The sequence below is a fragment of the Martes martes genome, assembly GCF_963455335.1.
Source record: "Martes martes genome assembly, chromosome: 10".
Taxonomy (NCBI): Eukaryota; Metazoa; Chordata; class Mammalia; order Carnivora; family Mustelidae; genus Martes; species Martes martes.
The window spans coordinates 99,286,204-99,408,099 of record NC_137898.1 but is presented as its reverse complement, the minus strand read 5'-3'; the positions used below and the strand labels follow the sequence as shown (position 1 = coordinate 99,408,099).

The 121,896-nt window shown below is 44.9% G+C and overlaps 1 protein-coding gene across 2 annotated transcripts; it reads left to right on the top strand.

The window, feature by feature from the left end:
- Positions 1 to 1,502: 1,502 nt before the first annotated feature.
- On the top strand, positions 1,503 to 69,774 carry LOC308350602 (alpha-tectorin; the record flags this gene model as incomplete). 2 transcript variants are annotated; one of them, XM_080816061.1, is made up of 23 exons in its annotated part: positions 1,503 to 1,566; positions 4,844 to 4,977; positions 7,645 to 7,932; positions 11,740 to 11,877; positions 12,222 to 12,387; positions 16,175 to 16,587; positions 22,132 to 22,702; positions 24,686 to 25,278; positions 26,599 to 27,172; positions 32,595 to 33,196; positions 40,694 to 41,255; positions 48,683 to 48,882; positions 52,515 to 52,898; positions 54,793 to 55,079; positions 56,729 to 57,009; positions 59,815 to 59,925; positions 61,292 to 61,494; positions 62,560 to 62,723; positions 63,160 to 63,408; positions 66,663 to 66,825; positions 67,993 to 68,080; positions 68,353 to 68,469; positions 68,967 to 69,774. In XM_080816061.1, the coding sequence occupies 23 exons, from the start codon at positions 1,503 to 1,505 to the stop codon at positions 69,065 to 69,067; spliced, it is 6,453 nt and encodes a 2,150-aa protein (XP_080672187.1). In that variant the 3' UTR covers positions 69,068 to 69,774. The 2 variants fall into 2 exon arrangements, with proteins under 2 accessions (XP_080672187.1, XP_080672188.1); XM_080816062.1 differs by having other exon boundaries at positions 56,714 to 57,009.
- Positions 69,775 to 121,896: the final 52,122 nt, after the last annotated feature.

The window sequence follows — 121,896 nt, the reverse complement described above, 5'->3', positions numbered from 1 at the left end:
CTTTTCCTTAATCAATAGAAAAAAACTTGATTGCAACCCAACACTTATCTGACTCTAGCGCAGGACTAACTGAATTTTTGGTTTTACGAGGAGGGCATTCAGACATCATTTCAGGAATCAGAAATTATTGGCAGCAAGTAGGGGAGAACTGACATGAATTCTTGTTTTACCTAATTTTTGCCTGGTTTACCAAGAGTTGGCTTAATATTTCTGACAGTTCCTCCAGTCTCTGCAGAACAGGTTAGTGACATTTTTTCATAAATACAAATACTTAAATGCATCCTCCTTACTGCTCTCTGAACTGTCTCCCTAAGGGCTCAAGTCTCCACCTTGCACGGCATCTCACTGTGCTACAGCTAACGGGTGGTCTCTACTAGGCTTACTACCATTTTCAGCAAATGGACTAATATTTATTATGTGCTTGAGATCTCAATGGGTCCGCCAGATAGTGAAGATTTACAATAAAACTCTCCCAGGGTAAATCCACTGATTTTCCATGAAAATTTGGCTGAATTGCAATAGCTTCCAATGATACGAGGAGGGTTTTTATTTTTGAGAATTCTGTTGTGAGCAAACTGCATGGTCTCCCCCACCCGTACTTGGTTCTCCCACAGATGTAGGCAGAACTTGGAGCTCGTGTATATCTTTGTATCTCAAACATATACGGAGCGGCACAGACCATCCATGCTCCTGACGGAGGGTAACGCTGCCAGTTCAACTGATCGTAACTAAGATGAAACGTGTTCACTTTTGTGATGTTCCTTCTTTAATTAATTTGCCGGAACTAATTACTCGCTGCGTCCTGGCTTCTGTTTTTATTGTAATTCCAAGGAGCAATCCCCAGCATGGTTCCTTTTTATGACCAATGTGGCTGTCCTTCATTTCACTATGGAAAGTTGGGGGACAGTCTTACATTACCTGTGAATCTGGTCATCCTCCAAAATAATGGATTGTCTCCATCCTATAGAGAAGGCGATGGCAAAACTCTAAATCCTTCTAACTACAGAAACACATTGTGCTGTAACCGACTTTCATTTGATCCTGATTGAAAACTGTTTTGAACATCAGGAGAGCCAGGTCTTAGAGAGGATGCTTGTTTTATTCTAGAGACACAGCACAGGACCTGCATTTTTAGACTCTGGTCCTATTTCTTGCGCTTGATAGCTGCAGGATGGATGGGTCTCCTTTACTCTTGGCCACCCTCATCGATTCCATATAATTTCCTGACAATTTGGATTGTCTGGTTATACTTCCAAACTGGCTTCTCCTGGGGCGGGGGAGGAGGGAGGGAGTTTTAATTTGTTCACGAAGCATTGAACTTGGGAGGATCTGCCGGCATTTGGGGGAATTTCGACCTGACGCAGAACTGTTGATGTTGTTATGTGAATTTATTCTATGATGGTTGTGATGTGTCTTGGGATTTGCCACCAGACACACCTGGTGTTCTATTTACTCTGGCTAGCTGGGGATTTTTTTTTCCTTTTTCTCTTTAAAATTCCAGGATGAATTATTCATCATTACTTAGAATTTGGGTCTCTTTCATCTTCGCACTCGTACGGCACCAAGGTGAGTACTACAGAATTCCATAAATCTCTTGATTAGCATGCTCTTGAATTTATAAAGAGATACTTTTGTTGGAACTGTGATCGTCAGGGCAGGTATACATGTGTCTGCAGATACAACAAGAAAAAGTAAATCAAATTCCGTTGTCAGGGGCAAAATATATTAACTTTGAGTGATGTTCAATTACATTCTTATTTTTTCTTATTTAACTTCAAACGCAATTTATGTATGCATGGTTGCCCCATGTTAATGGACGAGGTCTTTCAAAGTAGTGCAGATAGTTTTCGTTAAAAGTATATGGTGGAGGTAATGTGTGTACCCCATGCCTGATCATTGATTACAATTAGGGCATTTAACTGTGGCACAAGTTTTAAACCGTATTTTAAAAATACATTTGTTTAGCTCAAATCAGGAAGTCCCAATGGCATTTGTGTCTTTAACTTGTGAATCACTGGCCTTCCACAATGGCATAAATCTAAAACTTGAGAAGTGGAACAAGAAGCTTCTCTCCCTCCCTGTGATTCCTTTTCTGTGTGGCATTGCCCCCCGGGTTGGAGGGGAAGCCACAAACATTTCTTTCTACTGTTTTTGTATTTTAGACAGGAAAGATCGGAAGGTCTGTATAGATTTGAAACTTTCATGACTACAACTCCAAGCCACCTTTGCTTGGTTTGTTGAATTCAGTTGCCACATGATTACAAGTCTGAGCGAACAGATCTGTAAGACATGCGTGGCCCTAACATTTTTCTAGAGTTGGATAAACTTAAACAGCGTTAGCACATAAACAGCAGCGTGAAGCCCCACGATAAGGAGAGACCCATGGACCCTAGCTTCCTGTTCCCGCTCTAAAAATATTGTGTTTTATATGGGGGGAAAAAAGTTCTGGGAACATAGTTAATGTTTATTGTGAAATGCTCAGCCTGAAGCCCGTGTGGGTAGGGACAGTCTTTCTTTTATTAGGTCTGATGCTAATGATAGGCCATGCTGTTTACAAGTTCTCTTTTTATAAGAGTAGTGGCTTTGAAGGTGAAAACTACTGTAGTTTCCACCTCCTTCCTAACTAAAGCACCCTTCTCATTCAATAAAGACATTCAGTATTTATTGAATATTTATTGAATAAATATTCAATTGAATAAATATTGAGTAAATATTCAATTGAATAAATATTGAATATTTATTGAATATTTACAGTACTGGGTATCTTTTCTATTTGTGTTCTTCTTAAAGTGGGAAAAATTCGAGCGGTCCATTCATTCCTGTTTAAAATCATGAGCTAGTTAGGATCACTCATGGAGAGAAGAATCTTGCATATTTGCCTTACCTTCAGAGCAGAGAAAGAAGTTAGGGATAACCTCCATCAACCAGACTTTCTTGTCTCCTCCATGAAAGGTATGGATTTTCCCTCTCCTAGGCAAATGGGCCAGCGCTTCCCCAAACATGAATTAATCTTGTCATTAAAACGATTATAATTCAGTGTGAATTCCAGCTCTTATCCACGCTTGGGCATGGCTCCTGAAATGTTCCCCATGAAGGATAAATCCATGACATGATTTGATTTGTTATTATTAATTTGAGAAAGTACATCACCCTTCACATTTAATAAGTGCCTAGGTATAATGCTATGATAGGGATTATAAAGAGATTTTTTTAAAAAACCCTACTTTCTAGGAATTTGGAATTTGTTACTTCTGTGTAAATATGAATTTTAAAGAGCCCTTTTGGCCTACTGATTGTGGCGTTAAATAAAGAACGTTGGCTGAGGGCTCGTCCGATTGCAGTAGCTACAGCACCCCCTTAGGGTTCAAGTTTGGTTGGCTTCCCGGAGACTTCCGGGGCTTGGGGAACAATGCTTACGCACTAATGCCTGGGCTAGTTTCCCCGCTTTCCTCTGATGGTAGCGACTGGAAACAGATTAGCTCTCCGACCAGGCAGATCTCTCTGATTCCCTGCTCTAGAAGGAGAGACGCTGGCCCTTGACCAGGCACTGCTGTCCTGCTTTCTGGCCATTCCGCATTCTCCCTTCCATGAGCTGTTGTATCTTTGCTAAAAACTCCCGAAGGAGCCAGATGGTCCTCGAGGCACATGTTGCCAGCCTCTTAGCTCCATCAGGACCGAGCGGGGACTTTCCCACGGAGAGACACTGACCTGAGAAGGGGCTATTAACATCTGGATTACAGCAAGCAGGTACCTCAAGAAATAGGGCCAGAAGCCCCTAGAGGATTTGCCTCCGTCCCTGAAAACTAACAAACAATTTTTTAAAAAGGAAGAAAAGATGATGTCCTATTCTCTTTTCACTCAAGAGAAGAAAAGACGGCAGCAGAGAAAAGATACACCCCCAATGCAGATTATTTCCTAGATGCCATTGGGCCTGATCCTGAGTAACGTAGACCCTGGGAAAATTGTTGAATTTCTCTCACTGAAACTGGGTCACCTTTGCAAGGCTTGAGACGAGAAACTTCTGAGGAAGAAGCCACATTGCCAGGAAGGGTGGTGGTATGGTTTACCGGAGGGGAGCTGTGTGTGTTTGTGCAAAGACTCTCACCTTTGACCAGGGTGTTGAGTAAGAACCCCATGCATCCTCTCCAAAGCGTTCTCGGGGCCCAGCCTCCCTTGTCCCAGAGGCTCCCATGTCTGTCTGCTGTAAACAGGAGCTGGGCAGAGAGCCCTCTCACAGGGCCAGGCTCAATGGAGGTCATTCACGGGCCAGTTACTACAAACCCTCTCCTCCCACTTCTGTCCTGGTTCCAACTGTTGTTTATTTCCTTCTGGGATCTGGTATCTTCCCCTACTGTGCAGCAGGAGGGAGGGGACTCCTTTCAGGAAAAGACATGATAGTAGAAATCTGGAGCCAGTAGGGCGGTTCATAGGCACAGGGCCACCTTCTCCCAACCCGCCTTGTGATCAGGGATGAAGCTGTCCTACACCATGCCAGACAGAGAGGCCCCTCTCTCAGGGCTCTGAGAGCTCCAGGCTGGGGTGATTTCACAACCTTCCAGCCCCTTTTAACCATTGCTTTCTCCAGAATGCATGGAAGTGTAGCAATGAAGCATGAAGTGATTTCTCCTAAGGAGAAATGGCATCGCTCCCATTCTCCCCTTTTCAGAGGCAGAAGATAATGCATTGTGTACAGCTTAGGTTTAGGATAAATGAAAAGGCCGTCTGGATTGCATTTCGTCTGTAAGACTTACTGAAGGAAGCTGGCTTTAGTGGGTGGGAGGGAAGTGGCTTGCCAAGCAGAAGACAGCTCTGCCATCTATCTAACCCCCGTCTCTCTCGACAGCTCAGCCCAGGGAGCTCATGTATCCATTCTGGCAGAATGACACGAAAACCCCTAAAGTAGACGATGGAAGCTCATCTGAGATTAAGTTGGCCACCCCTATTTTCTTCTTTGGCGTTCCTTACCGCACCGTCTATGTAAGTGGAAAAGGAGCCCGGCTGTTGCTCTGTGGCTCTCCCCTTTGTTTGTCATTAAGGAAAACATTTTAAATACCTTCATCCAGGGCTCTGGGAACGGAAGATTTATTGGCAGCCAGAACGACAAGTTCTGAGATTTCATGAGCTGATAGGTTTTATGATTAAGAAAGTCAAAGGTATATTTAATGGCTAATGTTCATAGTAGAGGAGTATACAGGGCAATAAATTGCTTTTGTGGGTGATTAAACACAGAAGTGAAGCAGAGGCCCCAATGCCACGAACATTATTTCTGCTACTCGACAAGATAAAAAGATACACTGAACCACAATAGGAGCCATATCATTTTTCTTTCCCTTCTGGGGGTGTGAAAAGTTTAGGCGTCTGCTGTTCTTCGGCTTCCTACCAATTTGGAACAGAGCCAGAGCACAGTAGAGGGGTAATCAACTGTTATATCTAAGTTGTTTGCAGAGCGGGCCGTCTTTGTTGGGTCTGAGATATGCCATGGGGTCCCATCATCAAACCTGTATGAAAAAATGGTGCCATTTGCTGTCAGAGCCCTCCTGGGCACCTGTTTTCTCAGGCTTTTTTTTTTTTTTCTTTTTCTTTTTTTTATCTTTGAGTTTGTCACTGTTGAGACTGTTGCATACTGAGAAGGTTCAGAGCGACGGAACCTGTCTTTATCTTGGGCCTCAAAGCCTGGGGTGAGGCCCATGTCAGTTCTATCACATCCTGTTTTATTCTGTGTCTTGCCTCGAAGGAAGAGCTGAAACCCCTACGGGTCTGTCTCTGGCCATCGCTGCATCTGGGACCTCCATAGTCCTCAGACTCGGAGGTAGAACTTGGGGTGGACCCCCATCTGAAAGTCATTCCCTCATCCATTACCCAACCGGTGGTCCCTGAACCACACCGCCTCAGTGCCTGTTAGAAACGCCGCTTCTCGGGGCCTGCCCACAACCAGCTGAATCAGAAACTGGGAAGGGAGCCCAGTCACCTGGGTTTTCATGAGCCCTCCAGGTGACTCTGATGAACACAAAAGTTTGAGAACCCCTGGTCTTAACTACAGAATATAATCAAAATACATCAGAGTCCATACCAACTCCCTGTGCTAGTCTGTGTTTTAGTGACAGCTGTTAACTCCCTAGCAAACACATTGCTCTGGTATCCTGAAATGCTTTTTGGGTTCCACTTACAGCAGAGCCTCTGTAGTCTCTAACAGCTGATTGTGTTGAGCTGATTTGGGGGATGAGGGAGGTGCACAGGACCTCCATTCTGGAAGCCTTAGTCTCCCAGGCCCCTAAAAGATATGTAATTCATTGAGCTCCTCTTCCTCCTCTATTGTACCATGGAGTCTGAACAATTCTTGCCCTTGCGAAAGGAGGGTCCTTAATTTGGAGCAGACTTATTTAAGGGCAAATTGTTCCCTGGGTTTCTAGTTCTTTGAGTAGTGCAATCTCTTTCAAGCCTCTGGGTTGTTCACTATCTCTCGCAGACAGTGGATTCTTAACGTCCTTGTAGCTGAGTCTCCAGCTTCCTTTCCAAACCTCACACCCTTGCTTCCAAAACAGGCTGATGGACCTTTGGCCCGGGTGCTGATAACTTCCCTCTGCGATCAGGGTCACTGTTAATGTCCATTATATTACTGATTAATAGGAACATACCAAGCAATTGAAATGTACAGGAAAGTGATCTCTAGGTTTTCTGTATCCAGGAATTGCAAGAATCCCCATCCCAGACATTTCTGCTGTTGAAACCTATAAACCACTGGGTGAAATCAATCTCATGGGGCTGCAGACACAGGCAGAGGCTGAACTGTGTACAGGTCCTGTGGCCGTGGAGTGTACTTATTGACTGTGATTTGCAATAGGTTTAGTCATTTAATAAGCCTACTAAGTCTTTTGCAAATCATGAAGAAGTCACCGTAGGACAGTCATTTATACATACATTGTAAAGATTTCATGTCTCCATTTTTATGGAGAGATTATACGAAGAAGGCATCACACTGCAAGAACTTTCATGGAACTGGGGATCTGTAGGTTGTAACCTCGTCCTTGTTCTGGGTCTAGGGTGGTTGCGAAGTCAATCAAATCAATAGAAGTCTTTTAACTGCCTCCCTCAGAGTGGGATATGATTGGTCCTGAGGTCTGCGTTCGATAACGGAGTGTTGTGCTCTGCTTTTGTCAAGGTCTAATATACTGCTCAACAATTTTTTAATTTAACTTTTTGCTTCCATGAGTTTTTTTCTGTTTTTCTATCTATTTTGCATCTGTGATGCTGGATCGTTTTTATGGACCACATTACCTCCTGCCTGGCTCAACACACACATACACACGTACAGACACACACACACACATACACACACGCACACACACACACACATGCATTTGGTACGTGTAAATAGAGATAGCATAAAGAACATGAAAATGAGCCTGATTATTAATAAGAAATGAAGCTGACCACAAATTGAAAGTGAAAGAAAACCAATGAGTTTGTCTGGAAGTAAACGAACCTCCTCGTGGAGTGGCGGAAGCTGGTGTTTGGGGGTTCTGATTCAGTAATTTTAAAAGTTGTTTTTCATTCATGTGATTAGGCGAACGTCTGTCTTGGTTCGTGACTCTGAAGTTGTCACACTTTCGGAGGCACTGTGCCGACCTTGTCTTATTTCCGCAGGTGAATAACAACGGAGTAGTTTCCTTCAATGTGTTAGTGAGTCAGTTCACGCCAGAATCCTTCCCCCTGACGGATGGGAGGGCCTTCATTGCTCCCTTTTGGGCCGATGTTCACAATGGAATTCGAGGCGAGATCTATTACAGAGAGACCACGGACCCTGTCATCTTGAAAAGAGCCACCAAGGACATCAGGAAGTACTTCAAAGACATGGCCACCTTCTCTGCCACTTGGGTTTTCATCGTGACATGGGAGGAAGTCACATTTTATGGAGGGAGCAGCACCACACCTGTAATAATTCACATTTTCTGTTTTCTGCTTCATATCCTGACATCTAATTCTTGTCCATCTTCACCACTGTGACGGGGTCTAATTGTTAGAGCTGAGGAATGTCAGTTTCTTGAGTTAAACTAATGAGTAGTCTTGCCACCCACTTTCCAGGAAAAGAGGGAGATATCATACCCAACCAGGCCAGTCAGCTGTGATATCTCCAACATGTCATCCCTATCACTAGTCATTACGAATGTCTACAAAGAGCCCCTCCACCATTTCCTTGCAGGAGGTACTATTCCTATTTTGCAGGAAAGTGATTGAGGCCCTGTGACCTCAGCCAGGCCACATGATCAGGGACCCATCAGGAACCCAAAGATCCTTTTTTCTTGCCAGAGGCACAAATGCTTCTCTCCATCAGCTAATTTCCTTCCCCCTCCCCTGCTTTTTTCTTTTCTTTTCTTTTCTTTTTTTTTTTTTTGGTTTCCTTTTTTCACAAAACCTTGTAGGAAGAGGAAAATAAGGGGCTGGCTTTGGAGATAAATGACCTGGCTCGTTTTATTACATTATGACCTTTTTTTAAAAAATTGTGACCAGGTCTGGAATTATTCATATTTGATGCTAATTGAAGTGGGCAGTTAAAGCGTTTCATGAATAAAGTTTCAACATCTGCTCTGAAATCCCACATGAGCAGTCAAATAAAAGTCAAATAAGAAAGATTATCACTGGCATTATCGTAGAGATAATCAACTTTCTACATAAAGGGACAGAACACAGTTTTTCACGAAAGCCTGCGGCTCATTTGGGTGACTTTGGCAGCGGAGACTTTTGAAGTCGCAGACGCATCTCCAACTGTATAATTTCCAGTAAGCAAAGACACTAAAAAAATCTGCCCTCTGCTTTCTTAGCATGATTTCCAATCCCATCTGTTTCCCAATTTCTTTGGCAAAGAGTCAGTTGTTTAGGGATGGAATAGAAACTACTGAGCTAGAGACAGAGGGGGACAAGCGTGGGGCTGGCCATCCCTGGCTGCCCCTTGGTGAGTACATTGTGCATTATCAACTTCTGACCCGACCATGAAGGTGCACTTTACCACTAAATGGTTCTGGAGAACAGAAAGACACAAGTTTAACCAGTGGATGCGTTGGCTAGAAATAACCTCTCAAGAAGCATACATTTCCCTCTGTCATGTTATGGATTGCTAACGACTCCTCGGGTGATGTTTTATGTCCTTTAAACCTCATACCTTACAGCGTTAAAATGCAGGATGCCAGTGATCGATAAATTTTAGTGTCAGTGGGGGAAAAAAAGAAGGAGAACAAATGCCCATCAAATGCTGACCACCATTTTTTCAAAAAAACTTCCATTGGCCATAAAAATGGCAAGATAATTTAGATACCTTCTGCTTTGTACTTTGGAGTAGGTTTCTGGGCTAGGTAAGAACTCTTTCAATGAGGATGAATGAGGTAGCATCTAAGTGCTTTGGGCTCCTTGGAGGAAAGACAGTACGTGTCCATACATCCCTATTTTTGAAATGGACTCCTCTCCCAGTTCCTGTCACCCCAGGACTCCCCTCCTCTGTAGGAACATACATCATTGGGCCAAATAAGCACTTGGCATGAGAAGTCTCTTAGAGGTGGAGGGTGTCATGGAAGCCCAAGAACAAGACAGAGGGATGGGGACATGTTTACTTTAGGGAAGGAAAACTAGTATTTATTGAGGGCTTACTGGGAGCCCAGCATGGTGATAGGCCATTATGTGTACCATCCCACAAGTTTGTTGTGTAGTAAACGGAACTCTTTCTGCCTGCAAGGTCAGGGAATAGCCCCAAGAAGTTAAGTGACTCGCCCAAGGGGCAAGCAAAGAGATTTGAACTTCACAGGAGGCCAAGCAAGGTTCAAACTCATGTCCTCTAACTCCCAGTTCCTGACCTGGCTCCTCCAGGCATCAACGTAAGTCCTTCAAAGTACAAAGGGGCTTTTCAAGAATTGAAAATGCAGTTTCTTTTTAAAAAGTTAATTAATTTTTTGCTATGTCCAGTGAACCAGCATATAGTACATCACTAGTTTCTGATGGAGTGTCCAACGATTCATTAGTCGCGCATAACACCCAGTGCTCATCACCACACCTGCCCTCCTTAATACCCATCCCCCTACCCTCTCCCTTCTGTCCAAAAATGGATCCGGAGGAGTCTTAGAGCAAATGTTGAAGAGATACGTATGTGTAGGGTGTGTAAGAGCGTTCAGTGAGCCAGCCCTTGTAGTATTCTTAGAGTAGTTGTTTGGTTTTTGAGGTAACTTCCGGGTGGTTCCCAAGAGCCACTTGGGCCAGAGATCTTTCCAACTTTATTTTAGGAGAAGGGATTTACTTCCTGAGGGAAAAATCCTGGTCTGGAGCAGGGTTGTCCTTTAACCTTGTATGACCTTGACTTGATGCCTGATTCCAGAACCTGACCCTGCGGGGATCTTGGAGCCATCTTGGGCTCACTGCTCACACATCTCTGTGCCCCACTTAACTCTTTTGTTGAGCTGGGCCGAAGAATGGAGGCCTATCCCTGCAGGGCTCTATCATAAACACCATCGGCCGTGGCTAGCACAGAGCCCGAGGAGAGAGTTCTCATTTATAAAAAGGGCTTTTCTTTCCTTGATCCTCATCTCCCTCCCCGGGACCGTCTAGGATGGGAGATCTGGGGCTTCCAAGATCCTCTACCCCAGTCTGATTACACAGGATAAGGATTTGGGTCTCCCTCTGTGTCTGATGGGATATTAACCAGGATAGCATCAGGCAGCTGGGAAAAGTGCAAGGCTTCAATGGAAAAGGTCAAAGCAGCCTCTCCTTTAACTCTGCTTTTATTTACACTGCCTGAAAACCAGTGTCAAGGGGTACGGATTAACAAAGGGAAATAGTAAAGGACAGAGTTTGCTACAGCTTGTTTCCAAACACCATGTGCGAAGGTTTTTTAGAGTCATATAACGTCTCTATCCTAAGAAGGTTAAAATGAAGACAGCGCGTAATGACAGCGCACGAAGAGAGAGACTGGGGGCTCCAGCTTGAATCGCATTTTCTGCCGCCAGGTCCTTGTGAAATTTCCAGCCATTCATTTCCCTTAGCCCTTTGTTTCCAAGCTCTCAGGTGGAAAAGGGCCACAAAATTGCCCGCCTTAGCCTTGGGCTGAGGTGCAGATGGGTGCTGAGAATTTTTCTGGTACAAAGTGATGCAGAAGTACTCCATGAGAAGAGCGGTTTCTCCGCCAGGTAGTACTTTTTAAAAATCATTTTCCAACTTTCATTGTAAAAATGGGAGACATCACTCCAGGACTTGTGGTGTCTTCTAGTAAGCAAGGGAACACGGTGCAGACCTTGGCCGTAGTCACAGGGCCGAGCATTTGGTGGCTCTCCTCCCCTGTCTCCCCACGCCCCACACACCCTGCTCTAGGAACAAGTGTCTGCTCAGCCCTTCCCCTGCCTGGACCACCTCCTATAGTTTATTCTCATGCTGCCATCTATAGGTGCTCACGCATTATCACAAGCTGAGGCAGGCCTCTGACTTTCCTGCCGGGTTTGAATCAGAGCTGTTAAGAGGGGCGCTGAGTCAGCCTTTGGGTTCTTCTCCAGCAATTTTTCTTTCAGGTGCTTGCTCCCACATGTCTTGCTTCCCCCCTAGTGGGGGCAAGAACAAATTCAGAGGAGAGGCAGGGCCTGAGGGCTAACACTGGAGCAGCTCTGAGCTGCTTGGGGGTAGGGAGGGTGCAGGGGAGAGGGGGCTGGGGAAAGGAGGAACTCCTAGGGAGGGAAGTCATGAGACCATCCATTTCCATCCATCCCGTAGGTGAACACCTTCCAGGCCGTCCTAGTGTCTGATGGATCCTATACATTCACCCTCTTCAATTACTATGAAATCAACTGGACCACCGGGACGGCGAGCGGCGGCGACCCCCTGACCGGCCTTGGGGGTGTGATGGCACAGGTCGGTGGCTCTCCATTTCATCTCCATCTTGTTTCCAAAGCTCTGCTCTCTGCTTATGCTGCTCAGCCTCCTCGAGGGAATCCGGCCAAGCTCCTCTAGCTTTGAGCTAGAGAAGTGTGTCTGGTTTTGCAGGTGGAGCGAGAGGCTAATCTTGCCCATCTTTGATATCTTCATCGGGGTGTGGCATGAATGAGGCAAGCCTTTCTCACCTGGAATGGTGGCTCCGGGGACTCCGGGAGAAGGGGTCTCCTGATTTCAGGGTGCCGGATGCTGCAAGTGCTGAGGCCACTTGACCAACAAGAGTGCTGTTTGTGTTCAAGTCTCGTCTTCCTTTTGTGCTCTAGGCAGGATTTAATGGTGGAAACCTCACCAATTTCTTCAGCCTCCCGGGGTCAAGAACCCCTGATATTGTGAATATCCAAGAGACCACGAACGTCAACGTTCCAGGCCGCTGGGCATTTAAAGTAGATGGGAAGGAAATTGACCCAGCCAATGGCTGCACCTCCAGAGGTAAAGGCTTTTCCTCTTCTCCATGTAAGAGTGGGGTTTGCTTAGTATAGATTGACAGGCAGCCTTTTAAGCCACGGGGGCGGGCTCATTGCTGATGCCTTCCTCTTTTGACATCTCTCAGCCGGGTAATGGAGATCAAGGTAATTTTAGCATGCACATTCATCACACCAGGAGCTGAAACCTGGCATTTGCTCCATGGCGCTTTCTGTAGTCCTTGCCTGGGGTGCGAACAGAGCTGCTTCTTCAAAACAACTCCAGAGTGGACGTGGCTCTTGAGTGATTGCTCAGCCAGAGGGACAGAAGGGAGCCCTCCTGTTTAACAGTATTTTTGTTGTTGTTGCCATTTCCCCCTGCCCCTTTCCATTTTTCTTCCCCTCTTTACTCCTGCTCTGCCATCTGCACTTTGTAGATCCGCGGGAGTGGGCGAGCTTGGAACACTGCCAAGGCTCCACGAGAGTAAATCAGCACTTCCTAGTATGATTAGAAAACAAGGGAAGAGAGTGTCATCCTCTCTAGGGCGGCTTCTCCTAAACTCTCTCTGCAGCAGCAAAACACGCAGGAATTTGGGGACAATCAAAGCTGGTGTTGGGTTTGTGTGATCAAGCAGTAGTAGAGCCTTCCCAAATTTTCTTTACATTAGCATCCAAAGTTGGGGGCCTTCTCTGAACTAACGAAGCCTCTTTGCGTGCACAAAACAGCCCATGACTCTCCCAAGAATGTCCTGGCTTATAGATTCCTGCTGCTTACATGTCTGAAAGTGCTCAGGAAACCGTGTTTCTGTTGGTATTTCTGCTCCTGGAGTGGAAGCTATGGCAACTAGAAGAACTAGGAAATCCTCCATCTAGCTGTCCATCCATCCACCTAACTGTCTACTCATCTGTCCATTGACCCAGCCAGCCACTGCTTCTTCCCAAAGGACATTTGAAAGCCCCAGTAAGACGCTGGCCACTCCACTAGGTGCTGGAGATGAAGGAGCTCTGGCTCCCGTGGCACGGCTGTGGTGGACAAGACAGCCACAGGAACGATGATGACATAATATAGGACATATTGGGGTGGGTGAGAGGGGAGGGGGCTGCGGAAGCACGGAGGAAGACCCTGGAGACAATGTCTGTAGACGTTTGAGAAAGTTTTGGGTTGGGAGATGCAGATCTTAGCAGATCTCTTGTCCCGTCCAATCAGAAGCATGGTCTGGGGACCCGCATGTCTCAGCAGCTCTGGGAAGCCTCAGTTTTCTCTTTTGACTCAGCTTCAGTCAGTATAATACAGAGGAAACCACGTTCCCCAGGCCTGAAATGCCCACACCCTCGGCCCCATTCCCTGCATTGCAGTCAGGCTTATCAAACCTCTGGATTTCTGCTCTAACGGAAGGTCATCTGTACAGATGGCCCTGCCTGGGCATCCTTGTCTCTGTGGACTCCGTCCAAGTCCTCCAAATTCTGAAGAGCAAATAAGTGTTTTGAACCCAAGCCACTATGAAGCTGGATGGGAAAGATCTTAGCTCTAAAACTCACCCGTCTTTCAGAGATGGTGCCCTCCTCCCTTACAAAAGGTAAAGACGGCTTCCCTTAAGGTCTGCGAGAGATACCAAACTAATTGCCACATTATCTCTCTCCCCTTTATGGCCTGGACTAGGGACCTACCCAGTGCTTCGGCCCCAGGGACCAAGCATCACAGAGCTGACTGGCCGTGGCCATGCAGCCTAAGCGCCCGGTGACAGCCTCTTGCCTGAGTGCTGGGATCATAGAAAACATCAGCTTGTGGAGCTGGAGGGCTGGAGAGCTGGCCAGACTCCAGCCGTGTACGGAGTCTCCACTTTGACTTCATTCTTTCCCCCCTTGAGTTATGGGTTTGGGTTTCACATACAGGACAAATTCAATATCCTTCTGCAGACTGCTGTGCGTTTTTGTGCACCACTGGACATATATCAATCTGATGAGGGTTGGGTTTGGCCTGGGCGATGGCCGGGGAAAATTTGCATCGAGCTGCTTTATTGTATCATCATTTTGCAAACAAAATTATCTCAGAGCGTCTACCTTTTGGTCCGAACCTCCTCTATTCAAAGGCATTTTCCCCTCATTTATTGGAAGCCGGCAAAAGCAGAGACTGGAAATCATACTTAGTGGAGGCTGTTCAAATGTCTGCAGCCTGGACCCGTGCCAAAGAGCACTGAGGTTCGGGGCCTGTCTTCAGGGCTGATGCATATGGCCTCCTGAGAATGTGGAAAGATCTATTATCCCATATTTAGGCTCTATTCTCAACAGGTATGAAACATAATTGCCTGTGGAGCCATCACCGTTGCTGCTGCAGACACAGAACGGCCTGTTCCCGAGGCAGCCAATGCCTTCTGCTTGGCTTAGTCTTGCAGGCCGTGCTTTTCACTAAGTTTTCAGTTTTATAAAAGAACGTGAGACGTCTTCCCAAGCTACAGCTTCAAGCTATGGTGAACTCCCGGCGTGTAATATTATGTACGTTTCTTAACGCTGTGCCTTCGATACGTCCCTTTCCCGGCATCCTCAATTTACCAGTGCTTCTCCCTCTCTCAACATGTGCCGACTTGGGAGAGCCTCGCGGCTCCCCGTGGGACAGGGATGAGAAAATAGCACTGCCCACGTTCTACAGGTTGGAAACCTGAGGCAGATGGAAGCAAGCCAGGAGTCTTGGAAGCTGATTGCAGCGTTATGACCACTTTCCAGGTCTCTTGGCTCTGACATCAAACTAAGGACAAGATTACAAGCCCCAGCCCAGAGACGCTTCTATTTCCGTTGAGGGTTGATATTAACAATAGACAAAGTTTGACGTTTTCGGTGGGGGGAGATCATTTATTTAGAGAAAAGATCTTAAAGACAGATTGTCTATCAAATAAATAGTAGTAAATAATTTTAAATCATGCCTCTAGAATTTTAATAATTTAAATTTAATAATTTAATAATATTAAATAATAATTTAATAATAATAATTTTAAATCATGCCTCTAGAATTTTAATAATTTAAATTTAATAATTTAATAATATTAAATAATAATTTAATAATAATAATTTTAAATCATGCCTCTAGAAACACCCCTCGGCCCTGACTCCATTCTCCTCCTGACCTAGATTCTGTCCAGAAGTTCTACCCCATGGATAAAGATAGAGAAGCACTAGATTTGGACAGGGCCTGGGGTGAGAGAGAAGACAACTGTATAAACAGTGTCTGAAGGATTTACGAGCCCTTGAAGTCAGAGTGCAGCCCTTTCCAGAATCCTCCCAGGGAGGCTGGGATTTAAACTTGCGTGTCGGACTCCTGATTCATGCTTATTGATCTCTTCTGGTACACACAGGGCCCCCAACAAATGTTTGCTGAGCGAATGGGTGAGTGAACGAGTCAACAAATTAGCACATGAAGCAACTGTGTTGCTAAGTTACCCGGGTAAGCTGGGTCTGTTTCTGGAATAGCCTTCCTCACATTCCTGGAGGGAAGGATATGACCTCTGTGGGTCATAGCCTTTGCCATGGATTAAGGCAACGTATCTTTCCTTGAACGAGCGTGTGCTCACCAGCCATGGAGACAATGCTGCCACAAGGTAGACTGGATGCCCACAGCCTTGGCCTGGGACGTGGCTTCTCCCCTGAGCGCCTGAGTGCCCTGAACCTCAGTCCCCTCTTCTGTCAAGCACGGTGGATAACACCTGCCAAATAGGGTTCTTGTGTGGGTTATGTGGTAGAGTGCAGGGAAGGCATTAGCCCCATGCCTGGCACGGAGGGTAAGTGCTCCGTAAAATGTTGGCTCTAATGTCATTCTTCCCCAGGACAGTTCCTTCGGCGAGGGGAGGTGTTTTGGGATGACCTGAACTGTACCATCAAGTGCCGCTGCCTGGATTTCAACAACGAGATCTACTGCCAGGAGGCCTCCTGCAGCCCCTACGAAGTGTGTGAGCCCAAAGGCAAATTCTTCTACTGCAGCCCCGTGGAGACCAGCACGTGCGTGGTGTTCGGCGAGCCACACTACCACACTTTCGATGGCTTCCTCTTCCACTTCCAAGGCTCCTGTGCCTACCTGTTGGCCCGACAGTGTTTGCAGACTTCCAGCCTCCCCTTCTTCAGCGTGGAGGCCAAGAACGAACACCGCGGGGGCTCAGCGGTCTCCTGGGTGAAGGAGCTCTCTGTGGAGGTCAACGGCTACAAGATTCTCATCCCCAAAGGAAGCTATGGAAAAGTCAAGGTGAGACCCTCTCCATCCTTCCTGGGAAGATAGAGAAGCTGGAGATTCTTCAGCCTGGGGAAGACTTTCTCAGATCTGCTGGTTTTGCTGTGTGATGTTTGTTCCAAAGAGATGCACGGCTCTTCTTTCCTTGCAAATATCTTGTAAAACTTTTTTACGAGGCTAAATTTTATTTGTAGAAGAGCCAACTTAAGCTGTCTCCTTGATATGCCTGTCTGCTCTATAACTTAAAGTACATTTGTATTCCTAGTTACCTGATAAACATAGGTGTACACAGACACACACACACTCTCTCTCTCTCTCTCTCTCACACACACACACACACAAATGCACACATGTCCAAGCTTAGAAGTAACTGGGAAGAGAGGTAAGCTCATTTCTCATGGACTTGGCTTGCAATAGTGGTGGCCAGAGAGTCATGCCTAGGAGATGGTAAAAAAAACAGAGAACACATTCATAACTCAGTACATCTGTCGTTAACAGTCCTCACCCAACCCCCATCCTGTTTGCCTAAGAGCTGCTGTTTCCTTGTTAGAGAAATCTCCAAATCAATTGGTGTTTCTAGAGGCATGTGCAGGCACCAGGAGTGGGCTTGGTGAGCTCTTGAGTGAGGCGGAGGCAGGGAATCAGAAAAAGCTTTGTCCAAACACCCTCTCGCAGGATCCCCGCTCCTGCCTGGAATAAGAGTAAAGAAAGTGGGTCTCTGCTGGTCTGTTTAGCAGATGCAAATGATTCCTGTCCCCGTCCACCTGGATTTCAAGCAGGGGCATCCATAAAGGAGGGAAAGCAAAAAGCCACTAGCAATTACTGAATTTGTGGAGGCCCCAATTTTCATAATGTTCACGCCAACCTTGTTGTAACCATGTATTTATTCCAGCGATAATAGCCAAGACCACAAGGGGTTGATGGCTTCACCCCCGTGCCGTCCTTAATCCCCAGGCATGGAGGTCATTACAGAGATTACAAACCGGAATTGAAGCCAATGCAGGGATTTGTTTCTTTTTTTAAAATCTGTGTTATAGTTTTAATTGACACAGCATGCCCAACAAAAGGCAAGACCGAGGACCTAATTCCACTTTTCCTGGCTCTGCCCGTTGTAGATCTGCACCGCTTATCATGGGCATAATTAGAAAAGTGAGCTTTTACTGTGGCTGCAATGCCAATTTGCTTGTTCTTCGGTTAGTGGCTCTAGGGGCAGCTCTGCATATCAAATCAAGGTACGAGTTTGGATATAGAAGTTTGGAGTTTCTCCCTTTTAAATTTCTATCATGCTGTTGAGCTCGATACTTATCCTTGTAGGCAGATGCTACTATTTCAAGCTAGAAAAACGTTCTCCAGCGTTCCCCTGCTTGCCTGAATTCTGGGGATGATGTGTACGATATCTGTAGGTGAGGAAGAAAGCTTTATGCTTTATTTCTATTTTCCATTTTGATTAAAATTCTTTTTCACTCACAGTCAGACTCTTTTTCAGAAGGAAAGGGGCACTGCCATCTCTTTCAGGCTCAGCAGCTCTGCTAATTTTGTGGGGCTCTTTTCCATCGTCCAAGTGTAGGGCATGGATTCCTCAATTTTCTGTAGCGACAGGGAGATGTGGATATGAATGTAAATGTTTCAGAAAGAAAAGGTTATGTGACTCTAACTGCGAGCTAACAATGTCTTCCTTTTCCTTTTGCCGAATGGCTTCCAAGTTTCTCTGGACGCACTTGCTCTGCTGGGAGGGCGGCTCCGTGGCCGGCGGAGCCCCCACCCTGGGTGAAGTAGGGACAAGCATGGAGAGGGATGGGAAGCAAGAAGGAAACATCTGTGAGGCAGCTGACGTCCCCAGACACATGTCCCCAGACACACCAGGCTGGGAATGGCCAGCAAGATCCTTTCTTTCAAAGTACAGAGCACCTTTCTCCTTATGCTGGGGACTGGTTTCTGTATATGAATTTCCCCTCTTTGGATTGTTCTCAAATAACAAAACGAGCAATTTAGGATTCTATATGCTAGTGGGGGCTAAAGACAGCCAGCTTAAATCCATATATAATAAATGTCTCCTTCTGGCTAATGCTTCTCAGTTTTCCTATTTCTCCCCCAAATAAACCCAAGTAGTTTAGGATGCTGTAATGAAAAGACCATCAAGGCTAGATAGCAGGCAGACCCTGGGGTCAGATCTGCTCAGTCCCTGTGCCAACACTGCCAGCTGAGTGTGCTTTGAGTGTCACTTTCTCCATCTGTACAATGGGGTGATAGTGTCTAGGAGGCAGGATCAAGAGCTGTCGTTGGACTTAGCTACCTCTACCCAGCCCTGGGACCGAGCCAGCAGAAAGCAGTCACTTTAGAGCCCAGCTGGTGAGAGTCTGGCCCTGTCACCTACCAGTCTTCAAGCCCTGAACCTCAATTTCCACATTTGCAAAAGGGAAAGAAGCTAAAATCCTTCTAAGTTTGTCATGAGGATGCAAAGGAACAGCCACATGTGGAAGATCTAGTACAAAGCCTGGCACATGGTAGGCACTTTATGCATGGAGGTCCCCACACTGCCATCGCCACCGAAATCCCTTTGAGTTCTAAGACCGTACGCTTCTACGATTCTACTTCTCTTTCCGAACCTTCCCCCCAGCCCACATCCTGTCAAAGAGGAAATGACCTGAATACAGGGAGAAGAAGGGAGGCTAAGAGGTGAGGTTCCTCTCCTGCGGGCTAGTCGAGAGTTGAGAGCTGGGACTGGAGGAATGAAGGAGGAAATCACCCAGGAGCTGCTCCTCTGAGCACTGCGGGGGACAAACAGTGACTCTCTAATCTGTGTTTCATGTAGGAGTGAACGGGAGTGCACCGAACGGTTATGCCGGGAAGGAAGGTATAAACTGTGGTCAGCCTAGGGCTTAAGCCAGTCTAGGAGGGACAAGATCTGATGCAGAGAAACCAGGGGGAGGAGGGGACTATTGCAATATCCAGGGATGGCCCACCCCATGGCTCCTGCTTCAAGCTACAGAAGACTGCCCGGGTGAGCAGGAGCTTGAGTGAGAGTGGAGGAGGGCGCTCGGCAATGGGCACACTTGGGATTTACAATTATACCTGCCTTAGGGAAGATTTCATTTCCATCTCAGCATGGACAGTACACAAAAGTTATCCAGTGCTCTTGCAAGCGGACCTTCCTTACAGTTTGGCTTTTCTCGCACGTGTTGGCTGACCTGCTGCCTGGGGGATAAAGACGGATCAGTCGATTTCTAGGTCTGTCTTTCCACCTGTTGCTCTCTGTAGGGTGGCTTATTTTCCAAGCCTGCTTTTTTGTCCCCTCCGCCATTTAGTCCTAATCATCTCTAGAGACAGGCAATTGCACACGGCCCCCACCATGGTAAATTTAGGAGTGATGCTTGGATAGGCCACTGCTTCACTTCCTAGAAAACTCAGCAAGTAGCACAATGGTGGCTGTGAAGACCCTTGTCCTTCCTGTGTGCCCGAAATCAGTATGGGTCCGGTGCATTGACTATGCACTTACAGGCTGTCCCGCCGAGGACTGGGCTAGGCTAACCGTTCCATCCTGGACACAGATGTGATGTCTACCAGTGCTAGGCCTGGTACGTGTCAAAAAAAAAAGCAGAAAGTGAGCCCTCTCTGTTGGAGGCTTCACACATGTGGGACGTACTCTCGACTCTTCCCTCATTTCTCGCTCCCTGCTGCAAAAACCACCAGGTCCTGCAGAGTGGACTCTCCATGAGCTCGTCCCACCCTCGCATGTCTACACAGAGTTCAGGCCCTCACGCTTCATCCCCCTGGACTTTTGCATCCGTTCCCTGTCTGGTTTCTCTGCTCCTAATCTTGACACGCTGGCCAGAGCAGGCTTTCTGACATGCAAATCTGACTGTGCCATTCCCTTACTTAAAACGTTTCGGGACCTTCTCTGCAGAATAGAAATCCAAGTTGTTTTATTTATTTGTTTTTTATTTTGTGGAGTTTGTTTCGTTTTGAAACATGGCTTGAAGGGCCCTCTAAGGTCGATTCCCAGTGCGAAGGCCGGAGGAATTCTTTTAAAACGGAAGTCAGATCATGTCATTCTTTTGCTCTGGGCAGCCTCTTGGCTCCCCATCTTTGCCCAGCGTCAAGGCCAAAGTCTTTACAATGGCCGACAAAGGTCTCCCTGTTCTGGCTGCACTTATCTCTCTGGTGTCATCCACCACCGCCCTCTCCTTGCTGTCCCTGCCCCAGCCATGCCAGCCCCTTGAGGTCCCGGGAGCACCCAGGCACACGCCACCTTAGGGCTTGGCTCTCACCTCTGTGGGATCCACCCTCACCCCAGAAAACAGTGCGGCTTGCTTCCTCATCTCAAACATCTCCTCCTCTGGCCGTCCTATTTCAAGTCAAAAACCTGCTTTCCTAGCACTTCCCTAGCGTCCACTTATTTATTTTGTTTGTTATTGGTCCCCTCAACTAAAATAGAAGTTCTGTGGGGCAGAGATTTGTGTCCATTTCACTCCTTGCTAATCCCCAACTCTCAGAACGGAGCTCGACACGCAGAAAGGCCTGAATGGCCATCTGTTGAATGAAGGGACCAGGGACCTTGCCCGTGTGTCCAGGCTCATCTCTGGCCACCCCTTCCCCCCCTGCAGTCCAGTAACACCCTCATGAATGCCCCCTCATTCACACAGCTGTTTCTAAACCTCTGTCTTTATGCTCTTGTCCTGGAATTCCCTGCCTCCACCCTGCTTTCGGCCACTTCTGTTCATCTTTAAAGACCCAGGGCAGGCTAAACTGCCTTCAGAAAGTCTTGTGTGATCCCCTGAGGCTGGAACTAGGACTCATTTACTGTTCTCCCTTTGCATGATCCCTGAATGCATATTTAAAATAGGATATTATAAATATCCATTTGTATCTCTCTTCCGCAGTAGACTGAGACCTCCACGAGGGGCAGGGACAATTATTTTCTTTGTTCTTTATTTCTCAGTGCCCCGCATAGTGCTTGGTACCCAGCAGGCGTTTAAATTTGTTGGTTGTTGCTGAATGATTACATGACATAGCGCTGGCATCAGGAGGTAACAGAGTGAAACATTCAGAGAATAACACCAGGGCAGCTTCCAAGCTAAAGTGTGGGGACTGGTTTATGGTCCACACTTCAGCGGGGAGGAGGGGTCAGGCAGTGCTGTGGGCAGTGACACAGTCATGGGAAATATGGGACTTCAGCTGAGACTTCAAGGAATGAATTTAGAGGAAAGGAAAGACAAGCTAACTAGTCTTTCATGAAAAGTTTGGAAGCTAGCCCTAGAGCCAGCCAGGAAGGGTTCACAGCTGCCTGGTCCCCAGAGGAGTCTCGAATGGTGATGGCCACGCATGTCTATCGTGGCTCCAGTGGACTGTGCTCTGCTGGCCCGTGCCACCCTGCCTTTGAGGGCTCCCCCAGGCCTCGGCCTTCATGGAAGGAAGCTTCCTGGAACCACAGGCAGTCTGAGGTGGGGGGGGGGGCTGTCTCTGGAGCACTGAGTTGCTTTGCCTCCCTTTCCCAACCTCAACTGGACCCCTTGCCCTGGCACCTGCTCACCTGCCTTTTACTATTACTGTTGTTGGCAGGTTAATGACCTAGTGACTTCCTTGCCGGTCACCTTAGACTTGGGGGCGGTGAAAGTCTACCAGAGCGGCATGTCTACTGCCGTGGAAACGGATTTTGGGCTCTTAGTGACCTTTGATGGCCAGCACTACGCCTCCATTTCCATCCCAGGCTCCTATATAAACTCCACATGCGGGCTCTGTGGGAACTACAATAAAAACCCGCTAGACGACTTCCTCCGCCCCGACGGCAGGCCAGCCATGTCCGTCCTGGATCTCGGAGAGAGCTGGCGGGTCTACCACGCCGACTGGAAGTGTGACTCGGGCTGCGTGGACAACTGCACCGTGTGTGATGCTGTCACCGAAGCACTCTTCTTTGGCCCCGACTACTGTGGCTTCCTCAACAAGACGGACGGCCCCCTGTGGGAGTGTGGCACCGTCGTGGACCCCACAGCCTTTGTGCACAGCTGCGTGTATGACCTATGCAGCGTGAGGGACAACGGGACGCTCCTCTGTCAGGCCATCCAAGCCTACGCGCTCGTGTGCCAAGCCCTTGGCATTCCGATCGGAGACTGGCGAGTTCAGACGGGGTGTGGTAAGCTGGTGTCCTGTCCAAAAGGAAGGCCATTCTGCTGTAGGGGGCCAGGGAGAGGGTTTCAGGGCTCCATCAAAAATCTCGTTAAGACCAACCGCCCAAGAGTGAGGGGGAGGTGAAAATAACCAGACGTTAGGAAGAATGAATAGTCAAAGGGGTCTTTACTTTCCCCACCCACCCACCCAATACCATAGCTAGGAAACGAGAAGCCAATGATGAGCCTCAGTGGTCCGGGAACACGGATCACATGGCAGGAAATGCATGGGCACAGGAAGTCCCTGTCCCGGGGACGGCTATCCCAGAGTTAGGCAAGATGGTGGGGTTCTCCGAGGTAGAGGCCGTGATCTTTGTGGCCATTGAGTAAACACAGATCCTGCTCTGAGTAATCCAAACCAGCCTTGGGGGAAACAACTCACCTCCCAAACGGAACCAACAGCACTTGTCCTGTGGCTCTTTCTTCTTTACCGTCCATCCCTCTAGGTTCTGTGTCTCTGGCTCCGTAGCTTTCCTCCAACCCCCTGGTGCTGGTGGGCAAAGCGCTGTGGCCAGGGAGCCTAGACCATCAGGAAAGAAAGCCCTTTATCTGAAATGCTGAGTGGTTAGGAAAAGCCCCAACAGTATGGAGAAATTCACTTTCTTTTGAATTACCTTTCACATTAAGCATTTTGTACCATTTAGTTGTTTTGTTTTCTCCTTCTATCCCACTTGAACTCTCTTGCCCTGGTCATATAAATTTTTAAACTAAACAAAGTAACAGTTTCTTGGAATTCTGTTTTTGTATTTTTTGTTTTGTTTTGTTTTGTTTTCCTGGCCCTTGGTTTTCTCCATAGGATTACCCAGACCATTATATCCATGCATTTTAGATTCCCATGCAGGTGAGAAGGTTTCAAAGTTTCTTTCAGTTTCAAGGCTAAAGGGAAATTTTTTTCCTATCAGTGCCGGTTGGATTCACAAAATTGTCATGTATCAGATTCAGTCCTTAGAGAATTGTTCAAACCAGGAAGAGACTGTTTTCTTATTGCTCGTTGCGTGATGCCTGGAACACCCAAATCCCGACTTGAATTGAGATTAAAGATGGCTTTTTCGATATAATCTAAGACCCTTGTATAATCTAAGGGCATCCACATTGCCTAACTAAATCACCTGTAATAGCTATTTTTTTCTCCTGGTGGTACTATTTTCCTATCTTCTACATTCCCCACCCCTCCCCCATGTTAGTGGGATGAACGCTAGTTGATTCAGATGACTAGTGTACCAGTCCCCTGAGCCCCTGACTCTTGGATTCAACCAGACTCAAACATTGTGTAGACTCACATGTTCTTAAAATAAGAACCAGAGGCTTCTGAGGCAAGAAGGGCCTTGAGGAGGCCTCTAGTTCCAACCCAGTCTCCTGGAGGCACAGGCACACACGTTCTTTTCAGATAACCAAGGTTCTGTCTTATTTTGAAGGTCCCAGAGTATTCTTTGGTCACTTAGGTATTTCGAGCGGCTCCCTGTTAGAAATTTCACGTTTTTCTAGTGCCTCCTTCCATGGTTACATGTTTCCTCTGTCCTTCAAGTTAGATTTATTTCCTCCTAAGAATGTGCCGTGCTGTATAAGATCAGATCAACTTACATGCCCATCAGTTGAAGATCTTAAAACATCCTGATGGTTGTAGATCATCTAATAGTAAATCAGTGTTGAACAACGCATCTAGTCTAGTTAGGATAGCAACTTGAAGTTTAATTCAGCCAAGATGATCAAACAAGAGTCAAGTTCACAGTTCAATCACGTTTCCCAGGGGTTATCACAAAGCAGTGGAGCATGTTTCTACAGACACCACCTCAAGTCTCTTCCCTGACAAGTGGCTGCTGGGCCCTCATTCTAGGAGCTAAGTGGTCCAGAAGGAGCGCCCTTCCTGCAGGCCCCGTGGGTGCTGGAGCCCTGTGGTCAGCACCTGGGCACTCACCTGTTGTCGCGCTCTCTCCTCTTCCCCACGTCAGTGTCCACAGTGCAGTGCCCGAGCTTCAGCCACTACTCCGTGTGCACCAGCAGCTGCCCGGACACCTGCGCGGACCTGACGGCCTCTCAGAACTGCGCCACGCCATGCACGGAGGGCTGCGAGTGTAACGAAGGCTTTGTGCTCAGCACCAGCCAGTGCGTCCCACTGCACAAGTGCGGCTGTGACTTTGATGGCCACTACTACACCATGGGGGAGTTCTTCTGGGCCACGGCCAACTGCACGGTGCAGTGCCTGTGCGAGGAGGGCGGGGACGTCTACTGCTTCAACAAGACCTGCCGGGGCGGGGAGGTGTGCGCCGTGGAGGACGGCTACCAGGGCTGCTTCCCCAAGCGCGAGACCGTGTGCCTACTCAGCCAGAACCAGGTGCTGCACACCTTCGATGGTGCCGCCTATGCCTTCCCCACCGAGTTCTCTTATACCCTCCTTAAGACCTGCCCCGAGCGGCCCGAGTATCTAGAAATAGACATCAATAAGAAGAAGCCCGACGCGGGGCCTGCTTGGCTGCGAGGACTTCGTATCCTGGTGGCCGATCAGGAGGTCAAGATAGGAGGAGTCGGGGCTTCAGAAGTCAAGGTAAGACTCCCAGTGCCCTAGTGGCTTTTGTGCTGAGTCTTGCCAAGTGAAGGAGCCACAGTCTTCTGGCGTGCCTTTCTGCCTCTGACCACGAGTGGATTCCAGGAAGGCAATGACTCCGAAGGGGGTATTTCCTAATGTTCAGCACCAAATCAGGGTCTCAGAGGGTGGAACAGAGTGAGGCCGGAATCTGGCAAATTAGGGATAGCTGTAGCAGGACTTGCTTTCTCTGTAAAAGCCGATGTTGGCCAGACGCTTACTATGTGCCAAGCACTATTTTAAGTAGGATCACACTTAGTCCCATGAGGGATATGTGTTCATCCTCATTTACATTTTACCTATGAGACAATTGAGGCACAGAGAGGCCAAGTAACTTCCTCAGGGGCACACAGCCATAAAGTGACAGTTGAGCCCAGGCAGGCTGGCTTTGTAGTCTGTGCTCTTTACCCTGTCCTATACTCACTCGCCTACCTGTAGATGGGAACCCCTGTGGGGTAATGCAGATGGTACGCACAGGGACACCTCCTGTCCCTCTGACCTGGTCTAAAATATTCACCATTAGGCATCCAGATCATTAGGAATCATCTCGTGCCACTATTTGTTTGCGCATGAAGCTCCCAAAGGGCTAAGTGGGGGATGGGGACCTCACAGCTAAGCGGTGGCAGAGCCGGCACGATGGGAGGGGGGGTCTCCCCGCTCCCAGTCCTACATGTACTTCATACTATCATAGGAAGTCCAATTTAGAAAATAGAAGTCAACACAGTCCTGTGCCAGGAAATCAGAAAGCACACATCCACAGAATGAAGAGGCTATTTTCATTCCCATCGACATACAGAGTTTAATTTATTGGAAGAATAGTAAATGGTAGATAGGTGGATGAACACCTAGATAATTAGATAGAAACCACATACCCCCAAGGGGCTGGGACACAGAAATAGTCCAATTGGAAGAGAAGGAAGGAGCCTGAAACCTGGGGAAGGAAGGGTGCCCTCAGTAAAAAGGAGCTGTTAGGCAGAAGGAAGAAGCCGCATATATGACGAGACGACTTTTGCTCACATCTCACTTCTGTTTTGGGCTACCGTATGGTCTTCTGTACATGCAAATAAACAGCAAGTGTGTTGAATCAGAGGAGTCGAAAAAGAAAGAAACAGAGTTGCCCGTGAAGAAACAGTTAGTGACTGTCTGCCTGGTCTCCGTAGCCCGCCTGACATTTCTCAAAGGGCGAGTCCCAGGGCAGAACCATGTCTTGGTTTCATAGCCTAGGAAATTGTGGGTACTCTGTGTGCATCCAGAATTGATGATAGTGATTTGGTTTTTCAGCTGAATGGTCAGGAGGTAGAATTACCCTTTTTCCATCCTTCGGGGAAGCTGGAAATCTACCGAAACAAAAACAGCACGACGGTAGAGTCCAAGGGGGTTGTGACCGTCCAGTACTCAGACGTCGGTCTGCTGTACATCCGGCTCTCCACCATCTACTTCAATTGCACCGGCGGGCTGTGCGGCTTCTTTAACGCAAATGCCAGCGATGAGTTCTGTCTCCCCAATGGCAAGTGCACAGACAACCTGGCGGTGTTCCTGGAAAGCTGGACAACCTTTGAGGAGATCTGCAACGGGGAGTGTGGGGACCTGCTGAAGGCTTGCAACAACGACTCGGAGCTGCTCAAATTTTATCGGAGCCGCTCCAGGTGTGGCATCATCAATGACCCCTCCAACAGCTCCTTCCTCGAGTGCCACGGGGTGGTCAATGTCACCGCCTACTACCGCACCTGCCTATTCCGCCTGTGCCAGAGCGGGGGCAACGAGTCGGAACTCTGTGACTCCGTGGCGCGGTACGCAAGTGCTTGCAAGAACGCCGACGTGGAGGTGGGCCCCTGGCGGACCTACGACTTCTGCCGTAAGTCTAAGTCGGGGCTCCGTGATGCGGTGATGCGGGAGGCCACCTTGGAGGGGAGGGAGTTGAGCGCAAGGACAGTCGGAGGCTTGGGTGTCCCTTCCTCATCTGGCGTGTCCTTTGGAAGTCTCCTCACCCCAAACCAGACTGTTTCTCACCTTTATTTCTGTTTCTGATGACATGGTGTCTCTTCATTGTGGAAGGATTAGCCATCCTATTGACTCTGGGTTTTAGCTAGCCGGGATACACGTCATATCAAAGATGAGAAGCCTTTGTGATGGCTCGATCAGTGCCTCCCTTCTTGGCAAAGAACGGCTCCATTCTTTCAACAGAAGGTGATCAGTCAGAGTGTCTTTCACGGAGTAGAGATTAATGCTGCTCCCTGGGGCGAGCCTGACAATGGCTATGAAGAGAGTCCCACGTTGCTGTTTTTTCATTTTGTCCCTGGAGGATCTGACCCCTCTCAGCAGGCCCATGGCAGTGCTAGTAGTAATTAGAATAATTGCTGAGAAGCCCTGACATATAACACTTGTGGCAGTGGGGGAGGCCGGGGGGAGGAGGGAGGTAGAAGGGCAGGAGGAGAGGCAGAGAGGGCAGGACCCATGCCCAGAGCAGGGACCGCCCCACCTGGGCTTCAGCACCCATCCCTTTCCCACCAACAGCCCCAAACCCAAACCAAGGCCACCATTAGGATTCCATCCTCTACTATATCTCCTTCTGTGTTTGTTTATTTCTCGAAACTCTTTATTTTGAAATCATTGCAAAGTTATAGAAACGTTGCATGACTATCTGTATACCCATTACCCAAATTAACCCACAGTTAGCATTTTGTCCCATTTGCTTTACCATTTCTCTTGAGCTCTCTCTGTGTTTGAAAGTAAGTTACATACATCACACCCCTTTGCCCCTAAATACTTCAGTGTGTTTTTCCTGAGAATAATGACACTCATTTACAGAACCATAGTATAGTTACTGACCTTAGGAAATTTAACACCGATAGAATCATTTAATATCCATATTTCAATTTTGCCAATTAACTCATGAAGTCCTTTATGGCATTCCCCCTTCAATACAGATCTAGTCTAAGACCACATGTTATCTTTAGAACTATCAAGGCTCTTTAGTCTCCTTTAGTCTGGAATAATTCCTTAGCTTTCTTTCTACTTATCATCATTTTTAAAGAATACAGCCTCCCACCTTTTAAAACAGAATGGCCCTTCATTTGGGCCTGATGTTCTCTCGTGCTTAGGTTCTGCTGCGCCTCCCCTCTCGGACTCCCAAACGGGAGATGTCTGCTTTCCTCACGGTATCACGTCACGTGCAGCACATGCTCTCTGTCCAGCCTCTCAGTGAAGGTGGGCACGCTGGTCCCCTGGTCAGGTGTTATCCAATGTCTCCACTCTGTGGTCACATTGTCTTTGTTCTCTTACCACAAATCGGCTACCAGTGGGGAGACACTTTAAGACCATGTAAGTATCCTGCAGAGAGAGTATGAGAGGAGATGATAAAGCAAATGGGGCAAAATGCTAACTGTAGGCTGATATCAAAATCCCCCACCTCTATTTAGTGCCCATTGATGATCTTTGCTTGTTTCAGTCTTTTTAGCATGATGATTACAAGCTGATGGCTTCAGATCCAGCACTCTGTTCACTTATTTACCGAAGTGTAGATGTCATTCTACTATAAGTAAGAGGCTTCCCTTTTCTTCCATGTATCTGCCTGTCATCCTTCTCTTATTCATTCATCCATCAATCCATCTATCCATCCATCCATCCATCCATCCATCCATCATCCATCCATCATCCATCCATCCATCCATCCATCCATTTATCCACCCATCTATCCATTCATCCACCCATCCATCCATCCATCCATCCATCCATCCATTCATTTATCTGTCCTTCCATTCATCCATCCATCCATCCATCCATTCATTTATCTGTCCATTCATCCATCCATCCATCCATTCATGCACCCCTCTATCCATTCATCCATCCATCCATCAATCCATTCATCCATCCATCTATCCATTCATCCACCCATCTATCCATCCATCCATCCATCCATCTACCCATCTTCTCTCAATCATCTTTTTATTGAAGTATAATTAACATACAGTGTTATAGGAGTTTCAGGTATACAATATGATTCAACAATTCTATATATTTCTCAGTTCTCATCACTATAAATACTTCTAATCCCCTTTATCTATTTCATCCTTCCTCTCATCCTCCTCTGGCAACCACCTGTTTGTTCTCTGTATTCTGGAGTCTGTTTTTTTCTGATTGTTTCTTTTTTCCTTTGTTTATTCATCTGTTTTGTTTCTTAAATTCTAGGAGTGAAATTATATGGTATTTGTCTTTCTCTGACTGACTTATTTCTCTTAGCATAATACACTCTAGCTCCATCTCCATCATTGCAAATGGCAAGATTTCATTCTTTCTTGAGGGTTGAGTAATATTCTATTGTAGGTATATATATCACAATTTCTTTATGCACTCGGCTATGGATGAGCACATAGCAACCTAAGTATCAATCATCTATCTTATCAATATGGACACACACATTCCCATTTTCTCAATTATTTATATTTCAATTTACATCATTCATGACTTTGGTGTTAAAATTATTCCAGATTTGGCCTGTGGGAGCCCTTCGAGCTGCCTATGTCCTTTGGGCATGCCTTGGTCACTTTCTCACTTTCTGGTATAACAAGATGCTCCACATTTGTCCTGTAACCTCCCCTGCCCCAGACTAGAATCAGCCATTACTCCAGGAAGCCCTAATTTCCCCAGGTGGGGACTGTTCCTAGAAACCAAGATCTGAGTGAGACCTATCTATTGCTATGGGGGTATTCTTGCTTTGCCACTAAACCCTTTCAACAGGAACATCTTAGAGCTAAGAACACACACACACACACACACACACACACACACACACACACTACATACATAAATACACATAGCCTTGTCTGTTTACATCTCTGGGTTCTGAGCTTTTGAAGCCCAAGAAGCATGTGAATGGTTTGGTGGTCGTCATCTCAGAGAAGGTAGTGATATTCTTGGTGACCCTTAACCACAGCGGGGAGGGATGACTAGCAGACACTGTGAATCCTAAAGCTGGAGTTCTGGGAGCATTCATATGTCACCTACAGGGAGAGACACTCCAAGGTCTCTCCTGACCGCCACATCTCTTGGGACCTTGTAATATGTTCCCAAAACCTTCTTTTTTACTCTACCTGCACATCTTCTCTGGTCTTCTGGGCAGCTTATCTACTATGATCTCTGTCCCTCTCCTGGTCTCTGCTTTTTGGTTGCAGTTCATTCACGGTACAGGGTTACTGAGCCTGCCCCCTACCAAATCCATTTTGTTGCCCTGTCAGGTCCACTGCCCTGTCAGACTATGAACTCCTCCATGTAGACCATGTTTCTGGATTGCTTTTGTCATGCACGGAGCACACTTTGGTGCCATAGTCGGTGTGAAGTGTGGTGGAATGGGGATGATTCCCTCTTTTCCTGGGTGTGATGGCTGCCCAGAATAGCTTCTCACCACCCCTCCTCTGCAGAGCTGGAGGAAGTTCTTTTCGGTGACTTTTTTAGAGAGAGAGACATGGGGACAAAAGCAGCCAAGGGTCTCCCAGGACCAGAGTGTGCACGTTTGATTAAGGAAGACTTGGGTCCTAAGGGGTTAATCTGGTCAGGGTCTTGCAGGCTGGGGATTGGGCTGAGTAACAGCTGCAAATCAGGAACACAATCTTCTCTGGGCCCAGCTAGGGACAACCACCACTTCTGTGTGCCGAGATTTTGAACCAGCCCTCCTGTTGGCAGAGCCAGGCTGCCCAATTAAATAATTTCACAGAGGCATTTCAGAGGCCAGAGGAAGTTTTATTACTTCACGTCTGTATGTTCCAGACTTTCAGACAAATTCAGACAACACAATAAGTCATCAAGTGAGAGCCATTTAAATAAGTCATGTTATTTGCTATCACCATAAACCTGCAGTCTGTGTTATAACATTCATAATTTAGAGACAAATGTGAAAATCCCTCTATACGAACATATTTAATCAGTGCTGAACTAGCCTTCAACTCCAAAGCCGTATGGTATTGTAGTCAACGGGAGTGGAGATAGTCCTTTAGCCCAGAGGAAAAAAAGATTGGCTCTCAGTACCTAGTGCAGAACTGTTGAGTTGGTACTTGTGGGCAGAGCTGTTACTGCCATGCAATTTATTTCTCTGTAGTGTCCTCTCTGTCCTTGGATTGTTAAACATTATTAAGGAGTGAGAGAATGCATAAGAGCTAAAGAAAGTTTTAAAGAATTGGTACCTATTGTCCCGGGGGTTGGTGGGGACCTTCGCAGATCTTTGGACTACGCAGACTTCTAGGTAGATTTCTTTCTGGCTCCTGGATTCATCCATGTCCTGCCTAGGGCAAATTTTGGCAGGCTGAAATAATAAAAAGAAATGGGAAGACGACCCTAACATCCATGGTGAGCAGCATGTGCTGTTAGCATATTATATGTTGTCCTTTGTGACCCAGAGACTTGATCTATCAAGGAAGGCTTCCGGGCCGCAGTGCAATATGAAATGAACCTTGACAGATGTGTAGGATTTGGCTTTGTGAGGTTCGTCCAGACTGGGGAAAGAATGTGAGCAGAGAAGGTGGGAGGGACCAGGGATAGAAGGCGGTGAGAGGTAGAAAAGACCCAAGGACACCAGGAGTGGAGACATGAAAGACAAAGAGAAAGCCAATTTGTAGAGTAAAAATGCCTTCATTAACTATATCCTAATAGAAGGAAGTGTGAGTAGGGGAAAGGTTTTCTATTTATTGAGCTTCTACTGTGGACCTCATATATTAGGTCATTAATCCCCAGAATGACTGTGCTAGATAATTATCATCTTTATTTAATAAAAGAAGAAACCGAACTCAGAGATGATATCCATCTCTCTGGACCCAAAGCACTGGTTCTTTCCAGGACACTCTCCCTCCCGAGTCCTCGAGTCAGGGGACTTAGCATTGGGAGATCCAGATTCGAATCTTTCTGGTACTTACAGGCTGGATTAAGTCATTGGACTTGAGTTTCTCATCTGTAAGACAGAGATGAGAAGACTTTGCTTACCTCCCAGGCTGTTGAGTAAAGTTACACCAAACTGTCTACAATGACGCCTGGGATGTAGTAGGTGCTCACTAAGGCTCATAGTCTTGGAATCTTCTCCACAGAGAGCTAAGTGCCCCAGGAACACATGAGCACATGAGGGGTTCACTGAACCTCTGAGCTCCCCAGATGAGGATGACAGTAGTGCTAAGCACACCGCATTCCCATGCAGCAGGAACACATACACACCACAAGCAGCTAGTGAGTGCATACACATTCTCTCTTCACCCCTGTTGCTTGCTCAAGCCTGTCTTCTCCTTGGCCACCCTCAGCTCTGGAATGCCCGGAGAACAGCCATTTCGAGGAGTGTGTGACGTGCATGGAGACCTGTGAGACGCTGGCCCTGGGCCCCATCTGTGTGGACAGCTGCTCTGAGGGCTGTCAGTGTGACGAAGGCTATGCCCTGCAAGGCAGCCAGTGCGTCACCCGCAGCGAGTGTGGCTGCAACTTTGAGGGCCACCAGCTTGCCACCAATGAGACCTTCTGGGTGGATGTGGACTGCCAGATCTTCTGCTATTGCAACGGCACAGACAACAGCGTCCACTGTGAGAGCATCCCGTGCAAGGGGGACGAGTACTGCATGGAGGAGGGAGGCCTCTACTACTGTCAGCCTCGCACTGATGCCTCCTGCATCGTCTCGGGCTACGGCCACTACCTCACCTTTGATGGCTACCCCTTTGACTTCCAGACCAGCTGCCCCCTTATCCTCTGCACCACGGGAAGCAGGCCAAGCTCAGACACTTTCCCCAAGTTTGTCGTCACAGCCAAGAATGAGGACCGGGACCCATCCCTGGCCTTGTGGGTCAAGCAGGTGGACGTGACCGTGTTTGGCTACAGCATTGTGATTCACAGGGCCTACAAGCACACGGTGCTGGTGAGTAGTCAAGGCCAGACAACAGAAAAGGAGCTGGGATGTGAGCGTGGGGGTTCGGGGTCAGCAGGCCAGGCTCCAGCTGAATCGGGCTAGCCTAGAATCCATGGAAAAGCATAAGCTATTAGAGCAGAGAGAGGTCCTGGAGATTTTCTATTGCTTTATCTTATAGATAAGGACACTGAGCCTCAGAGAGAAAAATATTCTGCTCAAAGCACCGAGTTAGGAACAGAAATTGTATCCCTCCCAATGTAGCAGAGCATGTTGGAGAGAGCACAGACCTAGCTTCGAATCCCAGCTGGGCTACTGCTGTGTGTCCTCGGGCAGTCACTCCATCTCTAAAAGAGAGCACGTGCCTAGCAGGGCTTAGACGTCTGTCAGTGGTACTGCTGCCCCATCCATCTCCTTCCCTTTATGGAGCCCAGGACGAGAGTCCCCTGCTCTGGCCTCCTTCCCACCTCCTCCTATCTCCCCGTTGACCCCCATGAGATCCGGGAGTTTAGGAGTCTTGTGCACATCTGGAGCCTTCAGCGGCCTCCTACAATCTTCCTACTTGCACCTTGGTGCCCTCTTTCTACCCTCCACTCCCTTGACGAAGATAGGGGCGGATAGGGCTGGAGGAGCTCTGTGTGCTCATCGTCCGGTCTGAGGACATCAGCTCCCGCAACAGACCCAGCCCCTCCTTCTCCCTGGTCTTGCTCTGAGCGGAACCCCTCAGGAGTGCCGATGAACCAGCCAGCAGCCCTGCTCCGGCATTTTGGAAGCGCTGATACAGAGCGTGAGCCTCTTAGCACGATCCTCACTGATCTGTGGCGTAATTTATCTCTAAGGGGGTCTCCTGTTTCACCTTGTATACGTTCTCTGAAAAATGCTGAGCTCTTACTTGGGAGTTCCCTGAGCAGCTCTCCAGATCTCTTTCCTTCCTTAGAATCTCCTCACCCGCCTTCTCTGACAGAAAGAAGCTTCCTAACTGCTTGCCCTTTCACGTTTATCCAAAAATGTGCCTTCTTGGCATCTAAGGCAGGGACTCGCCGGGACTATTCCTCTTCCCTTCTCTGGATATGATACGCAAAGCCTGACTGCTTCCCTCGGTGCTTCCCAGAACCGTTGGCCCGTGTGGCCATGGCCGCATGACTCGTATTTCCATTCCGGGGTGGGAGGTGCTCGTGTCTGACTTGCTTGGTATCTGTCCTGGGTTTCTTGAGGGCAGGACCCCTGCCTCATTCCTCCGTATGTGAAATGACTATCCAGCGCTCTGTTGTCAGGACACTCAACACGTTTGTCAAGTGGATGAATGAGACGACATAGCAGCCCCTCTCGCCTCCGGTCCCCAGGCCCTTCATTTTGCTGCTGGCCACGTCCTCATCAACCTGTGGGATGAAGCTGCTGTCGAGGCAAGATAGGAAGACACCCGAAGCCTGGCCTGTAGCCACATAAGACTCCCCGTATGTCCCGACAGTCGAGGCTGCCTATTGCAGGAGCCGCGCTCGACTCCATTCTCTCACCATACATGTTAAAGCAAACGCGTGGGCCATCTCGTCCGCGTGGCTTGCATCGTATGAGTCCTCGCTCCTCATCTGATCCATTTCTACCCTTAGGTTTACCCATTCTCATGCAGTTCCTTATCTCCTTGACATTCAACACCCACCATTCTACCTTTTAGAGTTTTTTTTTTTCTTTTAAAAATATCATTTGCTCATAGGTCCTGTCTCATGCAGTGTATCATGAGACTGCATTTTCTGCCTTGTGTTACGCACTCTTGGGCATTTAGGTATATGGACCTCTGAGACTCCTATGCTGTTTTCTGACCCAGTTATTTTCACAGGGAGACCACTGGGGCCTTGTGAACCCTTCCTCTCTTTTGTGCTGTCCCTGCTCTCTCTCTCTCGTGGTGGCTGATCCCCTGCTCTCCCTGAGTGTCTCCCTCCCTCGCTTCCTGCTGTCGGGCCAAAGGCCCTGATGGGTCAGCTCACCTTCCCGGCACGTGTCCTGCCCTGGCCTCATGGGATGTGTTCACGGCTAAAGGCATGAGCCACGGGCACCACACAGCTTGCTTCTTCCCCTGTAAAGTGACAGAGAGGGAAGGCAGTATTCATTTCCTGGGGCTGCCATCACAACATATCACAGACTAGGTGGTTTCAAGCAACAGAACGTTATTCTCTCCCAGTTCTGGAGGCTAAGAATCCAAAATCAGCTCCTAGCTTCTGGTGGTTGTAGGCGATCGTTGGCCTGTGACGGCGTCGCTGCAGTCCCTGCCTCGTCTTCACGGGGCCGCCTTCCCTCTGCACCTTCTGTTTCCTGGGCCGAGTCGTGCTCCCCCTTCAAGGACGCCAGTCTTTGGATATGGCACCCGCCCCCATCCAGTATGACCTCATCTTGACGTGATGCACCTGCAAAGACCCTATTTTCAAATAAGGTCGCCTTTACAGGTATCAGAGTGGTGTTGGGGGTTAAGACTTCAGCCTGTCTTTATTGGAAGTGACACAGTTCAACCCACAAGAGGGAGTGAGTAATGGGCACCAAGGAGGAATTGATTAAAGGCGTGGAGTGGAGAATGCTAACCAGGGTATGTCTGTCTTCCTTCCTTCCTTCCTTCCTTCCTTCTTTTTTTCTTTCTTTCTAGATTTTATTTTATTTTTTTAATTAAATATAAGGTATCATTTGCTTCAGGGACAGGTCTGTGAATCATCAGTCTTAGAGACAGAGGGAAAGAGAGGGAGCATGAGAGCACGAGCAGGAGGGATGGGCATAAGGAGGAGAAGCAGACTCCAGGCTCAGCAGGGAGCCCAACCCAGGGCTTGATCTCAGGACCCTCCGATCATGACCTGAGCTGAAGTCAGGCATTTAGCCTACTCAGTCACCCAGGCACTCCCAGAGTCCGTCTTTCTAAGTCACCCAGAAGTGCTTGAGCACCCTAAGTGCTCAAGCTGCAAACCGTGTATGGCTTGCAAATCTCTGACAGGCAGCTAGAGTTCAGGATGCTTGAAGGTTCTTTTCTTTGGGGGCCTGAGGGATAGATTTAGCATTTACTTTGAATTATTAATATGCATTACAGGATCTGCTTGTTCAATGATTTGCATTTGTTTTTCCCATGATGTTATTATTAGTCACCATCTCTCCCTGAGACAAGAATAATGACCATCACAATGACAACGTGCAATGAAGGGTTGGGGGAAACACAGCAGGGCCCCCCAGGTCACGGCTGGGGCTCCCAGAAGTGGAGGGGCCGTGGAAGTGTTTCCTGAAGCTGCAGGGTCCCTTTATGCCTCTGACCTTGCCTTACACTAAGAAGTACTGAAGGATGTAGGGAAACCACTAAGACAAGGGACGCTAGAAATAAACATGCTATCCCAGCGAGGTTTACAGGGGTGAGCAGCGGAAGGCGAGCCACTCCTAAGGGCACTGCGGCAGCCCACGTCTCAGCCAGCCACAGCCAGAGCTCTGCAGACACTTGTTGTCCCCTGCCGTGGCCGCTGGGCTTCAGCACAACCAGGTGTTTCATGGTCTAGGACAAGGGGAAGGCTGTCAGGATCCTCACAGCCAGTGTCTTTAGTCACTTACTGGCCATCCTGTGGCCACAAGAGAAGAGTGAGGGTTTGACCATCACCCCAGCTCAGGTTAGTTTGATGGGCTTATACTGAGGCCCATTCTGTGCCAAGCTCTGGGGCAAGAAGAATGAATCAGAAGTGACCTCTGTCCCAAGAGAACTCCCAAGAGTCTCGTGGCAGAGAAAGACGTGTTAGCAGGTTATGGGGATGTCATGGAAAATGCTCCAAAAATGTGCCATGTGGAGGGTCATGAGCACACAGGTTGCCTCCTCCAGCCTCAGGGGCCTCAGAGAAGGCTTTCTGGAAGAGGCAGCCCAGAGCTGAGCCTTTAAAGATTATGTCAACCAGGCTGAGAATGAGATAAAAGCATTCTAGGAAAAGAAAACAAAGTGTTTTCTTTGTGGGGTGAGGAGACCTCAGGACAGCTGGAGAAGCTATACACAAACATCAGGGCCAGTTGCATAAAGGAAAGGTCTCTGCTAAAAATCTGGTATGTGGTCTTATTCCTAACGCTTAGGTATTTGCAACACATGTCCTGACACTCATCCCCACGCCCTGTTCTCTTTCTCTCCGTGCCTTCCTGCTCCCTCCATCAGGCTCTGCCTCCATACCAGCCTCTCCCTTTCGGTGTCTCCTCTCCCTCTGCTTCCTCATTCCCTTCATTTGTCCCTTGCAGAGACAAGACAGTGGAGCTGGGATGGAGGTGGCATACATGGGCTTCAAAGGCAGAGAGAAGCCGAGTCTGCCCTTCTGAGTTGGAGGGGGTTCCTTTCTCGGGGCGCTCCTGGGCAGCGATAGAATCTGTAAGCCCTTTGGCTTGAATCTGGGCCTATTGCCTCCCTGCAAGGTCTGGCCTCCTGCTTGGCACCCCATAACCAAGGATACAGAATGCAAGGAAACTGAGGAGGAAAAGCAGGCTGGTACACAGAAGCATTTGGATGTACAGCTTTTAGTTTACTGGTGTGGGTCTTCCAGGCAGGCAGGAGTCCCCTCAGCCTCCACTTCCCTCCGTGACCTTGACATCCACATCCCCTGTGTTTGCACAGGACCCACATCGCCACCTCTGGGGCTCCTGGTTGAGAAATCTGTGCTCCCCAGGCACAGTCTCTCTCCTGTTCTGCCCTCCCGCACTCCTGAAATGACCTATCAGCCATCATCTTCCCCTCCTCCCTTCCAGGTACACAGAGACATCCCCTCCCCTCCATGGCCACTCACCACCGGTCCCTCTCTATTTTGCCCTCTCAGGGATCATGCTTGTCTGCTCTCTTCTCTCCCTCCTATGTTAGGTCCTTCTCTTCAACCCATAAACATGTCCATTCTAAAGCCAACCTTGATGCGCATTCACCGCCAGCTTCAACTCAGTCCCTCTCCTCCCCTTCCTTTCCAGGTTCCTGGGGAGAGAGATCTCCCTGGAAATCTGCTTCCATATCTCCAATTTGCTGTCGAACTGTGCCATCTGACTTCTGGTCTCCTCGCTCTACTCAAGTTCTCTTATGAAGGTCACCAGTGACTTCTTTTGTGCCAAGTGAGCAGGTCTTTGTCAGGTGTGATCTCATGGCCTCTGTCATGGATGACACTGCATACAAGGCCTTCCATGACCCAGGCCCTCCCCACCTCCCCATCTCCAGTACTCCCAAGGCCACATTTTTATGCTCTAACAGCACTAACTTGCTGCGGCTCTTCCTGCTTATCTCTCTAGTTGACTTGTACTTGGGCTGTGCCCTTTTCTCGGGATTCCTTGTTCTTCCTCTCATCCCTCCTTGACTGGCCGGCACTACTCATCCTTTAGGACCAGGTGTGTGTGTATCATCTCTTGCAGGCATGCCTGGTGCTGTCCCCAGGCTGAATCTGGTGCCTGTGCATCTACTTATTTTTATCATTGCTTTTATCAGGTGATGTTATTAGTATTGATTTATGGACTTCTCTCTGCCATGTGTCTGTGAGCGACTAGGGGAAGGGCCCTGTGTCTTATTCTAGCATTTAACACAGTGCCTGGCACACAGCGGTGCCAAATGAATAAATAAACGCTTCCTAGACAAATATTCATGGAAGAGGAGATAGTCGACTTGCAACGTGAAGGGTGAACATTGCCCCATAGAGAGGGAGGACAAGGGGAAGGGCATCATTGCTGGGTTAGGTTGGGTTCCCTAGAGGCAGAGTCTGAGCTGGGGATTCTTAGGAGAGAAGCCCCAGAGGAGGACAGTTCAGCAAGGATGTGGTCTGAGCTGGAGACCAGCTTCAGCCTGGGCCACCGGGAGCTCTGGCACATGACCTTCACACAGAGTTGGTCCTCTGGTCCCCTGTATGGGTTTGTCATTGGCCAAGGGCTACCCTTGGGGTAGACGGGGGCAGTGGAGTAGAGTCATAACCTTCCGGGCTTCCAGTCGGCCAAGACCACCACCCATAGTCAACGGTGATGGAGGATGAGGGCCCCGGGTAGGATCCAGAAAGAACCATCACACTTTCAGCAAAGGAAATGGCATGTAGCAAAAGACCGGCACAACTTGGTCCATCTGGGGAATGGCAAAGTGTTGGGTATTGCTGGACTAGGGGAAGTAAGTGAGTTGGGTCTGAGAGAAGTGGGGGCAGGTCCTGGAGAACCCTCTTTGGGATCTGCTGAGTGTATGAGACATTTGACTCAGGCTATAGAGAGGGTTTGAAGTATTGGATTAGTGGCTTTTAATTGCGTTAAAAGATGCTGGAGTGGCAGCAGTGAGTGAAGGGAGGAGAAGGGCATTATCAGAGCAGGGAGACCAGGTGGGAGAATATTCAGCAGTCAGGGTAAAGGTGGTGAGGGCCAGAACCACAGCAGTAGCAGTGTGGTTGGGGGGTGTCGGATAAGGGGGGGGGGAGATTAAGGTCAGAAGGGAAGGCATTTCTGGTCAGGGAGCAGTGTTAGAACACCCCCAGGGGAGCAGCCACCTGCCTCTCTGGAGAAGACGACCTGCTCTCCTGGCCCTCACAGTAGTCTTATTTTCTGTCACGTACCCACCCAGCCAAGGGCTATAGGATTTGGCTCATCTGAATCAAAATAGGGCAGTGCAAGGGCAATGCAGTTCCGGGGTTGTATGTTAAGGGATGTCCTTGTTTTACAAATAAAAAATATATGAGAGGAAACATGTGTCAAGGGCCCTCTCAGTATGAGGCATTGCGCTGGGCACCCGGCAGGGAGCGAGGAGGAAGGTGGATATAAAGATCAATAAAGTGTGGTTCCTGCCCTCAAGTTGCTCATGATCTTGTAGGCGAGACAGAAATGTAGACAACTGACCATGATGTAAGGCAGATTGTGATGGTGCTTGAGCAGCGGGGCCACACGGGCTTGATCTTGGCCAAAGGTGAACAAGAGCACAAATATAAATAACATTCTGGTTGCCCAGATGCGGGAGTGATTAATTCTCACCACAGGCTCAAACAGTCTTGCTTTATAGAAAAGGCGACATCCGAGCAGGGTCTAGGAGCAGGAGGATGGTTGATGGGTGAAGAATGGCATCCCAGGTAGGAGGGACAGCAAAGTCAAATCATTCCTCTGGGGGGAAAAAAAATCCCAAAGGAATGAATAAGTTGGGGTTTACCTAAAACCAATGCACAATACAGCTGGAAATAGGAACACTGGAGTTCTACAGTTTGGTATTTTAGTCTAAACTTTAATTGAATTCTTATTCCCCTCTCATTACTTTGGAGAAAACAGTTTGAACTCCTGGGGGAAATAATGCTATGTAAACAGAAGGCATCGAAATAAATAGGTGTATTAGTGCACAAAGGATAGTCATTTAATTCTGCTCAGATCCTAATAATAATAGTTGACTGACATAAATGACACTACTTGCCAAGATTACGTTCAACCTATTCCAACCCCCCTCTGGGGCTGCGGCTCTCGAGCCGGATCGTTCGGAGAGGTGGGTGTTCTCTGGGCCCACCACATTTCTCTACTGCAACCCTCTCTCTCCTGTAGGTCAACGATGAACGCTTATATCTGCCCCTGAAGCTGGGACAAGGGAAAATAAATATCTTTTCCTTTGGCTTCCACGTGGTGGTGGAGACGGAGTTCGGCCTCAAGGTCGTGTATGACTGGAAGAGCTTCCTGTCAGTCACGGTCCCCAGGAGCATGCAGAACAGCACGGTGGGCCTGTGCGGCCGCTATAACAGCAACCCCGAAGATGATCTGGAGATGCCCATGGGTCTGCTTGCTTCCAGCATCAATGAGTTCGGGCAGAGCTGGGTGCAGAGGGACACCTTCTGCCAGGTTGGCTGCGGGGATCGCTGCCCTTCCTGCGCCAAGGTGGAGGGGTTCTCCAAGGTGCAACAGCTGTGCAGCCTGATCCCCAACCAGAACGCCGGCTTCACCAAGTGTCACAGCAAAGTGAACCCCACCTTCTTCTATAAGAACTGCCTGTTTGACTCCTGCATCGATGGGGGCGCAGTGCAGACCGCCTGCAGCTGGCTGCAGAACTATGCCAGCACCTGCCAGACTCAGGGGATCGCCGTAACCGGCTGGAGGAATTACACGTCCTGCTGTGAGTCCTCCCCCGTCCCTCTCTCCCGGTACCTGGTTTCTGTGGGCGGGCCGGAAGTCCGATTCCGTAGAAGTCCACGGAGCAGAGCCCTCTCAGGATATATATGCATTTGGAATTGAGTTTGACCTCTGAAACAAGATACACAACCTCTCAGAGCCTCCATTTCCCTATCCATAAACTGGGAATAATAACCCTTTATTTCATGCGTTGCTCTAGAGAGTAAATAAGATCACCTACATAGAGCACAGAGCACCACAGATGGCATTTGGACTCAGCAAGGGCACAATACACTTTTAAGAAAGGACTAATGGGGGAAGAGTGAGTTAGTCAGATAGTTACTTTGTTCTAGAACCTCATGGGCCCATCATGGTGCTGGTAATTTACATGCTTTCTCTAAGCATGCTGTTCTGTTGGATTCATATATGTCATGTATCGGTCTTTGTGTTTATGAAACATAGCAGAATGTTAAAAGCACGAGAAAAAAAGAATTAGAGCCCCTGGATTCAAGCCTTGCTCTGTCCTTAAATGCTGGTGTGACCTTGGAGCAATTTGCTTTTCCGCCCTGGTTCTTAGTTTCCCCGTGATGATGCTTTGATAATGCCGCTGCCTTTACCCTTTATGCTACAGAAACATCCAGAGGATCAAATTAGGTAATTGAAAGCATAACACATTGTATGCATGCCAAGTGGTGTTGTTGTTATATTAATGGCTTGTTCTGAGCCAACCCCAGTGCTAAACACTTTATCAACATTATCTCGTTTATTCTCCTCAATAACCCAATTAGTCAGGAGAAACAGAGACTCAGAGGAGTTAAATAACTTGCCTAAGGTCATACAATCTCAGGATTCGACCTTCTCACCCCAAAGCTCATGCTGTCAACTCGTATACACTGTACTGGTGTGTTATGTACTGGAGTAATTCGCCTGCATCGAGCACATCATAATAGGAAAAGATGGGGTGGAGAAACCACTAGTGGTCTTTGGCCAGGCTGCCTCGGTCCATTTTCCCATCTCCATCTCATTAACAACAGCAAATCTCTTCTAGGCCTAGTTGTATGAAAAGCTTACAAATGGATGCTGAACGCACAGAACTCTGTATAAGTGACTCGGTGGGGGTCTCAGAAAATAAACTCCCTTTCCGCACTGAAAAAGAGGGGAATGTCGACGAAAACCCAGAAGCAGGGTTGTAGTTTAAGGCTCCCATGGCTGGTTTGCATTCCACACAAGGGGATTCATGTAGCTAGAAGGGGAAGGGCGGGAGGAAGTAGGGAGAGGGAGGGAAAGGTGCCAATACCATTTCAGCCAGGCTTGGTCCCTGAGTAAGAGGTTGTGGGGATGAGGCCAGCGGGAGTCACTGTCCAGACTAATTGGCCTCTGGTGACTCCAATGAAATAAATATGCTTATAAAAAAGTCAGGATCTGGATAAGTCCCCAGAGCTACTCTGGATTCATTGGGGTCAGCACCGTGGAGCCAGAGAGCTTGCCTTCACCTAAATCAGAAAACCAGGCTTTGGACCCAGGGAGCTAGATATGGTGTGGGATGGGGAACGCTGCTGGGAAAGAGACCAAGAGACCGCCTGCTTCCTCTTGAGACTTACAGTAAGGAGGCCTCTCTTCCTGTAGCCAGGTATGGTGGTTGAACTACTCCCTGGGTAGCTGGGATGGGAGTCAGGGCATAGTGGGTGCCAGAACCATTGCTCCTAGCTGCTGTGCACAGGGAAATCATAGACAAGAACTGTTTTTAGAGGGGGCTGATGTCATGAACACTCACGTTAAACGACAGGTCTCAATTTTTGTCACTCATGGTAAGGAAAAGGAATTGTGCTGGGAAACCCCTTTCTCACCCGGGAGGAAGACACTGCCCCTGCCTCTATCAAGCTTGGACCTATAGAACTAAAAACGGTGCAGGATGGGGACACAGTTTTGAAAAGGAAGACTCTTTAGGATACGAAGACCATTTTTTCTTGTTCTTCTGCCTCTCCACCAACACCACTTTCCTCTCGCCTCCTCAAAGTTCTGCACAGACATGGGTTGCCTCCTTTATATATAGTAATGGGGAGCTCTATCCAAGGCACTCAGAGCAGAGTCTGTCCTGCTTCACCCTCGGCCTTGGGCCCCATCCCTGCCTAGACCAGCTGCCTGCCAGCAGGGCTGAGGCTGGGAGGCATGAGGGTCAGTTAGACCTCCCCCGACCTTGGCATTTCAGGACGGGGCTAAAGATCCGAAAGAGAGCTCCTGGGGAGATAGATGCTGATAGTGACTGGGGGAAAAAAAAAGAAATGCTAAAATAAGAGAAAAAATTATACTTTAAAGAAGGTATGTGGGTGGGGATGGGGGGCGGGCGCAGTTGGAGGCAGCTGAGTTTTCCATTTTGAATTTCAGAAGCAGAGAAAAGCTGCAGGAGACTGAGTCCTAACTCGGGCATTCCATCTGAGAGACTGGTGAACACAGAAAGCCTGTCTTCAACAGGGCGGTTTGTAACCGTATGGAACGTGGTGGAATGTCTGAGAAGCGAGGGCAGGGTTCACGGCCCCCTGCCCCCCAGGAATTAATCCAATTCAACACTCACATGTCAAAATACGAGAAATGGTGTTTTCAGGAGGAAAACGGGATAATACAGAATGGTCTTTTAAATTTACCCCTTATTGGTGACAAGGCAGAGTGCTGCTGTTTTTCAACGAACGATATTGGCTATTCCTATCAAGGGGATAATTTATTAACCCAATTACCGTATTTGTAAATGCTTTGGAAAACTTCTTCATCCAAGTTGAACAAATAGGTTTAGACGGGGAGAGGGAGGTCTGTTGTCTTAATTACTAACCCCTCCTTAAAATTCATTCAGCTGAGTCTGTCCTTTCTTCAGCCCCTTCATGGGAGACTTAAATTAGCATTGTAGATGGTGAGTGAGCATACAGTGAGCCACAGGAGAGGAAGATCGTAAAGCCTAGCGGTGACTTGGCTCTGACTATGTGCCTAACACTATTCTAAGTGCGATATGAGTCCTCGCTCATATTCTCCACCCAGCCACCCCGTAAAGCAGGTGCTATTAATAGTCCCATTTTGTAGAGGAGGAAAGTGAAGCTCTGAGAAATGCTGAAACTTTCCCAAGGAAAGTGCTCCTTCCACTGGGCACTGCTGCCTCTCTGACCCTGGGCGGAGGTCAGAGGAGGACCCTGGGGACTGGAGACCCTCCGCCCCGACGCTGCATGGGGCTTACAGGACCTCTGCACAGGATCAGGTCCGTGGGGGCTGTCTTCCAACTTGGGTGGGCCACTGTGAGAATTAAGTGGGCTGATGTCTCATCATCCGTGCCACCCCGTGCATGACACCTGGCGAGTGCTCAGACAGAGCACACTCTGACACTCACACTGAGTGTCATTTTCATTTTCCCTTTTTTATTCAGAGTCCTGGATCCCAAGTCTGGTAATTAGGAGTTCTCTTACAGATTTCTCTGCAGATCCAATAAATTCTTCTCCTAATACAACTGTTCCCACTATAATAGCAGAAGCTGTCCTTGAAGTACCAGGCAGTGGACTAGGAGCTTTGCAAAATACACCTCATTTTCTCTTAACAACTACTTGATGAGGAAGATATTAGCTGCCCTTGACAGAGGTGGAAATGGGCTTCGAAAAAGTAGGTACCTACCCAGGTGATAGTGTTAGTTAGCACCAGATCTAGGGCTCAAACCAGTCAGCCCAATTCCACAGCCCTTGTCCACTGCATTGTACTGCATCATTTTTGGGGGCGATCCATGCCTCCTGCCCCCTGCCCCCAAGGCACAAAGGCTAAATCCATCAGTGTACTGGCCACGACAAGAGCCACATTCGTGACCACAGTGGAAATCCAAGGGTAGAGCCATCATCCTCCACAGTTCTCATACTTCATTGGGGTGGCAAAAATCAGTATTAGGAATTTTAAAGTTTGTTCTCAAGAATCTAATGTTTATTAATCCTACCTCCCCTGTTCTCGGGACTGTTTTGGGTGTCACAGAAGAATCCAAAGTACAAAATAGGTTAGAGTCTGGTTGGGGAAATGGGGCCAGCATACTTGGGACAATGAGCATTTCTAAAGAGCTGGTGTGTCTTCTCGGATATTAAAATGTATTGTAGAGCTTCAACAAAACCGAGTTAATGCTGGGACATGAATAGAAAGATCAACCAGTGGGAAGATGAGAAAAATCCAGAAATAGGCCCAAACACTAAAGAGAAATTAGTATTCCATAAAGCAGGCATTTCAAATTACTGGGGAAAAATGTATTCTTTAATAAATAGGCAAGGGACAAAGGACAAGTAAAAGGGGGAAATAGCTAAATCCCCACTTTACTTCTCACCCAAAAATAAAATCCAAACAGAATCAAGATCAAACATAAAAACGTCAGTTATAACAGTACTAGGAGAAGACAAAGGCATTTTTGTTCTCATGCTTGGTAATCTTGCAATAGAGAGGGCCTTTCTAAGCAAAATGCCCAAAGCGAGAAGAAAAGCCTGATAAATTTGACACCTTTAAAAATTTAAATTTCTATATGACAAAAACATAATCAAATACAGGTTCGTCCCCCCCAACCTGCCAAAAAAGAAGCAGCAATTTAGAAGCCAACAGTAAATACTTTGTAACACATGACAGACAAAAGTCTATTTTTAATTTTTAAAAAGCTTTTACAATGTAATACAGAAATTCAGCACCATAAAATGCACAGAGGACATGGAAAAGAAATTCACAGAGGAAAACATACAAATGGATTATAAACAAGTGAAAAGCTGATCAAAGAATGCAAACTAAGTAAGGATACAGTAATTATTTTCAATTTTTTTATTGTGGTAAAATATACAGAACATAAAATTTATGTTCTTAACTTTTTTAACTCATTTTTAAGTTCAGTGACATTAAGTACTCACATTGCGTATTTACATTGCTGTGCAACCTCCACCAACACCCCTCTCCAGAACTATTTTTATCTTGCAAAACTGAAGCTCTATGCCCATGAAACACTAACTCCTCATGCCCCACCCACCCAAGCACCTGGCAGCCTACTGTTCTGTTTCTTATGGCTATGAACTTGAAGACTTTGGATACCCCCTCTAAGTGGAATCACACAGCATCTGTCTGTCTGGGTAGCTTATTTCACTTAGCATAATGTCCTCAAGGTTCATTTATGCTGTGGTATATTGCAGAATGTCCTTCCTTTTTAAGGCTGACTAATATTTCATTGTGTGGATATACCACGTTGGCTTATCTATTCATCCATCCAGTGATGCTTGGATGGCTTTCATGTTTTAGCCATTGTGAAAAAGGTGGCTATGAACATAGGCATATAAAGGTCTCTCTGAGAAACTTTTTTCAAATATTTTGAGCATATATCTAGAAGTGGAATTGCTAGATCACATGATAATTCTATTTTTAATTTTTTGAGGAGCTGCTATATTGCTTCCCACAGCAACTGCACTATTTTCCATTCCCACCAAACGGGCCAAGGGTTCCAATTTCTCTGCACCTTTGCCAACACCGGCTTTTCTGAGTTTTTTAAATAGTAGCCATCCTACTGAGTGTGAGGTGGTTTTTCATGGTAGTTTTGATATTTATTTCCCTGATGATTAGTGATATTGAGCATATTTCCATGTGCTTAATGGCCATTCGTGTATCATCCTCTTTGGAGAAATGTCTGTCCAAGTCCTTTGTCCATTTTTTGAGTTTTTGTTATTGTGGTTGAGTTGAGTTTTACGAATTCTCTATATATTCAGGGTAGTAATCCTATATATATGGGATTGAGATATGTATATATTATATTTATGTATGACATTTAACCTTATGCATTTCTAAAGATCAGAGGTTTGGTGCTACACACTCAGCAAGGATGAGTGAAAATAAACCTCTTCATGTAGTGCTGGTAAGAGGATGAATTGGTGTAGCCTCTTTAGAGGGCAATTGGGTTGCATCTATCAAAAATTTAAACGTATGAACCCTTTGACCCAGTAATTCCACTTCCAGGATTTTATTATACAGAGTCATTTACTCATGAGGTCAAAGATATATGTCTACGGATGTTCACTGCAGCATCATCATAAACAGAAAATACACATACCAGGTAACAGTGCAAAACAGTAATTCAAGGGTAATGGAAGGAATACTGTCATGAAAAAGCAATGAGCAGGAAAATATGTATATTATGCTCCCATTCATGTGAAAAAATGGGAATGGAATACACACATGCATGCATGCGTGCGCGCACACACACGCCTGGGTATTTATATATGCATAGAAGGTTTCTAGAAGATTCTACCCTAATTTGTTACCAGAGGTTGCTTTTCTGTTGCACTTTTACTTGTATGGCTTCCATTGTCTACCACAGGCAGGTAGTACCTTCTAAATTAAATGTTTAAAAACCTATAGGTCATGGTGTTGGTTACATGAACCTATACATGTAAAATGCATGCCAAAAAAGTCCAATTTTACTATTAGGTGATATAAAAAATAAAATGTGCCCCAAATGTATACTGTATGTGGTATAGAGAAGTTCCCACATGACAGTACTTGTGCTTTTCATATACGTTGATTAAAATAATAGCTTCTATAGAACTTTCCAGCAAACCTGTCTTTAAAGATTGGCTAACACTGAGCGTTTACGTGCTAAGCACTGTTCCAGGCACACAGACTCACAGAATTCCTGCCCCCCAGGCCATGAAGTCGGTGCCGTAAGTGTGTGCATTTCACAGGGAAGGAGCTGGGCCCAGAGAGGCTAAGTAACTGGCTTCAGTGTCCTGCAGCTCGCCCCAGACGCCCGCTCCTCTCCAGGACCCTCACTGTCTTCCCCAAGAGCGTCCACACGCATCCGAAAATGGTAGAGCGTAGTTCACACCCACACGCACATGCGGCGCACACTTGCCTCCTCAGAAATCCAGGGGCTCGGGCACCCCGTTATGGACCGTTTATGCACTCCTGGTTTCGAAAAGATTCTGCATAAGTTCTGGGGTGAAGGCCAGTTGCCATTGGTGTAAGGTTGGGGGCGCTCTGCCAGCGAGAGGGGGCTCCCCCGCAGAGGGCACGAGGAGGGCACGCATAAGGGACAATGCGAGCGTGGAGCGCACCGGAAAGCGTGGGGGCGCCCGACTGAAGCCCAGAAGCGCGTGGCGGGGGGATGGGGCGTGGAGGCCGCAGGTCAGAGCAAGCCCCAAAAACAGGGCTGAGGAGAACACAAAGAGTACGGGAGGGAACCCCAGGTACCGCATCCCCTTGCGGCCCAACATTTAAGTGGGAGTGAGGCGGAGGGAGGCTTTCCGGAAGCAGAGGAGCCGCGGGAGAGGCTGCGCGCGCACTCCCCGCCGGGCTCCGCCTCCCCGAGCGCGGGAAGCCGCGGCCGCAGCGAAGGTGTGCGCGGTCCCCGAGAGGCGGCGGGGCCTGACGTGTGTCCTGTGTGTGCGCCTTGTGTTGCAGCCGTCACCTGCCCTCCCAACAGCCACTACGAGAGCTGCGTGAGCGTGTGCCAGCCGCGCTGCGCCGCCATCCGCCTCAAGAGCGACTGCAACCACTACTGCGTGGAGGGCTGCCAGTGCGACGCGGGCTACGTGCTCGACGGCCGGAGCTGCATCCCGCCGCACAGCTGCGGCTGCTACGCCGACGGCAAGTACTACGAGGTAGGCCCGCCCGCCACGTCCGCCCGCCGGCTCCCCGGGTTAGGGAGAGATGGTGCCTCTCTGCGGGGCCACGAGGTTCAGGGCAGGTCGGGTGAGGCCCCGGCTCGCGGAGCCGCCGACGCGGAAAGGCGCTGGGGCCTCCCTGCCCGCCTGGCCCCGGCCCCGGCGAGCCTCCCGCGCTGGCCCACGCTCTCCGCGGGCATTTGGGTCTCTGCCCCCGCCGTGCCTTCTCCAGGCCCTCCCGTTCCCCGTCCCGTGAATCTCGGTGAGCGCTTCCGAGGCGGCTGGGAATCCGACATTGTAGCTGTCTCAGCAGAGGACATTTTTAACTGGAAAATACGGCGCTCGAGGCCAAGAGGAATGGCCTTCCTTCTTCGGGCTACTGAAGCGCCGCGAAAGCGTGTGAAGGCCGCCATCTCCTCGTGGCCGTTTGTCACTCCGGGACCGTCCCCAGAGAGTTCTATCTGGACTGTTCAGTGCTGTTGCCCCCACCCCCTCCTGCCCTCCGCTTCCCTTTCTGGGGGGGCGCTTCAGCGGAGAGCTGAAGAAGTCGCCCTTCGCAGACATCACTCCTTAAAACCTTCCGTGACAGCTCCCTGAATCATGCACGTTCCGTGCTTTGAAACCTTTCTTTATGTGCCCTAATACCAAGCTAGAAAAGGCCTTCCCTGGAGAAAGTGCTTTGTCTGTGGTCCTGCCTCAAGCCGGGTCTCTGCTTCGGTGACGTGCCCGTCTTCTGCTGGCGAGGAGACAGGTAACAACTGCAAGTACCGAGTATCTGCTCGCGCAGATCTCGGTGTTGGAGGTGCTGCCGGGGACGACAAAGCATGTCCCCCGCCTTGAGGAACTTGAACGTCTGTTCAGGAGAAACAGGCACTTTAAAGAACAAGAGAACGATGACAAAATAACACATCAACGAGTGAAAAATCACACCCTACAGAACTCATCAATTTTAAATGAAACAGAATTGCAGCACTTAAAAAAAAAATCTAATTGAAACGTCTGGATTGGAAATAAATTAGGCAAAAAATAATGTCTCTTTTTTGTAAAAATGTATCACCTCGTTCAAGAACCACCAGGTTGAATTTATTCTGAGAGTAAATAAAAGAGAGGGAATGTGGAGGTTGCTTTAGGTTCACGGTCAGTGGGAAATCGGCTTCAGTGTCCAAAGACAGAAGCAGAGCAGAAGATTAGAAAACAATCAGGGAAGACTTCCGGGGAGAGGTGGGTTTAGCTCTTAGAAATACTGCCTATTTGAAAGGCAAAGACAGAACACATGAGAAAAAAATAAGAAGACGTTCCTTTTCTCATGGTCTCAGAGGAGAAATAACCAGACTCAAAGCTGAAAAAGCCCTCTTGCAATCTCTGCTCCCTGGTCCGGAGACTTTACTGGCATGTCTGCATCCATTAGGGGTGCCCTGCCCCCCTCAGCAGGGATGTGGGGTGTCTGTGGCATCATGGAATGGAGCCGGGTTTGAGCATCACTGAAGCACACCGCTGGTGGTGGGGCACTGAGCAAACTGTGTCATTGCCCTGAGCTTCGGCTGCCCCATCCATGAAATGTGGCTACTAATACCAACTCCGTACGGTTGTTGTACAAATAATGTCCGCCAGGTGCCTCACCTTGTGCCTGGCACCGAGCAGCCCAATGATCGGGAGATGCTATTGTGTTTGTTGTTTTATTCCCTTGAGTAACATTTTGTCAATAAAAAAAAAAAATCCAGACATGTTAATGAAATGATGCATATAAAAGCCCTTGGAACACTTAGGAAACGCAGGTACAGCTCTCCGAGGCTATTAGCACTATAAACATGATTATCCGATTTTCATCAGTCCGTGGGATTTGACAACGGTTTCTATCTGGGAAGTAGCAAACTCACAGAACAAATAATCCACATCTCCTTGCCACCATTCAAACAAGCTTGGGGGCCTGTTTATACAACACATTTCTTTGGAAATAAAGGGAGAACACATCTAGCCATTAGCGTGTAGGGTAATCACCCAGCTGTCATTGCCAGGTCTAATTAAGGTAAAGAAAGCCGCACTGGGCCCAGTGACTCCCCTGTGAAGCTAGCTTCATGATCAAGTTCTCCTGTGGGATGAGTTATTTATCCTTTATCATATCCACATATGCCAGGTTATTTTTCTCTTTCTGCCCATGTAATGTCTGACTTCTTATCAGAGAGAGGCCAGACCATCCACTCAATTATTCTGCAAATCTGATAAGAGAAATGAAGTCAATTTGCAAGGCGGCTGGCACCCGAAATATTTTTCAGGTCTGGAAGGAGGGAAGACTTGGTTCCAGGAATGAGTTTACTTTGAGGATGAAAGAAATAGCAGTGGCATCTTGACATGCACTGCACTGGGGAAATTTGTCCTGGAGATCTCGTTCTCTATCTATTTACCTTCAAATCCGAGTCATATCTGTTTGTCATAGCCGGAATTTTGATAAGTCTATCCTTGAAGCTGGGAACAGTGACCAGACAGAAGCAGAGGCCTTCTTGTGCCTAGTTCAAACATCTTCTCTGAAGAGTGCTGTTCTGGTCAATTGAATTAGTGCCTACCCTGCGGTCTTAGGACCACGTCTACGTGTTGAGACCACACCCCACCTGGACAATCATGACCAATTTCCAGCAGTTCCCTGGAGTTCTCAATCTAGAACAAGGGCAAGTTCAAGAGCACAAACTCCACCAAGTACAATTGGGTCTGCAGATGATTGCTTGTTTGGGGAAGAATAGGAAATTATAGGCTGCCACCATGGGGGATAGGCATTGCTACAGGTATTTTATGTAACTATATAATTTCTCACCTTCTCAAGGAGGATGAGTGGCTCTTCTCCAGTAAGAACAGTAGCTACAATTTATTGAGTGCCTACGCTATGCCTGGAAACATGCCTTATAATTTAATCTTCACAGTTGCCCTGTAAGACTGTATTATTACCTCCAATTGAGGGCTGAGCCAAGGAAGGTTCTGGAAGGCTGGTAGTGCTCCTCAGGGTGGACACGGAGGGTCCAGGGCTGGGACTGAAACCCAGAACCTTCCTGTTCTCTAGATTTCTCCCTTCAGAACACGAAGGAATGGAGGTCCTTGCCACTGCAGTAAAATCCAAGTAGATAGGTATAAAGAGAAAGTTTGGAATGGCCGTACTGAGCAAATGTTGAAATGACTCATCATAGGAATTGGTTATAACTTTCTTTTAACCTATTTAAGAGACGAAGGGGCAGTTTTATCATTCTTGAGCGAACTGGAATTTCATCCTCGAAGTGGAGCCGGTTCTTGGCGGGACTAATTTCCCACCAAATATTTTTCCTTTTCACTTACTTCCACTAACAGCTAGACATTTACAGGTTGCCTGTGCTTAGTTCTACAATCCAGCTGTATACGATTCCCAGGTTCTTGACTAAAACCAATAAAGACTAACTTGTATGTTGTCTGGCATCTGAGTGGCGTGGAGCTAATATCACGTTTGCATGGAAGCAGCCCCCCTCCTGCTCCCTGTTGCAAATTCCAGACCCCTTGGAAGGAGGCTAGCCCAGCCGGGAACAGGGTCCGGCTGCAGGGGCACCCCTGGGAGGGGGTAGGGCCCCGCCCTGCGCACCGCCCGGATTTAACGCCCGCGGTCTCTCTTGCAGCCCAAGCAGCTGTTCTGGAACAGCGACTGCACGCGGCGCTGCCGCTGCTTCCGTCGCAACCTCATCCAGTGCGACCCGCGCCAGTGCAAATCGGACGAGGAGTGCGCGCTGCGCAACGGGGTGCGCGGCTGCTTCAGCACCAAGACCTCCTACTGCCTGGCTGCCGGCGGCGGTGTCTTCCGCACCTTCGACGGCGCCTTCCTCCGCTTCCCCGCCAACTGCGCCTTCGTGCTGTCCACCATCTGCCAGAAGCTGCCGGACATCTCCTTCCAGCTCATTATCAACTTCGACAAGTGGTCGGCGCCCAACCTCACCATCATCTCGCCCGTCTACTTCTACATTAACGAAGAGCAGATTCTCATCAACGACCGGAACACTGTCAAGGTGATGGGCCTGTCATTGATTCTTAAGACATGTACCTGAAGGAGGCCTTGGCTAGGGGGCGTTGTGGTTTTCCCAGACAACGCAGTGCGAGGATAATAGATTGTTCCTCTGCATATGCCCTCCACAGATGACCAGATTTTCAGGAATGAAAGTCTAAACATTCCGCAGGTGTGAGAATGGGCCCTGTTCTGTCCTTTGCTGACCATTCTGGGACCAGTAATGACTGCGCGGGTGCTAATAGAATCTCAGGTGATAAGTCAGCTTTGACTCTGCATTAATTTCCAAAAAGCATCTTGTTTGTTTTTAAGAGCCTTTAGAAGTACTCTTGGCTCTGCTCAGCTGTACCAAGACAAGCTCTTTCATTTCTGCTATCCTTTCTAAAAGCCAGGTGAAGGCAAGCATTTGCCTATAAAAATAATGACCTCGCTAAAAGCCTGATGGAGCATCCCCCACTATCAGAGGGCTCCATGATGACATAGCAAATGAAAGAAAATGGGAGGCTGAAAACTGGGATTTCTCTTAGGTTGGCCCTTCCTTAGCCTGGCTGGCTGGCTCTGGTGAATCTTAGACTGGCAGATTAAATAAATGTGGATCTCCCACCCACCCCCATAACCCATATGGGTCCCCAACTTGGATTCCTCCCACCCCTTCCAGGTAAAGTATAATCTGCTCTGATAAACTACTGAAAGCCACCTCAGCCTCTCAGCTAAACCAGGCTGCTCACAAGCCAGCGGACCCAGAAGCTGGAGTCGGTCCCCAGTGCTAGGATTCCAGCTGGGGAGGGGCAGGTAGAGAGCGAGGACACACACATTAATGTTTTCCAGAATTAAGCGTTATTGTGTGTATTCTGCTGTCTGCCACCAGCTCAGATAATCACGCATGGAGTGTATCTCTGTTTGAAAAATCATCAGATAGCTCAGTGTCCACCGTTAGGCAAAAGAACTGGCAGTATTTTGCAGGCTTCAAAGGAAGAGTCTGGATTTTAATAAATAATAAATAAATAAAAAGCTGCTACTGTTTTTGACACTCCAATTCTTCTTATAAATTGGCCCACATAGACACAACTGCGTTGCTCCCAAATACAGGAGCTAGAAAGTCAAAATGACCACCCGAGAGACCAAAACTGACATTATTGCTGAATAAAATACTCCAAGCTGGCTAAAATGGTAAAGAATTACATTTTCTAAAAGGCTTCTGCTTTTTTTTTAAGAATCAAAAGTTACTAATAACCAGGAGGGAAAAAAATCAATTTATTTGGTAAGGACAGGAAAAGCACGTTATGTTCTATCCTAAGGGCTAAGAAAAGAAACTGTCAGAAAGTAGGAGAATGATGAATGCAGAAAATACTGTGCCTATAGGACCTTTGGGGTGGGGAGGACCTCTAGCTTGGACATTATACACAAGAAAACAGTAAACATGGCAGTGATCCCCAGATTCGTTTTAACTGTGTTAGACATTCCTTAGCACAGGATGGGGATTTCATTTCAGTAATTGGTTTATGCTGGGGAAGGTTTTATACAAAAACCCAGCTGTTTGTGTGGATTGTACTTTTGTAATGTTTTCTTATCTTTCTGCCTTCATGTTTTGCTGCTTTGGGGGGGACTGTGGATAGTATGATGAGTAAATGCCCTTAAATTCTAGGGCAGTGTTCAGCAAGCTACAGAATTTGACCAAATCCACTTGCTTCCATTTTTTTTTTAAATAAAGCTTTATTGGAATGCAGCCTTGGTAATTTAATTATATATTGTCCATGGCTGTTTTCATGCCCTGAGGTCAGAGTTGAGTAGCAACAGAGATCGTATAGCCCACAAAGCCTAACACATCTGTAGTGGCCCTTTATAGTAACAGCTGCCAACCCCTACTATAATTTACTTTCTTCCCCCCACCCCCATAGGTGAATGGCACACAAGTGAATGTTCCATTTATAACTGGGCTGGCAACCAAAATCTACAGCAGTGAGGGGTTCCTGGTGATAGACACCAGCCCCGACATCCAGATCTACTACAATGGTTTCAATGTCATAAAAATCAGCATCAGCGAGAGGCTGCAGAACAAAGTGTGTGGCCTCTGTGGCAACTTCAATGGGGACTTAACCGATGACTATGTGACCTTGCGGGGGAAGCCAGTGGTGAGCAGCGTGGTGCTGGCCCAGAGCTGGAAAACCAATGGCATGCAGAAGAGGTGAGAGTTCTAGCAGCTAGACTCTGTGTCCCCACATCTTCCCTTTGTCCATGACAGGTGTTAATGAGGAATGTGCTCTCATAGCATCACCGCTCTTCTGCTGCAAAGAGTTGAGCCCCAGGTCTCTGGAGTTTTCATGAGACAAATAGACACATCAGAGGCCTCAGTAATTTCTTGAGCAGCAGAGGAAGGAATTGGGCTTCAATGATATGTTTCCGAGTCTTCACATCATCTAGCCCTTGGCCAAACAGAAGGGGGTACCCAGGATTAAACACTGAGGTCTTGGCCAGCGGTCCCCTGGAAGAGGAAGAGCTATCCCTTGCTCCCCAGCGCTGGGTCTAATTGTGTGCCCATGACTTTCTCCAGAAGGCTTGGCTGAGGTTGTGCAGGTAGAGGTTGGTGGAGATCAGGAAAGTCTTCTCAAAAAAACAGAAGTCACTGAAGTTATTATGAGACCCCCTCTCTTGCCAGCTGAAATAGAGTAAGTTAAACAAGTTATTCCAAAGGTGCTTAATTCAGATTACCTTGGAGCTGCTGAATTTTGTTACTCTATTTCTGGATCTATAGATATGCTTCTTTTTCATAGTGTTTCTTTGCTTGTGTAATGGCTCCACCCCTTGTACTTTAGCATCAGCTAAATTCCCAGGTAGGGAATGACGCAGTTATAAGGGAAGTACTATATCATAAATAAGACAATCCTGAATTATAGGACCCAGAGCTGGGAAAAAACCTCAGGCAGGGGTACCTGGGTGGCTCAGTGGGTTAAAGCCTCTGCCTTTGGCTCTGGTCATGGTCCCAGGGTCCTGGGATCTGAGCCCCGCATCGGGCTCTCTGCTCAGCAGGGAGCCTGCTTCCCTTCCTCTCTCTCTGCCTGCCTCTCTGCCTGCTTGTGATCTCTGTCTGTCAAATAAATAAATAAAATCTTTTAAAAAAACAACAACAACAAACCTCAGGCAATATCTAGTCCAGTCTCTTCCTTTTCTAGGTGAAATGGAAGCTAGAGCAGAATGAGTTACATGAGGGGCCCTGGAAGTAGCCAAGTCCAGAATCTTCTCCTGAGGAGTTACAACTCTTTTTGAGCTTCTCCTTTCCTCCCTTTCTTCTTCCCTCCTTCCCTTTCCTTCCTTTAAACTATTTCAGCTGGATACCAATTTTCTCGTGATGGTTTTGCTGTTGGTCTCTGATAGCTGTGTGGGAAGTGCTTTAGAAGGGTTCTAGACAGCTGTTCTACCAACTATGGGTATTACTATTATTGATTAATAATAGTAACTCTCATTATTATTATGGTTGTGATTGGTTACTATATCAATACCTGTTCATGGTTATCAATCCTATCAAAGGTGAACGGTTTTCGTATCAACATCTGCCTTTTATCTGACACGTTGGCCACCAGCCCATTATTTTCGTTTACCCTCCCTTCTCCCGGTGATAGCAACAATAGGAATTACATGTTGCTTTCTTAGATGGATAGATTGAGACCAGTAGCACCTGATTTACCCAAGATCACATAGCCAATTAGCGTTGGAATCCGCATACTTCGCTGACTTCCGGGTTAGCAGACGAGGTAACAGGTGGGGTCTTCCCTCCCAGCGGGTATCTTGGGTGGCTGTTCTGGCCTCGCTTCGTCTGACCAGTCTTCTCGCCCCCAGCTGCAACGAGCTGCAGTTCTCACAGTACGCGGCCATGTGTGATAACGTGCACATCCAGAAGATGCAGGGTGATGGCTACTGCCTGAAGCTCACGGACATGAAGGGTTTCTTCCAGCCCTGCTATGGGCTTCTCGACCCCCTCCCCTTCTACGAGTCCTGCTACCTGGACGGCTGCTACAACCACCACAAGTACCAGCTCTGTGGCTCGCTGGCCGCCTACGGGGAGTCCTGTCGCTCCTTTGGGATCCTCAGCACCGAGTGGATCGAGAAGGAGAATTGCTGTAAGAGAATTATTTTATTTCTGCTGGTTCTTTTCTAAGTGAAAAGAATAGTTCTGCTGGTAAAACTGCTGGGGCTAGGCCTGCCCGGCTGGCCTCCACCTTTAGCCAGAGGTCTGCGTCCAGGCTTGAAGAGTTGAGAGCTAGAGCAGAGATTTGGGGGGGAGGGAAGAGCATTTCAGGGGAGGCTTACCCACCTGTCGTTCCTCTCCAGCTATGGAATTTGGGAAACCAGCTTGGGCAGATGAGGTTCTTTGGGTTGGAGGAGAACCCATCCAGTGACTGTTGAGGTAGAGGGACAGAGGATGGCATCCTGATTGCTTTCAGATCCCAAATCTAGCTCTTCCTTACCTCCTTGAACATGGGTCAGAGCCCAGCTCAGAAAGGGAAGGCATGTGGCAAGCAACAAGTTGAGTTGGAATTGAAGCGACTCTATCTGCCTTCCTTGAAAGGAAGCTGTGGTTGGATTTCTAAAGGGATTGTACATATATTAAATTAACTGTTAAGCCAATGATCTATAGATTCCTTTTTTAAATTCAATGAGCCACCATAGAGTACATCATTAGTTTCAGATGCAGAGTTCAGTAATTCATCCATTGCTTATAACACCCAGTGCTCATCACATCACGTGCCCTCCTTAATGCCTGTCACCCAGTAGATCTATAAATTCTTATATTTTTTCTGTAGTAAGAAAATCATTTTGGGGGGGCCTGGGTGGCTCAGTCATTAAGCAGCTACCTTTGGTTCAGGTCATGATCCCGGGGTCCTGGGATCGTGCCCTGTGTCAGGCTCCTGCCCTGCATCGGGCTCCCTGCTTGGCAGGAAGCCTGCTTCTCCCTCTACCCCTCCTCTCAGCTTGTGTTCTCTCACAATCTCTCTCTCTCTGTCAAATAAATAAAATCTTCTTAAAAAAAGAAAAAAAATCATTTTGATGTGTATATCCATTATACTATTTGCTCATTTTCTTACTAAGTGAATCATATAGATGGAGTAAATATGTGTAGAAACACATATAATGTTTACATGTATATATAAATGTATCATATGCATGTGTGTCCATATAAATAAATAGTCACCTGTCTTATTAATGCAGTATGATACTGTGGCCAACAGAATGTACTAACCTGGTGTGCCTCCTGGTCCCACCAAGAAAGCTGGCACATTGCAAGATTGCATGCATTTCAGTAAATCTGCAGACTAAACCTGACCAAGAATAGGGATGCACTCAGTTCAGATCCTAAAACCAATGGAGCTGAGTAGAATATGTATCCAATGATTTCAGAAACTCTTGACAAATTACTAGTCTCTGTTGAAAATCAACATCATTTTTTGGGTAATTTTAATATTTTACCCTTTTGTGCTAATAAGCAATACTTTCAATCAGTTTAAGATAAACTGTTTTGAAACTTTAAAAACTTCCCTCTGTGTAAGGGCATGTCTTATTTGGCAGTTGGTGTATGGACCACCATATTTGTAAGGGAGGAGCTTTTTCTCCTCTCTGGGCTTTGGTCTCACTTTGTTATTCTCTTGGGTTGTTTTCATGTCATGTGAATCAGCCATAACACTCATTGAGTGGCTGCTGTGTGCTTAGCACGGTGGAACTACTGGACACACTGGTCAAGTGAAAGGATCTTTACAAGAGGAAGCCTTTAAAAATAAATGTATTTAGATTATGCTCGTGGCTCTCCATTAGCTGTCTTTCTGGGAATTAAGACAGGGCGATGCCAACCCATCCCAAAACACCCACCCATCTACAATGAGTTACTTAGCAGAGGGGCACGGCAGCTGAGTCAGGAGAAGCATCTGAGACGGCACCGGGTTTTGCTTTGTTTTTAAATTCTTGAAGCTAACTTGGCTCATGCTGGGATTGAACAGTTGTTGTTTCTTTAGCACTCACCATCCCATGCCATGATGAATAGGAGGATTATTACATCTGATAGGGAGAGAGGTTCTTTAAATAAAGAAACGAGTGTCTAAAAGAAAATGCTCTCAATTAGCGTTTCTTAAACTGGGGAGTTGACAATCTTGCAGGTGGTCTGCGGACTCATCTGCTACAGAAATAATTGTTTATCGTACGATGATGATGGCACTCCACATACATTTGTTTTTTACTTACAGTTTTACCCTTGTTGGCAAAACAGTACAATTAATCTAAGTCAGTGCTGGCGAGTTGTGTGTAGGTTTTGGTTTGTCTATTTTTGTAAAATTAAGTACATAGAAGTTTATGAGAAAAATAGACCATGAATCAAAACAGACCGGAAAGTCCTATCGGAAGGACCTCTCTGGGACTTTAGCGGTCCTAAAATTTTCATTCTTAACAAATACTTACTGAGCAGCAACTTTGGGGAGGCTGGGGGCAAGGGAGTATGGAGATAAATGGTTGGGCCCTACTCGGTCTGAGTGCAAAGATACAAATGCACGTAATGGTAGACCAATGTGGTAAGAACAGGATCGGGGTAGATCTTGGCAGTTCACGGTGTCTCTGCGTTCCAGCCTCACCATTCAACTTCCACTGTGTGGACCTTGGGCTCATTGCCGCTGTGAAATAGTACTTAATTCGCAGAGCAGTTGTGAGGGTTGGAGGAGATACTGCAGCCGAAGCATGAAGCCCAGCGCCCGCCCCGGAGCCAGGGCCCGATCACTAGTGTTGTCATCACTTTCTGGAAAGTTGCCCCGTCTGCTCATTCGCAGCTGCCATCTGACGACCGCCAGTTCCGTGAAAGTGGCAAGTCCAGAGTGCAGCCACCTGCTGCCGAGCATGGGTGTGAAAATCAAGTCGTGCGTGCTTCTGTGTGTTTTCCTTTTTAGCAGGAGTGGTTGAAGATCCCTGTGTGGGGGCGGACTGTCCCAACCGGACCTGCGAGCTGGAAAACGGAGGAGAGCTGTGTGGCTGCGTGGAGCCGCCCCCCTACGGCAACAGTGAGTGACACCTGCCGCCTCCCCTCCCAGACCCCGGGCCCCTGAGGGAGGCCAGGGGGCTGCGCAGAAGGGCTCCAGGGGTGCAGCCCACACAGCCGCCCTAGTTAGAGACCCACCTCGAGAAGCGTTCATGACTGTTGAGGCAGAACGAGGAAGCAATCTGATGTCTTCAAAGTAGGTTAATGTTCATTTCCTCATAGCTACAGCCTCTTCTTCAATAAGTGATAACACCTAAATGTGTACATGAATCGAGTCAGCCAGTTTCAGCTGAAGCCCTCTTCAACATCAGAGATCCAAATCGATCTTATAGTCTCACGGGGAAGTCAGGCAGTTTGACGCAAACACGAAACCCTCAGAGCAAGAGTGCCAGGTGCTCTAAGACTCGTTGAAAGCCAGATTAATGGGTTCTGAAGAAGCAACTGCAGGGTTTGAAGCAAATAGTGAACACCCGTTCCCAACGGCAACATCCAGAAGGTAGGAAGGGCTTTGTCCCCGCCGGGCGCACCCATGATGCTGGCCTGAAGGGGGTGCTACTTTACACCCCCAACCTCGTGCCCTTGGCTGGAACCAGATCACTGAGAAGGCATGTGCTGAATTACAGCATCCTACTTGACTGAAAGTCCCTTAGAGGGGTGCTGTTCAAGGGCTTTACCTGAGCAGCTAAAATGCTTCTGTCTCTATAGTGCTCCTTAGCTTGTGTTTATGTACTCCTAGAAAATGTCAATTGGCCTAATCATGTCAGAAGTCTCCTAGCAGGTGCCTGGGAATCCATGGGGGCTCCAGGAGTGGCCTGCGGCTGCTTTCCCCGGGGGCACGTCCTTTAGCCCCTCTAGGATAAGCCAGATGTGGTGCACAACTCACAGGGAAGTAGCTCCCACCAAAGTGGGGCAAGGTCCTGGGTTTGGGAAGAAAAGACAAAACACACTTTATTAGGTCCATCTTTTTTTATTTTATTTTATTTTTTAAAGATTTTATTTATTTGACAGAGATCACAAGTAGGCAGAGAGGCAGGCAGAGAGAGAGAGGAAGGGAAGCAGGCTCCCCGCTGGGCAGAGAGCCTGATGCGGGCCTCGATCCCAGGACCCTGAGATCATGACCTGAGCCGAAGGCAGAGGCTTTAACCCACTGAGCCACCCAGGCGCCCCTGGTCCATCTTTTTTTTAAAAAAGCTTAACATCCCAGTTATTGCTTTGAATGATTTCACACACTCATATGGTTGCATCAAAGCTTCATTAGAAATGCCCAGCCTTTGTGAGAAGATCATTAGCCTCTTCTCAAGGAAACGGTCATGGGATGCCTCGCCCCCCGCCCCTGCAGCACCACCAACTCCCCCTGACTTGCCTTTCGTTGTAACTCTTCCCCGCAGACTCCCATGACATCATTGATGCAGAGGTGACCTGCAAGCCATCCCAGATGGAAGTATCCATATCTAAGTGCAAACTCTTCCAGCTCGGCTTTGAGAGGGAGGGCGTGAGGATCAATGATAGACAGTGCTCCCACATCGAGGGGGAAGATTTCATCTCCTTTCAGATCAACAACACCAAAGGGAACTGCGGCAACATTGTGCAGGTGAGAACCTCGGGCTGGAAAGGACATCTGGCCGAGGTAGTGACAGCCCCCGATGTTTGCACATTGGGTGTCTTTAAAGCCAACTTCAGGGTGGTCTCCTTAGAAATATCCTCCATGGAAAACAGCACAAAGCATAGCTGATATGAAAGACATCAAGGAGAATCATCTGGTGTTGAGTGGTTAATTGAACTGAGAGATCTTGATAAGTGACAGTCTCCCGTCCTCTGTTTGCGCTGTCTGCTGTCATCCTCTGTCCTGCACGTTAACACATTTTTGTTACCTTCCTCGTGCTTCTCTTGCTCTTCCAGGTAAAGGAAGAGTTTTGGGGGGTAAGGGTGTCCCAGACACCATATAAGAGTTGGCTACAGAAATACAAGACCCCGTCCTTTCATGTCAGATTATCGAATGTATAGGTTGGCAAAGCATCTTCCTGCTTATCTTCCTGTTCCTTCCTGGTGTCATATACATATATGTGTATATATATATATATATATATATATATATATATACACATATATATATATATATGGAAGGAAGATAAATATATATATGACACCAGGAAGGAACAGGTATGTGTATATATATAATCGGGATCATTAACACTTTCTCAAGGAGTGAAAGGAGCAAGCAGGTGCGACGTGCCTTTGTTCATCGTGGTCCTTGTGGGAAGGTCTGATAGAAGATTTGGTGAAGGAGAGATTTTGGATTAGGACTTGAAAAAGAAGATTTATATTACCCCGGGATGGCAATACTTCATGCTGTCCCCATCTTGGTTTCCCACAGATAACTGGGGCTGGTGGTAGTTAGAATTCAGGGTACGTGTATTCAGCCTCCGTGGACACTCAAGGTTATCAGACTGAAGGGTGCTGTTGACATCCATTGCAATACTTTCGTCATTACTGTTAGTAAATGCTGAAGCTAGCTCCGTCCTGACTTGTACCAGCCTCTCAGTTATGTATGGAACGAAGCCACTTCTCCACTTTCAGGGCTGTGGGTTGGGTTTGAAATGCAAGCCACATACTCACTCGCACATTTAATGATTTCTGACCTTCCTTTGCTCGGCAGTCCAATGGCACTCATATCATGTATAAAAACACAATCTGGATCGAAAGTGCCAACAACACTGGCAACATCATCACTAGGGACCGGACGATCAATGTGGAATTTTCCTGTGCTTATGAGCTGGATATCAAGATCTCCTTAGATTCTGTTGTGAAGCCTATGCTGAGGTAAAGAATCTCATGGGCTGTGCGCATTGCTTTGTCTTTTCCTTGACAGTCAAGGTTAGCATAAACAAAATTGCTTGCTGGCATTTGTCTTTGAAACACTAGGGAAGAAGTAGTTCATGTTTTCTGCACCTAAATTCCTTGGACCAGCACTATGGATTAGAAATTTCTACAATGATAGAAATATACTGTATTACTATCTATTACAGTAGATATATGTGGAAGTTGTAGTTAGGGGTGCTGAAGAATTGGCTTTTCAAATTTTATTTCATTTTAATTTTAATGGCCACGTGTAGCTTGCCATTTGGGGTACCATTTTGGACTTGGACTTCACTATCGTCTACTTTGCCTTCCCTCTGCATTTTCAGCTTGAAAATGGTAGTAATTGAATAAATGTAATTGTTGGGAGGCCCTGGACTCATGATCATTTCCCTTTTAGTGTCATTAACCTTACAGTTCCAACCCAAGAAGGTAGCTTCACCACCAAGATGGCCCTCTACAAAAATGCCTCCTACAAACACCCTTACCGCCAGGGCGAAGTGGTGCTGACAACTCGAGATGTGCTGTATGTAGGGGTCTTCGTGGTTGGGGCTGACTCCACACACTTGATCCTGACCCTGAACAAATGCTATGCCACCCCCTCCCGCGACAGCAATGACAAACTCCGATACTTCATCATTGAAGGAGGGTGAGTGGCCTCTTATCAGAGGACAAGTCTCAAGAGCCCTTTACATAAGGATCGATCAACATCAGTTTTTAGAGAAGAGAATGGGAGCTAATGTTTGTATTTAGCATCCATGAACTAGAATTCTCTTAACAGCCTGTGAGGTAGACATTGTAAACCTCCCTTTGTAGATGAGCAGGCTGAGGCTCAGGGAGACCAAGCAACTTGCTTAAAGTCACACAGCAACTTGGTAGCAGATTCCGGAGTCCTTGTGGCATTAACTACAAAATGCTTTATTTGCAATGCGATCCGAGAGGGGATTGTGCCCTGCCTACTTCAGATTTCAGCTTAAGAGAAATGTAGATCACCTAAGCATGTCATGAGAAGAACTGATGGTTGGTCAACAGGACACCTCTGTCAAAATTTGAGAAGAACTAGAATAATGGAGTCTAAGAAGAGAATAGTAGAAGAAACTACAATAGCCTATAAAACCAAGGAGTTTCTTATTCACCACTAAATGCCTGGCACCTACTGTGTTTCCTGAAACACAGTGGTTATGTAACAAAATTTATGGAAGAAATGAATCAGAAGAAAAGACTATAGACCAAATCACAATAATTATTTTAATTTTTTAAAAACTGGTTATGTCAAGTAACAGTAGTTCCGGCTGGTTCTGAGAATTAAACAAGAACAGCATTTATTTAATATAGGTTTTAGGTGACACAGAAGCTTCTGTAAGGAAATCAGGACATAAACAAGTGGTCGAACCTGAGTATTTTCTGCTAGGTTAGATGAAGCGGGGACAGCCACAGAGAAGTAGGAGAGGTCAAAGGGTATGTGGTAAGTGTAGTAAACTGGGGAAAGCTTAGCAGAGCCTCTTAGTTAGGATTCTTCTTGGTGTCTCTCTGTCTTTGGAGGTAAGGATGCTCCTTTCCTGCAGGAGGGAGGGCTCCTGTCACCTGAGGGCTTTGTGACCTGCTTCAGGGGAGTAGAGTCAGGGGAAGGTCACTGTGACCTTTCTGCTTCTGCCATTTTCTCAAACTCCTTCACCTTAAAATACTCAGTATTTTGAGGGGGTAGCATGTCCTGATCTAGCCTGGGTTGACAGTGACCCTGAGGTGGTCAGGGAGCGCTGTGGGTACTATAATCAGCTTTGAGGTTGAAAAGGAATAGTTTCTCAAAAGAAGGCAATGTTCTGGGCAAACAGTGAATATCTACTACTTTGCAGAGAAGTTAGGTACATAGTTCACCCAGGGCAACTCAACAAGTCAGGGTCAGAGAAGGATCCTTCCAAGCATGAAGACACATGGCCTCCCTCACTGGCCGGATGGGACTTGTAGCTTGGGGTGCAGAGGCTTTTGACTTTCTGAGCTGATTCTTGGGCTTTTCAGAGGTGAAGGGAAGGACGTGGTGACTCCTCAGTGGCTTACAGGCTGGATGCCTCTCCTTCCCATCAAAGTCCTTTCCCAAAGTGAAAGAGCTCAGATCTGAGCACCTGTGCCGATGCCAGCCCTCTTGGAGGGCCTGTGTCTCCTTTGGAGGATGCAGTGGCATACAGCGAGGAGAGTGAGTGAGTGAACGTGTTCATACACCTCAGCCTCCCCCAGGGTCTGAACAAAGGCCTTCAGATGAAACTGTTTTTTGCTTTTGTCATAGGAGGGAATTTAAATTCATGAGTCTTTCAGACCTTTCTTGGAGGGATTTGGTTATCGTGTTCCCAGTGAACTTGCCCCATGGGAAAACCAATGTACAGTGACAAACATGTGAGCAGCAAAATGGATTCACTTCAGAATTGTGGGGGGTGAGGTGTTCCTCTCCAGCTCAGTGGAGGGCAACGATGGTACCCCTGTCTTCCAGGGACTCAGAAGTTCCCCCATGCCCGTCGCTGCTCTCTCCCCTTAATGCATCTGGACAGAGGAAAGGATGGTTGTTTCTCTGATGGTGGACGAAGGGTTCTAGGGCTTGGCCTGTGTGCGCACATCAGGCCAGGCATCCACAGAGCCTGTCCCTGCTTCCCCAGGCCTTCCTTCTGCTCCGTGCATTTCCGGTACCTGAATAACAAGTCATCTGTCTGGGAGGGGGTGGTCTGGTTAAGAAGGAAGGCCTGTCTGATGATCGCAGGGCTGTGAGCATTTTAGAAACTTTGGACCAATTAAGATTACTCAAATGAATAACAGTGACAAGGAAAAGTATGGCAAGTAAGTTTTAATTTCAAAACACTTAAGAAACTATTGCCTTGAAGACTAATTACAAAACCTAATAGGTGTGGGGATGCTGGAGGATAACTCCGGTTTTTAATTTTCCTTATCACTAAGCTATTTAATCCTGTGGGCTTGGGGAAGGAAAGATTAAAAAAAAAAAAAGCCACTCTTTTTATCGTCATCATTTTTAGATAACTTCTTGGCCAGCCTTGGCACAAGTCATGCGTTCACTCGTGCATTCATCCGCAAAGATGTTTAGATCCATCTTGGGTGCCCTGCAGGGTGTTTCGAGACCCAGTGAGGATGGCATCTGGATTCTTGTGCTCCAGGAATCCAGGAAAAGCCACCTTTCCCACGTGGTCAGGGCAGTGTTAGGGGGTATCCGTAGGGAAGGGGGAGCCACAGACTGGTGTTGGGAAAGAACAGGGCTGTGCACGCATGGGAAGACTTCCAGACTGGGGAAACTGCACATGGAAAGAGAGTGGGATAGAAGTGGCTGTGATACATTTGAGGAACTCCATGTGTGCCTGAGGGAGGCCGGCAGCTGTCACTGTCCGCTGACCCAATACCATGAAGGGTAGGGGCCGGGGGAGAAAAGAGGCGGCCACCTGCCGCACACATCTTAGCTCATCTGGGACTGCTCTGACTTCTCCTCCAGCTCCCACCTGTTTGAACATGTGTGGTTATGGCCCAGTAGGGTTTTAATCAGGGGACCCTCCCCTATGTGATAATTACCCAGAGAAAGTACAGCCAAGGTGAGGACTGATGGCGTGAATGCAGAACTGGTGTCAGTAAAGCAGGGCACCGTAAGAGGCAGAATGAGAAACTGAAGCTCTGGGGAGATTGGGGACAGTCCCTGCAGTCATCCTGCTTTTAGCTGCAGTTAGGATACTAATTTGAGATGTTATTCGATGCTTTTGAAACAAACTATGAAAGTAGATGGGAGTGGTAGTAAATGAGAAACCCACACGGTCCAGAGGTCACTCTCAAATGCAAAGACATTCTTACCTATCATGACGGTTTTATATGAAATAGAAGCCAATGTGTGAAGCAAAGATTCCATTTTCTCCTGAACAGGTGTCAGAACATTAAAGATAACACCATAGGCATCGAGGAGAACGGCGTCTCCCTAACCTGTCGCTTTCATGTCACTGTCTTCAAGTTCATTGGGGATTATGACGAAGTTCATCTTCACTGTGCAGTGTCACTGTGCGATTCTGAAAAGTACTCCTGTAAAATAGTAAGTGAGGGCATGAAAATGAAATGCCTCGCTTTATTTCTCACTGCCCCGCTTTGCCCAACACGAGGATCACGATCGCCAGGCTCTGGCTGGCTCCCGAGGGTTCTGTGACACTCACGGCTCCTGAAAGTGGCTAAGTTGAAATCCTCCCCAGACACCTAGGAGCAGCAGTCCTCTTTGGTGAGAGAGGAGGAGAGAGAATGCGGTAGAATAATGTCCTTTTACTCCTCTTCTCTGTCTCTGAACTGTCAGTCTGTTGTGGGCATAGCCCTAGACCAGGGTTTCTCAGCACTACTGACCTTTTGGACCAAATTAGTCTTGGTTGTAGGGACTGTTCTGTGTGTGGTAAGATGTTTAGCAGCAACGTTGGCCTCTACCCACTAGAGGCAAAAGCACCTCCTCCCCAGTTGCCACACCCCAAAATTCCTCCCAGCATTCCAAATACCCCTCCAGGGTATCTGGCACGAGGAAGGGGCAAAACTGGCCCCATTTAAGGACCTTTGCACCCACACCAGAGTCTCAAGGAGCCAAGCCACCTGAATCTGAAGGGAACTGTGGGGGCCAAGCTCCAGCGCACGATTGAAACAAACTCCTGGGTTCAGGGTACTTTATCTAGGCATTCTGTAGACCGTGACTCTCCCGCAGTTCATCCAGACCCACGCCAGGGCCTGGGGCTCTGTAGGGGCTCCTGGAAGGGCTGCTGGAATGAGGTGACAAGCCAATCCTCCCTTCCACGCCAGGCTTACATCCCCACCACAGACGCTGGCGTCCCTAAGACTTCACTGCCCTGGGATGTGCTCCCTAATCTTTAGCACTCCAGCCCTGTGCTTTCCCAGCCTTTGCAGAATCAAGCTGTGAATTGTGGCCAAGCCTCTTAGACATGCAGCTGCCTACCCTGTTGCCAGATGTGATCCGACAATCCCCATCCCTGGGAAGGGAGCCTCTTTGAATCGAAGTCTTATGTGGAGAATATATTTAATTCTGTTCAACATAAAGCCCCGAGTCCCAGTGGGCTCCAGGATCAAGAATGCATTGGTTCTAATTAATCGGAGCAGCAATAGCGCTTGAGGCTGGAACCGCTGCCTCTTTTGGAGGCTGGAGATGTGGTGAAGAATAAGTTATCAGCTTAATTGTCTGAAATTTTCCCTCCGGTGTTCTGTCTTTCAGACTTGCCCACAAAATTCCAGGATTGCCATGGATTATACCAAAGAACCTAAAGAACAGATCATTTCAGTGGGACCTATTAGGAGAAAAAGTATGTATGTCCCCCAAAACACATGATAAATTATTAAAACAATGGGATTTGAAGGCTCAGACTAACTCTTGGGTGCGGTTCCACTAACAACGTGAAGCTGGTGACCGACCAAAAGTGGAGGACACCACAGTGAAACCTTTTCATTGGCTCTGAAAGTGCCACAGTGGCACTGGGCTTTTTTTCTTGCTGTCCTCTGTTTAAAGCTTTGCCCTGAGATCCATGTCCAAGATTTGACCTGCCTGCGGTTGACCTGACCCGCTGCTCTTTTCCAGGGCTGGACTGGTGTGAGGACAATGGAGGGTGTGAGCAGATCTGCACGAGCCGAGTCGACGGGCCTCTGTGCAGCTGTGTGACAGGGACCCTGCAGGAGGACGGCAAGAGCTGTAGAGGTAGATGCATGCCCTGTCCCGGGCAGGCAGCTGGGCACAGGGAGCCCTTTCCCCTGAGGAGGGGACGCTCACCCGGGGAGCCCACTCAGTCAGCAACTGGCTTATGAAAATCCCAGAAATTAAGATGGAGACACGAGGGGAATGCCAAGGAATTCTAGCACCATCTTGGCGAGCTCTATTTCAGGACCAAATATTGGCCTTAAATCTGGTCACCAAGTCTACCTGGGCTGTGGCTGGGACTGGGATGGTTGATCCAACAAACCGAGATTTCTTGCAGTCGCCTTAGCACATGGGTTTCCCTGAGGTTAGCAGGACTCTGCTAAAGGTCGAGTTAATTCTGCTTCTTTCCTGCCTTGGTCAGCACCATTTGGAGAAAGTGAGTTCTTGGCAATGAAGAGAATGGGTTCATTCATTTAGCTGAGTACCACAGATACTCTGATTCCTATCAAAGAATTATCTTTCTTCATAGGACTTACTATGTTCCTCTCTGTTCACAGCCTCTAATTCTTCTATTGAACTTCAAGTTTGGATGCTGCTTCTCATCATGACCCAGATTTCACTATGGCATTTTGTCTATAAATCAGGCGCGACCTCATAATTAACTCAAGGTTGCTATATAAAGTACTGTAATTTACTTACTTCAACCCCCCCGTAGGATAAAACGTGTGTGCCCTTAAGTCAAATCCTGATTGAAAGTGTCCAGCATCTCAAAGCGATACCACCTGCCTCCAATAGTCAGAGTCCCAGAAATGTGTGAAATGCCCACCTCCTCTTTCAGAGTACGCCATGGGGCTTCCAAAAGCCAGTTGCGGAAAGCAGGTATCTTGCCCAAAATGTCCAGACTGTTGTCACTGGAAACTTTGGTTCCCATGAAAAACCAGTAAAGGAAAAAAAAAACAAAAACAACAACAACTCTGGTTAGGGAAGTCTGACCAGACGTCTAATCAGAAAAATCTCTCAAGCCGGTGCTATTTCTGGATCATAGTTTTTTTACCGAGAAAGGGCCTGTTGGAGCAATCTCGAGAAGCATTTACTGGAAGGTCTGACTCTCTAAGGAATCTTGCTGGTGTTTGGAAGTGCCTGAACTGTGCTACGCATGTGCTGCTCACTCCTGTTGATGACGGGCTCCTTCGCTACCCTCGTGTCCCTGCACCGTGCCATGGCAGCTCGGCCACTCGGGATACTGTTTGCAGACCTGGGGAACCCCACCTCCCATCCCACACCCAGACCCTTCTCTCTGACAAATCAACCAAATAATTTTTAATGTGTTTTATGCTTAAATAAACTTCGTGTTCAAATACTCTCAGTACTTGGTGACTGGTATCATTCCTATGATATGAAGCTTTGCATATTACATTGCGTGCTCTGATTTCAGAAAAGCAGCGGCTGTTGGGCCATGTAGACCCCACTGCCCAGAGCTTGAATGTGTTTTGTCTTGTGTCCTTACAGAGTGTTAGGACATGAACGTATGGGCTGGCAGAGAAGCGGGGAGCGTCGTCTTTTGTACATAGTACAAACCGGGGCCCTGCTGATCACAGTCCCTGGACTGCCTCTCTTTTTCAGGTTCAAAACAAAGTAAAACCCACTTGGAGTTTATTTTGAAGTTGTTTGGATTTAAGCAGATGGTATTTTTGCATTTTTCTGGGAACTCTGTGAAAAGCTGAGCATAAATCCTCGCGTCCTTGCCTGTGGGTGTGGATATGATCGGTGTTGTCTTGTGCGTAACGAGTACCACGTCGCACTGGCGCTGGGCTGAAGAAGTTGGAGTGTAGATGGAGTCTGTGCCAAGGTGCTTTGACCTCCCATCTTCTGGGAGGATTAACAAGTTGTAGCATGTCTTGCCAGTTACATGTAGTGGCTTAGAGAGCAGCTGGTGTTGGAGAAAAAGATGTGTCTACTTTAGGTTGGACATTTTGAGATGTGGAGAAATGCTGAGCATTGGGAGGGGTTAAGGAACTCAAATGTCTCTTGCAAGTGAGACACAAGGTGGCTTCCTCACCAAGAGAGAAATCGATGTTCCCTGCGTGTCCTGTTTTCACATGAAAAACTGTCTCGTTGACACAGTTGACAGTTTAGGTGTTCACGATCAGATTCTGAATTGAACACAAGAATATTTCATTGATTCTTTTATTTGATTCCCTGAGATGGATCTCAACCAAAAACACATAAGGAGGAAGTGTTTTCACATTTAATAACTTCCCTTTATTGATTTTCTTATCAAAGTCATTAGAAAGTTCTAAATGAAAGACTATAGTTGTTGGGCTTTGGCTTTTTTTTTTTTTTTTTTAACTCTTCTAATTAAAACCGTTCTTGCCACAATTTTATTCTTGGCTTTTGGTTTGTCACTTGGTTGACATCCAGGCATGTCTATCATTAGGAGAAGCTAGGTTATGGTGCTATAACAGAACATCCCAGAATCTCAATGGCTTAAACACTACAGTTTCTGGGCACCTGGGTGGCTCAGATGGTTAAGTGTCTGCCTTTGACGCAGGTCATGATCCCAGGGCCCTGGGATCGAGTCCCATATCGGGCTCCTTGCTCAGTGGGGAGTCTGCTTATCCTTTTCCCTCTGCCTCTCCCCAACTTGTGCGCTCACTCTCTCTCGCTCTCTCTCTCAAATGGATAAATAAAAAGTTTTTTATAGACCCACTAAGGATTCTTTCTTGCCTATGATAGTGGGCTCTGGTCCTATGAAATGATCGCCACAATAAGTCTAGTTAACATCTGTTACCTTGCATAGTTACAAATATTTTTTCTTGTGATAACTTTTTAAGATCTCTCTTTACTGATTTTCAAATATGCAACACAGTATTATTAACTATAGTGGCCATGCTGTCCATCACATCCTCAAGACTTATGTATTCACTAACTGGAAACTTGTACATTTTTGACTCTGTCACTCATGTTGTCCACTGCCCCCCGCCCACCTCTGGCAAGTCTCCGTATCTGTGAACTCTTTTTCTTTTCACTTTTTCTTAAGAATCCATGTCTAAGTGAGATTATGCGGGATTTGTCTTTCTTTGATTTATTTCACTTAGCTTAACGCCCTCCAGGTCCATCCATGATGTAGCAAATCGCAGGATTTCCTTCTTTATTTTGTGGCTGAATAAGAGAGAGAGAGAGAGAGTGTGTGTGTGTGTGTGTGTCCGCTCATGTGTGTATGTGTATCAGCAGTTCTTGATCCGTTTGTCCATCGAGGGACTCAGGTTGTTTCTGTAGGTTGGCTATTGTAAGTAACACTGCAGTGAACCTGGGCTGCAGTTAACTTTCCAAGTTAGTGGTTTTGTTTCCTTTGCACAATTACCCAGAAGTGAAATTGCTGGATTGTACGCTGCTAGTCCTACCTTTAGTTTTTTGAGGAACCTCTGTACTGTTTTCCATGGCGGCGGCCCCAAGTTACACTCCCACCAGCCCTGTTCCCTTTTCTCCACATCCTTGAGACTTCGTTGTCTCCTGATGCTGCCAGGTCAACACCAGGCTTTGGGGCTCACCCAGGCAGGGGGAGAGAAGGCAGAGACTCACATCCTGGAAGGGACACCATATCCCTTCTGTTCCCATTTCCTTGTCCGGAGCAGGTTTGCGGCTGTAACTGACTGAGAGCAGCGAAGACCGAGCTTCCAGTGAGCCAGAGGCCGGAAGAACTTGAAATCGTGGGGATAGCAGCCATGTGATCTTTGAGGCAGTCACTCTTGTCTGTATCCAAGGGAAATATTTTTACAGAACTAACACCGAACAGACCCCTTTATCTGACTATCCGGAAGGCAGAACCGGAAGATGATCTTGACCCTCACCAGTTCCCCACTTGAAACAAATCCCTCAGCAGCGCGATGCCTGCCTTAACTGTCCTTCTGTCGTGGGAGAATCGAAGCTCCTTTTCAATATTGTTATGTTAGAAAGTGACACTATACAAATGTAAATCACACGACAGTATATATTTAGATTAACTCCAGAACACTGCCTTTTCCTGCCACTCAGAAAGATTTGCCTCAAGGAAGGGGAGAAGAAAAAAAAGGCACTTGCTTAGCAAAGGTTAAAAGGAAGTTAATTGGGAATCTTATTAACTTGGTATTTGTCCGATATCAAAAGAAACAACATCTTGGGGTCTGGCATTTCTGACAATTGGGAATTCTATAATTAGTTTCTTAACCAGTAGTAGGTATGTGCGCTGCTCAAAGTCCTGATGGCAAAACTTGAGAGCACTAATTGTTTTACATTGTCTAATTTTTAGCTATTTTTAGTGCCATTTGACATTTAGTGGGAGCTTGAAATCTTTCTTTCAACCAAAGGAATTTAGTAATTATCCAAAGATGATAGTCATGCAGGTTTAGGGTGATGAAGAATTACTTGTTTACTATTTCTGAATTAATTTAGCATCTACCCTATGCTGAAGCTTCCAGCCTCTCTCCTGGAACTCAGGGGATTTCTATACCCTGTATTTCATTGTAATTTGGCCCTGGTTTGGAGAACACGATGGCATTTTTCAGTGCCCCATGCACTGGTATCTGCGACACAACAGAGGGGGAAAAAAAAAGAAAATCTAACAGCGCCCTCTAGTGTCCTCTTAATTTTTTTGCATGAAACCCAAATGTCTATTGAACCACACCAATCAAAATATAATTTCTCCCCCTCCTCGAAACCTCAGATGCAGAACGTTACCAGAATGTAGCTTTAAAGAACACACCAAATGCCAAGGACATTTTCTGGGGAACCGTGTGAGATTTATTTTAATGCACACAGTACGCATCATTCCAGGAAAATACCAGCTTTTGGCATCCCATGCAAATTTTGCCCTTAATATCTATTACTCTAACACGTTGACAAAAATAGCTGTCGGGAAAAATTAACTATCTCTTTAAAATGTTGAGAAATAAACAATGTGATCAAGAGAAGCCCATGAAATATTTAGTGGTCTTTTCCCCCAGCAGAATGTGAAATACTTTCACATGCATCCGACTAATGGAAGGCTGTGTTTGTGATGGTTTAATTATGTTTGCTGAAATACGATTCTCATATAAGACAACATCTCCATGGCAGAGGGACAGATCTCTGTGTCTATAGATAGAAATAAAGCACGAAAAGACTCATCGTTCCGTGAAGAACTCGGCAATCAAATTCTATTTGCTAAGGAAACAAATGAAGGGAGAGCGTTCACTGTACGTTTTGTTGTTTCTGTTTGCATGTAGCCTCTGGGTTAACCACTGTTTTATCTGTTAGCGTAGAACATTGATTGCAAAATAGTTTCCAAACTAAGATGTTCTCTCATTAGATGAAATCACAGTATCTTATGCTCCTGTAGCATCTTTCATAACTTCCAGTGCTCTCCTACCTATATTTAATATTGTTCAATTCTAAATCATGCTGCATTTTGACAGGGAAATTAGAGGAAGGGTGTTAAATTGAAGTTGAATTGCACATACACCAGCATAAAGTACTAACTCAAGAAAAAGCCCCACCTATCCATATATGTGAGCTCATGCCCATAGGTTTATCTCATAATTTCCAACTGGTAATGAGACAATTAGGATGATAGTAGCCTTTCAAGTCTTTTAAGCCTTTTAGGAACAAAGAACCTAGACAAAGAAGCCTTGAAATTTTCCCCCTTACTATTGAATTTCTTCCTGGGATAGTATAATGTACAAAAATACACAGATATGACCCTATTCTGATTAGGCAGGAATCTATCAAAAGGGAAAATATATTTCATTACTTTAGGTCTTGAAAATCTTTGCATTGGATCTATCCAGAACTCATAGAAGTCTTTGATTTAAAGACTATATTCATGTAGAAATATACTATTAATTATATGTTAAGCAAAGGCAGAAAATGCATGGTTCCCAGTATTTTCCTCTGACCTGCCATAAACATTCTTAATGCAACCACCTGTCCTGGTCCTTAAATGTATTATACATATCTACACGGACCATTGAACTCAAAGAGTTACAAGTGTGTATTCAATCACGCCATCCATGGGTCTCTGTGTCCATGACCACAAAATGCTATAAGGAATAGCTCTGGCCACGCAAGGGAGAGAGCCTGCTCTCCTAAAGAATCCTGATCAGAAAGCAATTTGGCAAACTAATTCGACAAGGGGAACATGATTGAACACATAATGTGAAAACGTCTAAGTGTCATATGGGAATATTCAAGGCATAAAATGAAGCGAAGAAGAACTGTGAGAGTATTCTGAATATTAATTCAAAATCAGTGGAGCCTAGAGATGCCCGGCCACTGTAGACTTTATTCCCAACTCCTACGTGTTAGCATTTTTGAATCATACTTTCAGCCTCGTCCTTTTTATAAACAATGACTTTCACTAAATAACTTTTCGTGGAATCCAAGAACTGAGTCAACAGAGGGAGAGAAATCTTAGCCCCGGACCACAGTGAACAATTTACCCAATGACTGCAATCAGTTTAAACGCATGCTGTTTAGGCAAATCACCCTGAAAAGCCCAGGCTGCCTAAATCATTGGCAAACACATCATCGTACGAATCTAAATATTTTTTATTTTAGGAAAGGCGGTTTCCAACAGTCACAACACATGAGGACCTCGTGGTATTTCTAGGCATTATCCTCTAGGAACACAAATTCATCACAAATCAGTTTTCCTGGCCCCTGTGACTCAGAGAAACCAAAGGACGTCGCCGCGACATCAGTGTGAATTCTTTCTACTTCCTCTGTTTTACAGTTTCCTATACTTTGATGGGAGGATGGAACTATAGAACTTAAAACTGGGTGGTGACTTTTAACATTGCATAATAAAATGTCCTAAGTTGTGGGGGTGTATTTCCAAGTCTTCTACCAAGAAGCATCATTCTGAAGTGCTCCGTTATGGAAACGACCACAAAAAACAACAAAATGCCTTCTCTTTGAGTCTACTCTTAGAACTGGGTTCTTGAAATGCCCCCCCAAAACATGAACTTGCGTCACTGATCACTGGCAAAGTCTTCCTAGGGCTATTTTATTGGTGTAAATAATTGTAAAGGTAAGCATTTTCACCAATTCCCACGTTGTGTATTCCAGTCCCCTTGTGGGGTTTTCCCTGTCACCAGAAGGGTGTAAATGCACATGGGCTGGAAAAATGAGACTGGCATAACCTTTCAGTGTTGTGAAGGCAGGCCAAGAAACATTTCATTCCGGTGCGTAACAAGGCCAAGAAATATTTCATTCCGGTGCGTAACACAGCGCGGCTGGGGATGGTAGAGAGCACGCGGTGGGGGCAGTGTTGGTCCTGACCCCCCATGGGAACTGGAGGGAGCCAGACAGAGCAGATGGCATCCAACGTATCTTCCTATTCCAAAAATGTCGAAAAAGGAAAGCTCACTTTTACTGCAAAACCCCTAAGCACACTTTGTTAAAAAGTGGGAGAAAATGATCTTAATTGTCTTTCTGAGAAATTTGGAAATGCTGTACGAAGCTGAACAATGACTCCCTCAGATTTAATTCTGTGAGTAAAAATCGAATGGAGCCCAGAACCGAGAAATGAAATGTAAAGACAGGGTTACCCTGAGGAAGAAAGCTTGAATTTAATAAAATATTCCTTGTAGACACTAAACTCATGTGAAGGAAAGAACAAAGTGTTTTGATACAATTTTCTTTGGAATAAACTTCACTGAAATTATAAATGAAAAAAATTAAACTGATTACCTTGAACAGTAAGTAAATAAATATTAAAGCCAATCTGTAAGAGACATCAGAAGCACCATAATTTCCCCCTAGGATGTTGTCAGACTATTTCCTTGGCCATTCCCTTTTGCCCAAGGTCCAGTCATCAAGGGCAGGTAAGTTTCCATTAATTCTACAGTCTTCTGTGTGTGTGTGTGTGTGTGTGTGTGTGTGTCCAGCAACATAAGGCCTCAGGGTGAGTTGCAAGAAGTAATATAATTATGATAAATCTTCAGATTTGTAGACTTAGGTCTAAGTTTTTCTTCTCCCAAACAAATAAATACTCAGCAAAATGTCTGTTTCATTTTTCTGGAGTTAAAAGGCACCAGGAATCTATCCAGCCACAGGAAAGCAGTATAAAGTTTCCTCAAAAAACTATAAATAGAAGTACCATACAACCCAGTAATTTCTCTTCTAGATATTGATCTGAAGAAAATTTAAACACCAATTTGGAAAGATAGATGGCACCCTGATGTTTACTGCAGCATAATTTACAATGGCCAAAATACAGAAGGAGCTCGAGTGTCCATCCACAGATAACCGGATATAGGAAACACAGTATATATACAGCAGGAATATTACTCAGCCATAAAAAAGAATGAGATCTTGCCGTTTGCAGTGACATGGGTGGACCTAGAGGGTATTATGCTAAGTGAAATAAGCCAGGCAGAAAAAGACAAATATCATACGATTCCCCTTCTCTGTGAAATCCAAAAAAACAAAACCAAAGGACAAACAGCAACAATGACAACAAAGAGAGAAAAAGACTCATAAATTCAGAGAACAAATTGGTGGGAGCCAAAGGGGAGGGTGTGGGGGGATTGGCAAAGAGGGTGAAGGGGAGTTAAAAGGTAGAAGCTTCCAATTATAAAATCAAGTCATGAGGATGAAAAGTGCAGCATGGGGAGTGCAGTCAATGACATTGTAACACACTAAGGGTGGTGAATTGTTCGATCACCCATGTCGTACATGGAAACGGATCTGATTTTATATGTCAGCTATAGTTCAATTACAAATTTAAAATTTTTAAATCCATGCGATTCCATTTTTTACATTTCCACATTCTCTAAAAACTCTGTGGCTTCTTCCGCCAGCTTGTCTGGTTTTGTCAAGGTAACATCCCAAACCTGAGAGCTGAAAAAGAAATCCTGATATTTTTTTCCTAAGAAAGAAATAGGATCCACCTCCAACTGATCTCAAGAAAAATGGGACCCACGACTTTCATTAAGTCCATGAAGTAGGGCGCTCGGCAAATCCTGGACAGCAATGTCCTGTAAGGCAAAAGAAAAAAAAAAAAAAGACAATTTCCCATCCCTAAGTATCAGTGTGTGCTTTATTTTGTTATTATTGTTCTTCCAGGCAGAATCAATGACCAGAATCAAACTTCTCTTGAAAAGCAACTTAGCAAAGAGCAGGTATGTTGCCCTATTTTTCTTGTCAAAGAAAATTTTCGTCTTATTTCTCACACAAAGCTCTGCCTTGGTGCAGAATGTAAACTTCGGAGCCAAACACAAATCGCAGGAACAGTACCAACTTCAAACCCAGGGTGGTTGCTGCCTGTGGGATAAATGTGAACTCAGGGGAGATGGAGAATCTGGTTGGTGCGGATTTAGAGGCTGCCTGCGGATTTCCAAGGTCCCCTGCAGGGACAGCCCTCCTGCCTGTCTTATCCCTGTATCATCCGTCTTTGACGACTTGGCGTATCAATCCAGCGCATCTGAACCGTGTCAGAGCTTAGAAATCGCTTAAAAAAGGAACCCTGGTTCGTTACCCTTAAAGTAGGATTATCAGAGGTTTTCAGTCAAGTGAAGAATTAAGTCTTAAAAAAAAAAAAAAAGAAAGAAAGAAACACAGATGTTTTTTGTTCCCCTTAGACTGACCCCATGGTGAGGATGTTTCGTCTATGATTTCCTTTAGTCCTCCTAAGCAACCCCACCAAGGAGTTGTTCCGTTATTTTATAGATGAAGAGCCAGCGGTTGGAAGAGGTTAAGTAACTTTCCCGAAGTCATTTTTATCTGATTTCACAGAATATTTGATCAAGTTGAAAGAACCACAGTAGGGGACTCTGGGCATCTTTGTAAGCAAAATGCCAAATATTGCGTGCTTCACGTTATCTGGCAGCACCGTCCGTTCAGAGGATAAAGGCCAACCGAGCCCTCTGTTGTCACAGAAGGGTTATCATATGGATTATCACATGTCAGAAGAATTTTAGATTTTTATAGTAAAATTCCTTTCACACTACAATGCCACCAAAGACGAATTAGTTTTTCTCACAGCATAAAGGTAGAGAACACAGATTCCAAAGCACACAGATTCTGGGTTTGAATCCTACTTTTACCACTGGCTAGCCAGATGCACTTCATTCATTCATTCATCAAATATTTACTGATTGCCTACTTTGTACCAGACGTCAGGTCTACAGTAGCTAAATGAGAACAGATATAGCCCTTGCCCTCAGTAGAATTTAGACTTTTGTGGGATGGAACGATAATAAACAGGAAAACTAGTAAAGATGTAATTTCCCATGGAGAAAAGTCCCGTGAAGAAAAAAAAAGAGGACATTTTGAGAAGTAATGGTGGCGGAGCTCTCATGTAGATTCAGCGGTCAGGCAGGCCCCCAGAGATGGCCTCGCTTCAGCTGAGATTTGAGAAAAAAGAAGGAAACAAGGAGGGGACATCCAGACAGAGGCTGGAGCACAAGGCAAGGCTGGGAGACTTGAGTGGCATGTTCACAGAGAGGAGAAGGAGCTCACATGGGTGGAAAGTTCTAGACTGGCATAGCGGGGGCTGAGAGAGATGGGGTTTTGTCCGCCATGAAAAGTCACTTTGATTTTATTTTAGAAGCAAATTGTAAGCCACTAGAAGGTTGTAAGTGGTATCATTCAGTTTACTTTTTTAAAAGATACTTTACTCTGGGGGTGCCTGTGTGGCTCAGTCAGTTGAGCTTCTGATTGTTGATTTCAGCTCAGGTCACGGTCTTAGCGTCGTGAGAGCAAACCCTGCATCAGGCTCTGTGCTCAGCAAGGAATGTGCTTGAGATTCTGTCTCTCCCTCTTCCTCTGCCTCTCCCCCTGCTTGCACATGCTCTCTCTCTCTCTAAAATAAATGAATAAATCTTTTTAAAAAATATTTTATTTTTTTTAGAGTAGTTTTAGGTTCATAGCAAAACTGAGCAGAAGACAGGTTTCCTAAATACCCCTGGCCCATCAATAGCCTTCACCAGAGTGGCTCATTTGTTACAAGCAATGACCGTAAGTGACACGTCACCACCCAGAGTTCACAGTTTACATTAGAGTTCATTCTTGGGGTTGTAGGTCTCATGGGTTTTGACAAGGTACAGATCTGAAGCACATAGAATGACATGTACCCACCACTAGAGGATCACATAGAAAATCCTCTAATCCTAAAATCCTCTGTGCTCCCCCCATTTACATTTTAAAAACAATTTAAAATACTATATGGGAAATAGATTTGGAGAGAGGAGGAAGCGGGAAGTACAGACTACTGTGTTAGTGTAGGGCTGGCGTGTTGGCAAACGCCCAGGGACCAAGGATATGAAAAGAAATGGTTGGCTTTGAGCTTTATCCGGGAGGAACAAGTTATGGGACCAGGTCATGTATTGGATTTGAAGGGAGGAGAAAGATAGAAATCAGAAATGTTTCTGAGTGGTACCTCTGGATGGATGGTGATGTCATTTATTGAGATGGAGAAACTTAGTGAGAAATAGTTTCAGGGAGAAATCAAGTGTTCAGTTTTGTACATGTTGAGCGTTAGATGTCTGTAAGAGAGCCAAGTGGAGGTGTCAAGTAGGCAGTAAGAGATAGGACAGGAACTCGTCAGACTAGTCTGGGATGGTGATAAACCATAGAGAGGAGTCATATACATCTAGATAACATTTTATGCTGAAGACTGAGTTGAGAGAGAGAGAGAGAATAGACCGAGCCTCAAACTCAAGGGCCCTGAGAATCTACGGGACCAACATTGAGAGGTTAGGAAGAGAAGGAGAAATGACCAAAGGGAAACTGACAGCCCAAGAGGAAGCATGAGTGGACCCAAGAAAGAGGGTATTTCAAGCAGAACTGAGACGCCAACTATGTTGAGTGCAAGAAGATCTTGGGCATTTTTTTTAAATCTTTCTGAGAACCCATAAATTCTACAAACTAGGGTTAACACCATTGTCCCTGTGGTTGGTCAGAGTGTTTAGTGAGGTGACAAATCTAAATCACGTAACATGGGGCTTTGTCTATAATAAGTAGGTAGTAGGGTTTTTTCCCCCAATCTTTCTTATTACCTCAATGTCATCAATTATCCTTGTACGGTAGACGTGCCCAGGGGAGCAGGTAGAGGATTGTGTTTAGAAGAGTGCCAATAAAACTGGCATTGTACAAGTCGTCTTTCCTTACTGACATTATCAATTATTAAAAGGGTGCAAGAATAAATTTCTCATGAAACTTCAGTTTTCATTGTCCGCGAGAGAGCGGACCATTATTACTTTAAAACCTGTTTCACCCGTCCACCATGCCTTCATACTATTTGGTTGTCATGTAAAGTGTATGAGTGTTTGGGGGTGCCCCCCCCATTAATTTTAACTGCAACCCGAGGAGGGACCAAATCAGCAAAGTTATTAACATCTTAAAAATACTCGCCCACTGACTGTAAAAGCGTTCGTACGGGTATCTCTTATGGGAATACTCTCTCTAAAGCCAGCTGGTGTTTCTGAATGCTGAAGTACTATTTAAAAAGGAAAATTATCAAGCATGCAGGCTTTCTAAAAAGGCATGAGAAATTAAAAGCCATTAAAAACAGTGAAGCATTGATGAAAAGAAAATGAGTAGCTTTCATTTATTAAAAAATTATGTAAACACACTCATTTCAGACCCATTATTATTGCACTTGGATATCTTTTTTTTTTTTTTTTTTTGCTGAATGTTACCAGCAGGTAGACGTGTAAGATGAAAAGCTGCTCTGAACTAACATTTAAAAATAGAAACTTCTTTTCAAAACCGTCCGTCCTCACCAAATTCTATTTGCACTAGTTGGAATGGTAACAATTAGTTTAGCCTACGAAAATTCAGCCAATGAAAACTTCAAGACTAATTAAAATTAATTTTCTAGGTTCACGAAAGAATCCAAGAGAAATGGGCGAAAGACTGATCTGTCATTGTCTAAATTGAACACTTGGAAATTTCCCCAAGCAGTTAAAGACCTGCATGTCAAACCTTTCAGGATGCAACGGAGACTACTTTATAAGCAAAAACCACCGATAATTCTCCACAAAAGAGCTTCTTAATTTAGTAGTATTTACATAATGAATATAGAATTAGTGGATAAATATCCATGAGAGAGGAAGCAAAATAGCCATGAAACACTGTGATATGGGTTTGATAGCTGACCCCGACTTCTGATGACGGCACCGGGACGCTGTAGGAAGCGGAGGTCCCTCCTGCCTCCCCATGACCGCTCTCGGCCACGCTCTGCCATGTTCCTCCTCGCCACGCTCTCCTCCCTTCCTTCCTCTCACTGCCTTCCAACGGCTCTCTCAAGCGATAAAAGGAATACAGAAATAACCAAAAAATAGCATTATTTAGAAGTAGCTGAGAAGGGTAAGAATATAAAACAGTATGAAAAATTAGATGCTTTTTTGCATGTCATAAAATTCTACCTAGGTGCTAAGAGCCCCTGATTTGGTTGCCAGCTCCCTAGAAAACAATGCAAACGTCACTCAGTTGAGTGTCTGTTGTAAACACACACACACACACACGCATGCACACACACATTGCTTAGAATAACTAGTGAGGTAGAAAAAATAGGCATAATCGTTTAGTAAGTCCAACGAATGAGTCACTTCTTCTGTTGAGATCTACATATCCGTGGGAGGTACATTTTGTCAGCTATGACAGCCGTTTAAACCAAGTATCAAAATAAATTGAACTAAGAACCAGACTGTCAAATTGCTGCGTTATAAAGAACAGCATAATTCTTCCCTATACTAAGAGAGAGAACTTGCTCTTAAGTGCTCTCATAAGAAGAATTAATACATCAAACAGAATTATAACAATAAGAAGCCACCAGTTATTGAAAATGCACTCTGTGCTAGGCTCCGTGATCTCTACATATATCGTATCATCAATTACATCTTCGTTCTAGGTGCCGGCGTGAATTTAAAAGGGCCATTGCGTTCTTACAGAGCCCTTCAGTGCAAGTCGATGGCATCACGCCAAAGTTCCATTCAGGAAAAGCAACTCTGCACAGTCCGGGGACATAGCTCTATAAAGGTGTGGCTTAACTGTTGTCTAAATTTACAGCAAAATTGGGGCCGGTGAGCCCCTAGCATCAGAATAGCCCGGAGTGTGCATGAAAAATACATGATCAGGGTCTCTCTCCATACCGACTTAATCAGACTCCTGGAGGTTATGTCCAGGACACAGCATTGTAGACAGTGCTCGGGAGAGGCACCTGAGTGGCTCAGTCGGTTGACTGCCTGCTTTTGACTCAGGTCATGATCTCCAGGTCCTGGGATGGAGCCCCACGTTGGGTTCCGTGCTCAGTGGGGAGTCTGCTTCTCCCTCTTCCTCTGTCCTTCCCCCCTCATGCTCTCTCTCAAATAAAAATCTTTTTAAAAAATAAATGAATAAACAGGTGCTCAGAAGACTCGTGGACACCTTCAGTGAGAAACACTGCCTATATATATATATGTATATTTTAAGATTTTATTTATTTATTAGAGAGTGAGTGAGTGAGCACAAGAGGGAGCAGGAGAGGGAGAAACAGGCTCCCCGCTCCCTACAAGCTGGGATCCTGCTTCCTGGCCCCATCCCAGGACCCTGGGATCATGACCTGAGCTGAAGGCAGAGGCTTTACCCACTGAGCCACCCAGGCGTCCCCAAATGTTTTGATTGTCTATGCAATAATACACTTTTTGGGCGGGCCTCCATTCAGTAATTTGTGGTTTTGTGAACAAATTAGATCCCAGTACTAGTTTACTTGTATGCATATTATAAAACATACATAAATTTTTAAAGGATGAAGTTTTAAATGATTATTAGGTAGTTGTACCTGAGTAGACACAAAGTGATAGAATAGGCTTCCTTATTTTTGAAAATTTTAGATACTTATCCAGGAATTCCGTAAGCATCAGGCCAATACCAGCAAATTAATAGGATTTGCTAGTGTTAACGTTATTTTTGCTTATGAATGTGACTTCTAATTTATTAAAAAGCTTTGAGATGTATGTTGGTAAATAACCAGAGGAAGTGTCCAAATACACTTTGCAGAATTGCAAACGCTTAATTAAAGTTTTCGTTGTGAAATGTGTCATCTCTATACAAGAGTGAATAACGATAAATAATTATAATAAACCGAAGGCTCATGTACCAACCATGCAGGTCACAAAATAGAATATTACTAGTGTCTTGAAACCTCTTTGCCCGGCTCCCCACAAGTCAAACCTATGCGCCTAACCCTCCTCCTCCTCCTCACATACCCATTCTCTTTTTAATCATTCTTTTTTCCTTATATTTTTACCACGACATATGTAACCCCAAACAACACAACACTTCCTTCTTCCTGTGTTCAGACCACACACAAGACAGCTCACACTGACGCGTTTTCTGACTTGCTTTTTTCACTTAACACCATCGTTTTTTTTAAGATTTTATTTATTTATTTGACAGAGAGAAACATGGAAAGGGAACACAAGCAGGGGGAGCGGGAGAGGGAGAAGCAGGCTTCCCGCTGAGCAGGGAGCCCAGTGCGGAGCTCGATCCCGGGACCCTGAGTTCATGACCTGAGCCAATGGCAGATGCTTAATCACCTGAGCCACCCAGGTGCCCCCAGCACCATCATTTTGAGAACAACCCGTGCTGACGTGTGTAGCTCTAGTTAATTATTCTTACATCTGTACAGAACTTTATTACAGGAATAACCCACAACCCATGTACCATTCTGTTGTAAAAGGACATTTTCGTTGCATCCAGATCTCTATTATTATTATCACAAATTGTGCTACCTCGCACATTTTTGTTTCTCCAGGTATATATCCAGCCTGGATGTGTTGGCTCATAGTGGATGGTGAACTTTATAACGTGTTGCCAATGGTTTTCCAAAGTGATTGTTTCCAACTGTTCCCTTAAGGGCAATGCATGAGAGAAACCATGGACTGGGACTCCTTGCCCACACTTGGTTTTGGAAAGCTTTTTTATTTTTGCCAATCTGTTGAGTGGGAAACAGTATCTTGTGTCTCTAACTTAAATATTCTTGATTACTATTAAGGTTAAGTATCTTTACATAAATTTGTGACTCAGTTTTGTTTCTTCTTCTGTGCCATCTGTTGATGTCTTTTGCTCATTTTTCTAATAAATTGTCATTTTATAGATTCCTAGAATTCTTTTATATTCTGGACCATAATCTTTATGACTACGTGTGTTGAAAATATCTTCTGGGGCACATGGGTGGCTCAGTCTGTTAAGGTCCCGACTCTTGATCTCAGCCCAGGTCTTGATCTCAGGGTCGTGTGTTCAAGACCTGTGTTGGGCTCCACACTAGGCATAGTAACTACTTAAAAAAAAAAAATCTTCTCCCAATTTGTGGACTGTTTTTACCCTCCCTCTGTTTTTTTGCAATATACATTCTTAATTTTTTTTGAGGATTTTATTTATTTATTTGTCACAGAGACAGAGAGCACAAGCAGGGGTAACAGCAGAGGGAGGGGGAAAGCAGGCTTCCCGCTGGGCAGGGAGCCCGATGCGGGACTCGATCCCAGGACCCCAGGATCATGACCTGAGTCGAAGGCAGACGCTTAACTGACTGAGCCATCCAGGCGCCCTACATTCTTAATTTTAATATAATTGATTTATCATCAATTTATGTTAGTAGCATCAGTATGTATTTTAAGAAATCCTTTAAGTTCATAAAGCTCTTTTGAATGTTTTAAAATGTCAAATTATATATTTAAGTCTTTAATCTACTAGGTTTTACATGTGTGTGAGCTTGGGGTAAGATCAGTTTTTCTTTCCAGTTGGTAACACACAGCCCAAGCACCATTTATAGAAACTGTCCTTCCCCATCTGTAGGAGCGCTGACAACACTGACTCCATCTTTGGCCGTCCGTGTCGTTCATGCCCCTGAGACGACCGCCCTTGGAACCAGGCCCTGTAGAGGTTAACGTATGCCTGCCCTGGAAGGCTCGTTCTGATCGGCCTAAAGTGGCGCACAGAAGGCCTCACTTTAGGTAATGAGTATAGACCCTCTGGCCCACAGATGGTGCCCATTTGGATAAGTACCCCGTGACCTCACCACCACGCCCCTGCTCCATAAAGCCAGGGACGGAGGGCCAGGGAGGACAAAGCATTGCAGAGAATGGTGGTCTACAGGCTGGGTCCTTGCCCTCCTGAGTCCTGGTCGGTAAGTTACCCTGCATGACACCGTGGGAGTGGTACGGAGTGGTGGCTGGCTTCCTTTTTCAGTTTCAAAGTGACTTCTTAGGCTAAAGGAAACTTTACGGGCTTTCCTCCACTTTCTAACGATTGGCAGGCCAGGCAGGAGAGCCCAAAGGGAGGAAGCATGGGTAGAGAGGCCACTGGGGGAGATGTCACTGTCCGGAGGGAGTCCCACGCTGGCCAGCCACCGCCCCATGGGAAGACCGCCAGGTCTCTGGAGCATTGGGGACCGGCATGTGAGTAAAGGACACGTGGAGAACACCCAAGGGATCCTTACTTTATCCTAAGCTTTGGGGAGAAGGAGTTTGAGAAGTGAAGTGAGCAGACTCTTGCGGGTGTAGCCTGGCCATGGCTGTGTGTATTGTGAGTCCCCACGGAGGGGGACTTGTGTGTGAAGAGAGCACTGGGACAGATGAGCGAAGTGTTGGCTTTAGACTCGGAAAGTTGGTGGGGCGAGCCAGCTGCTTAAGCCGGGGTGGGGCCCGCAAGGAGTGGCATCTTGATTGTTGAGACTGGGGGGTTCTGGGGGAGATGGGGTTGTGCTGGGTAGGTTTGGGATGTTGGGGATGGCCTTGGTCGCTGTTCTATCTGCCTTGTGGTGCAGATGGTGCGCGCCGGCATGGGCGAGAATCGCGAGCGCTTAGCTAATTGGATCAGTTGGATGAAGGCTAGTGTGGAAACCTGGTGGGAGGGAGGGGGTGTGCCCCCCGCTTCGTTGTTACACTGGACTGCTGTGAAAGCATTGCACGACATCGTGTGTGAACCGGGGATGAAACATGCCGTGTATGCCCAGCATTTTAGAAGCCCAGACAGAGAATTGTTTGCCTCTGGTGGGAAAGCCCGAATCTCAGAGCCAGCCCTGGGGCATGGTTCGGGACTTTATTATCTGTTCTTGCCCCCGTGGCCGACAGGCCCTTTGTCACAGTGGCCACTAGGGTGGCCGACTTCATTGGAACTGAAGGAATCCAGGATAGGAGAAAGAGAAGGGTCGAAAAAGCGGAAAAACAAAGGATCCTGCCAACGATAAAATGGCAGAAATGGGGCCCATTGAAGTGTCTTTGAAGCAATTGTGGCAAGATCTAATACCATCTGGGACGCCGAGAGGAAATCCAGGTAAACAACCCAATTCAATCTTGCTAAGACAGTGAAAAAGCTTTGCCTAAAGGAAAGCAGTTTATTCCCTTGAAGGCTCGAACAAGCCGGGTGCGTCACTGAGTGGCCCTCTGCTCACAGAGGCGTTTCAGGCCTGGATCCCCCGACCCCTACGGGCTAGGGGTTTGGCCAACTTGCCCTCTAGTGCACGCGGTAGGGGCCCACCAGGGGCCCCATGGGGAAGTAACCATTTACTGATCTCATGCTAACAGACTACTGGCTCTAAGAGACACTGGAGATGAATGTACATATCTATGGAGACCCCTCAAAATTTGAGGGAGAAATAAAGGCTATTGGTGGTTATGGGGGACGAACTATCTAGGTCAGACCACCTAGTCTAGATTGGCATGCATGAGATCACCGCCATGAGAGAATTACCAAGGGTGGGGGGAATCGGACCTGCTCAAAGCCCATTCAGCGGTCTAGTCTGGCTTATAAAGGAATCTAATGGGCCCTGGTGAAGGACAACAGATTATAAGAAACCCCACAAATTTACCCCAAATGCCTGTTCCACCTAATGTAGCCTTATTGTTAGGGGGCGGCAGCGGGGGACACCAGGGCAGCCATTAAGACCCATCATTGTGCACTGGGCCTGTGACTGCCTTTTTCAGCATTACGTTAGGATACGAATCCCAAGACCAATTCACCTTTCTGTGGAGCGGGAGACCATGGACCTTCCAGCCACCTCCCTACGGTGTCTCCGTAGTTCTATCACAGGTTTGTCACAGGACGGTAGCCAGAGATTTGGAGAAGTTGACCGTGGAGATGGTGATCCATTCTTCTATGGATGAGGTTAGTTAACTTGTGAGTTATCCTCCCCAATTTAGGCAGCTTTACCATTACACGGGTACTGAGTCACGAGGGTGGGAGGTAAATACTGACAAGATCCAAGGCCCAAGTCCGTTGGTAAAGACCCTGGGTCTTCATCTGGGCAGGAAAGACAGAAGTGATGCTGGGGATGGTCGCTGAGAAAATACAAGCCTTCCCCAGTCCCTAACATGGTGAAGGAACTACAGGCTCTGGTTGAGGTACTGGGTTACTGGAGACCTTTTATTCACGATCTAGCCCAGACAGCAAGACCTTTATCAACCTTGGTTGAGAAAAGAAGCCAGTGGAGAGGGGCAGGGCACCTGGGTGGCTCAGTCAGTTAAGCATCTGCCTTCAGTTCAGGTCATGATCCCCGAGTCCTGGGATCCAGCCCCATGTCAGGCTCCCACTCAGTGGGAATTCTGCTCCTCCCTCTGTCCCTCACCCTTCTCATGTTCTCTCGTGTGCTCTCTCTCAAATAAAATCTTAAAAAAAAAAATGGAGGAAGCCAAGGGGATTGGGGTGCTAACCAACAAGACACACTTTTTTTTAAAAAAATTTTTTTTTTAATTTACTTATTTGTTAGAGAGAGAGCAAGCGAGCACAGGCAGACAGAGTGGTAGGCAGAGGCAGAGGGAGAAGCAGGCTCCCCGCGGAGCAAGGAGCCCGATGTGTTGTGGGACTCGATCCCAGGACGCTGGGATCAAGACCTGAGCCGAAGGCAGCTGCTTAACCAACTGAGCCACCCAGGCGTCCCAACAAGACACACTCTTAAAGGTAAAAAGTAGTAAACCACATGTAGTTCCTGGGGGTGTTAATGCCAGATGTGAGTTGTGAATTTGATGTAAAGTTCATATCCAGGAGGCTTTGGCTGGGGCTTGTGATAATGGCTAAATGGGAAATAAATTCTGGTTATTTGCATAAGTTCAGTAAGAATGTATTTTTTTTTTAAGATTTTATTTATTTATTTGAGAGAGAGAGAATGAGAGAGAGTGACCATGAGAAGGGGGAGGGTCAGAGGGAGAAGCAGACTCCCTGCCCAGCAGGGAGCCTGAAGCGGGACTCGATCCTGGGACTCCAGGATCATGACCTGAGCTGAAGGCAGTTGCTTAACCAACTGAGCCACCCAGGCACCCGCCCCCCCCCCCAAGCATGTATTCTTAAAACAGGACATCACTGGAAACAAAACACTGGTTATATTACCCAGGCTTTGACTGGAATGTCGTATTTGAGAGAGACATGGATAGGTTCAGATGACCAGATGGCTTTACGGGACTAAGGTTGATTTTTTTTTTTTTTTTTTTTAAATGGAGGCAGTGAAGCCCCTTGGGAAAAGTCTTACCCAGGTACCTTGTTTACAGAGTTCCCAGGGGCATTATCAGGTGAGTAAGGAAGGTCACGTGTCCTGGCAACCTCAGGATATTCTAGGGACTCTGAGCAGAGAGGAAGTAACTCAAATCTATAGATACTGAAGGCAAGTCTGATGGCATGTGTTTAGCTTGGCTCTTGGCCTTGAAAGGCTGTTAGGGGGCGATCTCCAATTCCTTATGAGATTTGAAAGAACCTAAATGGCCAGGTGCTATTCTTGCTGAACTTGGGTAAATAGGCCAAGTTTGTTAAAACCGGACTTGTTTTACAAACCACCACAAACCAGGATGATTTTAGAGTGGGGGAAAAGTTATTTCAGTAACACACCTCCATAGTTGTTGTTAGATTCTAGTTCTGATTAATTATCCTCGTATATTTGTTTACCTATAGAACCAGGCTGGATCCTGCATTCTTCTGGTTTCCTTGCATATCTGGCTAATTTTTGACCTGATTGCTTGCACACAACAGGCCTGACTTTGAAAGCCCACGGGCTGGACCCACCTCCTGAAATGAGGCGGCTGGGTAATGAACAGACATCATGACATCACAATCATCACCTTGTTATGAAATGTGGAATAAGGTGCTAGGACTATTCACGAGAAAACACGCGCACGCACACGCACACACAAAACGGCTTCACGAAGGATGGGAGCTCTCAGCCTGGTACTGGGGAAAATCTGCCGTGGGATGCAAAGCCGTTTCAGTCCTCGAATCCCCATCTAAGCCCCTTTTCAGCAGGAAGGAGCTAGAGTGATCATTGCCCTCCCCCTCTCTGGCTCTAGGGTCATCACGGAAGAAAGGTATGTAAAAGATGATACAGGCCATAAGGTGTTCAGGGGTGGAGGGTAGGCTGGCTGACAACACGGACTCCATCTTTGGCCCTCTATCTTGTTCATGCCCATGAGTTGGCTTCCCTTGGGCATACGTGTTCCTAGCCCTGTGGAGGTTAATGTAGGCATTGATCGGAATGAGGGAAGGATTGTTCTGATGTTCCCTAAAGTGGCCCACAGAAGGTGTCACTTTGGGTCACTGGTGGAGCTGACTGGTGCACAGACCACCGTGCCCTTTCCTCCGTAAGAGCTGGGGACTGAGTTCTGGACTGGGCAGAGGATTGCTGGTTACCACCTGGATTTTCCACCTGCCCGAAGCCCTATCAGTAAGCTACGCTGAATAAAACTCTAAATGGTATGGAGTAGATTGCTTTGTTTTTTGGTCTTAAGGTGACCTCTCAAGTTGGAGAATACCTCACTGACCTATGTCCAGCTTCTAAAACCATTGTTCGCCAATGCCTGCTTTGTGTGCGTGGGTTGCTTCCGAACTCTATCCTACCTATTGGCCTATTTCTTTATCCCTGCTCCAAAGACCCCACTGTCTTAATTACTATGGCTTTATTGTCTTGATACCTAGAAGGACGCCCCATTCTACTTCATAAGGGCTGAAGGCAGGCTGTCCCAAGATGAACCACTTTGGCATGAAGGTTATTCTTTGCTGAAGGCAATCAAGACCTTACAGGTTCAAGAGAAACTTTCGCCCTGACCTGCATGGAAAAATCTAAACTGGTGGGTTTCCCCTGAGTAAGCATTATTAGTGGAAATAAGTTCCGTATGAGTGACCCATCTGTAGACCAAGGCAATGGCTCTTCTTAACACCCCATGAATTGGATTCCTTTCCTCTGGGGTCCCGGATTCCTACTCTTTGCTCCTTAGTTCAGGATGACCTAAATACTTCATTTTGCTTGACTGTCTTTGGAATCTTCATGTCTGTGTGGATTCCCCATATGTACACTCTTTTTTTTTTAAGATTTTATTTATTTGACAGAGATCACAAGTAGGCAGAGAGGCAGGCAGAGAGAGAGAGGAAGGGAAGCAGGCTCCCCGCTGAGCAGAGAGCCCGATTCGGGGCTCGATCCCAGGACCCTGAGATCATGACCTGAGCCGAAGGCAGAGGCTTTAACCCACTGAGCCCCCATATGCACACTCTTAAATTTGATTTTCCCATTAATCTGTCCCGGTCTTTTCCTAGTCTAGCTAGACAGACCTGCGAGGCCACAGGAATCCTTGCTTCCTGACAGGTGGCCTAGTCTAAACGCTTTGACCCCCTGCACACCACCCGCCCCACACACTGCTGCAGCGAGAGGTCCATGGGAAATCTGACCTACGGCCAGCAGAAGGCAAGCTTCCCAGAATGTTAGCCTCCCAGAATATCTGTCTGCAGAGCCCAATGCAGTGAGGGGGTGGGAGTCCCTTTTCTCTTTCTGAACTTCGATTAGCAGGAGAACGTAACTGTGGAACTAGTTCCTTGGGCTCAGTGTCTCTGATTAAACTGGGTAGCATGCTCTTTGGTTACTGATCCATTTCCTCCCAGAGATGGATGGTCTTGGTTTTCCTTTGTCTGTGGTGGAGGTTGTCTGTCCTCTCTTGCTTAGGGGACATCTTGACAAGCCGCAGCTGCAAGATTGGCGGGCACGGGACGATTGCTTCAAAGCTGTAAGGGTGCTCACCACCCTAAGAAGACCCCTGTGACTGGGTACATTGGTGGCTGGATGGGGTTCGATGGCCTCTAGGTCCCCCACCATCAAGCAAACGTGTCCAATGGGGTCCACTGTAGAACACAGGAAGTCCTAGCCCTGCCGCCCAGCCCTCCCAGTGACTTGCATGGCTCCCAAGGGAACCAAAGCTTAGGGAAAGCACATTTATCTCTCTTCTTCGATCTTCCATGTCCCGAGAGCTTAGCTTTTTGGCCAGTGAGAATATCGTCTTTGGTCTCCACTATCTGGAGGGTGTGCTGACTGGGATGTACCTTGGTGGCCGGTTGAATAGACTGGGGACCTGAGTCTGTCTCTCTCTGGTTGTGTCAGTTCTTAGGGGTGTTAATTGTGAGGTTTGAGCCCAGAGCAGTCCTTGTCATCTGGGCCTTCATTGCTCATTAGTGCAGGGAAAGTTCCATTCCAGAAACATCTGCCCATGTCGTGTCACAGATTAGTAGAACTGTGACGGGGAGTGGGGGGGGTGTCTCATGTTTTCACAGGCAGTCAGAGACCCCATTTTCACTACATTGTCCTTACAGCCTGTGCAACAAATGTCTTTGCTTTCTTAGACTAATTTCAAGAGTGAACTTGCGGATCATGGGTCTAGATCCCCCGTTCCCTCTCTGGATGCCTCTGTGTCTTTGGTTAAGTTATTTAAAAAGGCTTATTGGCATAGGTCGCTGTTCATAGATACTACTCCTCAATGGCCAGATGATGAATCCTTTAAATTGGCTATATTTAAAATAAAAAGTTCTCCTTTGTCTTATTAGTGTAACAGCTAGCCTTAGGGACTCCTTTGATCAGATAAAAGAACAAATTAGACCCAAGACAGAAAGAAATGTCCCCATCCAAGGTGAAGACCCCCTCTTAAAATCTGCCGTCTTCTCTGCCTGTTTTAACTTCCCTTTCCCTATAAGACTGACAGATCACTGTGGCCCAAATCTCTAGGGTTGAAGTGATACAGGTTGCACATGTAAATGCTAGAAGCCAAAAAAAGAATTTAGCAAAAGTGCCCAAGACTGACAATAAGTCTTGGTTACTCCTACCTTCCAGGGCTCTGTGATCAGGCTCTGTCAAGCCTCGGGCATTCCTACACGACATCCCTGGCAGGTGTATCCTAGACTCCACGCCCCCACCTCCTCACTGCAAAAGAATTGGCATCCCGAGACAGCAGCAGAACTTTTAAATTATAAAGCCTTTTACCTCTACTTTCAAAGGATTCTACCAAATTTAGAGAGTAACTAGAAAAATTATCTGACTGTATTTACAACCTTTCCTTTGCAAAAGAAACGACCCAAATTCCTCCTAAACCCTCCTCTAAGTGTGCGAAGGCTGATACTCAGGGGCTAATAGAAGGCAAGATTAAGTTATGTACCCGGGGAAAAAAAGGCTTTTGTTAAAATGCTTTATATAGACTTCATAGAGGCCTAAATCTTGTTCCCATTTTGGTTAACATTCTTCCTGATATAAATGGGCAAATTTAGTTAAAAAGATGAGCCAATCCTTTGATATTCAGGCTGCGGTCCAGGTCATTGGGGAATTAGGAACAGCTGTCTTTATTTTATGAATCTTGACAAAACCAGAACTAAACGCTGGAAACAAGTTAAAGCCCACCTATCTCTGCCAACCTCTCAAAATGCTAATAAATGTTATAAAAGATCAGGATACTGGAACGAAATTGTTCTGAACTTAGAAGTAAATTTTAAATCACAATTATTCTGAAACCCTAAAAATTCCCCCCCTTTTTAAAAAACTTCTTTGTCCATTGAAATGATAAATTTCATGTCTGTGGAATGTAAACACAGCCCACAGTCTCTTGAGACTGAAGAAAAAGAAGGAAGTATTCGAAAATTGCACCTATAATGGCCTCTCCATCAATATTAGAACAAAGTTAAGGTTTTGTTTATATCTTGTCTGTATTTTTTGTATGTCTATGTATGTTGTAAATAGGAGATTTTCTCTACCTCCAGACAGTAGTGCCAAAATTAATTCATAAGAGAGCTTTATTTAGTTGGTTTGAAAGCAAGCACTTAAAAGGATTGCGCCTCTTAAAACTCAGGATAGAAACTAACCCAAATGTTTCTCAGTTTCATGTGATTTGGGAAAATATTTGGTACTAAAGCTAACTTAAGGTTGTTGGTTTAATTAGACATGTATTTGGGCAGTAGCATTAAATATGAAACTTATATTCTGCTTGTGTTTACTAAAAGTCAAAACTCATGGTATCTCTTGCAAAATTTGTCAGAAAATGTTAAAATAATGCCTGACTATCTAATGCCTCTGCCTCGTGAAGTTTTGTGGGTAGTCTAAGCATAACTGTTAAGAACAAGTGAATTAGATGTAAATAAAACTTTGTATAATCTTTTAAATCGCCTTGGGTAACCTAAGATTTTTAAGTTTTGCTAAGTTACATGAGTTAATTTCATTGATCAACTAGATCATTTCCAAATAAGATAAACCATGTTCAGTACTTAATGTTGCATTATTTTGTCTACTTTTGTCTTACTATAGAGAATCTAAAGATAAATTAGGGTTTGTTATTAAGCCTATGTTTTACTGAAAGACTAATGTAGGAAAGAAGTCAGGGTTCGGAGCCGACAGCCAAGAAAGAATTCTCGAGACGTCTTTGGTGCAAAAAGGTGATTTTATTAAAGCACAGGGACAAGACCGTGGGCAGAAAGAGCTGCACTGGGGTCATGAGGGTGGCCTCTCGTGTACTTTCAAGTTGGGAAGGGGTTAGGGATAGTGGAAGTCTCTAAGGAATTTTGGAAGCAAGGTTTCCAGGACCTTGAGGGGGCTAGCTATTGTTAGGAAAAGGTCGTTTATTACTGGCTAATAAAACCCTGGTCATGAGACCCTCCAGATGTATATCGATGGGCCATATGCTTGGGAGATGATTGCCAACATGCATCTTGGTGGGTATAGAGATAAAGGAAGTTTCCAAAGGAATTTTTATATGTTCCAGTAGAATCACAGGATCCTGGGGGTCGGGCTAAGATTGCCTTTTGCCCTTAGCAAAGTATTAATTAACATCGAGGCAGTTGAGTTCCTAGAGGACTGTCACTCTGCCTGTTTCAAGGACTTGTCAATGGGCTGTAGGCAGTAAGGAAATTCAATTATTTTTGCCTTTGCTTCCTACATCAAGATTATACAATGAAAAAATGTTTCTAAAAATTGTGAAATATATTCATAAACTTGCCCATGTAAGGAGGTCTGGTGTAATAGTTTACAATTACTTACTGCTTAGTTTTCACTGGAAATTGAGGCTTTGAAGCATTAAGAATTCTAATAAATGTAATTAAGACTACTGGAAATAATAAGGAAAACAACTCTGGAAAGTAAGAAGTGTTTTTTCCCGTGGTTTTTGTTTTTAGAGAAAGTATGAGGAATAAAAATACATATTTGTTGGGAAAAGAAAATTTTGCCCCAATTTTGAAAGAAAAATTTAGGATAAAGTTTGGATGTAAGAAAGTTGCAAAGATGTTCATGTGGAAAGACTCTTCGGAAAGAAATTTTGTGTGTGGTCCGTACTGGCTAAGAATAGGATAAATTTAAGTAAATGAGTTTTGATTTCAAAAGTATACGGATGCAAAGTTTTTGTTTTCTCTTTGTTAAAGTTTTCTTGGGGCACCTGAATGGCTCAGTCAGTTAAGTGTCTAACTCTTGATTTCGGCTCAGCTCATGATCTCAGGGTCATGAGATCGAGCCCCGTGTTGGGCTCAGGGCTCTGGGGGGTCTGCTGGGGATTCTCCTCTCCCTCTGCCTTTCCCCTTGCTCTCTTGGGGGCACACACACACTCTCTCTCAAATCTTTAAATCGTTTTCTTGAACTATTGGTCTCCTATTCATAAGAAATTGTAAGAAAGTTTTTCCTTACGTTTTTAAGTTATTTACCTAAAAAAAAAATGATTCTATGTTTCCCACAATAATTTGTTATATTTATCAGATCTTTTGACTACTTTAAAAAATGGAGTCTTAGAGTAAAATAACTAAATTTTGCTCACAGATATATAACTTTCTGTATTTGCCTTTTAACCAAAGTGACAGTAAGCTTTCGATGTAGAATTACTGTTTCATGATGATTCATGATCCAATTTCATCAAACCATTTTTGGGGGGAGGGTTGGGGGGTGTGTGTGTGTGTCTAAGTAATTTGTGTGTCTAAGTAATTTGTCAAATCAAATTCTAAAAAGTCTTGTGACGAATCTAACTGAAATTTTCCAGCGGGCCCCTGGAACATTTCAAGGGGAAAAAATTGTGAGAAATTAAGCTAATTAGGTTTATCTGGTGTTAAATTACATGTGAAGCATTGTGAAGTGAAACTAAACCCTCTTAGATTATATAGATATGAAGTTGTGTTCTAACTTGTGTGAAATGCCTAGAAATCCGATGTCTTGGTATGTTATCTTGAAGTGTTGTACGTAACAAAAATTACCAAATTTCCTTGTCCATTACCTTGTAATCAATTCTAATCAGATCTTTAGCCATAGCCCTTTTGTCTTATTATTTACAGACTGTTAACTTTTATAAAGGAATAAAATTATGCTTACAAATGCACTTCATCTTCAGTGGGACTCATGGAAGGTGTGTGTGGGGGGGCAGCATACAGGTTTCTGATAACCCCAAAATCATAAAACTGAACTTAGGTAAAAATTTCCAGAACAAGTAGAGAAACCAGATTTAGGCAGAACAAGAAGGAATAATATGTCTGAATAAGGAAAAATGATTATACTTTTTAAGATTTTTTTGTTTGTTTGTTTGAAACACTCTTTAAAATGTTTTTCTCTCTAGATACTTATATTTTAATTCTGATATAGTTAACTTAGTGTTAGATTAATTTCAGGGGCATTCATTTGAGTTCCATGCATTCCTGAGAGCTCATCACGCACACTCTTAATCCCCTTCACCTAGTTCACCCATCCCCCCTGCCACTTACCTCCCCTCTGGTGACCCTCAGTTGATTCTCTATAGTTAAGAGACTGTTTTTTTATTTGTCTTCGTAATTTGTTCATTTGCTTCTTAAATTTCACATAGGAATGAAATCATATGGTGTTTCTTTTTCCCTGACTTAGTTCCTGTAGCATTATGTCTCTAGATCCACCCATGTTGTAAACGGCAGGATTTCATTCTTATGGATGAATAATAATCTGTTGTGTGTATATATACCACATCTTCTCTATCCATTCATCTATCAAAGGACACTAGGACCTGTGGCTATTGTGAAGTTGCAATAAGCATCAGGGGGCATGTATCCCTTTGAATGAGTGTTTTTGTATTCCTTGGGTAAATACCCAGTAGTGTGATAATTAGATCATAGAGTAGCTCTACTTTCAACTTTTTGAGGAACCCCTGTACTGTTTTTCAGAGTGGCTGCACCAGTTGTAATTCCCACCAGCAGTGCAAGAAGGTTCCTTTTTCTCCATATTCTTGCCAACACCTGTTGTCTCTTGTATTTATTTTGCCATTCTGACAGGTGGGACGTGATAGCTCATTGTATTTTTAATTTGTATTTCCCTGATGATGAGTGATGATGATGATGAGCATCTTTTCATGTGTCTGTTGACTGACCATCTGGATGTCTTTTTTTTTTTTTAATTTATTTTTTCAGTGTTCCAAGATTCATTCTTTATGCAGCACACCCAGTGCTCCATGCAATTCGTGCCCTCTTTAATTCCCACCACCAGGCTCACCCATCCCCCTCACTCCTTCCCCTCCAAAACCCTCAGCTTGTTTCTCAGAGTCCACAGTCTCTCATGGTTCATTTCCCCATTTCACTTTCCTTTCCTTCCCCCAATGTCTTCCATGTTATTCCTTATGCTCCACAAGTAAGTGAAACCATATGATAATTGACTCTCTCTGCTCGACTTTTCACTCAGCATAATCTCCTCCAGTCCATCCATGTTGATACAAAAGTTGGGTATTCATCCTTTCTGATGGAGATGTAATATTCCATTGTATATATGGACCACATCTTCTTTATCCATTCGTCTGTTGAAGGGCTTCTTGGCTCTTTCCACAGTTTGGCAACTGTGGCCATTGCTGCTATGAACATTGGGGTGCAGATGGCCCTTCTCTTCACTACGTCTGTATCTTTGGGGTAAATACCCAGTGGTGCAATTGCAGGGTCATAGGGAAGCTCTATTTTTAATTTCTTAAGGAATCTCCACACTGTTTTCCAAAGTGGCTGCACCAACTTGCATTCCCACCAACAGCGTAAGAGGGTTCCCCTTTCTCCACATCCTCTCCAACACTTGTTTCTTGTCTTGTTAATTTTAGCCATTCTAACTGGTGTAAGGTGGTATCTCAATGTGGTTTTGTTTTGAATTTCCCTGATGGCTAATAATGATGAACATTTTTTCATGTGTCTGTTAGCCATTTGTATGTCTTCTTAGGAGAAGTGTCTGTTCATATCTTCTGCCCATTTTTTGACATGATTATCTGTTTTTGGGGTGTTGAGTTTGGGAGTTCTTTGTAGATCTTGGATATCAGCCCTTTGTAGTGTCATTTGCAAAGATCTTCTCCCATTCCGTGGGTTGCCTCTCTGTTTTGTTGACCGTTTCCTTTGCTGTGCAGAAGCATTTGATTTTGATGAAGTCCCAAAAGTTCATTTTTGCTTTTATTTCCTTTGCCTTTGGAGACATATCTTGAAAGAAGTTGCTACGGCCGTTGTCGAAGAGGTTACTGCCTATGTTCTATAGGATTTTGGTAGATTCCTGCCTCACATTGAGGTCTTTTATCCATTTCAAATTTGTCTTTGTGTATGGTGTAAGAGAATGGTCGAGTTTCATTCTTCTATACATAGCTGTTCAATTTTCCCAGCACCATTTATTGAAGAGACTGTCTTTTTTCCATTGGATATTTTTTCCTGCTTTGTTGAAGATTATTTGACCATAGAGTTGCAGGTCCATATCTGGGCTCTCTACTCTGTTCCACTGGTCTATATGTCTGTTTTTGTGCCAGCAGCATGCTGTCTTGGTGATCACAGCTTTGTAGTAAAGCTTGAAATCAGGCAACGTGATGCTTCCAGCTTTCTTTTTCAACATTTCCTTAGCAATTCAGGGTCTTTTCTGGTTCCATACAAAATTTAGGATTGTTTTTTCCAGCACTTTGAAAACTGCTGGTGGAATTTTGATCAGGATGGCATTGAAAGTATAGATTGCTCTGGACAGTGTAGACATTTTTAACAATGTTTATTCTTCCGATCCATGAGCATGGAATGCTTTTCCTTCTTTTTGTACCTTCTTCAATTTCTTTCATGAGGGTTCTATAGTTCCTCGAGTACAGACCCTTTACCTCTTTGGTTAGGTTTATTCCAAGGTATCTTATAGTTCTTGGTGCTATAGTAAATGGAATCGATTCTCTCATTTCCGTTTCTATATTTTCATTGTTAGTATATAAGATACAACTGATTTCTGTGCATTGACTTTGTATCCTGCCACATTACTGAACTGCTGTATGAGTTCTAATTGGTTGGGGGTGGAGTCTTTTGGATTTTCCATATAAAGTATCATGTCATCTGCAAAGAGAGTTTGACTTCTTTCCCCATTTGAATACCTTTTATTTCTTTTTGTTGTCCGATTGCTGTTGCTAGGACTTCTAGTACTATGTTGAATTGACAGTGGCGAGACTGGGCATCCTTGTCGTGTTCCTGATCTGAAAGGGAAGGCTGCCAGCTTTCCCCCATTGAGGATGATATTCGCTGTGGGTTTTTCATAGATAGAGGGAACATTCCTCAACTTCATAAAATCAATCTCTGTACTTGGAAGCATTTTAATCAGGAACAGATGCTGTATTTTGTCAAGTGCTTTTTCTGCATCAACTGAGAGGACCATGTGGTTCTTTTCTCTTATTGATTTTTTTCTATCACATTGATTGATTTGCAAATGTTGAACCTCCCTTGCATCCTAGGGATAAATCCCACCTCGTTATCGTGGATAATCTTTTTAATGTACTGTTGGATCCTATTAGCTAGGATCTTGTTGAGAATCTTGACATCCATATTCATCAGGGATATTGGTCTGAAATTCTCCTTTTTGATGGTGTCTTTGCCTGGTCTGGGGATCAGGGTAATGCTGGCTTCATAGAAAGAGTCTGATAGTTTTCCTTCTGTTTCTTTTTTTTTGGAACAGCTTCAGGAGATTAGATACTATTTCTTCTTTGAATATTTGGTAGAATTCCCCAGGGAATCTGTCAGGTCCCGGGTTCTTGTTTTTTGGGAGGTTTTTGATCACTGCTTCAATCTCGCTACTAGTTATTGGTCTATTCAGGTTGTCAATTTCTTCCTGTTTCAGTCTTGGAAGTTTATAGGTTTCCAGGAATGCATCCATTTCTTCTAGGTTGCTTAACTTATTGGCATATAACTGTTGATAATGATTTCTGATGATTGTTTCTATTTCCTTGGTGTTAGTCGTGATCCCTCCCCTTGCATTCATAATTTTATTAATTTGGGTCTTCTCTCTGTTCTTTTGTATTAGTTTGGCCAGTGGTTTATCAATCTTATTAATTCTTTCAAAGAACCAGCTTCTAGTTTCGTTGATGTGTTCTACTGTGTCTCTAGTTTCTAGATCATTGATCTCTGCTCTAATCTTAATTATTTCCCTTCTTGAGTATGGGGTTGGCTTAATTTGTTATTGATTTTCCAGTTCTTTAAGGTATAAAGAGAGTTGGTGTACTCAGGATGTTTCAATTTTTTTTTTTTTTTTTTTTTTTTTTTTTTTTTTTTTTTTAGTGAGGCTAGGATGGCTGTGTATTTCCCCCTAAGGACTGCCTTTGCTGTACCCCATAGGTTTTGGACTGATGTGTCTTCAGTCTCATTGGTGTCCATGAATTGTTTAAGTTCTTCTTTTGATTTCCTGGTTGATCTAAACATTCTTGAGCAGGATGATCTTTAGCTCCCAAGTGTTTGTATTCCTTCCAACTTTTTTCTTGTGCTTGAGTTCCAGTTTCAAAGCATTGTGGTCTGAGAATATGCAGGGAATAATCTCAATCTTTTGGTATCACTGGAGCCCTGATTTGTGACCCAGTATGTGGTCTATTCTGGAAGAAGTTCCATGTGCCCTCGAAGAATGAGTATTCTGTTTTAGGGTAGAATGTTCTGTATGTATCTATGAGGTCCATCTGGTCTAGTGTGTCATTCAGCTCTTGTTTCTTTATTGATTTTCTGCTTAGCTGATCTATTACTGAGAGGGGCGTGTTAAGATCTCCTACAATTAATGTATTCATATCAATATGACTCTTTATTTTGATTAACAATCGACTTATGTAGTTGGCTGCTCCCATATTGGGGGCATAAATATTTATAATTGTTAGATCTTCTTGGTGGATAGACCCATAAGAATGATGTAGTGTCCTTCTGTATCTCTGACTACAGTCTTTAGCTTAAAATCTAATTTACCTGACGTGAGAATCACTACCCTAGCTTTCTTTTGAGGCCCATTGGCCCTTCACTTTCAGTCTGGATGTGCCTTTAGGTTCCAAATGTGTCTCTTGTAGACAGCATATGGACGGGTCCTGTTGTTTTATCCAGTCTACAATCCTATGCCATTTTATGGGAGCATTTAGGCCGTTCATATTCAGAGTGATTATTGAAAGATAAGTTTTTATTGACATCATGTTGCCTGTGAAGTCCTTGTTTCTATAGATTGTCTCTGTAAATTTCTGTTCTATGTCACTCTTGGGTTCTTTCTTCTTTTATAGACCTCCCCCCACCCCTTAATATTTCTTGTAGTGCCGGCTTGGTGGTCACATACTCTTTTAAACCTTGCCGGTCTTGGAAGCTCTTTCTCTCTCCACCCATTCTGAATGTCAGCCCTGCTAGGTAAAGTATTCTTGGCAGCATGTTCTTCCCATTTAGTGCCCTGAATATGTCTTGCTAGCCCTTTCTGGCTTGCCAGGTTTCTGTGGAGAGGTCTGATGTTATTCTGATGGTCCTTCCTCTGTACATAAGGAATCTCTCCCCCCTAGCTGCCCTTAAGACCTCCTGTCTGAAATTATGATTCGTGAATTTCACAATTAAGTGTCTGGAAGTCTTTCTAGACTCGTTGATCTTGGGGAGGGGTATCCTTTCTGCCTCTAGGGTATGAACACTTGTTTGATTCCCCAGACTAGGGAAATTTTCATCCAGAATTTGTTCACCTATATCTTCTAGTCTTCTCTCTTCCCTCACCCCCTCAGGAATATCAATAATTCTGATGTTGGAACTATCATGGTGTCATTTATTTCCCTAATTCTGTTTTCATGGCTTCTAAGCTGTTTATTCCAGGCCTCCTCCTGACCTTTCTTTTCTATCAGTTTGTCTTCTAGATCACTAATTAGATCTTCTGCCTCCATTACCCTAGCTGTTAGATTATTTAGATAAGATTGGTTCTCATTGATAGCATTTTTTAATACTGCCAGGTCAGCCCTCACTTCCGCCCTTACAGATTCTATGTTGCCATTAATGGTCTTCTCCAACCTAGCCATTGCCTGGATAATTGTTACCCTGAATTCCCTTTCTGACATACTGTTTATGTCCATATCCAGTAGTTCTGTGGCAGAGGGCACAGTCTGAGTTTTTCCTCTGTTGGGTTTTCTTCCTTCTATTCATTTTGGTGAGAGGTGGTTGAGGGGATGTATAGCTGAATAAACCAACCACGATCCAGGCAAAGTGCACCCTGGAAAGTTTTGGAACAATCAGAAGTCACCACCAAAATGAAAGAAAAGAAGAGAGGGGGGAAAAAAAAGAGAAAACCCAGCCAAAATGAGCCCTAAAAGTAAGACTTAAAAGGTACATAAACAAAAATGAACAAACAAAAAGACTGACAAAAGTAAAAGACAAGGAAAAAAACCAAACCAAAATGAACTCCAAGAATAAGATTTATATAGTACAAAAACAAATACACAGAAACACTGACAGAAGAATAAGATGGGAAGGTGGTTATAAACCCTCAATGTGGGCAAAGAAGGTTATTTCGTTCTTCCTGGGTGTATCTTGTTATCTTTGTTAAAGGACTCAACTTTTCAGAGATAGAGGGAAATTAAAACTGGTTTATTGGGGTAGTATTATATTGGGGTAGTACTGAATAGGGAAAAAGGATTACCTTGAAGCTTATATCTATATGTATATTAAAAAAAAGAAAAACACAGGTATATGTATGAAAAAAAGCTCAAGTTAAAAATTTATTATGGAATATGTTGTTTAAACCTCTAGTTATAATGGTAAGTAGATTTAAAAAATTAAAAGAACAAGAATCGTGAGAATTAAAAAGTTGTATCTATGAAATATACAGGTTTGGGGGGCAATACTGGGAGCTTAATATATTGTTTTCCCCTGATGTTGGGGTTTTACAGTTTTATGGGGACCCTGTGGTGGTTGCCCTCTTGTTCTTTTGGCTTGACTTCTTGGGGGAGGGGCCTGCTGCGTTGTTCTCCCATCAATCTTGCTTGGGCTGAGTAGCCCTGCCCCCTATCAAAGGGCTTAGCTCTGTGGAAACCGGCTTTTCAGGCTTTTGTTCTTTGGTGGCTTTTTGCAGCTTTTTGGAGGTTTGTGGAAAGTAAACTGTCTGCACCCAGACCTCCACCTCAGAGAGAAGCCTCAGACTGTTCCCCTCTGATGTTCCAGAACACACAGACTCCCACTCTGCAAACTCCGCTGAACAGTGCAACCACCCACAGGTGGTGTGCACCCCAGCCATGGTCCCAGTGGTCACCTGAGGCCCGCACTTGTCTCTGCACCCCTGTGCTCCTAAAACCATGAGTGATATTGATCCGGAGAGCCCTATTCCAGTGGCTGCCATTGCCGGAACTGCTGTTCAGGGTCCACACCCACGCCAGGTGCACTCACACCCAGCGGAGGCACAGGTCATGAAGGCTGCGGGCCAAGGGACCCCAACAGGAGTCTGTACTGGGTTCTCTCAGGTGCTGGCTGGGAGCCCTCAGACCCCACGGTCACAGAAGGCTGTGGGCCCAGGGACCACCGGCTGGCACCCACATTAGGCTCACTCAGGCAGGGGTGGGAGTGCGCCCAGCCGAGTGGTGGTGCAAGCAGCAGGAAGCTGCAAGCTCAGGGACCACGGACTGGAGCCCCCTCTGGGTTCTCCCTGGCATGGGTGGTCACCAGAGGTGATAGTCCTGGGACCGTGGGCTTAGGCCTGTGCCTGTGACCACCCGACTCCATCAGTTGCCCCTTAAGGCCTTTTGCTCTTTTTGAGTACTTTTAACCAGACTCCAAGTTAATGCTGTTCCCCAATCACAGGGCACTTTCATATTGGGGTATTACTTTCCAATGGGTGGCTTCTGATGGCTCCCTCCCCGTTTTTGTTTATCCTCTGATATCACTCCAAGTGTTCCCACTCTCCTTTACCTCCCCACTGATGTCTTCTGGCCCCGTAGAGATCCAGAAGTGTATAATCTTACATCTCAGGCTGATTTCATGGGTATTCAAAGTGTTGTGGTAGATATTTAGCTCACTTTAGGGAACCATTTGAAACAGTGTCTCCTACTTCTGCCCCTCCTCGTGTGTGTGTCTATCTGGATGTCTTCTTTAGAGAAATGTCTGTTCATGTTCTCTGCCCATTTTTAATTGGATTAATTGTTTCTGGGGGCTGTATAAACTCCCCACATATTTTGGATACTAACCCTTCATGAAATGTCTTTTGCAAATATCTTCTCCTCTTCAATAGGTTGCTTTTCAGTTCTGTTTCCTTTGCTGTGCAGAGGATTTTTACTTTGATGTAGCCCCAATAGTTGATTTACTTCTGCTTTTGTTTCCCTTGCCTCAAGAGACCTATCTAGAAAAATGTTGCTACAACCAGTGTCAGAAATTACTGCCTGTACTCTCCAAGGATTTTCCTGATTTCAGGTCTCCTGCTGAGGTTCCTAATCTGTTTTATGTTTGTGTCTGGTATAAGAAAGTGATCTAGTTTCATTCTTTTGTATGTTCTGTCCAGGTTCTCCAACACCATTTGCTGAAGAAATTCTCCCACTGCATTTTCTTGCCTCCTTGGTTGAAGACTAATTGACCACATAATCATAGGTTTATTTCTGGGTTTTCTGTTCCATTGCTCTATGTGTCTATTTTTGTGCCAGTACCATACGGTCTTGATGACTGTAGTTTTGTAATGTAACTTGAAGTCTGGAATTGTGATCCCTCCAGTTTTTTCTTTTTCAAGACTGCTTTGACTATTCAGGGTCTTTTGTGGTTCCATTCAGATTTTAGGATTATTCCAGTTCTGTGGAAAAAATACTGCTGGTATTTTGATAGGAATTGCATTAAGTCTGTAGGTTGCTTTGAGTATTACAGACATTCTTAAAAATATTCTTCCAACCCATGAGCATGGAATATATCCTTCCATTTATATCATCTTGAATTTCTTTCATCATTGTTTTTTGTTTTTTTTTTTTTAAAGATTTTATTTATTTATTTGAGAGAGAGAGAGAGCATGAGAAGAGAGAGGTCAGTGGGAGAAGCAGACTCCCCGCCAAGCTGGGAGCCCGATGTGGGACTCGATCCTGGGACTCCAGGATCATGACCTGAGCCGAAGGCAGTCGCTTAACCAACTGAGCCACCCAGGTGCCCTCTTTCATCATTGTTTTATAGATTTCAGAGTACAGGTCTTTAACCTTTTTAGTTAAATCTATTCCTAGGTATTTTATGATTTTTGTTGCAATTATAAATGGGGTTATTAATTTCTCTTCTGCTTTATTAATAGTATATAGGAATGCAACAAATTTCTGTACATTTATTTTTCTATCTGGCAACTTTTACTGAATTTGTCAGTTCTAGCAATTTATTGATGCAGTCTTTTGGGTTTTCTATATATATAGTATGATGTTGTCTGCAGATAATTGTAAGTTTTACCCCTTCCTTACCAGTTTGGATGCCTTTTATTTCTTTTTGTTGTCTGATTGCTGTGGCTTGGACTTCTAGTACTATGTTGACTAGAAGTGAGAAGTGGACATACCTGTCTTGTTCCTGACCTTAGGTGAAAAGCTCTATTTTTTCTGATTGAGTATGATGTTCACTGTGGGTTTTTCGTATAAGGCCTTTATTATGTTGAGGTATGTTCCCTCTAGACCTATGTTGTTGAGGGTTTTTATCATGAATGGATGTTGTATTTTGTCAAATGCTTCTACATCTACTGAAAGGATCATATGGTTTTTATCCTTTCTCTTATTAATGTGATGTAGGATGCTGATTGACTTAAATACTGAACTACACTTGCACGCTGGGAATAAAGCCAACTTGATTGTGGTGAGTGATTTTATTTATTTTAAATGTGGATTTGGTTTGCTAGTATTTGGCTAAGGATTTTTGCATCTATATTCATCAGAGATACTGGCCTACAGTTCTTCTTTCATGTTGTCTTTTTCTGGTTTTGGTATCAGGGTGTTACTGACCTCATAGAATGAATTTGGAAATATTCCTTCCTCTTCCGTTGTGTGTGTGTGTGTGTGTGTGTGTGTGGTTTTTTTTTTATTTTTTTAAAAAATCATTTGAAAAGAATAGGTAGTAACTCTTAAATATTTGGTGGGATTCACCTGTAAAGCTATCTGGTCCTGAACTTTTGTTTATTAAGAGTTTTTTGGTTACCGATTCCATTTCATTGCTGACAATCAGTCTGTTCAAATTTACTATTTCTTATGATTCCGTTTTGACAGTTTATATGTGTCTAGGATTTTATCCATTTTTTTCTAGGTTGTCCAATTTGTTGGCATGTAGTTTTTCATAATATTCTGATAATTATTTGTGTTTCTGTGGTGTTAGACCTAGTTTCATTGATTTGGTTTGTTGTTGTAGTTTTTAGTTACTATATCACTAATTTCTGCTCTAATCTTAACTTTCTTCCTTCTGCTGATCTTGGGGAGTTTTTTGTTCTTTTTTTAGCTCCTTTAGATGTAAGGTTAGGTGGTTTGAGATTTTTTTTTTCTTTCTTCTTGAGTAGGCCTCTATTGCTATAAATATCCTCCTCAGAATTGCTTTTGCTGCATCCCAAAGATCTTAGACTGTATTCATTTCATTTCTCTCCATGTAATTTTTCATTTCTTTGATTTCTTGGTGGACCCATTTATTGTTTAGTTAAAATGTTATTTAACCTCCATGTATTTGTGTTATTTCAGATTTTTTTGTTGTGGTTGATTTCTACTTTCATAGCATCGTGGTCCAAGAAGATGCATGGTATGACTTCAGTCTTTTTTAATTTCGAGACTTGTTTTGTAGCCTAATATGCGATCTCTTCTGGTGAGTCTTCCATGTGTTCTCTCTCTCTCTCTTTTTTCCAAAACCCCCAAAGCATTCTCTTACTAACATATATTGTATGATGTGTTTCAGGGGTACAGGTCTGTGATTCATCAGTCTTACACAATTCACAGCCCTCACCATAGCCCATACCCTCCCCTATGTCCATCACCCAGCCACCCCATCCCTTCCACCCACCACTACTCCAGCAACCCTTAGTTTGTTTCCTAAGATTAAGAGTCTCTTATGGTTTGTCTCCCTCCCTGGTTTCATCTTGTTTCATTTTTCCCTCCCTCCCCCATGATCCTGTCTTGTCCGTGTGTGCTTGTGGAGAATGTGTTTTCCGCTGTTTTAGGATGGAATGTTCTGAATACAGAGGTTAAGTCCATCTAATCCAGGATGTCATCGAAAGCCACTGTTTCCTTACTGATTTTATGTTTGGATGACCTGTCCACTGATGTATATGAGGTGTTCAAGTTCCCTACTATGATTGCAGTATGACTGATTAGTCCCTTTCTGTCATTAATGGTTTTATGTATTTGGGTGCTCCCAGGTTTGAGTGCATAAATATTTGTAATTGTTATATCTTCTTGTCGGATTGTCCCCTTTTATTATTAAAGTGTCCTTTGTCTCATTAGTCTTTGTTTTAAAGTGTATTTTGTTCAATAAATATTGCTACCCCAGCTTTCTCTTGACATCCATTTGTATGATAGATGTCTCTCTATCTCTTCATTTTCAATCTGCAGCTGTCTTTGGCCTGAAATGAGTCTCTTGGAGGCAGAATATAAATGGGACTTGTTTCTTAATCCATTCCATCACTGGATGTCTTTTGATGGAAGCATTTAGTCCATTTACATTCAAGCTAATTACTGCTATACAAGTATCAGTACTTTATTTTGTGGTGGATTTTATAGTTTTTCTCTGACCCCTTCTTTTTCTTGCTCTCGTCTTTCATGATTTGCTGACCGTCCTTAGTGATATACTTAGAATCCTTTTTCTTTATCCTTGGCACCTCTATTACTGGCTTTTGATTTGTGGTCACCATTAGATTTCTGTATAACATCTTCTGCATATGGCACTCTGTATTAAGTTGATGGTTGCTAAAGTTTGAACCCATTATTTACTCCCCACCTCCAAACCCCACATTTTAGGTATGAGGTTCTATTCTGTACTTACTTTTATTCTGTGAGTCCCTTGACTGACTTGTACAGATATACTTACTTTTACTGCCTTTATGTTTCTATGTTTCTTACTTTTCTTGTTCTTACTTGTGCTCTTTCCTTTCCATTCTAAGGGTCCCCTTTAACATTTCTTGTAGGGCTGGGTTAGTGGTCATGAACTCCTTACCTTTTGTTTGCCTGAGTGACTCTTTCTCTTTCCATTCGGAATGACAGCATTGCCGGATAGAGTATTCTTGCCTGCAGGTTTTGGTTTTTGTTTTTCCTTTCAACAATTCGAATAGGTCATCCCACTCCCTTCTGGCCTGCAAAATTTCTGCTGAAAAATCTCAGTCTTGGGCAGGGTGGGAGGGGGATGGGGTTCCCCTTGAATGTAAGGGTCATTTCTTCTCTTGCTGCTTTTAAAATTCTCTTTATCACTACTCTTTGCCATTTTAATTACATGTCTTGGTGTAGACCTCCCTGGGTTGACTTTTTGGGCAACCTCTGTGCCTCCTGGATCTGGATATCTGTTTTATTCCCCAGATTAAGGAAGTCTTCAGCTATTACTTCAAATTTTCTACTCCTTCTCCTCTTTGCTCTCTTCTCCTTCTGGGATCCCTATAATGCAAGTGTTATAATGCTTGATGGAGTTGCTGAGTTCCCTAAAGCTGTTCTCATTTTTGTATTTTTTTTTCTCACCTGCTCAGCTTTATTACTTTCCAGTACTGTCTAATTGGTTCCTCTGCTTCCTCTAGCCTCCTATTTATTCCTTCTAGTGGGGGGAGTTTGTTGTTGTTGTTGTTGTTGTTGTTGTTTTAAGTAGGCTCCATGCTCAGCATGGAGTTCAACATAGGGCTTGAACTCCTGACCCAAGATTAAGATCTGAGTTGAGACGGAGTTGGGTTGTTTAACCAACCGAGCCACCCAGGCACCCTTCCGTCTAGTGTGTGTTTTTAATTTCATTTATTGTGTTCACCTCTGATTGGTTCTTTTTTTTTTTTTTTTATCTCTCTTAAGGGTCTCACTGATATCCTGCACTCTCTTCTCAAGTCCAGTACATATCTGTATAATCAAGCCTTTGAATTCTCTATCAGGCATATTGTACCCATTTCACTTAGGTCTCTTGCTGTGACTTTATCTTGTTCTTTCATTTAGGACCTATTCCTCTGTCCCCTCTTGTCTAACTCTCTGTGTGCTAGGAAAGTCGGCTACGTTTCCTGTTCTTGAAAGTAATGGTCTTATGAAGAAGAGGTCCCTTAGTGCCCTGCAGGACAATGTTCCCTGTTCCTCAGAATATGGCACTTTGGGGGTTAGCTGCTATTTGTGTTATTTGTGCCCTGCTATTGTGTCTGGCCTTTTTTCCCCCCCTTCAGTCCCCTTATCTGCATAAGTGCTCTTTGACTGTTGTGGGCTGCGTTTGGTCTCCAGCTGAGGTGTGATGTGCTGGTCCTGCTTGCAAAATGAGACCTGCCACAACTGGGACGAGGACCAGCCTGGGCAGATCTGGAAGTGTGAGGGGTGTGGCGTGCAGTTTTAACAGGGTGTACTTTCAATTTCTGCAGGGCCCGCTGCCAGGACTGAGGCCCCACAAAATGCATGGCATCTTGGCAGGGACTGAGTCAGTGCCCTGGGGGAGGGGACTCACAGTACTGGGACTGAGGCAAGTGTGACTGGAAAGGGAAGATCTGCCAAAGTGCAGGGGGCAGGGGTTGGTGTAAGCAAGTTAGGTAGTAAATGTTGACACCGCTCTGGTGGCAGCATGTTTATGACGGGTGTGGGATGTAGAAGGGAGATGGCACCTGCCAGCAGCTTCGTTCCTGGAGAATTCCCTTAGCCATCCCTGCTCCTCTGGGATCTGTTCCAAAATGAATACACTTCCTCCCGAATGTCCCAGGCATTTTCAAAACTGCTGCTTCCACACTGTATCTCCCAGGGCTGTTTGTTTTATTGTCTCTTTAAGGGTGGGAACTCAGCTTCCTATCACCCTCTGGACTCTCCCAGAATTGAGCCTGCTCATTTTTAAAGTTCCAGGTCTTCAGTCATACTGGTTGTAAGAACTCAAAGAATTCAATCCCTCTGGTTTTCAAAGCCAAATGTTATAGTGATTTTTCTTTTCCATGTGGGCTCCCCATAGTGTCCTAGTCTGTTTCTCTGCCTTGTCTATGCCTACGGGTCCATCCCTCCCATAGAGGGCCCACGGTCCCTTTAGCAACCCACCATGACTCCACCCTTCATACCTTATTTAATGTGGCTTCTCTGCATTTAATTGTGGAGTCTCTTCTCCCAGTTTTCAGGTCATTTTCAGTGTGTTATTTACACTAATATGAGTGTTATGTAGTTGTATCCACGGAACGAGACGAGCTTACAGTCCCTCTACTCTGCCATTTTCCTAGCAATCTTTTTCTCCAGATTTAAGTGAACTTTTTCTCTTAAACTAACTTACAGCAATTTGATAAAATATGCCCTTGAACAAACTGAAACATCTTTTCTCCCTACCTAAACCCTTGAGAATTCAGACTCTCAGGTAAGTGTTTAGATTTTTTTACGGCAATATATTTATTTGCATACGTTCAATGACAGTATGTTCTCCTTACGACAGGACACAATTGGAAATAGGGCTTTGACTAGAATTTAATATTTGTGAGAGATATACATAGATTCAGATATGACCAGACAGCTTTAAAAAAGAATTAAGATTGACTTTATGGAGCCAGTGAGGCCCCTTAGAAATCTCAGCCTGGTACCTTTCATTATAGAGTTCCCAGCAGACTTACCAAGTGAGTAAAGAAGGTCCCTCCCTGGCAGGTGCAGAAACCCCAAAGAGATGAATTCACTCAAATCCATTAGGTATAGTGGGCAAAGTCTGACGTCAAGTCGTTAGCTTGGTTTCAGGCCATGAGATGCTGTCAAAAGTTCAATCCAGAGATGACTTATGAAAAGTTCCAGAAAAGCGGGGTTTTTAGAAGTCTATATGGTCAACCAGTATTCCTGCTGCACTTATATAAATATTCAGGCCAAGTTTGTTTTTAAACTAATTTTGCAAACAAACCACTGTTAATTTGGCTCTTTCATTTTTAAAAATGCAGATGATTACATCTTTGTAGATATTAGATGTTAATGTTATGCGTTACAAACTGGACTAGGTCCTGATTTCTCCTAGTATCTTCCAATGTCTGGTATGATTTTCCAAACTAAGGTTTTGATTTGTCTCCCACTTTGCTGACTTGGAATCATTTGAGAATTAAAACTGCCCTCTTTCCTGAAGCCCTGTGAACTAAGTATAAATGACTTGATGTAAACTTCAGAGAAATCACAACAGCAGGTTATGTATAGACAATAGGAATGCCTCCTATTTAATACCTGATTACTTGAACCAGAATACACCTGCTTGACTGCCTCCTAAAATGAGCTCGACTATTGTAAGGATGACCAAGAGACTATTTCAATGAAACTAACTACCAGCTCAATTAAAAAAAAAAAAAATTGGGGCGCCTGGGTGGCTCAGTGGGTTAAAGCCTCTGCCTTTGGCTCTGGTCATGATCCCAGGGTCCTGGGATCGAGCCCCACATCGGGCTCTCTGCTCAGCAGGGAGCCTTCTTCCTCCTCTCTCTCTCTCTCTCTCTCTCTGCCTGCCTCTCTGCCTACTTGTGATCTTTCTCTGTCAAATAAATAAAATATTAAAAATTATCTTTAATTCATATTTAATCCAAATGTAACAAACATAGATTCCACATGTACAATGATTCAAAAATTCTATACATTACTCAGTGCTCAGTAAGTGTATTCTTCATCCCCATCACCTATTTCACCTATACCCCCAACCACCTCCCCTCTGATAACCATCAGTTCTCTATAGTTAAGAGTATGTTTTTTGGTTTCTCATTTCTGAAATTCCATATACGAATGAAAACCTATGATAGGTCTTTGACTTATTTCACTCAGATGGATTTAGAAGATAGAATTCTATGTTGCAAATGACAAATTTTCTTTTTTATGGCAGAGTAATATTCCATTCTGTATTTATCATCTATGGAAGGATACATGGGCTGGCTCCATATCTTGGCTAACGTAAATGATGCTGCAACAAACCTAGGGATGCTTGCTTCTTTTTGATTTAGTGTTTTCAGTTTCTGTGGGTAAATACCCAGCAGTGTGATTACTGGACCTTAGGGTATTCTATTTTTAACTTTTTAAGGAACCCCCATACTGTGTTCCAGAGTGGCTGCACCAGTTTGCATTCCCACCAACAGTGCACGAGGGTTCCTTTTTCTCCACATCCTTGCCAATACTCGTTGTTTCTTGTGGTGTTGACTTTAGCCATTCTGGCAGGTGGGAGGTGACAGCTCATTGTACTTCTAATTGCATTTTGCTGATGAGTAATGTTGATCTTTTCATGTCTTTGGGCCACCTGTATGCCTTGTGGAGAAATATCTGTTCATGCCTTCTGACAACTTTTTAAATTTTAATTAGTTGTTGTTTGGGTGTGGAGTTGTATCAACTCTTTATATTTCTTGGGCACTAACCCTTTGTTGGATATGTCATTTGCAAATCTCCCCTCCCATTCAGCAGGTTGCCTTTTGGTTTTATTTCCTTCACTGCACCAAAGCTTTTTATTTAGATGTAGTTCCAACAGATTATTTTTGCTTTTGTTTCCCTTGCCTCAGGAGATACCTAGAAAAATATTATGGATGATGGCAGAGAAATTACTGCCTGTGCACTCTCCTAGGATTTTTATGTTTCAGGTCTCACATTTAGAACCCTAATCCATTTTGAGTTTTTGTGTCTGGTGTAAGAAAGTGGTCTAGTTTCATTTTGTATGTAGCTGTCCAGTTTTTCTAACAAACATTTTTTGAAGAGAACTGTCGCACTGCATATTCTGGCCTCCTTTGTTGTATAGTTTCAGATCTCACATTGAGGTCCTCAATCCATTTTGAGGTGGTGGGGGGGGCGTAATAAGAAAATGATCCAGTTTCATTCCTTTGCATGTAGCTGTGCAGATTTCCCAGCACCATTTGTCGAAGAGGCTTTTTCCCCTGGGATATTCTTACCTCCTTTGTTGTAATCTACAACAATTAATTGACCTACAATCTACAACAATTAATTGACCATGTAATTGTAGGTTTCTTTCTGGGCTCTCTTTTCTGTTGATCTATAGGTCTATTTTTGTGTTAGTACCATACCATTTTGATTGCTACAGTTTTATAGTCTATCTTGAAACCTGGACTTGGGATATTTTCACTTTTGCTTTTCAAGATTGATTTGGCAATTCAGGGTCTTCTGTGGTGCCATACAAATTTTAGGATTGTTCTAGTTCTGTGATAAATGCTGTTGGTATTTTGCTAGGGATTGCATTATATCTGTAGATTGCTATGGGTAGCGTGGACAATTTAACTTTTACTCTTTCCACCCTCACACATTTATGTATATGACGTCATACCTTACATTCTTTTGTGAATCCCTTTACTGACTTTTTTCTGGATCTAATTGATCTTACTGCTCTTGTGCTTTAATCTCTGTATGGGTTAATCTACTTTATGTTTACAGGTGCCTGAGCATGTAAACATGTTATATTTACATTTTTTTCTTCTCTAACTTTCTTATACCTGATTATGGCCTTTTCTTTTCCACTCAAAGAATTCCCCTTAGTACTTCTTGTTGGCCTGGTTTAGTGGTCATGCACTCCTTTTGCTTTTATTTGTCTGAAAAACTCTTTCTCTCTCCTTGTATTCTGAATGATAGTCTTGCTGGAGAGTATTCTTGGCTGCAGGGGTTTTTTTCTTTACCACTTTGAACATATCATCCCCCTCGCCACTGGCCTGCAGTTTCTGCTGAAAAATCTGCTGATAGCTTTATGGAGTTTCCCTTGTATGTATGTAATTGTTTTTTCCTCTGGCTGCTTTTAAAATTCTCACTACTTTTTGCCATTTTATGTGTCTTGGTGTGGACCTCCTTGGGTTGATTTTGTGTGTGTGTGTGTGTGTGTGGTTCTCTGGGCCTTCTGGACCTAGATTTGTTTCCTTCCCGAGATTAGTAAAGTTTTCAGATACTTAATCAATATTTCTGCCTTTTGTCTCTCTTCTTCTTCTGGGATCCCTAGAATGTGACTGTTATTACAACTGATGGTGTTGCTGAGTTCTTACCTTTTCTTTTTTTGTCCTGTTCAGCTTGGTTGCTCTCCATTACCGTCATCTAGCTTCCTATCTGTTTTTCTGCTTCCTCTAGTCTGTTATTTATTGACTTGAGCATATTTTTAATTTCAGAATTCTTCATCTCTAATTGGTTCTTTTTTATATTTTCTTTCTTTGTTGAAGGTCATGTGGGGATCTTCCAATCTTACGTCCAGTGAGTATCTTTATGACAATCATATTCTCTTTTTGGTCCTGTTGTTTCATTTGGGGCATAATTCCTAATTCTGCTTCTGTGTATTAAAGTCACTAGGTCTCCTGATCTTGAAATGAGTGGCCTTATGAAGTGATCCTAAAATGCCCTATAGGGCAATGTTCCCTCCTCAGTAGAACCTGGTGCTTCAGGGGTATCTCCTATGTGTGTTGCATGTACCCTACTACTGTCGTTGAGCCACATTTGCCTTTAGTCCAGTTGGCTTCCCTGGCCCTCTTTGCCTATTGTCATCAGGGTTTGGTGCCTGTGCTGTTAAGGTGCCAGTCTGGGGCCACTCTGGGCTTGAATTAGGTCAAACCCAATACTTGCCTTCAGCCCACCTGCTGGAACCATGGTTGCACCAAACTACAGCATTCTCTCCCTCTGTTGTCCCCAAGGGGCTTTCATTGGTGGGCAAGGTCAGGAGTAAGAGCAGATGTCTGTCCCCAGTCTTCTGTGGTGGTTGAAGTGACCCTGAATGACTGGGTTCTCTTTGTGCCGACCCCCACCCCCCTGGCCGGGATGTTTCTGTTGGTGGGTGGGGCAGGCAGTCAGGTCTGCCTGCAGCCCCTTGCTGGGGCTGCCATTGAACTGCTGTGTGTGTGGTTACCTCCTCCTCGCCCCAGGACAAGAGTACCTCTGGAGTGGTGCTGACCCCCGTTGAGGTGCAATGAGGCCTTTGTGGAATCACTCTGGAGGGAGGCCTGTGGAGTCAGGCAGGCTGGATGGGACAGTCTTCAGGAAAACTCAGTGGCAAGGCATGCTATTAGCAAAAGCTAAGTGGTGAGGGTTCTGTACTGGTTTCCGCAGGTGTCCGTGTACCTGGACTGGGGGAGCAGGGGAGAGAAGAGACACCATTAGCTCTTTTGTTCTTGAGAAGTGTCCTATAGATCCCTCCCCCTTCACCACCAGCTCTGAGATTAGTGAATACAACTCCTTCCCCCACAGGCCCTAGGCTCTTTTCAAACTGTTGCTTCTGTGCTGTATCTGGACCGGGTTGGTTGGTTGTTATGCTGTTCTCTTTAAGGGTAGGGACTCCATTTCCTCTTGCTCTCCAGCTCTGAGTTGAGCCCACTGATTTTTAAGGTTCCTAATGTTAAGCCCCACTTATGAAACACCCACAAAGTTAATCCCCTCTGGTTTTTAAAAGCAAATAAGGACTTGTCTTCCCAGTGGAGGTACTTCTTTATCTGGGCTGCCTGGTTGTGGGGTCTGTTCCTTTCCCTGCTTCTGGTGTCCCTTCCATTGGTGGTTGGCCTTGCAGACTGGTTGGTTCCTGACCACATCTCCACGCTTCCTACCCATTTTCAATGTGGCCTCTATGATTTTTCTGAGTTACACTGATATGGTTGTTACCCTTGGCATATCTGCTGTTAGCTCAACTTTTATGCTTGAAAATTCATGTAAGTTTCAAAGGAAGTAGCTGTAGCAGCCCAGGGCAGGCCTCCCTAAAATGAACTACTTCAGCATAAAGGTTATTCTGAAGGTATAAAGTTATTCTTAAAGAGCCGCTATGGGCTCAAGAGAAATTTTTGTTCCTCCCTTAACTACATATAGAGTCTAAATTGGTAGTTCTCCCCAGAATGAGCATTATTAGCAGAGATAAATCTTATCCGAGTGAGCCATCTGTATGGTAGGTAAACATCTAATTACCAAACAGCTTCTCTCATCACCCTGTGAAGTACAGACCTTTTCTCTGAAATCCCAGACCCCCTACCCTTTTCTCCTTAGTTCAGAATGACCTAGTCACCTCATTTTGCCTGTCTCTGGACTTTGCATGTCTGGGTAGGTTCCCCATATGTACACCATTAAATTTTATTTTCTGTTAATCTGTCCCATGTCAATTTTGATTCTTAGTCCACCTCGGACCTTGAAGGGGATAGGACTTGTTTCCTGACAGTTTCTATCAGGGGTATCTTGGTGATTCTTTGGCATTCGCTGTTCCATATCGTTGTGGCATATATAATTTGCTCTTCCATATGCATTCATATCAGCAAAACTTAGGTTGTGTTGTTTTGGGAAACTTCTACTGGGGTTTCAATTGGAGGTGCACTGAATCCAAAGATCCATCTGAAATCTGATATCTTTGAGATTTCCTACCCATGAACATAGTATGTTCTATTTAGGTTTTTAGTCTTTCCAAATAATGCTGTTTTTGCTCCCCTCTTAAGGTTTCATACCTTCAAAAAAAAAAAAGTAACTTTTTGTTAATGTAAGTAGTAGTTGTTTCTAAATACATCTTCTAACTGGGTGCTATGTTGAAATATGATTGCCTTTTGTATATTAAAATAATTTTTTCATTCCAATCTTTTTTTTTCTCCTTGTCTTATTGTGTTGGGTAGGATATCGAGGACACTCTTCAATAGGAGTGATGGCAGGTGCTTTTGTCTTGTTTCTGATACAAATGAAAACTCAGTCTTATCTCCATTAAGTATGAAATTTGCTTATACTCTGGATGCTGAATTTTCTCAAATGCTTTCCCATCTATAGAATTCTATATGGTCTTTCTCTTTTCATTGTGAATTTTCTAGTATGCCAATTTTGCATTCCTTGGATACATAAAACTTGCTTATGAAATACTAACATTTTTGAAAACTGTTGTATTGCTAAGAGTTTATAATGGCCTAAACTTTTTCTTTCTTACTGTCAGCATAATTTTGGTATACAATTCCAATGATATCTTCATGAGTTCCAGAATATTTCCTCTTTTTAAAAATTCTCTGCAATTTTTTTAGAAGATTGGAAATTTTCCTTTGTTTTATAGACCCTATAGCCCCAGGGTTTTCTTTGTGGAAGAATTTAACTATTGTTTCAATTCCCCTAATAGTTTTTACTATCTTGATAATCTATTTTTACTTTTAATACACCATATTTAAATTTTAAGTATTGGCATTAGGAACACCTGGGTGGTTCACTTGGTTAAGCACCTGCCTTCAGCTAGGGTCAGGATCACACGGTCCTGGAATCAACACATCAGGCAGGCTCCCTGCTCGCGGGAAGTCTACTTCTCCCTCTGCCTGTCACTCCCCCTTCTTGTGCTCTCTCTCTCAAATAAGTAAATACACTTTGGCATTAAGTTATTTATCTCTTTTGAAATGTCTACAATTTTCTCATTCCTGAGGTTTATTAGACTATTTTTTTAAAAATCCATCTTGTCGGTTTTGTCAATGTTTCAAAAAACCTTTCATTTTGTAAATCTTTTCTAATTGTATTTGTGTTCTATTTTATTAGCTTTGGTTCATTCTTATTACATTCTTGTTATTTTTCCTAACTCCTCAAAGTGTAGGCTTAGCTAATTTTACATAATTTTTTTCTAACAAGTTTTTAAGAACAGCTTTAGCTTGATCCTAAATTTTTTTCATTACTCATTTAATTTGTGCTGTAACATTTAATACCCCATGTCTCTAAAACACAATGGTATAGGTATTTTCACATTAAAGATCCTTAATTTTAATCTAATTACTGTGTTGTACTTAGGCTTATAAATTCCACTTAGTGTAAACTGCCTAAGTCACAATGTGATAAAGTAGTGAATGAAGGAAAACACCACTGTTAAAACTTCTACACTCAAATTCCCTTTCTTTCCTCAGAATACTCAGGTTCAGTATGTCACAGGTAAGTGTCCACTTACTCTCGTTTGATTAGTATCAGCATTAACATTCATTATTAGGAAACTCTAATTTGTTTCCCTTGTTAGCTAAAAATATTAGTACAAGTTTAATAGGTTCTGCCTACCCCCAATGGATTTGGGGACCACTCGTGTGTAGCAATAATTATCACCCACGGATAAGATGACATCAACCCCCCCCATGTATTTTGTCATTTTGGGGAAGGGGCAATGTTTATAGAATAAAAGCATATTTAAGATGGCTTTTGTTTTCCAAATGTGTAATTTTATCTTTCTTTAGTAATATAGACTATACAAAAGATTGACATCTTGACTGGTGGAAATTTGCAAAGGATGTCATGTACATTCCCCTTGAGAATCATTGCTATCTGAGAGGGGTAAGAGGCCTTGGTATTAAAAATATTGATCTATACCACAGAATGATTAGACTATATATCTCCATCTTTACTGTGTAAAAATGCTTTCCCTCCACAGAACAGATGTTGTACGGTAGGTACTTGGAAGTCAGCTAAGCCATGTTGCATTACCAAGTAGAAAGGGAATCATTATTTTTCATGGTATCTGAACAAAATTCTATAGCATATATTCTCAGTACTATGAGCTTTTATAATTCCCTTCTCCAAAGTTCCCCAATTCTTCACCCTCCATTCTTTTTTCCACCTAAATTAAAAATTAAGAAAAGGTAGGAGAAAGCCAATGTATACACCAAGGGCCAGGAGGCACTGGTCAGGAAATGGCTTGTATTTTTCAATAGCTCATTCTTCAAAATGGATGTTACATAAAACAACCTAAATTATTGGTGTTAGCAAATGTTTGAGGTGGGGAAAAAAATCCTCTTACATGAAAAATACCATATGAAGATACTTAAGTATATTTAAGTTGTATAAGCTCACTTCTCTAATTCAGTTCCCACCATCAGAAATAATGCTTGAATGATTCATTCCAGAAAACAGTCTCATGCATTTTAATCACTCTTATCATTTCAGAAGGAACATATGAATAAGTTGTTTACCAGCAACTATTGTAACCTACATGATAGACCAGTCATTCTAAATTACTTTAAAAGGAACAGAAATGAAAACTATTTACAGGAACTTCTATTACTGTTCTTGCTGCTCAAGCATGGAAAACAAGAATTCCCCTTTCCACATCTGCTTATACAAAGGGTCATGCTTCACCAGAAACTTGTCTTAGTTCTTGAATAGTAAACACAAGAAGAACTGAATTTTAGATTCAATGACGTGATTGTACCTGCTTGTGGTTAACTTTCATATTTCAAAAGATTCTAAAACCTACCAAATATTTCTGATTGTCTTCTAGGCAACAGCGTGGTGAACAGGTGTCTTCTTCTTGAAGTCTTTGGGCTCCAAAGTCCTGAAATTATAAATATATACATATGTATGAAGTCTGGGACACAAGAAAAAGGCATCATAGACAGAATGCTGAGAATTGTCCTGCCCTGGAGCCCAAGTTCATCTCTGCACTAGATCACGAAGAGCCACCACTACAGATGGGCAGTTAACTCTTCTGATGATAACACGTTACCACAGTGCATGACTTCCAAATCTGGGAGATGTTTGTCAAAATATGAATGTGCCCTCAAGAGTGTTTCCCACATAAGAGAATCATTTATCAAACATGTCCTGGCAGCTAAAGGCTCAGAACTAACTGCTGCTTAAGAGGGTAAGGATTGCATTTCCGTCTCCTCTTGTCTACCAGCCTGAGGATGGCATGACCCAGTACACCTTTTTAAGATTCCATGCCTTAAAGCTTAGAGTCTTAGAGAGACACTGTATGAGAGATTTTGTTCTAATTTGAGATTTGTTGGAAAAAAGGAAGCCCCCTCTATTTTTTCAGGTGCTTACGGAGGTTGAATTTTCCAGAGTAAAATATTCCTCCGTGTTTAACATAGCCAGAGACCACCTTAATTCTTAATAACATTCCCGACTTTTTATTTATGAGTCTTGAGGAATATGGCTATTTCTACTTTATTTAATACATAACCCTCCCTCCAAACTGTTATTTACATGTACCTCCTAACCAGATAGAGCACTTACAAAATCAGGATGTAAAATTCATCATTCGCTTTTTTCCAACATCTCTTTCCACAATACAACATTTGACTACTAGAAGATCTACCTGACTGTTCTTTACAGTATAAATAGACCTTTTATTTTTTTTTTAAGATTTTATTTATTTATTTGTCAGAGAGAGAGAGGGAGAGAGAGCGAACGAGCACAGGCAGGCAGAGGGAGAAGCAGGCTCCCTGCCGAGCAAGGAGCCCGATTCGGTACTCGATCCTAGGACGCTGGGATCATGACCCGAGCCGAAGGCAGCCGCTTAACCAACTGAGCCACCCAGGCGTCCCTAAATAGACCTTTTAGTATTCAAAACATATTTGACAATGTATTTTCAGTTTAAAAAAAATAAGCTTAAGATACGGGTAATATTAGTAAAAATGACAGAGTAAGGACCTCTAAAAATTTTCTATAAAAGCAATGAGAACACTGGAAAAAACTGTCAATAACCTTCAGAAACTAACCAAAGACTTAAGCAATTGGGAAACACGTTCAAGAAAAAATAGCCAAATCTTGGTATGAACAATAAGGCTTGTGGCATTTTAAGTTGCCCTATTCCCATTTCACCACCACCATCTCCTCCAACTCTACGGTGACCATGAAAAGCACCAGCCCACAATCCCAGCTAAAACCAGCAGCCTGGCAACTACTAGAGATAGCAAAAAAGAGCTGTTTGTTTAAAACACAATAGGATGGGGCGCCTGGGTGGCTCAGTGGGTTAAGCCTCTGCCTTTGGCTCGGGCCATGGTCTCGGGGTCCTGGGATCGAGTCCCACATTGGGCTCTCTGCTAGGCAGGGAGCCTGCTTCCTCGTCTCTCTCTCTCTCTGCCTGCCTCTCTGCCTACTTGTGTTCTCTCTCTGTCAAATAAATAAATAAAATCTTTAAAACAAACAAAAAAACCCCAATAGGATAACCAAAAATCTGGAGGATAAAAAGTTTCTTTTCAATCCAGTTTCGGTCTTCACGCCACTGAAAGTCTTAATGAGACATAAAAATGCTCTGAAATGCTGTGGCCTATTCCCAGGACTCTAGAGGGCAATACAGATGCATACAGTGGTGTGGAAGGCCAGCCCCATGCACATGCTCAGGAAAGAGCTGAGAAGGTCTGAGGACCTCACTCGGGGTAACCTTGAGGCTCCACTCAAGCAGAAAGTAAAGGCTAAAACACTTGGAAACAGCCTGGTTGAATGTTAAAGACCTGCCCCAATACACACATAGAGCCCTTCTGCAAAGACTGAAAGACAGTGGTTCTAGGCATCTAGGAAAATCTGTGTCCAATTTTTGGCTCACCATTAAGCTAACCAGAGAATTCAGCCACACAAAGACTATATAATACATAAAAACCCTAGATGTATAGCAACAACAAACTCCAAGAATGAGGAGACTCTGCTTTCCAGAATGGCTATATTATGCTATTTTAAATGCCCATTTTTTCTGTAAATAGACTAAACGTTTCAATCAAAAGATGTAAGATGATGGGATGGGTGAAAAAGCAAGACCCATCTATAATTTCAGACCGAAAGACACATGCAGATTAAAAGTAAAGGGATGGAAAAGCATTTATTATGCAAATGGAAGTGAGGAGAAAGCCAGCACAGAAATAGATCAGACAAAATTAAAGGGGGAAAAAAAAAGACTATAGCAAGAGATAAAGGAGACTGCATAATCAAAGGGAGTGATAGAACAAGAAATTTATCAATTGTAAATATTTACATATACAACGTGGGAGCACCCAAATCCATAAAGCAGTTAATACCAAGGTAATTGATAGCGATAGAACAAAGCAGGGGCCTGTAACACCCCACATAGATCGGTGGATTAATCTTCCAAACAAAATCAACAAGGAAACAATGACTTTGAATGACACATTGGACCAGATGGATCTCACAGATATATTCAGAACATTCCATCCAAAAACAGCAGAAAACACATTCTTTTCAAGTGCACATAAGACATTCTCCAGAAGAGATCACAGGTTAGATCACAAAATAAGTCTCAACAAATTCAAAGGCT